Source organism: Manihot esculenta, chromosome 8 (assembly GCF_001659605.2).
Source record: "Manihot esculenta cultivar AM560-2 chromosome 8, M.esculenta_v8, whole genome shotgun sequence".
In the NCBI taxonomy this organism is placed as follows: domain Eukaryota; kingdom Viridiplantae; phylum Streptophyta; class Magnoliopsida; order Malpighiales; family Euphorbiaceae; genus Manihot; species Manihot esculenta.
The window spans coordinates 40395302-40532778 of record NC_035168.2 but is presented as its reverse complement, the minus strand read 5'-3'; the positions used below and the strand labels follow the sequence as shown (position 1 = coordinate 40532778).

The 137477-nt window shown below is 33.6% G+C and overlaps 20 protein-coding genes across 40 annotated transcripts; 9 read left to right on the top strand and 11 right to left on the bottom strand.

Moving 5' to 3' along the window:
- The first annotated feature begins 506 nt into the window (after window positions 1–506).
- LOC110620849 (non-specific lipid-transfer protein P5) lies at window positions 507–1290 on the top strand. Its single transcript, XM_021764776.1, has 2 exons — window positions 507–930; window positions 1013–1290. Exons 1-2 carry the CDS (start codon window positions 566–568, stop codon window positions 1020–1022), a joined length of 375 nt encoding a protein of 124 aa, XP_021620468.1. The 5' UTR covers window positions 507–565; the 3' UTR covers window positions 1023–1290.
- A 2431-nt stretch (window positions 1291–3721) lies between these two features.
- LOC110620197 (RING-H2 finger protein ATL74) lies at window positions 3722–5632 on the top strand. 2 transcript variants are annotated; one of them, XM_043958784.1, is made up of 2 exons: window positions 3722–4212; window positions 4314–5632. In XM_043958784.1, the coding sequence occupies exon 2, from the start codon at window positions 4830–4832 to the stop codon at window positions 5388–5390; it is 561 nt and encodes a 186-aa protein (XP_043814719.1). In that variant the 5' UTR covers window positions 3722–4212; window positions 4314–4829; the 3' UTR covers window positions 5391–5632. The 2 variants fall into 2 exon arrangements, with proteins under 2 accessions (XP_043814719.1, XP_021619519.1); XM_021763827.2 differs by having other exon boundaries at window positions 3722–4216.
- Window positions 5633–7863: 2231 nt separating this feature from the next.
- Window positions 7864–9023, top strand: LOC110620161. The gene is made up of 3 exons (XM_021763777.2): window positions 7864–8331; window positions 8403–8717; window positions 8796–9023. Exons 1-3 carry the CDS (start codon window positions 7999–8001, stop codon window positions 8847–8849), a joined length of 702 nt encoding a protein of 233 aa, XP_021619469.1. The 5' UTR covers window positions 7864–7998; the 3' UTR covers window positions 8850–9023.
- Window positions 9024–9633: 610 nt separating this feature from the next.
- On the top strand, window positions 9634–12556 carry LOC110620160 (elongation factor P). Its single transcript, XM_021763776.2, has 7 exons — window positions 9634–9987; window positions 10081–10158; window positions 10428–10534; window positions 10790–10867; window positions 11148–11249; window positions 11615–11696; window positions 12201–12556. Exons 1-7 carry the CDS (start codon window positions 9828–9830, stop codon window positions 12317–12319), a joined length of 726 nt encoding a protein of 241 aa, XP_021619468.1. The 5' UTR covers window positions 9634–9827; the 3' UTR covers window positions 12320–12556.
- A 511-nt stretch (window positions 12557–13067) lies between these two features.
- On the bottom strand, window positions 13068–14709 carry LOC110620382 (pentatricopeptide repeat-containing protein At1g09900). Its single transcript, XM_021764092.2, has one exon. It carries the CDS (start codon window positions 14632–14634, stop codon window positions 13099–13101), a length of 1536 nt encoding a protein of 511 aa, XP_021619784.1. The 5' UTR covers window positions 14635–14709; the 3' UTR covers window positions 13068–13098.
- A 7510-nt stretch (window positions 14710–22219) lies between these two features.
- LOC110621700 (leucine-rich repeat receptor-like protein kinase PXC2) lies at window positions 22220–27094 on the bottom strand. The gene is made up of 2 exons (XM_021765987.2): window positions 24527–27094; window positions 22220–23950 (listed from the first exon to the last, which is right to left on the bottom strand). Exons 1-2 carry the CDS (start codon window positions 25942–25944, stop codon window positions 22507–22509), a joined length of 2862 nt encoding a protein of 953 aa, XP_021621679.1. The 5' UTR covers window positions 25945–27094; the 3' UTR covers window positions 22220–22506.
- Window positions 27095–28379: 1285 nt separating this feature from the next.
- On the top strand, window positions 28380–32070 carry LOC110621710 (protein FATTY ACID EXPORT 3, chloroplastic). 3 transcript variants are annotated; one of them, XM_021765997.2, is made up of 7 exons: window positions 28380–28795; window positions 29055–29445; window positions 29691–29858; window positions 30568–30614; window positions 30725–30762; window positions 31607–31711; window positions 31870–32070. In XM_021765997.2, the coding sequence occupies exons 1-6, from the start codon at window positions 28520–28522 to the stop codon at window positions 31695–31697; spliced, it is 1011 nt and encodes a 336-aa protein (XP_021621689.1). In that variant the 5' UTR covers window positions 28380–28519; the 3' UTR covers window positions 31698–31711; window positions 31870–32070. The 3 variants fall into 3 exon arrangements, 2 of the variants coding, with proteins under 2 accessions (XP_021621689.1, XP_021621688.1); XM_021765996.2 differs by having other exon boundaries at window positions 28384–28795; window positions 29052–29445; XR_006351612.1 differs by lacking the exon at window positions 30725–30762 and having other exon boundaries at window positions 28383–28795; window positions 29052–29445.
- Window positions 32071–32603: 533 nt separating this feature from the next.
- Window positions 32604–40676, bottom strand: LOC110621709 (vacuolar-sorting receptor 1). Its single transcript, XM_021765995.2, has 12 exons — window positions 39982–40676; window positions 37120–37812; window positions 36442–36530; window positions 36263–36332; window positions 36101–36184; window positions 35723–35799; window positions 35541–35622; window positions 35000–35082; window positions 34814–34880; window positions 34202–34330; window positions 33469–33575; window positions 32604–32917 (listed from the first exon to the last, which is right to left on the bottom strand). The coding sequence occupies exons 1-12, from the start codon at window positions 40274–40276 to the stop codon at window positions 32816–32818; spliced, it is 1878 nt and encodes a 625-aa protein (XP_021621687.1). The 5' UTR covers window positions 40277–40676; the 3' UTR covers window positions 32604–32815.
- A 12939-nt stretch (window positions 40677–53615) lies between these two features.
- On the bottom strand, window positions 53616–57825 carry LOC110620935 (transmembrane protein 87B). 2 transcript variants are annotated; one of them, XM_021764885.2, is made up of 5 exons: window positions 57406–57825; window positions 56069–57002; window positions 55771–55866; window positions 55465–55601; window positions 53616–54093 (listed from the first exon to the last, which is right to left on the bottom strand). In XM_021764885.2, the coding sequence occupies exons 1-5, from the start codon at window positions 57642–57644 to the stop codon at window positions 53961–53963; spliced, it is 1539 nt and encodes a 512-aa protein (XP_021620577.1). In that variant the 5' UTR covers window positions 57645–57825; the 3' UTR covers window positions 53616–53960. The 2 variants fall into 2 exon arrangements, with proteins under 2 accessions (XP_021620577.1, XP_043815147.1); XM_043959212.1 differs by lacking the exons at window positions 53616–54093; window positions 55465–55601 and having other exon boundaries at window positions 55972–57002.
- A 2113-nt stretch (window positions 57826–59938) lies between these two features.
- On the bottom strand, window positions 59939–61914 carry LOC110620043 (WRKY DNA-binding transcription factor 70). Its single transcript, XM_021763603.2, has 3 exons — window positions 61475–61914; window positions 60731–60835; window positions 59939–60637 (listed from the first exon to the last, which is right to left on the bottom strand). Exons 1-3 carry the CDS (start codon window positions 61813–61815, stop codon window positions 60097–60099), a joined length of 987 nt encoding a protein of 328 aa, XP_021619295.1. The 5' UTR covers window positions 61816–61914; the 3' UTR covers window positions 59939–60096.
- Window positions 61915–64739: 2825 nt separating this feature from the next.
- LOC110619996 (phospholipid-transporting ATPase 1) lies at window positions 64740–82169 on the bottom strand. 3 transcript variants are annotated; one of them, XM_021763532.2, is made up of 9 exons: window positions 81644–82169; window positions 79138–81445; window positions 78405–78744; window positions 77480–78236; window positions 77218–77341; window positions 76758–76977; window positions 75744–76202; window positions 75349–75651; window positions 64740–65432 (listed from the first exon to the last, which is right to left on the bottom strand). In XM_021763532.2, the coding sequence occupies exons 2-8, from the start codon at window positions 80960–80962 to the stop codon at window positions 75456–75458; spliced, it is 3921 nt and encodes a 1306-aa protein (XP_021619224.1). In that variant the 5' UTR covers window positions 80963–81445; window positions 81644–82169; the 3' UTR covers window positions 64740–65432; window positions 75349–75455. The 3 variants fall into 3 exon arrangements, with proteins under 3 accessions (XP_021619224.1, XP_021619225.1, XP_021619226.1); XM_021763533.2 differs by having other exon boundaries at window positions 75393–75651; XM_021763534.2 differs by lacking the exon at window positions 64740–65432 and adding an exon at window positions 66292–68544.
- Window positions 82170–86105: 3936 nt separating this feature from the next.
- LOC110620372 (transcription elongation factor TFIIS) lies at window positions 86106–88938 on the top strand. 2 transcript variants are annotated; one of them, XM_021764076.2, is made up of 3 exons: window positions 86106–86449; window positions 86583–86781; window positions 87877–88938. In XM_021764076.2, the coding sequence occupies exons 2-3, from the start codon at window positions 86617–86619 to the stop codon at window positions 88738–88740; spliced, it is 1029 nt and encodes a 342-aa protein (XP_021619768.1). In that variant the 5' UTR covers window positions 86106–86449; window positions 86583–86616; the 3' UTR covers window positions 88741–88938. The 2 variants fall into 2 exon arrangements, with proteins under 2 accessions (XP_021619768.1, XP_043814727.1); XM_043958792.1 differs by having other exon boundaries at window positions 86548–86781.
- A 2225-nt stretch (window positions 88939–91163) lies between these two features.
- LOC110620002 (serine/threonine-protein kinase AtPK2/AtPK19) lies at window positions 91164–94332 on the top strand. The gene is made up of 7 exons (XM_021763539.2): window positions 91164–91347; window positions 91799–92755; window positions 92887–92969; window positions 93042–93162; window positions 93325–93498; window positions 93602–93709; window positions 93821–94332. Exons 2-7 carry the CDS (start codon window positions 92108–92110, stop codon window positions 94121–94123), a joined length of 1437 nt encoding a protein of 478 aa, XP_021619231.1. The 5' UTR covers window positions 91164–91347; window positions 91799–92107; the 3' UTR covers window positions 94124–94332.
- Window positions 94333–94968: 636 nt separating this feature from the next.
- LOC110620003 (mannan endo-1,4-beta-mannosidase 6) lies at window positions 94969–97171 on the bottom strand. Its single transcript, XM_021763540.2, has 6 exons — window positions 96954–97171; window positions 96576–96855; window positions 96290–96484; window positions 96028–96150; window positions 95738–95949; window positions 94969–95519 (listed from the first exon to the last, which is right to left on the bottom strand). The coding sequence occupies exons 1-6, from the start codon at window positions 97127–97129 to the stop codon at window positions 95087–95089; spliced, it is 1419 nt and encodes a 472-aa protein (XP_021619232.1). The 5' UTR covers window positions 97130–97171; the 3' UTR covers window positions 94969–95086.
- Window positions 97172–99899: 2728 nt separating this feature from the next.
- Window positions 99900–103529, top strand: LOC110620542 (receptor-like protein kinase FERONIA). Its single transcript, XM_021764332.2, has one exon. The coding sequence runs from the start codon at window positions 100637–100639 to the stop codon at window positions 103310–103312; it is 2676 nt and encodes an 891-aa protein (XP_021620024.1). The 5' UTR covers window positions 99900–100636; the 3' UTR covers window positions 103313–103529.
- Window positions 103530–105661: 2132 nt separating this feature from the next.
- LOC110620176 (thioredoxin H-type) lies at window positions 105662–110910 on the bottom strand. Of its 7 annotated transcripts, none has more exons than XM_021763796.2 (6): window positions 110639–110910; window positions 110469–110549; window positions 109095–109174; window positions 107255–107380; window positions 106765–106887; window positions 105662–105990 (listed from the first exon to the last, which is right to left on the bottom strand). In XM_021763796.2, exons 3-6 carry the CDS (start codon window positions 109119–109121, stop codon window positions 105838–105840), a joined length of 429 nt encoding a protein of 142 aa, XP_021619488.1. In that variant the 5' UTR covers window positions 109122–109174; window positions 110469–110549; window positions 110639–110910; the 3' UTR covers window positions 105662–105837. The 7 variants fall into 7 exon arrangements, with proteins under 7 accessions (XP_021619488.1, XP_021619490.1, XP_021619489.1 ...); XM_021763798.2 differs by having other exon boundaries at window positions 110469–110493; XM_021763797.2 differs by having other exon boundaries at window positions 109095–109158; window positions 110469–110493.
- Window positions 110911–112700: 1790 nt separating this feature from the next.
- LOC110621682 (ubiquitin-conjugating enzyme E2 28) lies at window positions 112701–115864 on the bottom strand. Of its 2 annotated transcripts, none has more exons than XM_021765960.2 (5): window positions 115627–115864; window positions 115373–115460; window positions 114342–114469; window positions 114096–114200; window positions 112701–113079 (listed from the first exon to the last, which is right to left on the bottom strand). In XM_021765960.2, exons 2-5 carry the CDS (start codon window positions 115440–115442, stop codon window positions 112936–112938), a joined length of 447 nt encoding a protein of 148 aa, XP_021621652.1. In that variant the 5' UTR covers window positions 115443–115460; window positions 115627–115864; the 3' UTR covers window positions 112701–112935. The 2 variants fall into 2 exon arrangements, 1 of the variants encoding a protein (XP_021621652.1); XR_006351611.1 differs by having other exon boundaries at window positions 113005–113478; window positions 113984–114200; window positions 115627–115844.
- A 3295-nt stretch (window positions 115865–119159) lies between these two features.
- On the bottom strand, window positions 119160–121781 carry LOC110621683 (ubiquitin-conjugating enzyme E2 28). The gene is made up of 5 exons (XM_021765962.2): window positions 121521–121781; window positions 121260–121347; window positions 120366–120493; window positions 120121–120225; window positions 119160–119530 (listed from the first exon to the last, which is right to left on the bottom strand). Exons 2-5 carry the CDS (start codon window positions 121327–121329, stop codon window positions 119387–119389), a joined length of 447 nt encoding a protein of 148 aa, XP_021621654.1. The 5' UTR covers window positions 121330–121347; window positions 121521–121781; the 3' UTR covers window positions 119160–119386.
- Window positions 121782–125192: 3411 nt separating this feature from the next.
- LOC110621681 (STE20-like serine/threonine-protein kinase) lies at window positions 125193–132152 on the top strand. Of its 6 annotated transcripts, none has more exons than XM_021765958.2 (15): window positions 125193–125334; window positions 125652–125952; window positions 126825–126866; window positions 126988–127050; window positions 127195–127257; window positions 127492–127554; window positions 127727–127789; window positions 128447–128509; window positions 128724–128786; window positions 129013–129075; window positions 130048–130110; window positions 130636–130695; window positions 130897–131037; window positions 131257–131349; window positions 131639–132152. In XM_021765958.2, the coding sequence occupies exons 2-15, from the start codon at window positions 125737–125739 to the stop codon at window positions 132044–132046; spliced, it is 1464 nt and encodes a 487-aa protein (XP_021621650.1). In that variant the 5' UTR covers window positions 125193–125334; window positions 125652–125736; the 3' UTR covers window positions 132047–132152. The 6 variants fall into 6 exon arrangements, with proteins under 6 accessions (XP_021621650.1, XP_043814730.1, XP_021621651.1 ...); XM_021765957.2 differs by having other exon boundaries at window positions 125282–125457; XM_021765959.2 differs by lacking the exon at window positions 130048–130110 and having other exon boundaries at window positions 125280–125457.
- A 125-nt stretch (window positions 132153–132277) lies between these two features.
- On the bottom strand, window positions 132278–136356 carry LOC110621678 (probable inactive receptor kinase At5g58300). Of its 2 annotated transcripts, XM_021765955.2 has the most exons (4): window positions 135914–136356; window positions 133401–134770; window positions 132924–133171; window positions 132657–132823 (listed from the first exon to the last, which is right to left on the bottom strand). In XM_021765955.2, the coding sequence occupies exons 2-4, from the start codon at window positions 134701–134703 to the stop codon at window positions 132809–132811; spliced, it is 1566 nt and encodes a 521-aa protein (XP_021621647.1). In that variant the 5' UTR covers window positions 134704–134770; window positions 135914–136356; the 3' UTR covers window positions 132657–132808. The 2 variants fall into 2 exon arrangements, with proteins under 2 accessions (XP_021621646.1, XP_021621647.1); XM_021765954.2 differs by having other exon boundaries at window positions 132278–133171; window positions 135914–136355.
- Window positions 136357–137477: the final 1121 nt, after the last annotated feature.

The following is a 137477-nucleotide window of genomic DNA, read 5'->3' as shown; positions in this document are numbered from 1 at the left end:
ACCAAATGGAGAATTAGAGCTGATTATTTAATTATGGGTAGAGGGTGGATTGGAACATTATAGGCATTAAACTTAGGAATACAAAGGACAACAAATTCATCAAGTCCATAACGTCACAGTTACAATCACATAAATGTCTACGTTTAATTCCACAGTTGGCTACTACTGCTTTCTTGATTAACGCAATCTCTTTTTTTTTAAATGGGATCAATAATTAAGAGAGTAAAACATAAAACCTATTAAATTTATTCAAATGCAATCACTATCAAACTAAATCTGAGAGATGCCATCTCCTCTTTTCATTCTGTTACATCTCCCCCATCACATAAATTTCTATGGGAAACCAGGGATTTGTTCTTGCACATGTACAAAAAAATGAATTACTTGTGCATTTATAGCTCTCAATGAAGTTCCATTACAACGCCTAACTAATCCCAACCACCAATACTACTGCTTCCTATTTCTCATTAATGCTGAGTTTTTGCTTATATAAACACCAAACTTCACCAGGCTCCCATACTGCATATGGTCTTCGCTTGAGTTGCAGGCCTAAATTTATAAAATCATGGCAAACTCTCGAGTCCTTAAGTATTTGGCATGGTTGGTGCTAGTGAGCCTTGTGGTGGGTGCACCAAAGGTCTCCAGAGCAGCAGTAACATGTGAACAGGTGGTGACCAACTTGTACCCATGCATAAACTATGTACTCCGAGGAGGGCAAGTTCCTGGACAGTGCTGCACTGGGATCAAGAACCTTTTCAGCGCTGCACAGAACACTCCTGACCGCCGGACCGTCTGCAAGTGCATGAAATCAGCAATCAGTTCTAGTGGAGTTGCTTACAACAGCTACAACATTGGCCTGGCTGCCGGACTTCCTGCCAAATGCCATGTCAACGTTCCTTACAAGATCGACCCCTCCACCAACTGTGACACGTAAGACCATATATATCCATATACTTAATCTGTTAATTTCTTGATTCTGACATCTCCTGTATTGATTATTTTGGCATTGCAGAATTCAGTGAGGATGTATACATGTACAATGGATCTTGAAGAATCTACTATCTATAATCGGAGAATAAGTGAAGCTTCTGCACATTACTATATATGTTGAGGAAGTCTCTGATTGATCCTGCATGCTGTTTGTACTTTGTAGTGCCGTTTAGGGTCTGGTAGCTTGCACTAATCTAGTATTTTGCTATCAAAGCTTTATGGCTTTGTCTAAAGTTCTTGTATTGTATCTTATATATGTTTCTTCATCGTTACTATCAAAGCTTTATGGGTTTGTCTAAAGGTCTTTCCTTGAACAGAAAATGCCGGAATAGGTCAGTGTTGTAGTGATAGTAATTAAAATTTGGTATGAAATCCTTTGGGCAGTCGACTATAAAATCATAACCACAAATGTCCCTACATGCTATAGCATCTCTTGAATGTGAGGGAATTAAAAGAACCATCAGGGGTCCAAACATGCATATATTCAACAATTATTCATTTTGTAGTATTAAAAGTGAAGCCCATCATCACATCAAGGCCTTTTAAACTTCATCCTGTAATTAAATTTGTAATTTAGAATTGAAATGAAATTTATCCAATATATATATTACCAAATAATATATAAAATTACTATATTAATTCTTACTATAAGAGGTAGAACTCAGTATGTTAAAATTTCAATTCCAATAATCTAATTTGATTTATTATTATATATATTAAAATATAATAATGCAGGGCAACATCAATCCAGTGTCAGTTAATAATAGCCGAGCCTAGATTAAGATGAGTTAATTAATTAAGGCTAATTTCAATCCTCTTCCTGTATTTCTTCTGTCACCTTCTACTGTCCTACTTTGAGTTTTAGTGCTTTAATTACTCACTCCCATATCTAACTAAACCAAATTGATATTCATCCATAACTAACAAGTCTCGATTGACCAAATTTAATTTCTACAAAAAAACAAAGATCAATTTAATCTCTGCCGACAGGTTCCGCAACTTAAATCAAAATCAATCATTCAATTCAATTTAATTTTTCGAAATTTTAAACAAGTACAATTTAACTTTTTTTTTATACTTTAGTTTAAAGAAGTCAGACATAGTAAAGTATTTTTAATAATAAAATATTGTTTTTTAAATTTTATAATGAACATTTTTACCAACCATAAATGGAAAGCTGACGACACATGGGCATGGGCCTACACTCTTCATCCAGCAATAAACAATGGGCCACTTCTCCTCCCCTCAATTATGCAAGGTTGGGCCTATTTATTCTTCAGTGTCTGTACTCTCTGTTGATCCTTGAAATTTGGGCCAACATCTCTTTATTATTATTATTATTATTTTCTTCTTTACATAATCTCTTTTATTATTTATTTTATATTTTTATTCTCTTTTTATCTATACAAAAAATTAAAAATTTATATATTAATTAAAAATTCTAAAGTTATCTAAAATTATTATAATTATCCATAATAAAAAAATAAAATTAAAAATAAAATATTTTTTTTCTTAAACCAATATTCTTTACATATTAATTAAAAAAATTAAAAATAATATCACCTTTTTAATAATCATTATTTATTATATTTTTTAATAAATTTAAAGGAATATACATAATATATATATTCTATTTTTTTTATGATTTATTATTTTAAAATATTTTAAAATATTAAAATCTTATTTCACAAAAAATAGAGTAATAATTATTTAAAATTAATTTTGTTATAAATATGTAAATAACTATTTATAAATTTATTCATTAACTTTAAAATAAAATAATAATTAATAAATAATATATTTTTAATGAAATTTTATATTGTTATTTTAAATATAAAATTATTATATATTTAAAATAGATTAATAAATAATATACACAATATAATACAGTTACTTAAATGCTAAAACTTCATCTATAAAATTATCTAATTAATATTTTTATTATTAATAAATTTTTTTAGTGTAATTCAAAATAAAATATAAAAATATAAATTAAATTACTAAAATAAAATGATCAACATAAAAAAGAAAAGCAAAATAAAAGAGAGAATAGGGAGAAAAAAAAATGAATGATAAAAAAAGAGAAAAATATATATTTTTTTATTTATGTTAATTTGAAAACTGTAATAGTGGATAAAAAGAGGTTTAATGAAAGTAAATTAAAAGTTTGAGAAGTTTAAAAAAAAATAAAATTGAGTGATCAAATTGAAAATATACTAAAAATTGAATAATCATTAATAAAAATTATCCATTTTCTCAAAGTATTAAGATAAATTAAATCACGATATGCATCGAATTAGTTTATTAAGACATAAAATATTTTTAATATGTATTTATTTCATTAATAAAAATTTAATCCTCAATTTTATTTTAGAAAAAAGTGATGAACCATATCTCAATTCCTTAGGATATTTATTTTGACTGGTTTTGACATAGTGAAGTTATTTGTTAACTTTTCATGTTAATTGTTACGAATCATACATAATGGATAAGATTCTTGAGCCAAAACAATGCCAGTGTATAATTTATAGCCAAGCAAGAAGAGTTAGCAATTGACATTCGCAATGTTGGATTTGGTAACCGGAAAAAAGGTGTTGGAATAGGTTACTGAACAAGCTTCACAAGAAATAATTAAAAAGAAAAAAAAATAATATATCAAGGGATAGTTCCAACTGCCAAGATTACCCAACTCCATAAATTAAGGCAAGTAGTTTGAGAGACGTACGCTTCCCTTCTCATGGAATTTGCATACACTAACTACCAAACAAATTACACCCATCAACGTGTCTTCGAGAATCACCTCTGTACACCTTTTCCAGCATTGAAAAGCTTGTTGTAATGGAGCAAAGCATCAACTTCTGATCTAAATAGTAAATACCCGGGTGGCGTCAACTCAGCTTTGGTGGGATAAAGGTGGTGAGATATTTAGCGGGACTGATGCTGAGGGACAACATCTTTTGTTTATATCTCTTAATAATCACCCTAATTATCTCATCTCCCCCCTTAAATAATTATGCTAAAACTCGCAAGTGATCAAATGGGATGGTGGCACCAAATTTCCCACTAACTCTTTCATATATTGATCTTACAAGTTACAGCCAACGAGCTTTTAATTGGTCCAGCCCCACTCTGGATTACAACTGGAGAATTGAAAGGGATCTTCCTGCTGAGTTTTCCTGTTTCCTTAAACATATGTTGTTTAATCATGATTAGGCAGGCAAAGTAGGTACTATTATTTAACCCTTTTTGAAACTTTGCGTTGTGTATCTTGTAATTTTGCATCTAACCAACCATCATGATTAATATCTTTCTCTGTCTTTCAGCGTCATGAGTCACGACCCCTCCAAAGATAGAAGATAAAAGCTTATCAGTCAGGTTAAGGATGATAAGATTTTACTAGAAAAATCAAACTCAATTGCTATGCTGATTGTTGGGTTCTGGATTGTATGGAGATATTATCTGAGATCAAAGAGGACCATATATATCTATGTGATTAAGAAGCTGGAATCCTGCCACAGAAAACGGTCCCCTGATTCCCACAACAGCAATTTTACCGTTTCTTTTATTGCTTTTCTCCTTATCTTTGAGACACGAAGAAGATGCTCCTTCAATATCTTTTTCTAGTTGGAATCTTTACAACATTTCTCTGAACTCAAAAATGAGCCACCAACGTTTCTGTTCTCTGCAATCCATTCGAACGTGAAAGAGAAACAGAAATCCCTTCACTACTTTTTCTAATTCCTTCCCCTTCCATCATCAAAACCCATAAAAAATCTCCGCCAGTTTCTGGTTAAAAAAGCAAAAAAAGGGAAACTTTTCAACTATAGTTGAGACTAGAGATGGTGAATATGCATCGTCGTCTGCTCGACACAGAGCTAACCTTGGCACCGGCAAACTGGAACAGAACACATGATTCTTACATTAGCGAAACGAATTTCGACACAAACATGGTGATTATATTGGCTGCTTTGCTGTGTGCGTTGATTGGTGCGCTTGGATTGAACTCTATTGTGCGTTGCGCTTTGCGTTGTAGCCGTAGGTTTACTCTTGAGACACCAGGGCAAACTGCAGCTCGTTTGGCCACCACAGGGCTCAAGAAACGCCATTTGCGCCAGATTCCAGTTGCGGTTTACGGTACCGGAATGAATGTTCCGGCAACGGAGTGCCCAATTTGCTTAGGGGAGTTTGCTGATGGAGAAAAAGTTCGAGTGCTTCCTAAATGCAATCATGGGTTCCATGTGAGGTGCATAGACACATGGCTTCTGTCGCACTCCTCCTGCCCCAACTGCCGGCTTTCATTGCTTGAACACACGTCAGGTGGCTCCGATGAAGCACGGTCACAGCCAGAGAACGATAACCGTCGGCAAGGTAATGCTGTTGTTATTGAAGGCGCAAGCTGATAAATATTGCAGGGCAGAGAAGTCCCAGATTAATTGAGGTTTCCGTTTTAGGAGTTAGCTGTGTAATGGGAAAAAGATTGATAGGCCAAATTGCAAATTCAGGAGAGTTTTATTTTGGATGATCAGTTGAAAGAAAGGGAAATGAGAGGATCAACCTTATAAATTGCCAAAATATCACTTGATTTTGCATGTGCAGATTTAATAATACAGGATAGGTTTGCTTCAAAAAATGTTTAGAACTATTTAAAGTTTCTTTTATATGTAGTATTTTGTAAAAAGATTAATTATTTGTTAAAAAAAATTATTAAAAGAAATCAATTTTATATTGATATGTTAATTAGATATTATAGTTTTCTTTTCTTATAAATATTGAACCATCATTTATCAGCAATGAAAATATCTTCTGTACTCTAAAGAAAAATATCTCAAGTACTTTTCAGGCCCTCTCTTAACTTGGTATTTCACTTTCAGTGCTTAATATTTAAAAATTACCGCAAAGTCCCTCGCGTCAAAATCCAGTCAATTTTGGAATAATATCAATTCGTGAGAATGGCATGTTAAATATATATTATAAAAACGACAAATAATTTAAAATATCTATAAACCATAATTAAATAATTTGGAAGGATAAAATTATATCCGAAATGAGATAAAGTAGATTTACATCTTTCTTAATATTTTGCTCAATAATTTTCCCAAACTAGTAAAATTTTAAGTTAAATGAATTTGAAACTTTCAAATACCGAATATAATTCAAATAGTGAGATATTTTTTTAACAATAAAGAAAAGATTTGATAGTAATATATAAAGGTGATGTGAAATTACTAATATGTGGACTGGACCACCCAACTGAAGACCTTATCCATTGATTAAATAGTCAAGTGTTGATAATGCAAAGCTGGACCAATTGGAATGAAATTTAGAGCATATTTGAGTGTGACTAGAAGGATGAGAAATTATAACTTTGTATTTTCCTTCAGGTTCCTTCCTTCAAGAGAGCCTGCCCTTTGCACCAATCCAACAATCAATGATTCACCCAATTTATTAATTTACACACCTAACATAACTCTTCTTTTATAACCTCGCAGTTAAGTTTCGTGTGCATTCATGCATATTATAATATGAATTTTGAATTGTGATTTTTTTTAAAGATATGTTTTATGTATTAATTTTTTAAAATTTTATATTTATTTTAGATTACTTATATATCATTAATAAAATTTATTAAAATTATCATAATTTTAATTTAAATATTAAATTATAATTTATGTTAACTTACTCTCTTATCTCTAAAAATAATAATGTGTTAATTTTTAAAAGAAATTCACGTCTCTTATGACTTAAAAAAATATAAAAATTTTACTATTCAATATCATTATGAACGAGTCAGTTAGTATATTTTTTTATTTTTTTTTATTTTTTGAAAAGTATTATTTTGTTGATTAAAAAAATAAAAATATTTTAATAAATTTAAAAAAAATAAAAATATTTTAAAATTTTTTAAAAAAAATAATATTTTAATAATTTTTTAAAAATATAGAAATTCTATTATTAATAATAACAATATTTAGAAATTAAATAAAAAATTTTATTTAAAAATAAAAAAAAAACAGAAAAAATTATTTCGTCGAGAAAAAAATAACCAAAAGTAACCGTCTAGACCACGATTCTAAATTGAATAAGGCTAAAAAAAAATTAAGAGTGACCTCTGATTAACAAGAAAAACCCAGGCCCATTAGAATCCTAGCTTCAAGCCCCCACAGCAGGCCACTAGTGTTGGGGTGTTCTAATTGAAATGGAAGCATATTCAAATTGCAAAATACATAGTTATGCTTATATTCTAATTGAAATTAAGAACACCTGAAAACACAAATAAAATCTATTTAATATTTAAATTCATAAAAATTACAACACATAAATTAATAATATCACTAATAACATGTTTAAAAATAAAATATATTTATAGTTTGCTGATTTGGCATTCTCATGGGCAGTTTCAACATGGAGGTATGCTTTTTACTGAGGCGCTATTCTTCATTGGTGGCTAAGGCTCTAGCAGTGCGAGAAACTTTAACTTGGCTTAAAAATCATGCTTTCCAATAAATTCTTGTAGAATTTGATTCTGTTATGCTGGTTAATTTGGTGCAAGGAACTATTCAAAATTGTTCTTCTCTAGGATTGATAATCGAAGACATTAAGGCTATTTTACCTAGTCTTGTTGATGTCAAGTTATAATTTATTAAGAAAACTAACAGATCAATGTGTTCGTAGTCCTGTAACTGTTTCTATGTTAGTTTCGGAGGAATGGAGTTTTTCTTTTCTTTCTATCCTCGTAAATGTTCTATTTCAAGATTTGGTAATAAGAGTTGTACTTTTTCATTAAAAAAAAAAATCAAATTGAGTTTGATGGCTTTGAAGTCAAAAAAGACACATAAAAACCAATTAAATAAAAAATTACCTGATAGCACTTCTAAAAAGAAAAGAATAAAAAAAAGATAGAATAGTTTATTGCCACTTCCTTCTCTCTCTCAACAGAACCCTATTGACTAAAAACTTCTATCACCCGCAGCTTCAACGGCTAGTGGGTACCCCCATTTTCTGCTTAAAATGCAAGCAGCAAGCCAACAATCATGGAAGATCAGCATTAATGCCAGAGCTAAGAAATTCCATTTCAAGTTCAAAGCCACAACAATTGATCCCACTTGGAAATTCTTCAAATTATCGCTCTTTCTCAGGCTCCACGAATTTCTTCTACAAGTGAAGACTGATTCAACTCCTAGGCAACCACCAACCCCTCTGAAATCTAAATTCCTCAAAATTTTCCGGAGATTCAATGCTCGATCAGCGAAGAAACGTGCAGTTGGCGCTGAGAAAACCTCGATTCTCCAAAACCCAGAAAGCAAAATTCCTGCAGATCCACTCAGAAGGTCCACAAATGAGGTATGGCTACTCTTTGTATAATGGTTTAGATCTAAAGAGTAATATTGAAGCCTTTGATTTAATGTTCGTAGGAGCCAATCTGTATTGGATCATTGTTCGTGGGGAGTCTTGCATTGTTATCAAAATCAATATCTGAGAAGGATGAAAAAGGAACAACCATCCATGGTTTATTTATAATGTCGTTTCTGGCTTTATTTTTCAAGAAATATGTAACTGGAAAGGCCAAGGCTTTGCTGCTGTTCTTAACAATTGTACTGGTTGTTTCTGCTGCGAAGTTCCCTCTAGACAAATATATTTATTACAAGAGTAAAGATTGTGCGTTTCAACTTGTTTGGAAGGCATGGAACTATGCTGCCTCTTCTGGGTGCTTGTACGTGCTCTCTCAGGTATTCTTCCATACATTCTTGTTTACTTAATTTTGAGTTCCCTGCTTCCAGTTAGCTTACAAGGCGACTTTTCTCCAGGTAATCTTCTCAAGGTTTTGCCAATTTGTTGGTGTCAATTCTGGAACCAAGTAGTTTGGGTATTTATCCAATGAATGGTAGGGAAGTTACTGTAAAAAGTTGTATTGCTGATGACCTCGAATAAAATTTGTTTGGTTTGCTCCCAATTAGAAATGGAATCATGATTCCTCAATTAAATGGGTGTATTATTTTTATTTTTTATTCAGAATATGAGAATTGCTTCTGTCATCTCATTTGTTTTTTTTCCGAAGATTAGATAATATCATTACAAGAGAAACTTTGGGCTTAGGCTCAAATACAACTAAAATACAGGTTTAAACAAGAAGGAAAAACTAAAAGACCAACACAATAAAAGCCCAGGCCCTCAACCCATGAAACCCAAAGAACCTTAGTTAAAAAAAAGGAGATTCTAGAAGCTTCCCCACCATTTGCTCAGCTCTAGTTGCCGAAAATCTCTCTCATAGTGAATCTTTAGAAGCCAAATTGAGAACTAGATCTATAATCTAAACCCATTAGGCCGAAAGAAAAAAAAAATTGAACCGAGAGACATTGTAACAATAGTCTCTTAAAGGCAAAAAGGTGTTAATAAATCTGTATCATCACTGTATTAAAGAGGAAAATCAAACAAAGCTTTGGAACGCTTTAATCCCACGTGGCTCCCTATTGACTTCTTAATCATTAGATTCAATTTTATTGTTTTTCTTTCTGGCTAAGCTTTTTGTTTAATTACTAGTTATTCAGCCTTTTAAAGCACGCACTCATTAGGGGAAATAGTTTAAAAGATAATAAAAAAAAATAAAGTTCCATTATTTTTAGGTTACTTTGTCCAAAATTCAAATTCTATTTTCTTTATCGTTTTCGAGGGCTTTGCACCAACAGATTCCTCCGACAAGCTGAACAAGCAGGCTGCAGGCCCAACCCAAAGCCTCCCTTATCTAAGAAGAGATGAATTCTCTGGTACTTCGCACTCGAGGAGGAGAGGATTAAAATTCCTCTGCTCATTTCTTCTATTTTCTTGCTTCCTAAACAACCATGGCGGGAACTTCAACCTTCAGTGCCTCTTCCGCTTATTCCATCTTCCGAACTTCACTTTCATCATCAGCAAAAACCTCACCGTTTTTTCTCTCGTCTAAACCGTCGTTTCTTCCAATGCCCATTTTCCCAAAAACACATTCGCGTCCCTCTTTTCCCAGTAACGCTTTCAATCTTCCATCATTCTCATCCAAGCTTTAAAAAAAATAATTAGTTTTGGCAATGCTAATGTCAATTGTTGTTATTGTTTTAGGGATTTACGCGTTGTCTAGCAACGATATCAAAGTGGGTACCAACATCGAAGTTGATGGTGCTCCTTGGCGAGTTTTAGGTACTTTTAGGTTCTTCTGGTTTTCCTCGTCGATTTACTTATTCTTTTTGAAAATTTTCTGTTAGGTTGCTTTTTCTGTTGTGATTTATTGCTAATCGTTTGTATTAATAAAAATTTCAGCTCTTCATTTATGTTCAATCGCGTTTACAGTATGACTTATGTTTTGCTAAAAGGACTGTCTGATTCGATCGCATTTACAATATCACTTTTGTTTTGCAAAAATTAGTGTCTGATCTTTTTGCTTTTGTGGCTGTTGTTGGCCTGTGTAGAATTTCTTCATGTGAAACCTGGAAAGGGGGCAGCATTTGTCAGGACCAAAATCCGGAATTATATAACAGGAAACACTGTTGAGAAAACTTTTCGAGCTGGAAGTGGGGTAATCTCTTACTTTGAACTGAAAATAAATGTACTAATATTTTCTCTGAGTAGAGTACATTTCTCACCTTTACATAGGATTCCCAAATTTTAAATCATATTTGCCTTTTTGTGTGTGTGTGTGTGTGCACATTATAGTTAAATTAGTACATTTTAATTGAATTTGCTGGATATAGGACCTTGCCAAGGATAATTTCATGTTAGAGGATGTTTGTTTATGATTTTCTCATACGTCTTCTTACTATTGTTTCTTCAGCTTGAGGAGGCAGACGTATTCAAGGAGACAAAGCAGTTCACGTACAAAGATGGTGCTCAATTTGTCTTCATGGACCTGGTATTGCTTGTTATCCATATGATATAATTTGGTTTTGTGGAATCAATTTTACAATCTTGACTTGTTGTCCTCCTAATCAAGGATTATGATACTGTTTGGATTTGGATTAATATACTGTACTGCATGTCATAAGTTATAACAGTCACTGAAAACTTATGAATAATCTTGACTATTGAGGTCAAAATCCAATGGTTAATTAGTCTCAAATCCCAATTACTGAGTATTGAATCAATTCTTATGTTTTGTTCCTTGTGTTTTTCTCTGTTTGACTTTTTTACAGAATACATTTGAAGAACATCGTCTCAATGAATCGGATGTTGGTGATAAGACAAAGTGGCTGAAAGAGGGAATGGACTGCAATTTGCTATTTTGGAAGGGGAAAGTAATTTCTCAGTTCTTTTTAACTTTGATGCATCTTAAATAATTTTATGTTCATATAGAAAGTCATTCTCACATGTAAGAACTTTCACAGAGCCTCCTACGAAGTCTCTTGAGTTTAAGCTTACAAAGATGATCAATACTTTGTTTCTTTTTAATTTAGAGAATTCTCTGCTGTAGCTCGCATGATGACATTACCATTTAATGAAAAGTAATTAGTGTTTGCAATTATCTTGGTCATATAGATGTAGTCTTGGAATTCACACATTTGATACTCTTCTCCTGATACTGATAGTTGACATTCATTGGTCAAACATGATACTATTGCGCTGTTAGTGCTTAGCAATCCGTTTGCTAATGTTCTTGCAGGTTATCGATTTTGAATTACCAATCACAGTGCAGCTAACTGTAGTTGATGCTGATCCTGGCCTCAAAGGTGACACTGCCCAAGGTAATGTCATTTGGTCTCCTGTATGGGAACTCAAGGGGACAATGTATTCTCTAGATGCAAATGTTTATTCAACCACTGTTTGTAGAGTCGTAAAGTAAGCAGGCCTGTGGATATGTGTTGAAGTTTCCCTGGATAGGATAAAATGTGTTTTCAGGATTAGAGCATCTATCAGATAAGCTTATCCCATTTGGAAGTCAGATTTGCACAGAAGCACAGGTTTAAACTGTAATAAACACCTGCTAATGCACCAATAGAACTGTGACAAGCTTATTTTACTTATTTTCTCTGATGAAATTTTTGGGCAAAGAGGGGAGGGAAAATGAAGAGAAGGGAAAGCTCTACACTGACATCTTCCGACCCATCATGTTCTTCTATGGTATATTGTGTATACCAATGGAATGAGGCTGATTTATACAGCGGGTTGTCATTTATATGGAATTACATAATAATCAATGTTTCTTTTGCTCTTTGGCCTTACAAGTGGAGAATAAATTTTTGTGGCAGGTGGGTCAAAGCCAGTTACTCTGGACACAGGTGCCGTAGTTAATGTTCCGCTATTCATTAATGCTGGTGACGAAATCTTGGTAGATACAAGAAATGGCCAATATATGAGCCGGGCTTAGATTTAGTGTTTCTTTTCTTTTTCTTTTTCTTTTTCTTTTTGAAGAATTGCAAGCTATAATTAGTAGGAAACTCAGTTGAGCATATGTGTATTCATCGGAAGATTTACATAGGGTAGCATATGGATCTTCTTTTGGTGGGAAGAGATGATATTTTGCTTTCCATTCTCAGCCAAAACGAATTCTATGTAAATGGACAAGTTAATATCGGTTCTACTGCAAGCACATTGTGTTCTTGAATAGTACAGAGCAACTAATACCTTTACCCTTCGTTTGGATCCTCAATCGTATGAGGAAAATGATGAGAAACTAAAGGGGAGAAATAAAGAGAAAAGAAAAGAATAGAAATTTATTTTCTTTCACATTATTTGAATAAAAATATAATTTTTCTCTTTTAAATAAAAGATAAAAAAGAACTATTATACCCTAACAATTTTTAAAAGAGAACCTTTAATTTAAAGGACATTAAAGAATTTTATACACAAATGATTTCAATTTTCCTCATTTATTTTCCATTTTCCACTAATTTAGTAGGAAATGTTTTTGGCTCATTTTGAGGGGAGGAGAAATATAGCTCTTTTTTTTTTTTTTTCCTATTTTCTGTCTTTTATTGATTGTTCAAACAAGAGAATTTAAAGAAATTAATTTTTTTTTCTTTCCTTTTCTATTCAATTTCCTCGATCCAGCTTTAGATAATTTCATTTATAGATAGAAGGTAACATCAATCAGTAATCTATTAAGGCAATTGAATGAAGGCAAATAATTGTTGCAAGCATTTCCTCTCATTGTTGGGGCTTTTTGATGGGAACCACACCTCGAACCAACGCTGCACCGTAGACGTTACAAGCCTCTAAAGACTTTCCTTGTCTATTCAATTCACGAATCATGAGATCGTAGGATATTCTACTTGGGATTTTATGAGTTTCATACATCAGAACTAACACCGAAAATGCCTTGTCTATCTTTCCCTCCGCGCAAAATGCTCGAATTATACTGTTCATGGTGTTTATTCTTGGAATATATCCACGTCTAATCAGCTGGTGCAAACTGGCCAGAGCATCATCCACTTTCTTTCCCATGGAAAGAGCTTGGATTACTAGACTGTACGTTCTGTGGTCAATAACATATGGCCTTTTATTCATTTTCTCGAACATCTGATAGGCATCTTCCAATAGGTCATTTTCCTTCAAGAATTTTCTACACAAACCTCTCAACAGACTGTTCATTAACCTCTCATCTGCCTCAAAACCATTCCCCACCATTTCCTTATAAATTCGCAGTGCTGCTCCTATTTTCCTCCATATCAACAAACCATGCAATAGCGTGCTATAGCTAATATAATCAGGCATGCAATTTCTCTGTTCCATTTTCTTTAACACGCCAATTCCTTTGAGTGGCCTCCCTTCTTTACTATAGCCCTCCAACAGAGTGTTAAAAGTGACAGCACTTGGTGTCAATCCCGTCTCCAGAGCTTCATTAAGCAGCTCCATTGCCTCATCTGATCTACCTACCTTACAAAAACCATCCATCACAGCTGTGTATGTATAAATATCTGGTGCTATGGAAGATTTCTTGATATCTTCTAGTAGTTCATATGCTTCCTCCACCCTCCCCACGTAACATAATCCCTTTAACAAGCAATTATATGTTTGCACCGTTGGTCTGCACCCAATTCTTTCCATGACCTCAAAGGCTTCGAAAGCTTTCTGCAATCTACCCCTCTTGCAAAATGAATTGATCAACATGGTCAAAGTAGCCACATTTGGTTTTAACCCATTTTCTAGCATGCGGTCTAAAACCCTTTTAGCTTCATCAGGATCATTCCTCTTGCAGTGACACTTGATTATGATGGAAAATGTGCAAGAATCTGGTGTCAAACCATGAGAAGATATATCAGAACAAAGTATTAAGGCGAGGTTAGGCTCATTAGCTACGAGTAAAGCCATGAGAAAATCATTGAAGTCCGATATGCTCCAATTTTGGTAATCTTTTGTAAAAGTGTTGAGAATATCAATTCTCTCTTTGCAGGGTAATGCTCTAATTACATCCACGAAATTCTCCACCTGCAATCTACTGGTTTCAGGCTTTTCTTTTTTGATGGGTAGGCCACTGAAGCTGATTTCTTTGTCAATCAAATGGGATAACACTTCTGGGGATGCAATATTTGCAGTGGATAATGATGATTTTGGAAGGAAAACAAGCTTTCTCACTGTGAATATGCTGTAGTTGAGTCTGCAGGTGTTGGTAAATAAAAAAGAGTTGCCAAGCGAAGGAGATTGAAGAAGAACTTGGGGTGCCGGAGTATATGGAGTAGGCATCGGCACGGAGAGAGAGGGATGAAGATATGATATGGTGGAGTGGTTTCTTCTGTCATTTAGACAATATTCCCAGGCACACCCAAGTGTTTGTTTGTGTCTCAGAGTTTATTTTTATAAAAAAATAATAATTACATTTAAAATAGGTAATTAGTTATTATTTGAAATATTAAAAAAATAATTTTATGAAGGATGCATTGTAAAAATAAAAATTTAAATGAACTATTTACATATATTTTTATTAATTATAAAATATAACCGTTCTGCTCATCTAATTTTCAATTTTCATTTAAAAAAATATATAAAAAGGAGGCTTGCATTCTGAGGATAAATCAATAGGCCGAGAATAAGAAAGGCCAGTCCATTACGAAGATTAGATCTTCGTCTACATTCTGAAAGGCTAAGAGCGGCCCATGCACTATAAGTACTGCCTGTGTTGCTCACGCGACTCTCTATTTGCTGTCACAGGCTTACAGCAGAGCGTACTGTACAGGCAGCTTCAAGTGTCTGGCTGCTTTATCTATCTGTACTGTTTCGCTGATGTATTCGTGATTATCCACAGCTCCTTTGTTTCCCTGCGTGAAATCTAAGCTTTAGCCAAATTTATTCTAATTGCTTTTCATTTTCCTTCCTTTTTCTTTTAATTGAGAAATAGGATCTGGATTGTCGAAATTTGTATCACAATGGATTAGCGCTGGAAGCTAGAATTGTATTTTGGAATGGATAAGAATGGAATTGTGGCGGTATTTTTATTGTTTTTTATTGTTGCTGATGTTTCCGACGCTTCATTGCTCTCGGCGTTTCGAAGATTCGTAGCCGTTGCTTCTATGGGCAGCTTCGGCACCAGTCATGTAAATTCTCTATGTAGTTGTGTTTTTGGGATTACTTTTAAAGAGATGATAATTTAATCCTATTTTATTTATTTAATTATTTATTTTGTTTGTTTGTTTTTAAAGATTTCTCCATCGCCAGGTCCAGATCCTCTACTAATTGGTACTAAAACGACGTCAAATGGGACAAGCTCAAAGGAGAGAAAGGTACCAAATGATTTGAACAAGGTTGATTCTGGTTCAAAGGGTTCGGTGGCTGGCGTGCCTCCTCAAAAACAAAGGTGAGGATGAGAAGGCTCATGGAACAACAACTATAAAAGAGAGCAAAACGGATTCACAGTCTGAGGTTGGTCAAAATTGTACTGGGATGACTAGACGGTGCAAGGATCAGGATAAATTGGTTGCCTGCATTCTTTATTCTGAAACTGGTAATTCACGTTACATTTCATAATGCGTTTTCGTCTTTTGATGAAACTGCTCTTCTTTCAAGCATAAATGCATGCACATTAACTGCTTTCGTCAGAACTGTGACTGGTTTCAAAACTAATCAAAAGGTCATGTGAAGTTGGCATTAGTTGTGATTTCTAATTCAAGCTATTGGCACTGTTGGTGGTAGAGAAACTTTTCTGCATTATTAGTAGGCTGGAGACCATTGTTTTAAATGGCTGTGGCGGTCGCATTATTTTAAACAGGCTTCTACCGGCTGTAACTTAATGTTAATAGCCTGGTGCTACACAATTTTTTTAAAAAATTTGCGAAATTCATGAAATGATCAGATGTAGGTAAATACAAGTAAGATTAAGTTACACAACTATATTATAAGCATGAATACATTAAATAAAGACTATAAATCTATAATTCTTAAGCATCATTATCATTACTTAATTATAGCTAAAATGAGTATGTAGATAATAAAATTTTGAAAAGCTAAATTATTGGTAATAGCCACTACAGTTAAGTAACAGTTGGTAACAGCCTTTACTGTTGCGAAAAGGGTGTAACGGCTGTTACACCTTCAAATTCTTTTATTTTTATTATTTGGGGGGGGGGGGGGGGGAGTCTGTAATAATGGTGAAACAGGTAATGGTCCCCAACATGCTGGAGAGAGTAAATTTTAGATTTCTCCTTATTCATATGCGGATTTCATTTCCATGCTCCTTAGGTTGAGACTGGTAGCTTTTGGAGATAATTTTCATGGTGTGAATATGACCCACACGTGAAATGAGGCCGAGACAATGCTTGATAAGCAAATAGGAGTTGTATATTTTTTCATTAAGTATGGTATAGTTTCACACTTTCATTAAGTATGATGGCTTGAGCATTTTGATGTCTCTTCTTGGAAAAGTTGGAAAGGCGAAGGATTCCTTGAGATATATTGCTCAAGGCTGAAGTTTCTTATGGTATATTATTTTCTTTTTTCCTTTGAGGTTTGCAGGGTGTATATGAGAAGTATGATTTTAGCTCTTCAATTTTCATCATTCTTGAGCCTTGTGAACAAAGACTGGACCATTAGGTGAGCTACTCTATTAACTAGCTGAGATGGAAATCATCTCCACTAAGAGGAGTTTAGTGTTGCAATAGAGCAAGGAGTTCTGTGGACATTGTTGGCCTATCCTCTCTTTATTTCAAAAATTGATAGTTGAACGATTGGCTCAAGTGTATCTTGGTCTGCATAATTTGGTGTGGAATTGCTAAGCACATTGAAACTATAATTTGATCTCATGATAATCATGTGCTATTATATCTTGAGTGGTTGATAATGGATTATGCTGTTATTGAGATGTATTCGTTGATAATGGATAATAATATCACTGTTGTTTCTTATTTCCTTTACTTTTTAATTAAGGAAAAAGGTAAAATTCATTTGTTTGGGTTGGCTGTGTTGCTTTTTTCTTTAAAAAAAAAAAAATCTTTTTTCTAATAATGTTTTATAATATTCAAGAAAATAGAACTCATGAACCTTTGCTTCTTTCTTTCTTGTTGACCTTTTTCCCCCTTTCAGCACATACGCATACTGATTTCAAGTGTGGCTCTCTCTTCTTGTAAATCTTGAAGGCTCTCTTCCTTTCTCTTTCCTTTCCCTTTATTATTTTGGTTCCTTCTATTTCTCCTTCATGCATTTTCAATTTCTCTCTCCGCAGTTTTGGCTCGGCAATAATGGTGACCTTTTTATGTGATTTGAATTCTTCTCTCCCTCTTACCAAAGCTTCTAACCTTTATAATTGGATATGTTCTGCACTTGTGTGACACCGTGTTTCTTTTGTGGTTCCTGATTTTTATGATGGTAAACCTGATGGTAATTTTGAATGGTAGTTAATGGTATTGCTGGATTGTGATGGATGTTGAAGATGATGACTACTGTATATGAAATTATGGCTTCATTGAAGGGAGAAGCAGTGACACTTTTATTGGTGAGTGGACAAGGAGAGAGAAAAGAAAACAGATAATGATAACAAGAAATCTGTTTTTCTGAAAACAGTTCCTCATTTTCCATGAACCAAAAAATAGAAAAACAGAAAATAGAAACAGGCAACCACACAGTCTAGGCCTGGGTTAGTAATAAACCAACCACTTGATTTGAAAGCTTATATATGTCAATCATTAGAAGTAGTTCTCCAGTCAATTAGATATATTCAATCATGTTATTTGTTGTCATATTTATTTTTATATGATGTAAGATAAAAATTCATTTTCAAAAGAGTATGTAAACATATAAAAAGAAAAAGTTATGAACTGAACTATTGTGAAATTTGATGTTCATGATACACATGATAAAATATTGAAATATGATCAATTGCTAATGGTTTTATGTAGGTTGTAGAAGTTCCTATAGCATATACATCTATATATGTATCATTTCACATAATGAATCATCTCAATTTCTTTTCTTCTTTGTAGGGGCACAAAAAATTTGTGGTTCTAATTTAGAATGAAGGTGAAAGCAATTTGAAAGTGGATCTTTCTGCTCCAAATCCCATTGATAATACTTCCCTTAGAATTCCCGAACACCAATAGAAAGGTATAGAATATGGACCATTTTTTTTTCTTGTTAGTCATATTTCTTTATTCCTTGTGGAACTGCCATGAAATACTCCCTCCATTCTGCAAAGATAAGCCTACTTCTCATTTTCATTCATCCAAATTATATATCACTTTCCTTTTTGAGCTAATATTTTATTTACTAGCTTCTTAATAAACCCTATTTATTATGCTTTGAAAAAGTAAAAATTATCAATTTCAAGAATAATTTAGTTTTTAGAGCAATATGAATGGAGAGTATATTAGGAAAGCAATATAAATTTTATTGCTTTAGCAATATTAACTACATATTTTTTTATCTATGTTAATCGAGTACAAGCCTGTGGTCAAAGGAACATTGCTTCTGGTCTATGAAAAGAACATGCTCAAATTTCAGCAAGGACTCGCAATGTCTTGTGGCTCCTTGATCTCCAGTAACTGAATCAGTGTGTAATTGAGTGAGAATACCCGGAAAGCTATGACCGATAATTTTTTGATCTGAGGGATTTAGCAGAATCGCAGGTGGCCAGATGGACAGGAAAATTTTGGACGTGAGGATATTTTTGCTTTTCCTACCGGAAATGTTGATTGACATTTTGATGATGGAGATCCTCGCCTTGGCTTGGAGTGTTGCCATTTTATGAAAAGGCAATTGATCAATAAATAACAATAATCTGTTTAGAGGTGGGCCCTTCTCTTAATCTATTATATAAATAAATTGTACATTCTTGTGGGGTAGGGAAGATTGCAGACAGCACCGATGGATGGAGAGTAAGTTTCAAATACTCTCTTCGGGTGAGATTATAGTACATGCAGTTCACCACTTGCAATTCAGGGGTACCTGGCATATTTAATAATCAGAGTGTCCTCTTTGTTTCAGATCAGTTTAACTGCTGGTAATGGCAATGAAGTGATATTAAAAGCTGGACGTGGCGAATGTATCCTACACACTGATCTTCCTGTATCTCAGGGAAACACTTTCCTGAGCCTGCCTTCTTACGACAAACTTACTACTCCCATTAATGGTGCCTACTTCATAATTCTAAGAGTCCTAATTTTTTGGAGGGGTTTCAGCATGCTGCTTCTTTAGAAAGAGGAAGCAACAGAATGGCATTCCTTATCAAGAACTGGAGATGGGTTTGCCAGAATCTAGTGTAGTGTATGATGTGGAAACAGCAGAAGGTTGGGATGAGGGTTGGGATGATGAGTGTGGTGGGGAAAATGCAGTGAAGTCACCATCAGGACACCATTCAGGAAGCATCTCAGCCAACGGCCTTATTTCTAGGTCTCTAAAGAAAGGTGAAGGGGAAAATTGGGATGATTAGGACCTGTGCAGTGAAAGGGTAGAGACTTTTACCCATAAGGGTACTGAGTAGGAAACAAGAAAAGGAACAGATGCTCAAAATTTTGGTGATGAAATATTGGCTGTAAATCTTTCTCACATGTTTCATGCTGAGAGTCCAGAGAGGTTATTTTCATTTCTGAAGAATGGAGTTAGATTGGGTTTCATTTCCTGCATATGAGATGGCTATTAGGTCGGACATATAATAACAGGGTAGAAGCTGAAGAGGATGAAGGAGCAAGGAGCAATCATAAGCCAGTTGAAATAGAAATTTATTTTCTTTCTGATTGTGGGCATATTGGGTTTAATGATGTACAAAATCGATTCGGATATTAGAGATTGTGACCCCGGACCCATAAGCGAAGGCAAGCAGTTGTGCCTGTCATTAATGTTTCTCCGTCGTTGATGATTGGTTGTGGTTTCAGCAATTCCCATGAATTGGGGTCGCATCGAAGAACAGTTTCACTGCAAATTCTATTTTTCAGAAACTCTCGTTTGCGCCTTCAAATTACTAGCATGTTATCTCATTGAATTTGAAGGTTAACCAATATATTGTTTAATGTATAAATCAGCCCCCAACCACCATCAATAATAAAAGTGTTTCTAAAAATAATATAAGAAAATTTATTAATTAGTTTTTTAATTTTTAAAAATATATTAAAATTTTATTAAAATTTTAATTAAACTATTAATTAATTATTTTATTAATTTAAATAGTTAAATATTTTATTATTTAATTTTTATGATATTGAAAATTTTATTAATTAACCTTAATTTTATAAAAATATCAATTATTAGTTTTCTCATATTGATATATTTTATAATTTTTTATAAATTAGTAAATTTTATAAAAATTTAGAGATATTTTATTTTTTTTAATTAATAAATTTTTTATAAATATTTTTTAATATCGTGTTGAGAATAACTTCCGAAGTGTAGGATGGCTAAAGGCGTTAAGCGTTGTAACGAATCATGGCCACAGTTTTGGAACAAATTATAAAGTGCATTTGGTAATACTAAAAACTAATTTAATGGATTCTCTCAAAGAAAGTGAACTTTAAATTTTAAAGTATAGGACTTAACATGAATCCGAGTGAATGGGCACATGCAATAAATGTTTCTCTAAATTAAAATTATATGTTTAAAAATAGAAAATTATTTTTTTTTATTTTTATAAAATTAATCTCTAGATGTGATTAACATGTAAATTAAACATAAATCAGAATAAGAGCGATTTTTAATCTGATTTCAAATAACCATAAATTTTGAATTGAAATTAGCGGTTCTATGTGCAAAATGGCTAGCTATGGTATGTATTCTTAAAAAAAAACAGCATTAAATAAAAATGAAAAAAAAAATTCATTGTCATGGTAATTCATTGTTTTGTTTCCACTATTTTGTAGCTATGTAGGCTAATTAAACAAGGTCTTTACATAAACATAAAGAAGAGAAAAGGCGTGCAGAAATCATTGGTTAAAGTAAGTGAAAAAAAAAATATACATAAAAGAGGAAATATTCATTCATTGGTTTCAAAAACTTTAGGAGAAGGTGTGAAACATTTTGCTTTACAAAGCAGAAGCAATAAGCGAAGAAAATCAAGAAAAGTTGCCACTCCAAAAACACAACATGATTGCCATGCACTAATATCTCCACTTAAAAAAAGGGCATATATGGTTGCTTTATGTATGATACCCATGTGACTTGCTTTCATTATGTCCCATTCTCCAAACTCAATTTTTTTTAATTCGGTGCCCTTTTTTGCCTTTTGGGTTCAATACCCTTTTGATTAGACCAAACTTAACATCAAAGATTTAATAATTAACCCTACTTTCACATTGCTTGCTTATATGATAATACCAAATTAAGACACCATCTCTCTCAAAAAAGCTTTAAAAGACTCCTCCATTTACTAGTATGATTACAACTTCTTGGCATGAGTTGGTGTACTTAGTAGATTAAGTGTGAATATTACTCTTTGTTTTAAATGATGAGAAGCCAGAAGGGTGTCAAATAAATTTCCCAGAAAAGCACAACCTTAGTTAAGTCTTGATAAAGCAAAAGGATTCTCTCTCTCTCTTTTTTACTCAATGGTTAAATAGCCTGTCAGACCTTGAGGTTATTTTCCTTTGGTTTCCTTGTTTCAAGTCATTGGTATCAAGGAGAAGGAAAATGCCAAGGCATTTTTATAACAATCTTCCCCTTGCAGCTTTTTTTTAAGTCTGTTAACTTATTGGTTGATTTATGTATTGTTTTTTTTATATATATGTTATTTGATAACTCATCCTTTAGTCAACTCAGTCCTACGTGGGGTTGGGCGAGACATTTGAGCTTTTCCATTTGTTTGAATTGAGATGTAGAGACCCACATAGAATATAAAACATTGTAATGAAACAAAAGATAGATTCAGTCCAGTATACATATATATCTATATATATCATTGGTACAATATTTGTTTTTGCTCCATATCCAACCGGCGAAAAAGAATCCGGAAACTGATAATAAAAGAATACCAAAAAAGAAATGCATACAATATTACAATGACAAGAAATTATTTGAGGAAAAAAATGAAAAAACAAAATGTAAATTCAACAATATATTCTTTTCTTCTTTGAACAAACAAAACCGGATTCTACTTCGCCGGAGTACACAAACTTTTGTATCTTTCTTCATCTCTGCAGGTTCAACTCATTCCAATTCCTCTTGGTCCTCTGCAGGACATTGGATCAGCTCTAAAATATTGATCACTTCTTCCATGTCTGGCCTGTTTGATGGCACTTGAGATGCACATACTAGTCCGAGTTTTATAACTGGAATCGCCTCATCTGCAGGAAATTTTCCTCCAAGCCTTCCATCAATGCAATCCTCCATCCTGCCATCCTCCAGAGCTCCCCTCACCATGTCACAGAGCACCACCACATCATCCTCCATATATTCCACTGGTCTCTTACCTGTCACCACCTCCAAAACTAAGATACCAAACCCATAAACATCACATTTCTCAGTTATCTTCACAGTTCGACAAGCAAACTCAGGAGCCATGTAGCCTAATGCACTCTGGATTTTGCTGCTTAGGATACAATGGTCTAGCATTGGTAACAGCCTTGCCAGGCCAAAGTCTCCAACCTTTGGCTCACCAGATTCATCTATCAGAATGTTGGTTGATTTTAGATTGTAGTGAATTATGTTCATACGATGCAAATGGGCCAAACCTTTTGCCATCCCCAGAATTATGTTGAACCTTTGTCGCCAAGACAGGCAATTTTTGCTGTTTCCATCATGGAGATGCTTATACAAACTCCCGCTGGATATGTATTCATAAATAAGAAGCTGCAAGGATGAAGTCCAGTAGTAACCTTCTAGTGCCACGACATTATGGTGCCTGATCTTCCCAAGTCTCTTCACTTCCCTCTCAAAATCATCTTGGGACTTGATCAAGCTCGAAACTGTAAGCTTCTTTATGGCGACTGAACGCCCATCCCTAAGTATTGTTCGATAAACAACACCAAAACCACCACGACCAAGTTCACAGTCCTTGTTGAGTAATGCATGGGCACCAGCAACAAAATCAGTGTCCCCTGAAAACATTACAAGCTTGCCATAGTTTGGGTCATTAGTTGGGGAACAACTGAAATCTTCCCCACCAGATAAAGTGAGTGCAACAGCAGTTCGCGCCATGGAAGATCGTACATGGATGTTGAGGAGAGACACAGCTACAACACCAAGGGCAATGAAAGCAGCTGCACCAATAGCAATGAGGGCAGAGATGCTGAGTGCAATTTTTTGATGATTGTGGATTAATGAGGAGCCATTGGAGGAGGCAGAAGAGTTGGGGTTCAGAACAATGGGCTTTGGATGGACAGAAGGACAGGAGCGATTGACAATAGAACCACATAGAGATGGATTACCAGAGACAGCTGAAGGGGAAATGGTGTTGAAGAAACCCCCAACTGGTAGCTCACCTTGTAGGTTGTTATGGGAAACATTAAAGGACAAAAGGTAGGAAAGATTTGTCAGCTCTTTTGGCAAGCTTCCAGAAAGGTTGTTGAAAGATAAGTCCACATATTGGAGGTTGCTTATGTTTGCAATGGCTGCAGGCACAGGACCGGTGAGGTTGTTCTGAGATAGAATTCTGAACAATTCAAGAAAAAAAAAAGCAGAAAAAGATAATTTGTTAGGGTGGTCCCTGAAGTGAGGATTGGGATTAAAATCAATATAATATTATTGATCCATAAAGAGCTCCTGATTTTCTAAAGACACATTCCTCCACTACTCTCTTCTAACTTTTTAACCATTTAGTTACATTTATGAAATACAATTCAAAATAAACATTTTAAATTGTCTCAAATTGTTGAACTACATTTTTTAAAATTCAATATTCATTCCAAATGCAATAAGAAGGAATACCAATTGTACAATAAAAAATGAATAAATAAGTCACAACAAGCCAGCAAGTGTTCAAATCAGCTTAGAGCATATATGAACTTGTGCAATTCAGCAGTTTCATATAACAATTTAAGAATATGTAAACAATCCCAGGCATATAACTATTTCCAGTCAACGGCTCACGTATACATGCTATTGCCACATGATTATTACTTGAAAAGAAATAAGGAAATTGTTCAGAACAATTTATTAAACACAAAACAGCACTAGAAAGAATGAGTGAAACAGAAATTTTAGGAAGCAAAACTCGCGGGAGACTTACAAAGATGTTAGAGACGAGCAGTTCTTTATTTGAGTTGGAATACTCCCAGTTAGACGGTTCTTTTCCAGCCTTAGTTCCACAAGTGAAACAGCTCCACCAATTTCAGATGGAATTCTTCCATTTAGCTTATTATCACTCAAATCAAGAACTTGAGTCCTCTTCAATTCTCCTATACTTGATGGGATAGAACCAAAGAGTCGGTTTCTGGATATATTCAAGACCAGCAAACTGCTAACAACCCCAATATCAGATGGAATTTCACCAGATAACACATTTGAAGATAGGTCCAAGACCTTAAGACCTTGAAGAGAGCTTACCAAAGACGTAACTGAAAGCGAGACAATTTTGAGGCCCGTCTTGAAAATCCATGGAGAAAGAAGTCCTGTCAATCGATTCTGGCTAACATCTATAACCAAAAGGTTAAGGCCATTTGTCATCGACTGTGGCAACCCTCCTGTAAGATGGTTCCTGGACAGGTTTAATTCCTTTAGCATACTAAGATTTCCTATAGAAGTTGGAATCCGACCCATGAATTCATTGGCAGAAAGATCTAAACTCTCCAGATTTGTTAATTCGCCAATCCAACCAGGAACTTCTCCTGTAAATGAATTTCCTCGCAATCTAAGAGAAGTGCACGACCTAAGTCTCCGCAGTGACTCTGGAAGGATGTCAGACAGAGAATTCTCACTAAAATCCAGAGCTTTCAAAAGCAAACAACCTCCAATATCCACTGGAAGCTGTCCAGTGAATCTGTTCTTCTGCAGATTAATGGTTGTCAAATCAGCCAAATTTGCGATTCCTTCGGGAATCTCTCCCTCCAGCAAATTATCAGATAAATCAAGGGATTCAAGCCCCCTCAAAAACCATAATCCAGATGGCAATTCGCCCGAAAGCTGGTTCGATGAGAAATTAACTGCTGCCAATGACGTGCACCAGCTCAGAGATTCAGGAATCTGCCCAGTAAGGTTATTATTAGCAAATGAAACTGATCGCAAGGATCCACATTGCTTAAAAAATCCATCAGGGATCAATCCTGAGAGGTTGTTCCGACTCAAGTCGACTACTTGTAAAACCCCAAGCTGAGTGAGATCAGGGTTTATAGTGCCAGTAAAATTGTTGTTTGATAGTGACAAAATCTGCAAAAACTGAAGGCGCAGAAGGCCACGGCCAATGTGCCCAGAAAGAGAGAAACCATCGAGAACCAGTTCGGTAACCCGCTGGGTTTTAGGGTCGCACTTGACACCGACCCAGTTGCAGGGATTCTCATCATCTTCATTCCATGACGCGAGTTTAGACTCTGGGTCTTGAAGACCGGCCTTGAAGACTATCAACCCAAGAACATCATCGTTGAATGTTGAGTCCAAAGAATGTACAACAACAGGAACTAAAAGAAGAAAAAAGCAGATGTCGAATAGCATCTTCGATGTCTATTTCAAAATTATCCAAATAAATGCTCTGTCAACAATGCAAGACCTCCATGAAGGAATTCAAATAAGCGTATATAACACTTGGAGTAGAAACACCGTAGCCATGGGATAAAAATGCAAAGCTATTTGGGCAACCCATGATGGCAAAAAACGCTTGCTCTGTGAAACGAATTGCAACAAAGGAAAAGGAAGCTTCACATGCAAATTGATATGGAGGTTACAACTAAAAGAGGTATTAATTTTTATTTTTGTACTTTTTAATTTGTGGGATAAACAAGAGAAAGCAGAAAGTTTGTATCCGTACAAACAAATGCCAAAAGCTGAAGATTGTGGAGCACTGAAGCTGCTGCAGTAGCAGCCAGGGAAGAAGATGACACAAAGTGATTTTTTTTTCCCTTTAAATAAAAGATAGAAAAAATAATAAATGATTGCAGATCAAACTTCTAGCAGGCCCAACAACCCCGAGAGAGAGATATTCGAAAAGACAATGCCTTAGCTGTTTTGGAACAAAGGAAGAAAACAAACAAAATCCACAGGAAACCCACTTCCCTCTTTGAACTGTTTGTTTGTTTCAGTTTCTTTTTCTTAGCTTTCGTAAAAAGAAGAACAAGATAGAAATACTCACTGATACTACAGAAATCCTTGATCTCCAATAAAAACAGACACTAATGTGAAAGAAGAGAACCCCCTACAACACCCACCAGGTAGTTCTTACTCTCCTCCTCCTTTTTCAAAATAAAACTGCAAACATAAAAGCTAACGTTCAACCCAGAGACTGCGGGAAGGAATCAAGGCGCAGGGATCGCCGGAAAAGCAGCGGGAGAAGCGGGAGGGAGAGAATTTAGATATTGGGAACCCTCGGGAAGCATTAATGATGGAGTCAGAGATGAGAAGAATAATAAAAGTGGATATGTGGGAATGGAGTAGCAGCAGAAGCTGCAGTAAGAGCAGTGGGCGAGAGAGAGGGAAGATATAAAGAGTAAAGTGGCAGAGCCAGCCATAATTTAAAACCTTTCTTAAACGGCGATGCAGAGGACAGCACTTGGACTCTTTTTTTTTTATTTATTTATTTTTATTACTACTGTCTTGGTCAAACAAGAATCCTATGTATGGTCCACGTGGCATTTCCTTTACGTATTTTTTTCCTTAGTTACTGTCTACGTATAAACTTTACAATAATTTACTCTACAATTTTAAATCACATGCATATTAATATTTTTATAAATGAGCCAACTTTATCAAATATACTGACTTGAAATTTCAAGTACTCTCTTTTTTTTTTTTTTCCTTTATTTTCTATAAAATAATAATAATACTTATTTAATTCATGTTACTATACAATTTACCACTTTAATAGATAAATAAAATTACTACAGTTTGTGAAAATAATAATGGTGATATATACATTCAGCTTTGTAGAAAATAATATTTTAGTCACATAATTATAAAAATTAATTTTTTAATGAAAAATTAAAATTAAATTCTATTTATATCATATCATGAAGATATAATTGCTTTTTAAATAATTTTAATGAGTATTTATATAATAACAATTAAACTGGTGTATTGAGCTAATGTTGAGTAGCTAATCTAAATACAATAAACATTATTATTTAATACTTGAATTATATTCTCAAAATTCTGATATAAAATAAATATCCGATCATTTCTTTGTTTTGGCAATCATGCCATTTTGCCTTCAAAGCTACGGTGTTTTAACATTATTATTATTATTATTATTACTAATTTAATTCACCTTTGGGTTATCTCATGGAGCAATCCTCCTCAATACGAATTGGCAGCCCCCTCTTCCAAATAAATATTTAAATTTTTTTAGCTTATCAGTAAATAAATAAAAGGCCAATATTTTACAAGTTTAATAGAAAAAGCATACGAATTTTACCCATCTTTTTTTAATTAGGTCGAGAATCATGATTACTAATTAATAATTATGAATTGAAGTAAGAAACAACAACTCATATTACCAAACTGGAAACTCTTCATTACATTTACCAACGGATGAAACGACATGTCGACCACGCATAAATAAACATATAAGAAAATAGCATTATTGTTGAGGTGGAAGTTGTTGGGCTTGCCCCAAATGAGACGAGACGAGCTGCAATCCCCTACAAGACCAGGCAATTTTCAATCAACGCTTGGGCTGCTGAACAATAAAAAACCAAACCCAATTGATCAGCAAAACAGCAGGCCCAGAGCTTAAGATTTTAGCTATAAAGCTTGGTCCTTTCCTTTCAGGCCGTCTAACAAGTTGGGGTTTGTTTGAATTTCATTAAATCGTAAACTTAAAATTAAATTATAATATTTTTTTTGCCAATAATTGAAGTCAATCTTTTCGTTCGAAATAGTTTTGAATGGAAACGAATCCGAAGAATTTCCCAAATGCTTTATTGGTTACGTGTCAGTGTCGCCAAAGCATTTCTAGTTTCCTCCCCCACTTCACTCTCTCTTCTCGTGCGCTTCGCCCTGCATCGCTTCTGTCTACATTCCAAAGCTCTCTCTTTCCATCTCCCTCGTCACCTTTCTTTCTGGAAGGACAAACACAATGAGCGTTGCGGTGGAATTGCTGGCTATTCGAAACTTCAACTGTTCACAGTTAAGGAGCGTTTCCTCGTCTTCTTCCAAGTCCTTGTGTCCTTCTTCTTCTCTAAAGCTCCAGCCTTTGCTTAAATCCAGGGGTTACACTGTTTCGAATGACGCTTCTGCTGTTTTTGCTCCTAAAGGCCTTGGGATTGGGATTGGGATTGGTTTTCCTTATCTCAATGGAGGGAATCCCTTGAACCGATCGATCGTGCCATTTGCTGCCTCTCACGAACATTCGGTATGCTCTTACTTATCTTAGTGGGTGTTTTTCTTTTTATGGGTTCCGGTGAAATTGCATTGGCCAATTTAAAAATTCATTTAGTTCATCAAAGTCTGTTGGGGGAAGGGGACTGTTTTGCTTTGCACGAGATTGTGTGTGGAAGTGACATTCTTGCATAATGAACTTGTTATTTAACTCTATGAATAAGCTTCGGGTTTTCAAATTTTATGTGGGCTATGTTAAAGGATTTTTATGTTTTGAATTAAATTTTTAGAAGCATTTAGAAATCGAAGTGGAGAAAGAGAACAGCGGTGATGAATTGGGAGCTGAAGAATCACAAGAAGCTTGGAAAGAGACTTTGGCTTCTTTCAAAGAACAAGCCTTGAAGATGCAAACTGTGTCTCAAGAAGCATACGATATATACTCAAAGAAAGCAATGGTTATTTTGAAAGAAACATCGGAGCAGTTAAAAGTTAAAGCAGACAAGGCTAAAGGTGATCTGGCCGTGCTAGCAAAGGAGATGTCTGAAGAGAGTAAAGAATTCCTTTCAGTAGCTGCTCAGAATTCCCCTGAAACAGTGAAGGAGGTTGTGGAAACGTTTGCTTCCTCCACTGATAATCTGAATGATTTTTCTCAAATTCGTGACTTCCATCTTGGAATACCTTATGGTATGAATAGCACACACTGATATCTAATTACACTGGTCTTGCTAGTTGCTAAATTAGTGATTACACAGTTTTGAGGAATTAGAAGTCACTAGCCCCAACTGGTTGAGTTTCAAAGACATATCCAAGCTCTTCAGTTTAGATGCTGCTCATCAGATAACATTAAGATGAAAGAAATATATGATTCTATGAATTTTTTACCCCTTAAATGGGTTCAATATTTTTCATGGGTTGCTTTTGCTCTGCAGGTTTGCTTCTTTCTGTTGGTGGCTTTCTTTCCTTCATGTTGACTGGCAGCGTTTCTGCTCTTAGGTTTGGGATTATTCTTGGTGGTGCTCTTTTGGCCTTAAGCATATCGAGTTTGAAATCATATGAAAAAGGACAACCGTGTACATCAGTTGTGAAAGGACAGGCAGGTCAGACGATGGTTTGTTTCCATTGTAAAACTTAAAACAAGAAAAATGTTTGTGCTATTATATATATTTTTGACGACTGGCTTTCAGCTTGGATTTGCTGGTTATTTTTCTTCAGCAGTTATATTGCTATCATGTTATAAGGTTCTGAATAACGTTGCATTTTCTATTTGATTATATGTGGCTTGAAGCACATCTGAAATTTCCCACGAATGCTTAGAATGATCCTCAAAATAGAATTAGGTGCGTAGGTCTCTTACATCTTCCTAAAACAGGGCATTTTGCTTCCACTCATGAATAAAACAATTTGTTTATGCATAGTTGCAGTAAACATCACATAGTTAGCTCTTTCCATATCGGGCTTTAGGTCTGTGTCATTGTGTGTTTGTTCACATTGTTTCTGCTGTTATGGAGGTGGGCAATTCTATTTTTCTCTTTTCTGTTCATCTTCTTCACTCCTATCTCCTTTGTGCATATGAACAATAGTTATGTTTAGGTTTATCACATGATCACTAGAATATGTGGATTACCATCTACAGTTAGGCACTTGTATGCTTGGCTCTGAGTGACTATTGTTGCTTTCTAGCTTCAACTAAATTGAAGCTGGGATGAATATTATATTTTTATTTGTTTGCAGTGTATCTCATGTATTTTATTTCTTCTATGATATATTTTGACTCAAAGTTTTCTTACTGTTTTCTTTTGCCCACAGGAATAGCAGCTATAATCTTTCTTAGGGAGATAAGGTTGCTGTCTCAGGTAACACTTCTTCATAATTGATTCTAATACTCTAGTCTCCTTTGGTACTTCAAGTATCCGAGGCACACTACAACACTTCTTTTAACTTTCGTTTCTTGCTTTCTTGGCAGAGAGCTTCCATTTTGACCTTTTTCTCAACCGTCATCAGGTCCATAACATACTCATGTTTCTTTTGCATTCCCGTTACTGTCTTCAAACAGCACATTTCTTTCTTGGTATTTGGATTGCTGATTGAAAGTTTGGCTTATGCCTTGTTGAAGTAGGATTTTCAAATGGCCCTAGGCACAAGCTGGAACTGCCAGTTCAGTGGGCTTTCGAACTAGTTGGTTCAAAACCATTTCAAAATGGTTTCGTTTGAGTCCCTGTTCAAAAATTTTTAAAACTACAATGCTATAGATATTCTATAGATTAATATAAATCTATAAGATATAGGTTTCATTTATCTAGTTTCTATAATAAATATATTTAAGGCAACATATATAATGTTTTTAAAAGGAAAACATATAATTTACGAATTGGGCCATTTCTGATTCTAACCGGCACTTTGAACTAGCTGGTTCTAGTCCTTGTTCAACAGTTCTGTTCCAGTTCATGAACAAGAAACCATTGACTGTTTCCAGTCCGTTTCATAGTTTGAACTGGATTGCAGCCAGGTCTATTTTTTCAAGTATGACAGTAGCTATTACCAAGTCTGGTTATAAAAGTAAGGACTAAAGATGCAGGAGTTTATAGATGAGAGGGATAAGAGCTATAAGTAATACAATTTGCGGTCCAAATCCAACTTAAAGTTGAGGAATTGTCTTTGTGATGGATGTTCTATTTGCTAAATTCATAATCAATAAATTTTAGCTTATTCAGAGTGTTGCATGAATGTGCATGCGACATGTGTATATTCACTAAATAGCTAATTGCAATAACGTGTCAACAGTGGCTGCTTGGTATAGAATACGTGAGTTTGTATGTTTGAAGATTTGCTTTGCTTTGCTTTGCAGTGGCGCAATGGTTGCATTCTTTCTATATAAAATCACAGTGAATGGTAAGCAGCAGGAAGGATCAGACATGGAACAAGAAGCTGAAAATTGATGTGTTTGTTCCAGGTTAGTTGGATTTACATGTAAGCTTTTTATCACAAAATGATAACAAATAACTGCAAGTAAAGGAAAAAAGAAAGCTTTCTCTTCTCTCTATTCCTGTATGAGGAAGGTAAGAATTGTGGAACTAGCATAAACTAACATAGTGTGTTAACTTGTTGCAGATGAAAGGCAAGTGGATTGTGTTGTTATGTGTAAAGAAGAGAGTGAAGTTTGAGGGGAGAATGAGTTTTGTGGAGCCTTAGGGTACAGGTGAGAAGGAATAATGTGATGGATATCTTATCCTCATGTGGGCCTAAAATTGATAGTGTTTTCGGCCTTATATACTTATTTTCTTCAAGGAGTTTTTGGTGTGGATTCATCTCCCTATAGTTTTTAATATTTTTTTTCAAGAAAAAGAATTACAGTTATGATACCGTATGAGTTTTCCATGAACTAAATAAGATTTTGCTACCTCAGAATTAAAAAACTGGAATAATAATAATGAGAATTTCGTTTCCCATCACCTATTCTAGTGTAATTTTCGTCGTTGATATAATCGATTAGTTAAAAGCTGTTTTCTTTAACCACTACCAGCAACAAAGTTGACAGCATTAGTTAACGTCCATTCAAGAAAATAAATTTTTTCGTACAATTTAAAAAAAAAAAAAAAGCATTATCTTGACGAAAAAGAGAAATGTTTTGCTTTGACACCTTATTTTTCAAAACTTATGAAAAATATATTTTAAAAGCCTTTCACGAACAAAATATATTTCAAAATTTTTTAATGGTGTATGATAAAATAAAATAAAAATTATATTTCACCTGCTTTTCCAAACTGAAAAACCTAAAGATATTAGGGCACAGAGAAAAAAAAAATTGAAGTTACGGAACGAAAAATAATAGATGGCATCATATATGAAGTGGAAAAATCAGCCAAAATCCTGAACCATTAATCTCGTAAAAATCCCATGGAAAATGTACAGTGGTCCTGGAATAAAACTACAAGTATGAGATGAGAGGCATAGCAATGGCATTTGGCATGATAGAACATTGACTCGACTTATACAAAGTTATGATCACCGATTAAATAAGCACCTCAGTGGCTATTTTCCTCCATCAGACTCAGATTCAGATGTCGCCGCGGGGAGCGTGGTGTACAGGAATATCTCCTTGATTATCCAAGGGCATGTACTGTGCCATGATAGCCCGTATCTCTGAATCCATGTATCTCTGCACCCAAAAGGTCCACCACCATTCCAAATGAAATTCAATATTAACACTATTCAGTTCAAAAATAAAAGATCAACTCAGCTGAATTTATATATATATATATATACATATATACATATAATAAAAAGGAACTGCATAACAGATATCACAGTAAATAGCCGTAGCACATTTAAGATCCTATAAATTCAATCTGAGTTGGTTGTCTGAAACTGGAGTAAAAGAATCCTTCAAAAAGGATCCAGTGCTGCCCTCAAATCTATTCACTCACAGTTACATACTTAATGACACTGCAGCAAGCAAAACTTCTCATTTGTCTCAACATAAATTGATCCATCAAAAACAAAAAGCATACTTGACCCAATTGGCCTAGACTCTCTCGACCAACTCCCATCTTAACATGTTCCTTAAGAGTTTTCCCACACCCAAAGGGAAAAAGGAGTGCGACTCTGTTTCATCATTTAATGCATTAATTTGATCAAATTGTTGGTACATCATGATCGTCCAGACAGCTGAATAATAAGAAAATTTTCAAAAAGTTGTCAGTGTCATACCCGGATTCTGTACTTGTAAATAGCATATCCAGCAACTCCTGTGGTAGCCAAGCCAAGAATAATAATCCATACAAAGCTCCAGCTGACCTCTGCTTTAGCATCCTTACCTGAATTATTACGATAAAGATTCAGTGTGGCAAACACGAGAACATGCCCTTTTTAGCAATAACCTAGTGATATCAAAGATTCCAGCTGACCAGTAAACAAGGAGTTCTAGCCCCAAGACAACCTAAATTTAGTGCACTTGAGATGAGTTCCACCCAAGATAACCATATTTTCCAATGGCGTACTCAATAAATGTTGTAGTCATGTTATAGATAGTGTTAGGTGTACGAGTCAAAAAATTCCAAAAAGACCAACTGCATTTGCTTAATTTATAGATGATGATCTAATTCCCTACTATTACACATTCATCAAACAAGATAAATAAATAGGTAGCAGAAAAATAAGGAAAGAAGTATTGATAAAATCAAGTTATACAATAATGCAATACATATCCTAATACCATGCACTTACATCAATAGCAACCAAATATAAATATGAAAAACTTCTGCTGACAGCTTCAAGTCAGCAACTCAACATCACACTCCATAAGGGAGGCACAAATACACGAGATTGGCAACTAGTGTCAAGCAAGATTTAGTTGCACAAGTAATACAAACAATCAAGTCTATCAGCTTCTGCAGAATCATTTATCAAACAAGAGTGTTGAAATTGCTCTGACAATACTCACTTATGCATGTGTCATGTTCTTGCATGTACAATAAACCACTACCACAGCTGCAGTCATAACTGCCCCACTTATTTTTACATTTGCACTCAGGGCATTGGCAGGCTGTCTTCTCTTTGCATTCATCCACATCTGAAACACAGACACAAGTCAAAAATCTCAAGGTGAATCAGTATAAAGTTGAAGTCCCATGAAAAAGTGTCTTATCATCTAATATCATTTCACCAACATTTACATGTCATGTGCAGGTACCCTACGTCCTGCTCCTAGATTGCTCCTATTTGTGCTATTCAGAAACTGCAAGGATATTAAAATATGCAGAAAAGGTGATACTGCCTCAGAATATTTAAAGCTTTTTTTTTTTGGTTGAGAAATCTATAGATGAAAAGAGCAGGTCCATCATCTTTCAGAACGAAACCATGTGCATGCGTATGTAACGAAGTTTACAAACCCAAATCTAGAATTTTGTGACTGTTCTGGTACTTGCATGAAAAAAAAAAACGTGTGTAATTTAGATGGGTACTGTGTATAATTTAGATTGGTGCAAAAATTCTCACACCAATGTGTATGATTGTTACAACAGAAGGCGTAGAAACCAAATGAAGGAAAGCTTACCCTCACAGGAGTTGACTCCATCACCCCTGAATCCTGGAGGACACTTGCAACCTTGTGAGTTATCCTCCTAAAAAAAATCAGATAATCTATGAAATGTGAATCACAAGAGTAACGATGTAATAATTAGTTACAAATGATAAGCAAGGGTTGAAAATGAGTACATCAAATTCAAGTTGGACCACTTACAACACAAGCAGAAAAAGTCCTGCCATCTCTGGTTTGCTTCCAGCATCCGCCATTGTTAATTTCACAACGTAAAGCACCTGAAGCTGTTAAATGAAACAAGCAAACCAGAGTGTATGGAGATCAAGCGTACATGGTTCTAAAAAGTATGTAATTGTAGAAGCTTGAAAACTTTCAGAAACACTGAGATCCACCTACTCAAGTTCTAATGAGTTTGAAGGAAGGTTCTAACAAGTTCTATCGTATTAAATTCATATCAGAAAGCAGCTAAAGCCAATAGTTTCATATGTCTTTTGAGAGAGAATATATGCATATATATTCACATGAAAGTGCCGAGCTTATTAGAGTATTTAACTGCCAAAACATATAGATAAAAACTGAAAATCCAATCCACGCCCATAACCATGTGTTTAGTGTAAAAATAATTTTTGCCAGTCTCACACCTTGCGGCTTACGTGATTTCAAGGTTTCATGGGTTTTAAAGTCAAATTTTATTCTTAAAGAAGGTTGCATTTTAAATTGGAACCGGATTAGAAGTATTTACCTTCACAATGGGTATAACCATCACCAACAAACTTCACTCCCCGTACCACAGGACATTCACATACTCTTCCCCGAAAAGTATCCTACATCAAAGGAGGCCCAAACCAAAACAAAAAGATGTTGGAATTAACACATCACACAAGCATAGTAAAGGCAAGAGTTTTGAGATATCATATCTTATACCTTGCATGCAGTAAGGTTAGAAGCCTTGTCCTGCCAGCACCCACCATTGTTCTCCAGACACTCATTGGTTTCTATGTCTACAAATAATCATTCACAATGAAACAATTAAACCCATCTGCACAACAGTCTCCATACAACAAATCAGCTGCACATTTTATACCCACTCTAATAGTTAGTCAATCTTAAACATTTCAAATTGGAAGGTCCCTGATAAGGGAATACACAGCAATATGATATACTGGAAAAAAAATATGGGAGAATCCTATCCCACAGCGAAATAGCTCAATGGGATGGGTATCAAGTGTCAACTCTTTGAGTTTCTAAACACACTACAGAAATAAAACTCAATTGAAAGATCAAAGCCCAAGAGATAATGACCTTCACTTAAACATATGGCTGGCTCTGTGGTCTCTTGGAAACCTGCACAAATAGCCTTAAGAACTGCCCCTTTATCCAACTTGCCTGAAACCAGCAACAAGGACAGATCACAACTCAAATCATGCAAGTAGATAGCTAACCACTTATATATCTGCCACAAACCTCTGTACTGTCTGCTGTTAATGACAAGAGTTGGCAGTATAGTCACATCTCCACGAGATCCTTTTCCAATCTGAAGTCAGAATATCAAATCAAAATATAGAAAAATTAACAGCATACCCAGAAGAAACTTTCACAAGGAAAGCCAATAAATTAAAACAATTATATTTTCTAAGTGTAACCTGGGCATCTTGTTCAGCTTTAAGGACTGGGTTTTCCACATCTGCCTCAGTGTCACCTATACATTTGTCAATCTTCTTGAGGTCAACACCTGAAGTAAAATGTGAAAAACAAACGTTAGATTCTAATCAGAAGCTTGTTCAGTTACAGACTTGCAGCATGCATCAGAAAAACATAAACCGCTTTTCTTATCGGGAAAAATGCAACAAGGCACTGGAAAAAAGGGGAAAATCATGCAATTTTCAGAAATTCCTATAGCACATAAATGCAAATAAGTGGAATTTTTGTTAGCTACCAGCAAGGGAAAATGGTTGAAATTAATGATTAATAATAAGAAATAACGAAGACAAACTAACATGAACAAGGTACCATAATGAGAACAGTATTATGCATGGCCCTATAGCATCGGTAAAATTTCAAAAATTTATCAAATATACAGCGCAGAGAAGCTCAAAGTGGGATCTAAAAAGGATATATATAGTAATGACACGGGCGTGAAAATCTAAATGAAAATGCCACAAAATAATAATGAAATGACAGCAATAACTGGTAGCAACAAAATCAGAGACAATCTTTGGGGAAATGACAAAGTAGTGCCCACTAGACTAAATGAAAATATTGTCACAAATTTACCCACATGATAAATTAACAGCCACAGAATGAAAGTACCAATGACCTACCAAGAGATTTAATGACTTCATCTGCACATTCTTTAGTATATTTCTTGTCTTTCATTGGACAACGAATTGCAAAGTCAGTCACATAATCCCACCAAAGATATGACTTCTCACTTTCATTGGCCACTTTAAAGAAGCAAGCCTGACGTAGATTTTGAACCACAACATCTTTTCCATCATATCCTCTACTAAAGTCTTGCTCAGGATCTGGAGCACAATACCTACCATGGTTTATGCACTGGGATTTGCATTGTTTGCTGAGAACGAATGCCTCTGGGCAATACCATGTTATATAGTGTGGGGTAAATTGAGTGTAACCCTTCAGCTCAAGTATCTGAGCTGCACCTTTGAAGTTCCTGACAAACTCCATCTGACTGTCACACTTTGGCCCACACTCATCATTACTATTTGTCCAGAACTCATATTCAACGCGCTCATCAGGATGTGGAAGAGCCTCTCTCCAATCAAGATTGATGTTAATCATCTCCCCACTAGACAGAGCCTTCTTGATACTGTCTCCCAAGGACTTGCTGATTAAGGCTGATGGAATATTGATCTTTTGCAGATAATCAGCATTAACATTTTCTTCTTCAGGGGTGTCCATTGTAATCAATGGCTCATTCTTGTCATCTGAAACCAGAATAGCTGCTGCTCCACCATTTTGAGCATTCCAGGCCTTCAGGGTGAAGTAACAATCTACAAAGATAATTCAGAATAAGCAGGCAATCAATTATAAAAGACAGTCATGAATCCATATAATGATGAAAGGGCAAAAATTTTGTAATGTTTGGAACTCCCTCCATCCACTTTTCTCCATCATTTAAGATTTTTGCATGGTGATTAAGAAAACAATTAAATCACATAAATTATACATAATGGTTTTGTGCTAAGAAGCTTAATCTTGTTGCTTCTGCTATGTGTGTTGCATCACTGGTGGTTACTTGGGCTAAACCTCCCGGTTTTCTTAAATGTAACAAATATGCAGCTGTGCCATCAAATGGAACTGGGGTTTTATAAGCTTTAAAATTTAAATGACCCGTTTATTTATAACAATGTATCAAGTTTATAAGCAGTTTATAAAAATAAATAAAAAAATAAAAAAAGGGGGAATATAAGCAGCTTATAAGCACAAAAAAATAAGCTGGTCCTATGGCTTTTTATCTTAGTGCTTATATGCACCCCGCTCATAAGCTTATTTGACCAATTAAATTACTATAGTATCCTTATTAAAAATTTAAAATTACAACATATACCCTTATTTAAAAAATAGCTTATGCTCAAATTAACTTATAAGCACTTGATGCTTATAAGCTAAATTTCATAAGTTAAGCCAAACACCCTCTAGGATGGCTGATCTGTAATGAACCAGGCTGTTTTCTGCATGGAGGTATGTGTGATGTTGATGGTAGCTTCTCTCCCTTGCTTGCGGAAGCCTTGGCTGTGCGTGAAGCAATAGTCTGCATCATGTAATTGTGGAAACAAATTCATTGCAGTTGGTATGTTCAGCAAAAGACAATGGCCTTATTTGGGATAAATCGTATAAAACATCCAAGCTCTTATATTCGACATTTCTGCAGTCTCATTAGTGTTTACCAAGAAACTGCGATCATATATGGTCACACTCTTGCTAGAGCCGCTGCTTGCATCTCAGTTTGAGAAGAGTGGAGCTATTGCAACCAACTTTTCTTTTTGATGTATTAGCTCATGATATTCATTAATATAAAGTATCTTTACTTTTCAAAAAAAAAAAAACCTTTATCTCACTTAATTACTTCTATTTCAATAATTCTCTCTCCATTAATCTATCAACAAAAGAGTGGGATAATTACGAGAGAGAAAAGTAAATGATAAGATAGGTTTTAGAAAATTGTAAAAGCAAATATTATATTTAGTAGAGATAAGGGTAAAACTGGAAAAAATTATTAATACTCGTTAATCTTCTCAAAAGGAGAGAGAATTTTAGATAAATCAACTTCCCAAGAGTGATAGATAGAAGTGGACAGAAAGAGTATTTTGCAATGTAGTCCAAGAGAAAAATGAGTATAATAAACTAAGCCATTCTATTCCAATGTTAATGTTGTGCTAATGCTTATATTTCATGCAATCAACGAAAAGGTAAACTGGAAGCTGAATATTACTAACACCTACCAGAACTACTTGATTATGTACACTATTTGCGTCTCTTAATGAAAAGATGCCGCTTATCCTTGCAGAATAAAATAAGAATACTATAAACAAGATGAATTTGTCAATTTAGATTACACGGCCCCTTATCTTTGTCTTTTTCTTTTTTCTCCTACTAATTATTGCTGTCAGAACATTTTCAGGACATTTTTTCTGTTAAAAATTTTCATAGTATCTGAAGAAAATTTTCCTTTTAATATAACCAATACAACTATTAATTTAATGGTATTACAATAGGTAATCATTTATCACGTTTATTACAACACTAAGGCCCCAAAATTTCATCAGCAGTATACCAATGTGAAGGGGAATTTTTTATTTTTCAAAGAAAAAAAAAAGTGCTCAAATTTAAAGTTGAAGAATATTTAGCCACATACATCCTCTTAAAATTGAAAACACACAAGAAAATTTACTAGAATATTTGTTAGAAGAGCAATTGGCTGTCAAGCAGTGTAGCAGTCAACTAAATGGCCACAAAATCATACAAAACCAGTAACACTAACACTAAAGCAAAAATCAAATAAATGATAACTTATAAGCAAAGATGACGTAAAAATAGAAACTACGAATTCCAATAAAGTTAAGACCATCCAAAAGAATCACACTTATCTATCGATATGTATATTTAGGAATCAAAGGTGAAGCACAAACCGTTGAAGACACAAAAGTAAAGAAGCTCACCTCCTCGATCGGCAAGGAGAAAAGTGGGTAACCCTCCAGGCTTCGATTTGAAGGAGATATTCACCTCATCGAATGCCTTGCACGCCTTCTGATTGGCTTTTGGATAAACCACAGTCCCAACTAAAGTCCCTCCGTACTGAGGAACCCCAAAATTCCCAATTGCACATTCATACACCCCCTTCACTGAATCTGGTGAGGTCACTTTCAAGCTGTTCTTCTCAACTACAAACCTACCCAAGCAAGACCCGCAAAGCAAAAGCCACAGACACAATAATAATCCCACCTTTTCCCTCATCGTTACACTATACTAGTTCTAGCTTAAGATCAAATGCAACAGATGGAAAGAAGAAGGGGCCAAGGCTTGATTCAACCCCTCTTCCTCGAAAAACCCTGGTAGTTAAATAATCTATTCTATATATGACTGGAAACTTGTAGATTAAGAAATGAAAAATATAAACAAAGGTGAAAGCGATAAATTCAGCAAACCAAACTCTCCTGTCCGATGAAAGCTCGATAAATTAAAAACCCAGATCAGAAACAGGAAAATTTCGATCAGGAAAATATTTGTGTGGGTTCTAAGTCTCTGGGTCGTGGCAGAATTTTGCTTTTTACTTGTAGGGAGGTGCGGGAATCTAATAAGCTATGGCTTCTTTTGTGGAATATAGGTAAACCAACGAGCCGTCTCCTGGAAAATTAAGTGGGAAAGATTTAAACAGCCTTAATTATTGATTAAGTCCTAATCGTACTTAATAATTAATTAAGGAATTAAGGAGTAATACTATTTTGTTTCCTTAAGCGGATCACGATAATACATAAACGCCAGATCTTGGAGATACTTTAGTTAAGATGTAATTTTCACGGCTCAGATTGCATCGTATAATATGTGGGACCCAGGATTAGAGATACCTTCTGCATGAAAACCACGTGTTCTTCATTTAAGTGGTAATAGATAAGGACCTGTGATGGGCTTTTTCATCACTGGCCCATAAAAAAATAGGTATATTCATTAAAATATAAATAACAAAAAGTAAAATGACCTTGATGATTATCTTCTTTTTTTATTTATTTATTATACATTATTATTATTATTTACAAAATATAAATTTCAATTAAAATAAAATAAATAATACTCTATTATTTACTAATTACCATTGGAGGTTATATATAATTAACAATAATTACATTCCCCTAACAAAATATAAAACTCATGTTTTTTACAAATATATTTGTTTTTATTTTTTAATCTAATTTAATATTTGAATAAACGAATAAACTGAAGTAAGTTAGAGGGGAGAAAATATATTTTTTTTTAATTTGTATATAGAAAAGAATAAAATATTTATGGTATGAGCGGCATGGATGGCACGTGCATGGCCATGAACCATAAATACAATCTTTTATAGTATATTTTATTAAATTAATAATTACTATATAATAAAACCTTTTGCCCTAATTTTGTCTTGTCCAGTAACACTCATTTAGTAGATCAGAATTCGAGTCCTATGACCCCTAATTTCCGCCTTTTTTACAGTTCTTAGAGAAAACCTTTTAATATTTTTTTTTGAATTGCAATTGGTAACTCATCCATTGGAAATGACAGATTTGACCCTCTTTGGGACGCATATTTTCTCATCTATGCTTGATTTGCTTTCATTTGTTTTTTTTTTTTTTTTTTGTCTCTCCAATGGTAGTAAATTCTATTAAAGGGGAAGGGGTAGATTTTCAAAGTTGAAAGAATTAAAAACAAAACAAATTAACTCAATCCTAGAAACCCATCAACATGACCTGGATGATGTTCCGGTGGTGAAAAGAGAGATGGAATTATAAGTTTTTTACTTCCATGAGTACATACATCACCACATAGCACTAAAAATAATTACACGGAGGATCTCCTTCTACTGAAGCATTGGGAAAATTTGCAAATAATCTCTAGGCTATAGAATAAAATTTGTTAAAGATAGGACAGTAATAACATATGAAAATTATAAATTTATTTAAATTAAATAATGTCTCTTACTAAAATATATTATCACATATTTACATAAATTGTGTTAGTTAAGGTGTTGAAATTTTTTTATTTTGATCCAGTACACCTTAACAAGTGAGTTTTCTCCTCATTTCTTTTCTTCATTTTCTTCTTTCTCTTCTCTTGGCTTTTTTCTTTTTTGTAATTTCTAGTAAAAAAATTTTAACTCTAAATTTTTAAATTTCACTTAAGCGTGAGAAGAATTCTACAAGAGATATCCCAAAAGACTCATAACCCTTTTTTCTCTATTTTGTAAATTCACTTGTTTTAAAATTCGATATAGAAAATAAAAGAAAATATTTTGGTCAAATAAAAAATTTTGCCAACGATCTAATAACTTATAAGGAATAAAACCATTAACAATGGCCTATATAATCACAACATCTAGGCCACATAAAACCATTTTGAAGCAAATAAATGACAACTATATAAGAAGGTTTAAAGGTCCTCCGAGATATTTTATTTTATGAGCAAAAAGAAGATTGGAGGTACATGGGAAATTGATAGAATGATAAGATTCTTGCTATTTGAGGAAGTTAAAAAGAGAACATCTTTCTAATAAGTTAAAGAGATGTTTGATGCACCTGATAAATAATAGATAACTTACTAATAAAACTAAACTTTTAAAATATCTTTTACGTATCAACAATATCGGTTATATAATTTATTAAACACTTAAATTAATTATCAATTATTAGTTATGTCCAACAATTAAATCAAATAAATTTAAAAAGTTAAAGTAGTACAAAAATTTAACTTATTTAATTTGATAATTAAATTAACTTCATAAAAATAAAATATTTTACTTCTCTCATATCAAAAAAAGTAACTCATTTAGCTAGTTTTTGAAAAATTATATTTTCTTAATTAAATTTAATAAGCTTATCAATTTATATTTTAATTTATTATATTTAAAATTATATTATAAATATTATTTTTATAATTTAAAGACAAACATATTTCTTGAAAAAAATTATAAACACATTTATGTTATATTTTTCAATAAATAAAATTTTAAAAAGTGTATTTTCTAATAAATATACTTTAAATTCCAGTAGATTATTTTAAAGATATTTCACCTGTCTCTTTCCACTTTATTTTTTTTAAATACATTTTTCCTATTATTTTCTTTATTTTTCTTTCTTTTTTAAAAATACTGTTTACACTTTTTAATACGAAAAGTATCAAAGGACCACCTATGATTTCAGTACACGTCACACTCCATTCCCAAATACCTTTAAAAAAATTGGCTTTTCTTCCTTTTTTTTTTTAAATATATTTTTATATTTTTATTTATTTTATATGTTTTAAAAAGTATTTTACACAAGATTATGTCGCATGTTAATATTTTTAATTTTTTAAGTTTGAAATTTATTTTAAATTTTAACCACGTATATGAGTTTTTTATTTTATTTTATTTGTTTATATTCACTTAATTGTTTATTTAACTTATTTTACTGTTATTATTTTAATTTTTTCCTTTTCATTTTCACTGTTGGCTAAATTTTTATAATTTATACTTTTTTATTTTTTTAATATGACAATTTTATCCCATTCTAATATATTTTAACTATGAATTGATATATTTGTTTCAATCATTATGTATATCTAGATGAAAAAAATAATAAAAACAATTTTTATGGATATTAATTTTTTTTTAAAAAAATTATTAAAAATACTATAAAATTAAATAGTATTATAATAGTGAATATTATTATAATCTAAAAAAATAAATAATAATTTTAAAATAATAAAATTATGAAATAATTGTTAATAAAATATTATAAAAAATAATTTGGTAAAAAATTTTAATAATAAAAAGCATCCTAGTATCGTGCGGTGCACCATAGCTTATAGTTACTTACTGAATTTTTCGGTATTTATTTAATTAATAAATGATTTTATTTTTAAACGTTTTAAATTCATCCATTGATGTGATTTTTTTTTCATTGATTCATAACACGAAAACTAATTTCATATTCATTTTAAGCGCTTAACAGACACTTTCTCAAACTACATTTACAATTTTCACATTTTTTTTATGGATCTACGTGGTACTTACATTTTTAAATGAAACAATATATTTAATTAAAATTATAATAAATAAAAAATAATTATATTAATTATAAAAGATGGAAAAAAGAAAGAAATAATATAACATTATTTTTCAAAAATATCTTTTTTTCATAATTTTTATTATTTAATGTATTTTTTTAAATTATAATAATATATAAATGAACTATTATAATTTTATTTTATTTAAAAAAAATTAAAATATTTATTTAAAATAATATAATTAAAAAATTTATATTTCTTAATATCTGAAAAAATAAAATAAATAAAAATTATGATATGAAAATAGAATTAGGTTAATAATTGTCTTAATATAATCAATTAAATATTACAAGAAATAATTTTTCATAATACACCTTCAACTTCTAAATATTAATGTATTAACTGATTTAAGATACTAGATATTATATTTAAAATTATTATTAAATAAAATATTTATCTTCTGCATTGCGTTTGAATGTAATAAAAAAAAAAATTAATGAAAAAATAAAAGATAAAGAGAGTAATAACTGAAAACATTCATGCTTGGGACCGGATGGTTAATGAAAAATAAAAAGTGATAATAGAAATAGAGGAATGAAAGGTAAAGCAAATATAATACAACAATTTATATCACCTCTCTTCGACGTGAGCAGAATTCAATTGAAATCAAAAAAATTAATCAAATTGAATTAATTATTCGGTTTATTTTTTATTCATTTTGAATCAGTTTAATTTTTAATTTTAAAAATTTTAATTATTTCGATTCGATTTGATTTTTATAAAAAAAATCAAACCGAACTGATTTAGTGATAATAATATATTATTTTCAATAATATAAAGAGATTAAATCATATAAGATAAAATATTTTAATTAAATTTTAAAATATTAAAAATAAAGTGTAAAAAGTAAAAAATTTATTAAAAATTCAAATTGATCAAATTGAATTGAATCGAACTGAATCAGACAGATTCGATTCGATTCGATTTCTGATCAAAATCAATTCAGTTTGATTTTTATAAATATTAAAATTTTAATTTTTAATTTATTCAGTTCGATTTAACCGAATCGACATAATATTCATCTCTAATCTCCTTTCGACTGAATCTCAATATAAGAAAATTTTGAAATTTGAAGCATAAAAAAAGATAAGGTTTACTCTTACTTTTTATCAAAGCATCTCCTTATAAATAGGAGTATATAAGTTTAAATAAATTTAATTTATTTTAGATTATGTGTTGGACCAATAAATTAATGAACAATTTCGTATAATAATGAAATGTAAATTTAAAATTATTAATAATCCATAATTATTTAATAATATCTTTTAAAAGATTTTGAAAATCTCAAATTTCCTTTTCTATTCCATAAAATTAAAAAATAATAATAAAGAAAATCTTATTTTAAAAACCTCATTTTCCTCCGCTCTCTCCATCCTGATTGAACCACCCAAACTACATCCATGAAGTTACTCAGATTAACTTGAGGCATTGAAAAAATTATACTTTACAGAGTCTTCTTTTGCATGCAATGAAAATTGACTGAAATTTCTGGAAATGGAAAACGAGATATCAACTCATGAATCCTTGCGCTTATCAAATCATTGAGTCCGCACAGGCATCAATGGATGTGGTGGTGGTAATAGTGTTGTGGTCCGTGTTAGAAATAATATTGGTTCAATTTTAAAATTATAATTAAAATCAACTATTTAAATTTATTTTTCAGTTATAACTCTATTAGTGATAATATTGATTCGATTTTAGAATCACAATTAAAATCAACCACTTAAATTTATCTTTTATTATAACTCCGTTAGCTTTGTATTGATTGAAATCTTTGTATATTAAATTCTCTTATATCTATTTATACCACACTCATATTAAAAATAAAGTAAATTTTCATTCTGATAAAATTTCTTTATAGTATCAAAGCCTGATTCGAAAAATCTCTCTTTTTTTTTTTTATTTCTTTCGTTTCAATTATGGCGTGTAATAGTATAACAAATGTTGCTCATGCATCCGTTCGTTCTCTTGTATTCATCAACGGTAGTCAGTTTTCATTAAACCTTACAGTTACAGACTATCCGACATGGAGAGTTCAAGTTTCTCCACTACTTAAAGGTCTTATGGGATATGTTCTGAGTACTATGTCCAAATTCCTCCTACATTTATTACTCAAGAAGGAAAATAGGTTCCCAATCTAGATTACGAATGTTGAGAGTGTCAAGATCAATTAATTCTTGCTGCTCTTTGATCTTAACTCTCGTTTTCTGTTATGAATGTGGTTGCTGATACTAAGACTTTTGTTGTGGTTGCTGCTGCCATTTATACGCGCGATACTATAATTTCCTTTAATGAGCTTTAAGACAAACTATTAGCTCATGAATTGTATCCGAAGCAGATTGATTCGTCATGAGGTTGCTTTGATTACTACTAATCATGTTCGAAAGTCGAACTATAACAAGTCTTCATACAAACAAGGCTCCTATGGTCGACAATATACTGGTATTGTATATGTTCTTGTTGTTAATCAATCGAAGGGATATTCGAATGGTAAATCCAAATCTGGTGGATTCGATAGTAATCAAGGCTCTTGGTCAAAAGTTTAATATCAGTTTTGTGAATGATATGGCTATACTCTTAGATAGTGTTTCAAAACTAAGAATTTTTTTAGCCTTTATTGACTCAACGGCTGCAAGCAAATTGTGTGAGTACACGGCAGCATGGTGATTCTCCATGGTTGCTCGATACTGCAGTTTCGTACCATTTGACGAATGACTTGTGCAATCTCTCACTTCATGCTCCATATGATGGGAATGATGAATTGCAGTTCACGGATGGTTCAAGTTTGTCTATTACTCATGTTAGTTTTGGTATTTTTCCTTTACCTTCCAAGTTTTGTTATCTTTCCAATATGCTGTTTGTACCAAAAATCCAAACAAATCTTATATGTATTCCTCAATTTTGTAATTCTAATCAAGTTTTATTTAATTTTTTTCTCGGTTTTATCTCATAAAGGATTAATCTACGAGGGAGACTCTAGCCTAAGGCTTGCTTGACCAATCTTTTTATAAGCCCAGGCTGTTTCAAAATTTGGTGTCTTTTTATAAGCCCAGGCTGTTTCAAAATTTGGTGTTTTCTGGCTGTCATTATGTTTGTCTTTTATCTGTGTCGTGGTATCAACGTTTTGGTTATCCCAATTCGAAAATCTTTAATTTTATTTTATCGAAATTTTCTCTTCCCTTATCTATTATTAAGGAAAGCGTGTGCGATCTTTGTCATTGTAATAAAAGCCAGAGGGTCCCATTTGGTATTTCTTCTTTAATTAATACTCATCCTCTTGAACTTCTTTATTCAAATTTAAGGGGACCTGCTCCAGTTCATTCTTCAATGGTTTTCTTTATTATATAATATTTGTGAACCATTACACAAAATATATTTGGTTATATTTTTTAAAGGCAAAATATGATATTTATGAAATTTGTTCAGTATTTCAAAAATTTATCAAAAATGCCTTTAATTATAAAATAAAAACTATTTATACAGATGGGGATGGTGAGTATGTTGCTCTTAAGAAATACTTTCAGAAATCTTGTATAAATCATTTACAAACCTCACACACACCCCCACATAATGGTGCAGCTGAATGCTGTCATTGACATTTGGTTGAAACTGGTCTTACATTGTTACAAACGGCTAGTTTACCATCCTCCTTTTGGACCTTTACTTTTAAAACAGTAACTTATCTAATCAACCGTATGCCTACATCAGTTCTCAATTATGTGTCTCTCTATAAAAAATTGTTTGGTCGATCACCAAATTATCAGTCTCTATGTATGTTTGGTGTCTGTGTTATCCATGTTTAAGGCCCTATGTGCACTCTAAGTTTGATACTAAGTCTATTACATATGTCTTTCTTAATTACTCTTCAAACAAAAGTGTATACATTTGGTATAATATTAGTCAAAATAGGTATATTGAGTCCCATCATGTTTTATTTTTAGAGAAAATTTTTCCTTTTCCAACTCAACAATCTCCAGAGTCCTTATCTTCATCATATTGGTATAATGTTCCATTTTCTTATTCTATTTCAACGAATATTCCGTTTACACCCACGATAGTTTCGTCTCTCTCTCCTACTGTTACTACTGACTTACAGACCACCGTGTCAACAAATGATCAACTAACCTCATCTCTTTCGCAGCCCTCATCGAATTCCACTTCTTCTTCAATCGAGACTGTTACTCCTCCTGTAATACCCGGCTAGACTTCGGTATCGGAATTCCTACCATCCGGTGGGATCTCGGATGTCGGAAACCTCTAGTAAGGTAAAATCATGTTTTTGTAAAATGTTTTCATGTATTATATGATTTTAAGTAAGAAAGAAACTGAGTTTTGAATGAAAAGGACCATGGAGGCATTTCCAGGTTCGGCCGCTGAACGTGGGATAGTTTAGGGGGGCACGTTAGGCTTCCGAATGTGGCTCATGTTCGGCCGTCGAACATGCATGCGTTTTGGAGTTGCCTTCGGCTTCCGAAGGTGGCCTGGCTTGCCACCTATAAGAGGACCCATGGCCGAAAATAGGTGAGCTTTCTCCCCTATTTTCGGCCAACGGTGAGTCCATGCCCTCCCTTGGTCGATTTTGGTGTTCTTCCTCAAATCTTTCGAGTTTTAACAAGTTTTCACTTGGTTTTGAAGATTTTTGAAGCTTAGAGCAAGTTTTGGAGCTTGGAGGTCCAAGGAGCTAGATTTCTCCCATCTCCAAGTTAGGATCCTCTTTCCTCTCGGTCTTCAAAAGGTAAGAGTAGATCCTTAGCTCATTTCATATTTTAAACAAGTTTTATGAAGTTTATAGGGTAGAAATGCATGTGTAAGTTAGTTGATTGCATGTTAGGGTTAATGTTGAGTTTATAAGTAATGTATGTTGTTTGAGTTGCCTTTTGTGTGTGTGTTGGGGTTTAGGATAGTTTGAGACACTAAATGCTTATTTGCTTGTGAATGCTTGTTGTAGAATAGGTAAATACATGTTTGAATGGTTTGGGAGGCAAAATGTGCATGTGGAGGCTGAGTTCTGCCATTTGGAAGAACTCAGGTTCGATAGCCAAAGAGACTTTCGGCCGCCGAACTTGCCTGTGGAGGCAAGCCTTTGGCTGCAGAACCCTGCCTCCGAAAGTGGACTTTCGGCTCTGGAAGGGAGTTTCGGCCGCCGAAGGTGCCGCCGAACATGCATGAGTTTCTGATCTGGAAGGAACCTTCGGCCGCCGAAAGTGCTGCCGAAGGTGCATGACTTTCGGCTCTGGAGGGACTTTCGGCTGCCGAACCTGCCGCCGAAAGTGCCCTGTTCAGCCTTCCTTTGCATGATTTCTATGATTGTTTTAAGGTGTTTTAGGGGGTTTTTGGGGAGTATTTTAGAGTCATGTTCTTGTATGTTTGGTCCCTCATTTGAGTCCACCTGTGTAGGTTCAGACCCGAGGAACCGAGGACCCCAGCAGTGAGATAGCTGCTTCCGAGTCTTTTCAGAGCTAGCCTAAGGTGAGTAGAATAACTCTTATGTTTCAAAGTAAATAAATCAGTTTCGAGCATGTTCATGCATCACAAATGCCATGAGATATATTAGGTTGTTTGCATTAGAATTCACGAATATGTTGCATTGCATATCTTGATGTTGATGTGGATGGGTATTGAATGATCCATTAGCCCTTGTATGTTATGATATGATATGGAAGTCCAGGTGTGGCCTGCACTACGCCCCTAGCACACTGTAAGAGAAAGTCCGGGTGTGGTCTGCACTACGCCCCCGACACGATTGGATATGTATGATATGTTATGTGTAAGAGAAAGACCAGGTGTGGCCTGCACTACGCCCCTGGCATGATTGGATTGTGTAGAGGGCTAAATGGTGACAAGTCCATCCTTGATGTGATTTGTTTGTGATGTGATGCATTCCATGAAAGCATGAATTTTAAATATAATGTTTTATTATTCTGCTCACTGGGCTCTAGTAGCTCACCCCGTTCCCATCACCCCCAGGTTTGCAGGTACGGGATAGATCAGGAAGCCACCAAGAGTAAAGTTATGTTTTATGTAATAGCTAGATGTGGACATGAGAATGATATAATGTAAAGTATAGTACTGAAATGTAATGTTAAGAGTTATATTGAGTTTAGAGTTGTGCTTGACCCTAGTATGTTGGTTAATCCCTTTTTGATACATGATCTTATTAATGAAATGTTTTATTTATGTTTATGTAAACCAAGCTTAATGTATGATATGTTACCCCATTGGAGCATTTGATGAGGGCTCCAGTGTGGGGTTTAATGTTTTTGGTTATGAGTTGTGTATGCACATATTAAGCTTTGTGAATGAATGAGAAAGTTCAAAATTTTTATGCATATGTTTGATCATGTATGGGATTTAACAGGTATACAGGATGTAAGTCAGGCTTGCTACGGGTCCCAGCGGCCTTATGCCGATCTGGATCCTAGCGCCGGTAGCGGTCCTGTTTCCGGGTCGTTACACCTCCATTGCCGAATATCGTTCTCCCAACCGTGAATAATCATCCCATGATTATACGTTCAAAGAACAATATTCGAAAACTCAAAATTTTAAATCATGTCTCCAAACACCCATTACTTGAAATACCAGAACCAACAACAGTCAAATAGACTTTAGCTGTTCCTGAGTGGCGTAATGCTATGTCGAATGAATTTAATACCTTGCTTGATAATAAAACTTGGATTCTTGTTTTATCTGAGTCTCATCATAATCTGGTTGGTTGTAAGTGGATTTACAGGGTTAAAAGAAATGCGGATGGCTCTATACAATAATATAAGGCCAGATTGATAGCTCATGGATATAATCAAAGGCCAGGACTTGATTACAATAAGACATTCAGCCCAGTAGTGAAACCAGTTATAATTTGAATAGTGCTAATCTTGGCAGTTTCAAATTCTTGGCCATTAATATAGCTTGACATTAACAATGCATTTCTACATGGTCCTTTGCAGGAGGAGGTCTTTATGCAACAACTGCCTAGATATAAAAATCCTTCAAAGTCTCATCATGTGTGTAAGTTTCTTAAGACTCTTTATGGCTTGAAGCAGGCACCTAGAGCATGGTATTAAGCTCTTTGGTCTTTCATTATACAATATGGATTTCAGTTATCTTAATGTGATCATTCCTTTTTTTTTTTTTTAATCGAAAATGAAATATTTGTTGTTATTTTGTTGTGTATGTAGATAATCTCATTATAATAGGGAATGATTCATCGTTTGTAATTTGGTTTGTTCAAGCTCTAAGAAATAAGTTTTCGTTGAAAGACCCTTAGACCCTGTCATTGTTTCTTGGTGTGGATGTTCATCAAATGACAAATGGTCTATTTCTTTCACAACATCATTATATCCGAAAGCTTCTAGAAATAGGTAATATGGATGGGGCTAAAGCAGTGTCTACTCTAATTGTCGTAGATAGCAACTTAAGGAAATCAGTTTCTAGATTTTCTGTTGTGGATCTTACTACTTATCAGAAATTAATTTGAGGATTACAGTATTTTAGTCTTACTAGACCGAATATTACTTTTACGGTTAATAAGTTATCACATTTTATGCAACATCCGAATCAGTTGCACCGGCTAACCTTGAAACAGCTGCTCCGATACCTCAAGTCCACTATTGATTCCGGTATTACTATCACCTCTCAATTAAAACTTGCTTTTCATGCCTTTTCAAATGCAGATGAGGTAGGAGATCCTTCGAATAGAACTTCAACTCAGCAAAATACCGATAAGTTGGAGTTCTAAAAAGCAACGAACAGTTGCTTGGTCCAATACAAAAGCTGAATATAAGGTAATAGCTTCAACAGTAGTTGAAGTTCAATGGGTTAAGTCCTTACTAACTAAACTCGGCTATAAGGTACCATCGTCGATCATCTACTGTGATAACATATCTACGATATATACGTATTAGAATCTTGTTTTTCATTCCAAGATTAAACATCTTGAAATAGTTATTCACTTTGTTCGTGATTTGGTTCAATAAGAAACTCTTCGTATTTCCCATATTTTGTCCAATAATCAATTAGCTGATTTATTGACAAAACCTTTAACAAATGTAAAGTTTCATATTAACAGGTTTAAGATTGATTTCTATGATGGATCCTCAATCTTGCAGAGGAGTATTAGAGATAATATTGGTTCGATTTTGGAATCATAATCAAAATCAATCACTTGAATTCATCTTCTGTTATAACTCTACTAGAGATAATGTTGATTCGATTTTGGAATCATAATCAAAATCAACCACTTGAATTTATCTTCTATTATAACTCTGTTAACTTTATATTGATTGAAATATTTGTATAAACTCTCTTGTATTTATTTATACTATACTCATATTAAAAATAAAATAAATTTTCATTCTGATAAAATTTCTTTAGTCGGAACTCTTTCTATCCAAAGCACCGCAAGAGAGGATATCAAGCTGCATATATGCATCTCCCAACCCCGCCGAAAATGGAGATACAAGCAAGCAAGGGCGGCAACAACACGACAAGAAGGGATCGTCGTATGGACTACCTCCATGATGATGGTGGTGGTGACTCGTATTCTTTTCTCAAGTAATTAACCAAGGAAAAATCAACAAATGCCCATTACTCAAAGCAACCAAATTATTAAAAATTTTAATGCCATTCCCTTTTGCACAAGTTGTACAAGCACAAACAAACAAGAAGCCAAATCTATTGCCTAAAATTAAATGCACATTTCAGAATTATACTTGGAATAAATAAATTATAGAAGCAATTTTTCAGGAAGATTTCATATTTAAAGGCGGATTTTAGAAAAGTGGAATGAATATAATCTATCAAAATTCAAAATTACAGGCGAAAACACCTCTCAGTCGCTATCTCTATCAACAAAGATCTTTTGCTAGAGAAGCAAAGGATAAGAACTGAAAGGGTTGGAAGATTTTTTCTTTTGGAGAATCAGATCAGTAAAGAAAAAAAAAATTCAATTATGTGTGAAGAGACTTGAGTTATCTTGGAAGAGCACTGAGCTTGATTCATAGAGATTATATCCGTCTGCAATAGAATATCTGAGTTGAGTTTCCTTGTATAAACTATTATTCGCACGCAAAAGGAGACTGCTGACGGAACGGGAGTCCCGTGGATTGGACTTCCTTTCATAACTCATGACATAAATAATAATAATAAAATAAATAATTTGTCAACTCATTTATTTATTTCATAATTTTAATTTATGTTTTTTCTTCATTCAAATAAAAGTATAAAACCAATTTTCTGAACTGTTTTTTTTTTGTCTAACCAAATCAAACCGGAAGTCTTCTCTACTCAGTTTAGCACTTCCTTCTTGTGGACTTGGACTTATGGACCTGGAGCTTACAATTCCTTATTGTAAGCTTAGACTTGTAGGTCTGGTTCTTTTATTTTGTATATGTTAGAGCCTTAATAGCTTCTTTCCTTTAAGCCTTCTATGTTTTTCTATAAGCCTTGAGAATTTTAATGGATTTTCTGTGACCTTCGAGAGAAAAAGAAAAAGAAAAAAAAAAAAATCTGCAGACACCTCCAAACAAGGCATCAACCATAAGAATAGAAGTACAACTTGTTTTTGGTTTGTTTCAGAGTTTAACAGAGCCGAAAATGTATCCACGTAGCTGAGCCAACTAGTTTGGGATTAATGCCTAAAACTAAATTGTTCTTATTGTTTCATTCCTCAGGAGTTAGCTGTAATCTTTAAGTCACATCAAACTCTTCTATCTTGCAACTTCCAATTTCACAAGGTTTTGTACATACAACACAAATTGCTCATCACATTTTAGAGTGAAATTCCTGGATATACAACTGTAGCTTTAGCAGGGAATTCACCTTTGTGCTGTGTGATATTCATCTACTCTCGCTTATCCTCCTCAAGATCTTCTCCCAGCCCTTTCCGTTCTAGCTTAGTCGTCATATCCACACTGCTCGTTAACGAGATACCCTCCTCGTCGAAGTCTTCGCCTGCCTCCTCTAAATATGCATACCTACAAGTCCACAAGCAGTTACTAGCTGTTATTTTGAAAATTACTTTGTTGCTTCTTTTTGCTTCCACCATTGGAAGGACATGGACAGGGTGTGATTGTTGCCATTTGAGCTCAGTAAGTGTTCTAACTAAAAAATATAAAAAAGTCGACAAACAGTTTGTCTCATAAAATGATTCTAAAGGAATTCCTCCATTGTTAATGAAAATAACAAGACTAGTATAGAGGAGAATAAGATGAAAAATATATTGACTACATGTGTGTTTATATACAGCTTGTGTGAATAATCTAGAATGAATGAAAAGTTACTGTTCTCTTCTCTAATACCGTTATAACAGCTAAGATATTTACAGAAACGCAGCTGGTGGTGAAGCAGATTCTAGAATCTGGCCCTTCTGAATTGGGCTTGAACACACCAAATAAATAGAACTTGACATCAACAGAAAACTTCCATAAAAAGAGCAGAGCCGATTTTCTTTAAACGATGCAGTTTCTCACAGTTAATTTCCATACAAAAGGGATGATTCACTACTTCACAAGTCATATTTTCTAAAACCCACCTCACAAACTTAGATGATAGATTTCATCCTAATAGGCACCTCAAGCAACAATACTATCAAGCCAAATATGCTTTCATGTTTTATCAAGATGAAAGCTATGAAACTTTATTTAAATGCAGAAATGTAGGTCCTGTATTGTTATAACAACCACATAAAATGAAAAAGAATACAAGAAAACACCAGCTTGTAAGAAGCAAGTAAAGATATATATCACTGAAATGAAAAACACAAATCATAATTCTGCATCGGCTTGCCAGTGTGGTTTCATTTTGAAGAAAATACTCTGATTAATGTGAATATTAGTTACAAGATCATTAAACTACATGATTTTAAATTTTGGCCTTCATATGCAAGTATGTTTCTCATTCTTTTCTTGAACCACAAGGAAGTCTACTGACTATTTGAAAACTGCATTTGTGGGGGAGGGGGGCAGGTCGCTCCCCATCCCAATAAATCCCTTCTCCCAACTTCATTGGTGTTGGGACTGAGATCTTTAAGTTGTAACCTGAGGTAAATTGTCATTGTTGCTTCCAATAGTCCTATGAAATTCTCTAATTACTCCATTAGAAGGAGATGACTCAAGCTTCAAACGTTATAAAGGAATTCATTCCATTACTGTTTTCAAAAAAAAAAAAAAAAACCCGTAATGAGATATTAGATTTGAAGCAGTTTGACTTTGATCTCAATTATGATCTAGAAAACGTATCATAATCCTGGCATTTCCATGATTAATGAGAAAGAGTTGAGGTCTTGCACGAACTTAAAAGAGACAAAAAGTAGAAGCAAAAGGAGAAGGTTTTGTCAAAGAAAGTACCTAGTTGGGTTGGGTGAAGGAGCCCATAGGACACATATCACCACCAAGAGAGAATATGCAAGCAGAGTCCAGAAAGCAGGAATGATCCAGGCTACTTGCCATAGCTCACTTAGCGGGTCAGTTGCATTGAAGTAGAGCTAAGAAAACAAAAACCAGAGGAGGTCCAGGAGGATGAGTATTCTTTTGAATAGAAGAATAATGAAATATATACCTATCAATTTCAGCTGTTAATGCACATCCTGAATTCAGAAAATGTTAATTATCGATAAACTCATTGGTGATCTGTAATAAGAACATAAGTATCACCTCAAAGCCAATCCAAGCTATGGAGAGCAGAACAAACACTGCAAGAGAATTGGTAAATTTTCGGTAGAGATCTAGTTTAGCCATGTTCCTCCTCATCTGTACCCACCAGGCAAAGGGGGCAAAAGTTATGTTAAAAATAAGACAATTTCAAAGTGCTAGATGAAGATCAATGAACAAGGACAAAAGGATAAACCCACTAACCTATATCTCACATTTCCAAACTTCATTTATCAGACATCAAATCAGTAGATGCATTAACTTTTGAAACATTTAGGTCAGGTTGAAAGAAGATAATTACCTGAAGCTTCTCCAAAGTTTTTGATAGAGAGGAGAAAATCCAAACAATAAAGCAGGAATCTAGGAAAGCAACAGGTAGCACTAAAAATAGCTCAGTTTTCTTAGACAAGTCATTGATGTTCCCTAGATGTTCAACAAGCTCAAGTGCCTCTGAGGCAATAAAATATATCAGACCAAGAAGAACCACTCTTGATGTTAAACCCCCAAGGGTTGGCTTTACTACACCATACCCCATAGAGACAACCAAAAGGAGTAGGCGAGATAGGGTCTTCTTCACAGTCCTAGAGGTCACAGCCCACAATGTAACACCCATTGGCCTTAATCCAGTCGAATTAAAATTGGCATACTCAAAATACCAAACAGCCGTTTCACACATTCCAAGTGCAATGACTGCTGTGATGTGGTAGTGCAGCTGTATAACATCCTTCCAGTATTGAACAAACTTCAAAAACCAGATTAGTCCTAGTGCAAGGTAAGCCAAAGACATAATTCCATAAAATGTCATCAAAGGAGTCATCTTCCCAGGTAAATAACCATTAGGGTTCTTCCACACAGTTCTCCCCTTGATCAAGGTGCCCTTAAGGTCTGGATTGCAAAACATGAAATAAAGGTAGTACATTCCAGTACTATTTATTTCCACCGTTTCAGGTTTCATTTTAGTTTCTTCATTTTTTCCAGCAAAGGATGTTTGAATGCGTTTAGGCCATTCTGGGTTGTCTTGGTCTTTCTGAATAATTACCTCTCCCAGCATACAAGATCCGGTCTGAGCAACAGCAGGGTGACAGCATATGGCATTAAGTTTTAGGAATGCCCCTCCAATCTTTTCCCTGTCTTTCACCTCAAATATGATGGCTTCTATCAATCCAGTGTTCTGCTGCATTTCATTCTGCTTACTGGCAGCCTCCTTTGTCCTCACAAAGGTGACATCTTCAAACCTGCAATCAATAAACGACCCAATGTCCTACTAAGGAAGGGGAGTATAAATGAGTGGTTCACGAGTATAAAAGCATCAATTTTTTGTAACCATATTTAGAATTCAAGTGTTCTTAAAAAGGAATCTCCAAAATTCGAGTGACATTTAACATGATGATCATGAGTTCACAACCCATAACTAAATAGCATTTAATTACTTGATTATCCACTTGATCACAACTTAAAATTAGCAATCAGCATGTATATACATAGAGAGAGAGAGAGAGAGAGAGAGAGAACCAATGAAGAAGAAGACGAATTCTAACTATCATAAGAAATCAAAAAAGAAATAGCAGAAAAGGCAGAAAATTAAAAAGCTCAAAGTCAATTCATAAAATTTGAAAATAAATAAATAAAGGACGGAACCTGATGAAGGACTTTCCTTGGAGGGGTTTGTCAGGAGAAGAAGAAGAAGAGGAATCATGAACCTTAGAAGCGTAGAGGCCTTCACTGCCGCCATGGAAGAAGAAGCCATCGGAGCGTGGAATAAAAGCTTCGTTTCGGTACTCATGAATCGAGGCACTTACCTCTTTAATTATTGTGCAGCACAACACTAAGCCTACAACAAATCTTAATCTAGAGCACCGGATTTCTCTGAATTCCATCTTCGATTATCCTAAAATGTTCTCCTTCTTTTCTTCGCTCCAGCTCCAGTCTCTTCTATGAAGCTAATGATTGCTAATTGGCAAAGATTCCAACATTTTTCTTTTATTTTCTAAGGTTTGTCACAAGCAAAGACAGTAACACTTGACCAAGCTACAGAGAACAGAGCGAAGATAATAACACCACAACTGTCTGCCAGGCCTTTTACTCTATAACTAAGGCCTCTCAAAGCCTGGTTATACATGAAGTGGGCTGAGTAAGCCTGGTAAAAATATCCAGTAGAGCCACTTATATTTTCTTTATTAATTATTTTTCACATTCTTTCATTTTCATATAACATAACATTTTGTTTATGAGCATGTTTGCCTATCTACCAAATACAGTTATACCCATGAGTTTTCACAGCGTTTTTATTAATTCATATAACTAATGCATAAGAATGAGAGCTAAATTCATTTCAAGTTGTCAACTGGATTAAAAGTTTTGGGTATTTTAAACTGTTAATGGTTCGATTTTCTGATTCTATGGAGCCCATGGGCCAAATGTAGTTAGGGCAGATATTCAACTAATTTATTATATATATATCAATTTTGTTGAACATTAATGTGAAATACACTTAGAAAGAGACCCACAACAACAGGGTCACAATACAGGGGTCTCGGTGAAAACACCACCATGACCAGGTGCACTCTGAAAAATCAAAGAAAAAGAAGACAAAGATGATTTACAATGAAGAAATCCTGGGTTTGTGTGGTAGGGCTGTTGCCTCTTGTCTTGTTTATATTGGAAACTTTTTATATTCTCCTTTTCAGAATTCACAGCTGTGAGCTGTTAACCTTCTCCTTTTCATTTTGCTTTTCAGAAATATTTTCAGCTTCCAAATCACCACCACTACCTAACTCTTCCCCCTTCCACAACAATCATAGTAATTTACTTTTTCTTTTTTCCATTTCATCCTCAAATTTGATTTAATATTAAAATTTTAAAATCAAAATTATATAAACACGAATTAATATTAATATTCTCATCTCTAAATAAACAATACTAAAATGAATTCAAACACAACTTGGAACGGTGGGACTTATCTAAATCTGTCTGTCATCGGCTGAAAGCAAAGGAGAGAGACGTGAGACCCACAAATCGGTCTCATCTCGGCGAGGATTTGAGAAATTGGGATATTAACATAGTCATTCTCCCTTTCCTCACGTTCACACTATATATCAAAATTAATTAAAATTTTCAAATTTGAAAAGATGATTGACGTTTTGATGGTGAAAGCTTGTCGTTTCTCTTTCCATCTGCTTTTTTAATATCCTTTTTCCACCATGTGCTCTCCCTCTCTCCATCTCGACTCTTCCACGCTTTGCCTTCCCATCTTCAATTCTTTTTGCTAATTAATTAATTTATTAGACTTTAATTCAAACTTAATTTCATTGCATCATATTTTATGAATGACCTTAATATTTGTTATAAATAAAAATAGAAAAATATAGTCCAAGTTGTTGGTTGTATTATCCTTCAAAATTATTTGGTAATCCCATAGTTAATTATTTTATTAAAAATAATAAACGATGATATGCCAGTTTTTTATTATTTATTGGTAAATTTTGAGATCAATTAATTAAAATTTAGAAGAAAAAAAAAAAAACAAAAAGAGTGAAACATATTGGGAGCAAGAGAAGAATAACGCAATGGAGGGTTGATACCGTGGGGCGTCACCTTCATATGTGGATCGATTAATTTTCATTAATTAAATTGGCTTGAATTTTCTGCAAATTAAAACGATGTCACTTCCACCAATTTTCTTGTGGCCTCATATTATTTATATTCTAAGAAACTAATTTCAACTACTCTCTCTCTTACTTTGAAGCTTCTAAATAATTAATTAATTAATTCCCAATTGGTGGATTCAATTTTTCATATTGTAGACAAATGAATGGAGAATTAAATGTTTGACAAAATAATTTTTCCCTTTGAATTATCATGGAGTATTATAGTATAGATAATGATTATCTTTTGTTTTTTTTTTATCATTTTTAATAAAAAGTCACCCTTTTAAATAATTATTTAATTTGATGTTATATATAATATTAAATATTCTACATTCTTAAAAATATCGAGAGTATTTATCTTAACAGAAGAAAAATTATTTACGAAAAACGATTTGACAAATACCTTATCATACATTTCATCTGTCTCTTGAAAAATTCAATATATAAATTTAATATTTTTTACAAGAAATTAAAGATGAAATTAAGAGTTATTTCACGTAAAAATTAAAGAATCCAAAAAGGTGATAAAGCAGCTACTTATTTAATTAAATATTGCACAAGAACAAGGTTCTGCGTCACACTTAATTAAAGGAGCTTATGTATAGTTTACAATAATTAAGCACGCAAAAGTAATTACCTGATAACTAAAACTAATTTTTACATGGAAATTACATTTAATTTTCTACTGATAATCAAAGTAACATTCCAAACCATCATCAAAGAGATTATGAACAGATGTCCCAATCATATCAATGTCCGAACTATGATGGGCAGTAGTAGTGCTAGTGGAGCAAGACGAGTTAACCCCAGAAATCACATCCGCAGGATCAAATGTATCTTCAAGCGTGACAAGATAATCAGAGGAAGATGATTGCTTGTGGGTCAGATGATGATCATCATTACGTGGCAATTCGTTGTTGTACTCCTGTTTTATTGATCGGAAGGATGAGAAAATTGGGGTATCTTGTTTGTTTGTGGGGTGGTCATGATGCAGGTGGCCATTGCCATTGGCACTGCTGTTAAAGCTTAATAGCATGGAAGATTCAGTAGCATCTGCATCATCAGAAGCGTCCAAGAAAAGGTGACAAGGCTTGACCAAGTTCTTGCAAGTGTGGTGGCCGTAGTATGTGGTTCGATACATCGGAGGTTCATCTTCAATTCTTTGAACTTGCTTCGTTGCTTGGCAACCCTGGTCGAATTTGTGAGTGCACCTGAAATAGTTCCTGCCAACCCAAACAGATAAAAGAAATTAAAATAATAATAATTAAGTGAATAAATAGAATATATATGTGAATAATTGAAATGATTGATGATACCTTGGATGTTTAGCATTTAGGATCACTTTCTGTCCATATTTTCTCCATGCATGGCCGTCATCCACTAGAACAGAACTCTCTCTTACCCATGATTGGGAAGTCCTTCTGCAAGTTGCAAAATTTTCATTTAAATTGTTAATTATATATAAATGCAATTTGGTTTCGTAACCCAATTGTCTAAAATAATTTAGAATAGATTCTTTGTTATTGTAATCATTAACTAAATTTATTTTCATCATAATTAATAATTAAATATAAGCTTATTATACTTGTACTAAATAAGATTATCTTTTCCTGAGTAAAAGTATTTTTCCAATAAGCAATACATCTTTATTCATTAAATTTAATGAAAATAGACTAAATTTATTTTTCTAAAAAAATGGAATACTAGTTAAAATTTATTAAATATGGTATTTATTATTAATTTTAGATGGTAAGAGATGAGATTATATAATATTATATAGAAAATAGCAAAATAATAATTAAAAATAGTATTAATAAATACTAATAGATGTAATATTGTACTAAAAAAATTATTTTAAAATTAATTTTTTGTTACAATTAATAATATAAAAAATACTATTAATTCAAATAATTAATTATTTTTCATATATAATAATCGTAATAGTATATAAGTTTTTTTAAAAAATTAATTATCTTTGTTTAGATGAAATTCAGTTTATTAGGATTGCTCAAATCTATTATTTGTATGAAAATTATAATGAATAATATTAATATTATTACCTCCTCTTGTAGCATCCCCTCCGATCCTTCCTTGTGGAAGTACTTTTACTACTCTCCTCGGAATCTTCAGACTTCCGGCCGTCCCAAAAAGGCGAACCTACTTGAGTACTCGCCGGAAATTGTGAGACCGCATCAGTCTCAACTCTATTCAATATAGAAAGACTACTGGTGAAAGTATTCAAGATCTTCACTACAAGATCCTCAGCAGTCATAGATCCATCATCTCCAGCGGAATCGCAAAGGAAAGCTTTAAGCTGGTTAGCAAATTCGCGACCTTTAACCAGCTCATCGATCGCTTTTCTCCTATCTGACGGCAAGTTTTCCGGCCAACAGGATTCCATTTTCGGCGAGTCTACGATACTCTCTACTAAATTAGTTAGCGATAGTGTAGGAGGATATTAGAGACCTTTTATCATAGGAAGATAATAGAGAGAGTGGAGAGTACACAGCGTTGTAAAAGGGGTGAAGATTAAATGAACCTACAAGGAAATTTCTCTCCTTGGAGGAGACTGCAATACCCACGCGCGCTTAGCGAGAAAGAGGTGGACCACGCGGTATCTATTCGAAATATTCATTCGTCTCTTCCTTTCATCAGTGCAAGTTGAGCGCGTGACGTGAATAGCGCGTGGTATAATTTAGGTTTTCCCTCGGCTTACGAATAGGAAGTGATGTCAGAATGGTGACATCAGCGAGGGTGGTTCATTGTTCTGCCACCTGTTTTTCTTTAATAAAATAAACCAAGTGGTTGGGTCCCGACATTTTTCCATGTTTGTTTGGACAAAAGAGGATTACAAAATTTAGTTGCAATATACCGATAATGCCCCTTAATTGAATTTTCTTTTAATGTGGGGTCTACTGTAAAATGAGGGTGTTTTTTGGAACGTTAGTAAGACAAGAATCCGGTTGTTAAATTCTAGAATATTAATTCTTTTGAAGTCACAGAGAGACCTGAATTTATCTACATACTTGAAAAATAATTAATTTTATTAATTTTTTAATCATATTACTTTAAAAAATTTTAAATTTTATTAAATATTAAAAGATATTTTTCATAATTCATAAAAAAAATTTATTTTATAAATTAATTATATATAAAAAAGAAAAATAAAAATTATAAAAAAGAGAAAAATTAAAATAGACTATGCTAAAATAGTAATTTATTTTAAAGGTACAGTAATATTATGTTTATTTTTTAAAAGTAAATATATTTTATATAAATTATTAACGAAAATTTATATATATGAAATGCGTTTAATATGTCCTCTTATTTATTTAGAAAATTTTATTTATATTTTAGTGTAAAAAACTAATCCATTTTGAAAAGCTTACAATACGTTTAATAAGAGAATTAGAAATATAAAATTTAAATTTGATGCAATACATTTTTTATTCAATTCATTAAAAATGTAAAAAAAAAAACTTAATAAATAAGATGATGAAATTTTAATTTTATTTTTAAATTTTCAAATTTTTTAGTTTAAATATATAAAATTAAGTGGGATTTTGTTCTTAAACTTGTTCAAAGATTTTTTTAAAATTTTCTTTAAAAAAAGGGAAATTTTTTATTTTAATATAAAATCAATTTAAGAATTAAACAATAAATATAAGAAAATATAGGTTCATAGCACATAGAAAAAGCTCTTTTTTGCCTAAATTCCTTATTTTATTTGCTAAATTGAGCAGAAAAATAGCATTTCAAAATAAATAACGACAAAATTATTATAATATTTTAAATAACATATAATAGAAATGGTATTTTCTTTTTTACTTTCCACATTCAAGGGAAATATATATATATATATATTTTAAATTAAAATTGCTTAAGAATATATATATATAATATGTGGATAAATAATGAAATATAATATAACCATTTTATAATTATCCAATGTGTAGTTAGAGGACGAATCTGTAACCAAATGGGTTGGTGATATGCCGTGTGAAGGAGTTCACACTTAACTTCCAAAAATTTTAAAATATTCATTCAAAGGCTAAAATCTGAGTTGGATGTCATGAGAGCTCAGATGTAATTATTTATTTTACACCTAGATAAAAGATAAAATTATTTTATTTTATATTTAAGTTTATTTGAATAAAAGGAAAAAATATTTTATAATTTATATCTATTTTCAAATTATAAATATATCTCTATATTGTTATTCTCTTTTTAAATATTTAGACTTATTTAAAAAACAATTTTTCTAGTGTTTTCCTCCCAGTGTCAAAACAACTCATTATTTTTTTTTTTTTTTTTAAAATTATACCTATTTCCTTCCATCCAAACATCCACTTAAATTTTGCTATTTATGGTAGCTATAACTTTATTTAAATACAAGAAATGCAGGTTTGTTTGGTGGCTCAACGTTAGCTATTGGTTATAAAATTTTGTAGTTTGGAATTTTTTATAAAAAAGAAAAAAAATAACCTCGGTAAATTAAGTTTCAGCAACTCACAGATTTTTATCGTCTGGGCAAACAGAGAAGACAAAATTGAATATTGTTCCCACTTCATTCACCATTTTAATTGATGAGAGCATTCCTATTTGAAGTGAAATTTATTAATTTTAAAAAATATATTAAGATATTTCTAAATTATTAAAAAATTTATTAATTAATTTTAATTATTAAAATTAATTAATTTAATTTTTATGAAATTAAAAGATTAATTAATAAATTTTATTTATATTATAATGAATAAATAATAAAATATTTAATATTTTAAATATATTTTATTAAATTTTACTAAAATTTAAAATAATAAATAATTATTTTTCCCTAATTTAAGAATGGACCCATTGCTTTTCTTTCTTCTGTCTTTTTTTAGGCAAGATATTTTTCTTGCTTTTGAGTCGCATTACATCAACCTCATTTTAACGAAACATATTCTTCGCAGATAAATTATTTTTAATGATTTGTTACCATCAATTTTAAATTTTTATATTTTAAAAAATAAATTAAAATATTTTTAAATTTTTATAATACACTTATTTTCAACATATGTATTGTTAAATTTGTACATAAAAACAAAAATAAAAATATCTTCATACTATTCAAAATAAATTATTATTTTATTCATAAATTTTACCATTATTAACGTTTTTATTTTTACTAAATTATTTTTAACTAATGTGAGTTAAAAATAAACCAATAGGTAAAAATATTAATAACATTTGAATCTATTTTTAAAAATACGAAATTTATTTTACCCGCAAAAAAAAGGGGAAAAACGATCATGTTTCGTAAATTCAAGGAACTTAACAGGTTAATTTTTGAGCAAGATGAAGCAGTCCACTGAGAAGTTTCAGATGTATACAATAATTTGATGGCTAAATCTGCAATTCCTCAAATTGAGACATAATGGATAGCAGAGGCAAAGCAACCGTAACCACCTCAGTAAGGTGAAGTAAATAGCCCGACGAAAATCCGATTTCGGATCTACATCAGCAGAAGCCATCCAGGTACTGCCACTGACTTGAAAAAGTAAAAGATTCTCATCTATGAAAGATATTGAACAGGGGCTGGCTTTCAATCTGCTCAAATTCTATTAGTGGAGGAGAAGAAAATAATTTTACAACTTGATCTTTGCCACCCAGAAAAAAGAAATGGAACCACTATTAATATTATATACTTCATTTTCTTTCTCTTTCTCTTCTTTGGACCACTTCAGGTCCTTCACGTCACCTCTAAGCTCTAACTAACCACTATCTCTTTTCTTCTGCATAATAAATAACCACATTGGTCAAGTTCTATCTTCTAGAGCAGTTTTCCAACTCTCATCCATCATACATTCACTTGCCTTAATCATGCAAATACCGTTCTGTAAGCACCACCAATCTGTTTTAGTGTAGAACATCCCCCGTCCTCCTTTCATCCTGTACATGGTGATGCTGCTCTGCTGTGCGGTCGAATGCGGCATCATTTCTCCTCTTGTTGGCACAAATCCCATTTGCATAACTTACCTAAGGACATGATCAGAGATCATCAAGAAAATAAAGCAAAAAAAATAAGAACATCACATCTAGAAGTATTCATCTAGAAGCATCCAATACATCTCTGCTACAATAATCTATCCTTTGAGTTGCAATAAACAAAAAACTTAAAAGAAGCATAACTACAATTTAAATCTTTTATAGTCTCTGATGGATAAAAGTTTACAGCAAATATTACAAAGTCTTTAAAATATAGTTCTAGAACAGTTTATTAAGCAGAAACTCGAAATTTTTAAGACACTGCATCTAGTAACATGTATAAAGCATTCTGGTTAACTGATTTTAATATTAGTAACTCCAAGAAAGAAAGAAAATAAACATTAAATTCTCCCGACACACCTCTAGTCTTCTTCTCTGTGAATGTACAAATCACAGCCATTTATGATGAAAAGTTAAAAGAGTTGGTGAATCACAGGTTAATTGTTCATTGCGTCTCATTCATCCAAAACATTCAAAAGCAAACTCCCTACTGTTGTCAAAACCTTGTGTGGGTTACTACAGTTCAGAACATTTAGCCAATCCTCACTTGTACTAGCTGGGTTCCCTTGGCTTTGATTTCGAATTTGCTGTTTCACCAATTTTCTTTCAAGTGGACCATTTGAATGCAATCCAACCTCAAATGGCAAAGCTAACAAATTAGATTTACAGCACTTGTTTACATGTGCTTTATTTGCAAGGCAGCATACATAAAGCTCCAAAATCAATTAAACCAAAATAAAGGCTTAAGATGTTTGCACAATATACTTTATTAGAAGAGTTAACAACTTAAACCTAAGCTCTTTAATTGGTAGAGTAAGGAACCTAAAATTTAATATTTGAACAAGTCACAGAGAAGAACAGAGTATTTGTATTGTTTTTTTATTGCAGAACACAAACCAGCAGTACAATCTCTCTCACCCGCCCCTCTAACTCAATAAGAAAACAAAACCAGGAATTATCTCCTGTCCAGCCTAGAGCTAACCCAGCAAAAATGCCGAAGAAACAAATTCAAAATTCTTAATGGCCTTCCCTAGTGCATCACATTATTTATATAACAAGGAGATTGTGATTTGCTCACATTCTCCTCACGATTGCTCATTGATTCCTTCTAACAGCATATTTGTCCTTTAGTCTAGCTGTTCAATTCTGGATTCTTCTGTAACCATTTCTATGTTGCTTTTATCCTTGAATTTTCTCCTATAATAGACCCTTAGGCCCTGCGGCTTTGGGCCTATCTCAGTAGAGGGATTGTTCAGCCTGCTTCTATCAATGCCATCTTCTAAAGGAAGAGCCTTGTCCTCAAAGCTGGAGTTGGAAATTGGTTGATAAAATCCGAATGATTCATCCAGGTAGCCTCCTCAACCGGATACCCCTTCCATTTAACTAATAGCTGAGTTTGTGTCGAGCCATTAATCAATTCACTTTTGGTTTGCAACACAGCGTTGGGTTCAATTGTCTGTCTGATTTCTTCCCATCCGTGAGGTAACTCAGTAGCCATTGTATGCTGTTGGACCACCCTTTTCAGTTGGGACACATGAAATACTGGGTGGATTTTTGCTTCCATAGGTAGCTGTAACCGATAAGCAACCTTTCCCACCCGTTGAATGATCCAGAACAGTCCATAATAACGTGTTGAAATTTTTGTATGAATAACTCCCTTCAGTGATGCTTGGCGATGAGGTCTTATTTTCAAGAACACAGATTCTCCCATATTAAACTCAACGTCTCTTATGTGCTTATTGGCGGCACACTCCATTCGTTGTTGAGCTCTTCTCAAGTTATAAGCTAATTGCCTCAAAAGCTCATCTCTGGTTTCAAGTTCTTGAGCTACCGCTTCAACTTAGGTTTTGCCAGGCAGGTATTATTGCAGAGAAGGTGTTCGGGGGGGGGGGGGGGGGGGTCGCCCATAAATAGCCTCAAATGGAGACATACCTGCAGCTATCTGGTAGCTCGAATTCCACCAGAATTCTACACAACTCAACCATTTAAGCCATTGCTTGGGCTGTTCTACAGTGAAACCATGCAAGTATGTTTCCAATCCCCGATTCATGACCTCTGTTCGTCCATCCATTTCCCGATGGTATGTTGCGCTTCTGGTGAGTTTTGTTCCTTGTAATCGAAACAGCTCAGATAAAAAATTACTCGTAAAAATTGAATCACGATCACTTACAATTGTTTTGAGCATTCCATGAAGTCGAACTATTTCTTTTGCGAATTTTTCAGCTACCAACTCTGCAAAATAGGGATGTTTCAAAGCAATAAAATGAGCACATTTCGATGATCGTCTACCACAACTAGAATTGCCTCAGCTCCTTGGGAATGAGGAAAACCTGTGATAAAATTGAAGGAAATATCTTCCTAGATTCTGGTAGGAATAGGGAGTGGTTGCAAAAGACCTTTCACTGAAGTGGTCTCATATTTATTTCATTGGCATATCAAACATTCTGAAACGAAATGTTGGACTACCTTCATCATGCAAGGCCAACACATATTTGCAGCTAAGCGCTTGTATGTCCAAAAAGCTCCCGAATGACCCCGGTTGGGGAGGAATGGAATTTAGCCAACAGTTTAGGAATACAAGAAGAGCTAGCTAGTAACACAATCCTGCCCAGATAAAATAAACGATCTTGAATCAAAGAATAGGGACTAAGGCCAACTGGTTGATCTTTCAGTCTTTGAATGACACATTGTAATTGAGGGTTTGAAGCTATTTCTTGAGCAATAATATCCTAATCGACCCACTAAGAACAACTCATTGCTGTCAATGCCATTCCCTTCTTTTTTCGAGACAAAGTGTCAGGCCGCTGAGGTTGGAGCACCAGGCTTATAGATACCTTTGAAGCCATACCCCAACAGTTTAACACTCTAATACTGCTATGCTGGAATATTGGTATGCTGCTCCATGAGTTGCCTTAAGCTCTTTTGATTAATGTGGACCAAAAACTTTTTGCCCAATAGATAAGGCCTCCATTGATGAATAGCCAAAACCAGAGCCATCATTTCCCTTTCATATGTGGGCTTTATCAAGTTTTTAGTTGCAAGAACTTTACTGAAATAAGTTATTGGTCAACGGTCTTGCATGAGAATTGCTCCCTGTTATAAGCTATAGAAAGTAAATATGTTAATATAGGAAGTAAATATTGATAGATGGATCAGTTACTTAATCTTAGAATTGTATAATCATAGACTTGATTTTCCTTCCTATTTAGATACGGTCTCTCATGTATAAATAGATTGTAATCTCTATTGAAAACAACAACAACAAATATTATTTTTCTACACGGTATCAGAGCTATTCTTGTAGAGATTTAATTTCTCTCTCTCGTCAAGTTTTAAAATTTTTGGAGACTTAAGACTCCTATTCTTTTGTGTTACCCATTTAAGGTAATATTTGTCTCTCATCGTCCATTTAGAAAGGACGCCGAAGTTGCTTTGCAACCCGCTTATCAGATCTGTGGTTCATTTGCCGTTTGGATCAGATCTGCGATTCGTTTGCCGTTTGGGTGTTGCGTTATCTTCCTTTAATTCGTTTCAAGGTAAATGAGTATAGAATTTTGGTTGAGATGGTTTTTGACAGTCAGACCCATATTATTAAAATTATCTCAACGTCTTCAGTAGCGGCTGTGCTACTGAAACAGGTAAAACATGATTTTGGGTTACCCATAAAGGGTAACATTTGGAGATTTAGGGCTCTGTTCATTTTTTGTTATCTAGAGTAACATTTGGAAGGGCTCTGATCATTTGGGTTACCCATAAAAAATAACATTTGGAGACTTAGGGCTCTGTTTATCGGGATTACCCATAAAGGTTAATATTTGGAGACTTAGAGCTCTGTTCATCGGGGTTACCCATAAAGGGTAACATTTGGAGACTTAGGGCTCTGTTCAGTATAACATTTGGAGACTTAGGGGTCTATTTATCGGGGTTACCCATAAAGGGTAACATTTGGAGACTTAGGGTCTATTCACCAGGGTTACCCATAAAGGGTAACATTTTGAGACTTAGAACTCTGTTCATTTGGGTTATCCATAAAGAGTAACATTTGGAGACTTAGAGTTCTGTTTATCGAGATTACTCATAAAATGTAACATTTAGAGATTTAGGATTCTGTGCATTTGGATTACCCATAAAGGGTAACATTTGGAGATATTGAACACTGTTCATCGGGTATTGTTCACCGGAACTGTTCATCGATTACTGTTCACGGATTCTGTTCTTCTAATTTTTTGTTTATTTTGATTGTTTTGGGTTGGTTGTTCTTATAGCTGAAATTGATTATATATGTAACAAGTTGGGTATGATTAATATTTATACTCCAACTTGAGGGGGAGTGTTATAAGCTATAGAAAGTAAATATGTTAATATAGGAAGTAAATATTGATAGATGGATCAGTTACTTAATCTTAGAATTGTATAATCATAGACTTGATTTTCCTTCCTATTTAGATACGGTCTCTCATGTATAAATAGATTATAATCTCTATTGAGAACAACAACAAAAAATTTTATTCTTCTAACTCCCAACTGCACCCTGATGCGTCGCATTCGACAATAAAGGTTTTAGAAAAATCCAGGGTAGCCAACAAGGGGAAGTCACCAAAACCTGTTTCAAGATAATAAATGCTTTCTAGGCAAGCTATGTCAAATTCAAGCGATCCTAATGTTCTTTTTTAAGTAATTGAGTCAATGGCCTAGCAATGCTACCGTATCTCCCGATGAACCGGCAATAGTATCCAGTTAATTTGAGAAATTCTCTTACTCCTTTAATTGTTCTTGGTACATGCCAGTTAAGCACATTAGATACCTTGGAAGGATCCATTGCAACTCCATGGAAGGATATAATGTGGCCCAAATACTTAATTACAGTTCTCCCCATCACACTCTTCTTTTTATTAACTATGAACTGTTGTTCCTGTAGTAGGAACTGGATAATTTGAAGGTGTATTAGATACTCTACCCGTAATTTACTGTATACTAAAATGTCGTAAAAAAAACCAATACAAATTTCTGCAGATATGGCCTGAAGTTGAACAGATCATTCATAGTGGCTTGAAACATGGCTGGTGTGTTTGTGAGCCCTAACGACATGACAGCAAATTCGTAATGGTTGGAATGTGTGCCGAATGCCATCTTGGGTATATCGGGATCTTGCACTCTAATTTGATGATATCACGGTTTAAAATCCAGCTTAGAGAAGTATCTGGGGCCATGAAGCTCGTCCAACAGCTCTGTTACGACTAGAATAAGATATTTGTTGGGTACGGTTGCCTTATTCAAGGCGCGATACTCCATGCAAAATCTCCAACTTAGCATCTTTTTTCCGCACCAGTAAAAAAGGGCTGGAAAAATGGCTTGAGCTAGGTCAGATTATTCCAACAGACAACATTTCGTTCACCAACATCTCAATCTCGTTCTTTTGGAAATGGCTATATCAATATGGCTTAACATTGAATGCAGTGACGCTAGTAATTAATGGAATGGCATGGTCCGTGTGGCGATTTGAAGGAAGAGAATTGATCTCCCCAAAGATTTCCTCAAAAGGATTCAGCAACTGTTATAACTAAAGCTTCTGGTCATTGGTAATCTCTTTCCCAAATGAAGCAGGCTGTGCATCATACTCAATTTCCCACAATAACAACCCATATTCCATATCTTTCATCTTTTGAAAATGATGTGCTTAGACTACTAATCTTGTGCAAGAAGGGTTGCTTATGAGAGTGATCGGTTGCCCTACCACGCGAAATGACATCCTCATAGTTGCCCAATTAATTTGAACATCGCCAAGAGTTTCCAGCCAGGCGATGCCCAAAATTATATCCATGCCTTTCAAAGGAAAAATAAAACAGTCAGCAAGCATACCAAATTCTCACATGGTAATTGCAAGATTTCGGCAAACTCCTGAAAATTGAACTCGATGGCCATCCCCCAACCGAACCCCAAAAATGGGAGTGTGATCTATAAGTTTTTGTAACTGCAACACAAGCCGATCTGATATGAAATTGTGGCTAGCACCACTATCAATCATCACTGTGATGCCTTTTTGTTGTACTAATCCCCGTAATTTCATGGTTTTGGATAAGAAGATTCCACCGACATAATAGAAGGGCAATTCCATGTTCAAAAAATGATACTTATGCAATTGAATCCCATTAAACTCTGATGATTCCATTTCAGCGACTTCTGAAATTTCATTGGAAACAGCCTCTTCATATTCCCCTACGATAATCGCTCGAATAGATTTGTTTGGATACTCATACATAGGATGAAAGGGTTGCTTGCATTTATAACACAAACCTTTCGCTCGCAAATCAAGGAATTCCTAATGAGTGTATTGGCAAGAGCCTCTAGAGCAGTTATGGAAGGGCTTGTGTTTAAGGTTAGGAGCTGCGCGAAGGTGGTTGCAGGTTTAGGGTTGCTGTTTGTAGGGCGGTCACGGGTTTTGGTGCTGGAAGTTCCAGAAATTTGGGTTTGGAAGACTGAGAAGCAGCTATAGCAAATGGGTTCCACTTTTATTGGCGGTCTAAGCCCAAAGGCCATCTGCTGTTACCTTCATTATGAGAGCAAGAATAGACTTTATCCGACTGAAGGAACTGATTTTCCAATTCGATTTCACGGGCAATGGCCATGGTACGAGATAAATCCATGGATTCATGAGAATGAATCCGGACTCTAAAATCATCCTTAATCCACTTAAGAAATATCTTAGAAAAAGAAATATCTTAGAAATTGTTGATCAGTAACCCCCTTCCATTTGAAAAGCAAGAGCAACAAAGGAATCTATATAATTATCTACCAAAGTATCCTGCCTGATGGTGGCCAAGCGCTCATAAAGATTAGTGTGCATGTCTCCCTCATAACGATGCAACAATTCCCACGATAGCTGGGTCCAAAAAATTGTAGGGGAACAGTCAAATCCAACAGATCCAATGAAGGGCAATACCTTCCATACAAACCAGTGCCAACAGCACTTTATGTCTTCTCGAGTACTATTGATAGTGAAATACTGATCAACTCGAGTCAGCCAGCCAACCAATAGGATCGACCTCATCAAAGTTTGGACTCTTATCTCTCCTTTGCCTTAAGTATGTCCATCTCTCACTCCTACACCACCTCTTCAGGTTTACACGTCAGCCTCACACATCTGCTAATAACAATGATACTTCTCTCCCTAATGCAAGTACTTCTAATGACTTACCGCCAGTTCCATCATCACCTACTTCGGTCATGCCTTCAGTAGCAATAACTACTACTCCTCTTGTTCTCCGAAAAGGTATTCGCTCTTCTTGAAATCCTTATTCCATTTATAATTTTATGAGTTATCATCATTTGTCTCCTTCCTATTATACTTTTGTTTCCACCATATCTGTTGTTTCTATATCCAAAACAGTTAGAGAAGCATTGAATCATCTTGGTTAGTGTAATGCAATGGTTGAGGAGATGACTGCTCTTCATAATGATGAAACTTGGAAACTGGTATCTTTAATAGTTGGCAAGTCTTCTGTTGGTTGTCGATGGGTTTACACAGTGAAGGTGGGACCTGATGGCAAAATTGATTACCTTAAAACTCGCTTTGTAGCTAATGGTTACACACAGATTTTTAGGCTTGATTACAGTGATACTTTCTCTCCAGTAGCCAAAATAGCTTTTGTTCGCCTCCTTATCTCACTATTGCAATTAATCACTGGACCCTCGTCAACTAGACATTAAAAATGCATTTCTTCATGGTGAGCTCGCCGAAGAAGTCTATATGGAGCAACCTCCAGGGTTTGTTGCTCAAGGGGAGTCGGGCTTAGTATGTCGTCTTCGACGTTTCTTGTATGGTCTAAAACAGTCTCCAAAAGCATGGTTTGGACGATTCAGCACTGTAGTTTAACAATTTGAAATGTCTCAAAGTAATTATGATCATTCCGTATTTTTTCGTCATAATGGCAGTAGATGCATCTACTTGGTGGTCTATGTATAATTATGATGGAATCTCTCAGCTTAAACAACATTTGTTCAGTCATTTCCAAACTAAAGACCTGAAAAAATTGAAGTACTAGTTGGGAATTGAAGTGGCACAGTCTAAAATAGGTATTGCAATTTCTCAACAAAAATATACTTTGGACATATTGGAAGAAATAGGCATGCTAGACTATAGACATGTGGACACTCCCATGGATCCAAATATTAAATTGGTTCTTGAACAGGGGGAGCCACTTAAAGATCTTGCTAGATACAGAAGATTAGTTGGCAAGTTCAATTATCTCACTATCACTAGACTAGATATTTTCTTTGTTGTAAGTGTGGTTAATCAATTTCTTCAAACCCCATACAGTAGTCCAGAGATGCAGTCATTCGCATTGTTAGATATATCAAAAGAGCTCCAGGACAGGGACAACTCTATGAAAACAAGGGTCACTCACAAATTGTTGGCTATTCTAATATAGATTAGACAGGTTCCCCTTCAGATAGACGGTCTACTTCAGGATATTGTATTATGATTGGAGGGAATCTTATATCCTGAAAAGGTAAAAAAAAAGGGTGTGGTTGCAAGATCAAGTATAGAAGCAGAATAGTTATAGCTTTAGCAACATGCAAACTCATTTGGTTGAAGCAACTCCTTCAGGAATTGAAATATAGCGGAATTGAAATATAGCGGTACTGGCCAAATAAAACTGATATGTGACAATCAAGCTGCCCTCCATATTGCGTCAAATCCAGTTTTTCATAAGAGGACGAAGCATATAGAGGTGGATTGACATTATTAGGAAAAAGATTGAGTCGAGATGCATTTCTACTAACTTTGTCAACTCCAATGATCAACTAGCTTATGTTTTCCCAAAATCTCTTCAAGGTTTACGAATCGAATATATTTGTAAAAAGTTTGGAGCATATGGCATGTACGCTCCAGTTTGAGGAGAAGTGTTGAAATTCTTTCTATAAATAGCCTAGATTTGTAGTGATAATTAGGGATATGATTATGATTGAGATATATTAGTCTATAATTAGGGAATTAATTTATTCTCTTATCTAGTATGTACCCTTGTAAATAGTATATATACCCCAATTGGCTTGATGGGAATAATAAGTATTTTCTCTCAAAACTTCTGCTTTCTTCTTCTTCTTTTCATCATCAGTTTCAGCAACCATAGCCAGGCCACCAAACCTATTTGATTCTGTGTATTTTAACTTATAAAAAGAAGAAACTACATGCACATAATGATAAATTTGATGGCTTCTTGATAAATCACTGAACAATGATCATATTTGTTAAATTTGGGTCAGGCCTAACTCACCTCAAAAGCTAGCTCAAGGGGGAGGTTTGCCTATGGCCCATATAAGAGGCATATTACCCCTTTCCACAACCGATGTGGGATTCAATACACCCCCTCACGCCTAGAATTTTACTGGTGCATGACATATTTATGAGAGACCCAATATCAGATAGGGAGGCTCTGATACCATGTTAAATTTGGGTCAGGCCTAACTCACCCCAAAAGCTAGCTCAAGGGGGAGGATTGCCTATGGCCCATATAAGGGGCACATTATCCCTTTCCACAACTGACCTGAGATTCAACAATATTGAAATCTGATCTTAATTGATGTGTCAGTCAATTTTTTCAGGACCTGAACCCAACTGCACCTCATCATAATAGAAAGTTCAGACTATAATTAATCATTTCTCAAAAAGATTAGGCTAAAATTGCAAATTGGATAAAACTTTCATTTTTTCTTAATGATTAACAATTTTCTTTCCCTATTTTTTTTTTTAAATATCCATTATTTTCATGGCCATTTATTTTTACAGTGATAATTAACTATGTGCAAAGTACTCTGATGAAATGCCCATTTCAATGGCTATGATAGATCTCATGATAAGAACAGTTACTAGGAAACATATAAGAAGAGCGGACATTTCACTTACATTTCAGCATCACAACAGCATGCCACAGGAAAACCCATGGTTACCTTGAGGGAAGCCATCTCAATGTATATGAGTGTGTCTGTAAAAAATTAATATACAAGTCAACTTCAACATCCACCAGCTCTTGACCTCAAGTGATCAGGTCCTCTCCTCAGAATTTCAGCTTCTCTGGCTATTTGGATATCAGAAGGCCAAAAGATATGATGTACAACTTTGAGAAGAAACCGAGGGAGCAATGCAATGACTATTATGAGCAAGATGGTGAGCCAATATGTCGGTGACTTAGCCAGATGGTAAATAGTCCTGCCCAATTAGTATTGGCATAACAACCAGTCATATAAAGACCAAATAATATCAAAACTTAAAAAGTTTTCCATTAAAAAGACGAGACTGACCCATAATTGGGGAATACCGGTAAAGAGTCCAATACCACCATACAGGCAAATGTAATGATCACTGACCCCCAAACAGCAACATGAGTAATATAAACCCAACGCTTGACGTCCATTGCCAAGTGTATATTAACAAGAATAACAACTGCTATTGTCCATAAACTGCCTATGCTCCATATATCAATTGTGCTCTCTTTGTAAATGAATATGGGAATACTGAAGAGGACTAGACTCTGCCATAGTGTATCAGCCATTGTGATCCAGAACAGGCGCATGTTGTAAGCCTCTTGTCTATACCCCGCACCATAAAGTTTAGGATACTCTAATAGTGTTCGATGGCTCAAATCCTTATCGAGAATACCAACGACAATGGTAGGCACAGAAGTATAGATAACAGAATAAAGAACACTACTCCAATCCGTCAATGCTGAAGTTGTTGAAAAAGCTGTGCACAATATATACCTATTTGACAAAAAAGAAAGCACATTGACTTAACATATAATCTTAATAATGTATTATTCAATAGAATAAAATGCAAGACCCAAAACCACAATACATCATTCTCCTTTGAAAGATAAACATTACCACAACTAAGCATCAATGGTGCGTGCTAAATTAGCCTTGGACCTCTAATCTAAGATAAAATTTTGGAAAGAAAAAGCAAAGAAAACTACATTCATAATGTTGACTTGCTAGTTGCTACCAATTTTGTTAAGCAATACGCAATTTTCATATTCAATTTTTACAACCGTGGTTATGTAGCCAAGCCATTTACCCCAAAATGGAATGGAAAACTTTTGGATGATTGATGTGCAAAGGAATATATAGTGCATATTATCCCACAATAATGTATTGTTCCATCACCCATAGTTACACATGTTACAAGATTAGATTTTAGAAGTGTGTGATTGTAAAAAGACATAAAATGACATGTAGCCATTGAAAAAAACTGATTTCCATCAAGAAACATTATAACAACTAGATATCAAAAGCACAGAGACAATGACTTTTGCGTACCAGAAAAGCATTAATACAAAAACAGCATTCCGATAAAAGTTGTACAAAACCAAATAACCGATGCGTTGATAATTCCAGTGTCCATGCACCAAAAGTAATCTTTTCAAAAATCGAAACTGTCCCATAGCAAAATCAGATGCCATCACTGCTTGACGCCCTTCTTGACCACAAATTCCAACACCAACATCAGCCATTTGGATCATTGAAACATCATTGGCCCCTAACAAAATGTCAAAAGTCAGAAGCAAGTAAAAGAGACCAGCTTTACATTAGCAACAATATGTTGGAGCATCCACATTTCCAATACATCAACCAGATAAAATCTAACTGACAAAACAATTTTCAATTGGCCAAAAGAAAGAAAGTAACAAGTTCACGTCAAAGCAAACCATAATTGCCTATGCAGTTGTGATCACTGAAAAGAAATAGAAGGGAAACAGTAAATAACAAGACAACTCACCATCGCCTATAGCCAATGTCATATCATCAGTGCGGCTCTTGATTAGATCAACAATTCCTGCCTTTTGCAATGGTGCAACACGACAGCAAAGAACAACCTTACAGGAAGTCGCAAGGTCAAAAAGCTGCGGAAAGAGAGAGATTCAGCAAGTTTATCATTGAGAATATAGGTGTACCTTTAAGCAAATAATATCTATAAAAAAAGTAAGACAAAATCCAGTACATGAGTCTAACATATAAGTTTAAGGAAAAGAGATTCTCACTTCTGATTCCAGTTCTTTCTCCAAAATGTACACCAAACTATTCCCATCGATTACAAGTGCTAGTGGCATTTTCACTATTCCTTCCTTCTTCCCTTCAGCTATCTCAAGGTAGTCAATTTCAGCATTCTTATTGCATTTTAATTTATGGTTTCCTCCATTTGATGATTTCACACCATACTTGGCCTTGGCATCAGCCAAAAGTTTTCTGCACTCATTCTCTGAATTTCCATTTATAATCATTTGCTCCATATCTGTTGTCAGGAGTTTGCAAGAAAGGCCAATTGAAATTGCTGTCTCTTGTTTATCTCCAGTCAGAACCCATACCTTGATCCCTGCTTGCCGGAGAGACTCAATGGCTTCTGGTACACCATCTTGTAGCTTGTCTTCAACGCCAGTAGCACCAAGTAGATTTAAATCACATTCTATAAGAGCTGCTGTTTGACGTAGTTTTGTGGCTCTATCAGTCAAGGAAGTGCTTGCATCATCAAATCTGTATTGCCACAGCTCCAGTTCTGCCTCTGTAAGATCTCTTGCAGCAACAACAAGTGTACGTAGACCTTCCACTGAATATTCAGTCAAATGGCGTTGTGTTGTATGCCTCACATGATTATCCCTCTCACTGTCTTCAGCTAAAATACTGGACATGGATATATCAGCTCCTTTCACCAAAACCTTCACACTGTTGTCGGGAAATCTGATGACAACGGACATTCTTTTCCGCACACTATCAAATTCATGCATACCCAATACATCTAACCTGAACAGCATAAAAGCACAAATTACAGTCTGCTTCAATGATTGTAGTGTTATCTGAGTGTCGAGAGAGATGATTTAAATTTTTCAACAACAGGAAAAAAATCACATGATGAGAAACAAGTTATGGTTAAAAAGAAAAGGAGTAGAATACAGAGGAAAGACCTTCTACCTTAATTTCTCACCATTAACATCAATTACTATGTGCCCAGATGTGCGTTCATATAGAGTATATCCATAAGCAGAGGCTGCAGAAACTAGCGCTTGCTCATCAGGAGATTCACCCTGATATGCAACAGTTTCTACATCCTCATGACATCCAGTATCAGCACAACTAGAAGATTTATCACAAGTACGAATAGGGATGACGGTATTGCATGCAGCCAGTGTCAGGAAAAAGTCATGTGCAGTAATCCTCTCATCTTCAACCAAGTCCTTGTGCAACAATTTCATAAGATCAGAATCGACTGCGAGTGTAGATTTACGTTCCTGTCTCCTGAGTGCAGCTGCATCTGTGCAAATGATGAAAAAGATAAGGGAAGCTATAAAAGTTAAACAAAGATAAGATTGGCATAAAATAAAGACAAAATAGCAATTTCTCAAAAAGATGCTAGTGTGCATTCCAAAAGTAGTCATGAGACAATGTGTCTATGAACAATTGAATAAAAATGGAATATCACATACGTTCAGGACAGCAGCATGGGCTATTAAAGGAGGAAAAGAATTAGCTTTATTTTTTTAGTTCTCTTAAAAATCATGCATATTGGCATAAAGGAAGAAATTGTGACGTATAATAAGATGCAGAAACATGATGGTGTTCCAGTAGCTGATTACGTAGACAAGAGTAGAACTACACACAAAATGGAGATGATAACCAAATGGCAAAGACAAAACCTGTTTGATACCTGAAAGGTACTCTTCCTGCAACTGATCAGCCACAACCAAGGAGCCACCATAATTCTTCCCATACACACTTGCTCTCTTAAATTCCATTTTATTCTGGGTAAGTGTCCCTGTTTTGTCTGAAAAGATATAGCGTACCTGACCCAAATCCTCATTTATATTCAATGATCTGCACTGAAACCTTGAGCCAGAACCACTGTCATACATATGCCTGTCTCCAATCATGAAATAGGACTGTCCTAAACGAACCAGCTCCATTGTAATATAAAGAGATATTGGAATCATTATTTGAAACACTATAATTGAACTCAAAAAGGAGAAGAAAATCTCCATGGGTATTCCATAATACTTGTATCTCTTCCCATAATCCTTCCCTTGAGTGAAATAAGTCTTTCTGTAATAAGGCAAGGTATCAAGCTGCTCCTTGTAGTGTGCAAGCCAAAGGCCCATTCCAAGTGCCACAACTAGACACATAATGAGAAGGAAAATAGACAACCATAGTGTTTCCCGGTTCATGTAACTTTCCAGTTTACTTCTCTTGGAAGGAGATGCTGCACTATTCAACATTGCTTTTGTTTCCTGCCCAGCATACACCACAACACCAATTATCCAATCAGTGTTCTTTAGCTGACAACCTCGCAAAACAATGTTTGATTGGCTGAGGGAAAACTTATGCCCATTGAATTCCATATTGGCTGTGAACTCATAAACATTCCTGTTAGGTTGTTCACATCTGATTAAACCTGAAATTGTACATCCTTCCGATACAGCTGAAGATGTTTCCTGCCTGGCATACCTCGTCTTCAAGTTTGACTCGCCATCCAAATTCATGGTTTGAATGTAAGCGACACCACTAGGATCACTGGTCCCTAGTAAAACCATGTCACAAGGAATTGTCTCATCAATACAAATCTTAACTATTTCACCAGCTCGTATCTTCTTCCATCTTTTCAGTAGGAACTGACCAGATTGCAGCACAAGGGCCTCTCGGTTGTTCTCATTGCGGTCTGATCTGTGCCTTCGCCAATCCTCATAACCATCTTTAATAGCTGTGACACAAAGCACAAAAAGTAGTGGAAAAAGGGACACAGTTCTCCCAAACACTGCAAGAGGAGGAAGTTGATTGAGAGCAGCAATAGCCAGGAAATACAAATAAGCCACTCGATGGAACTGAATGAAAATATTTTTTGGCAAGAAAGTAATCAATGTGTACTTGCTTGTTCGTATCTCATTCCCTGTGAACTCATACTTATCATTGGTTCGCCTAGGATCATTGATGTAGATGAACCTGGCATCTTCCTCGCACAATGCATTATTATCAAACTGCGAACTCCTGTAGCAGCTCTTCCTCTGAGAAAAACCCAATTTATCGTTAAGTGAAGATGAAGCCCCAGAGCCCACCTTAGCATGAACTGCAGATGCATTCCTGGAAATTTCAAAGCTAGCTACAGTTGTGCTATTGTTATTGCTATGCAGCAGTTCCATTGCACCCCACGATACCAGGCATCTATTCTCCTGCGTGGGGCATTTCAATGAAAACCCCTCAATTTGCAGAGCCTCAACAGGATGGAATTGCTGCGTTGTTACAGCAGAATTGGAACTTTCTCTAACTGGAATATGGAAGCTGGTGTCTCCAGCTGAAAGATCTTCCTCACCCTTCTCCAAATAATCTACGCCAATGGGATTGTATTGAGGGTCATCAGTAATGGAAGAATTGAAAGAATCATTGTGGCAGAGACAATCGAAGGAGCCAAATCTGCATGAGTGGCGAGGCCGTGAGGGCACAGGGGGATCTGATGACTGCAGCAACGGATGGTCAGAAGTCATAAATAATCCTCCAACGACCGCATTGGGGAATCAGACGAAAATCTTTCCCCACTTGAAGCGACCATTAGCATGTACTTGGCCCCTGGAGAAAATCTCCTCAGATCACCCCAGGCAAAACTAGACAGCCAAAATGAATCTGAGCCTCCTTTGAATGAAATTTTACGACCCACTTCAGCACAAAAGCACATTCACCTTATGCCTGGAGCATCTTACTACCTTCAAGTAAGGTGCTCAGTGTTCACCGATAAATAAAATGCGGGTCTTCTACAACAAGATAATGCTTCTCAATTGCAGGGAGAGCTTTACATAAGACGCAGAAACGGACGTAAGACAGGCCTTTAGCTACGGAGGCCCACAGGATTGAGAAGATGCAGAAGAAATAAGAAAACTTGAAAAACTCTATTCTATTCTAGTCATATGTTGACGCATCCCTGATCGATCCAGAATGGCCTAGTAACTAAGTATCAGCAAAACGCGCCAAAACTAAAAACACACAAGACAAGCAAGAATTAATATACCATCCGTACTAAAAACAAATTCAGAGTCCTCGTAGAACCCAATGATGAAATTTCAGATTCGGATTTCAAAGGCACCCATTATGACCTAAAATGAGCTTAAATTAAACAAAATAATGGATTTTCTTTAAGAAGGGACAAAAGAAGATGAAAAAGTGAAACGTACCAGAGAGCAAAGGAAGCAATCAGAAGGCTTATCATCTCGGGATTAGAGAAACGAAGGTGATTGATATCAGAAATCTATCAATGCACTGAAAACGAAATCATGGTGAAATGGCAGAAACGAACAGTGACTCAGGCGGATCAGATCTCATCCTCCCACAGCCTCAGTATCCTTTACTTTTAATTTATTAAATGAAATATAATGATGAGAGGGAGGGATTGGCTTTTTGTTTGCTGGTTCATGTGATCTGTAGAAACCTGAGTACGAGAGAGAGAGAGATTGTGAGAGCAATTTTCTGCAGTTCAGATTAATTGGGAGAAGCAAAGGTGGACGGAGAGGCCACGCATGGAAGGAAGGTCGTGGGCCGAGCAGACGCGAGGAGCGAACGAGGAAATCGCAGTGAGATACACACACACACAGAGGGAGAAGGAGAGGGAGAGAGACGAGCGGTAAACCACAATTCTTGTCGCTACTGGCTTCTCGTCTCGTCTTTGCCAGCCATCCCCACTCTTTCATTGCTGTGTTTGTAACTTTGTATTGTGTTTCGTTTTTTCTGTTTATTTTTTATTAATTTAAATTTAAATATAATCAACACTTATATATAAAACAATTATAAAATTCTCTCTCTCTCTCTAAATTTAAACACATAAACAAGTGTTTTTTATTGTTATTTAAATTATAAAATTGTAATTTTAAAAAAAAAATAATTGCATAGTAAACAATAATATCGTAAAAATTGACAATTTTATTTTATATATATTTAAAAAATTAAAAATAATATTCAATTCTCGAGTGAAAAAAAATATTTAATAAATAGTAAATAGTAAATATTTTAGCGCTATAAATTTTAAATTCATAATTATAAGCAATCACTTTGCTCAATCATTTAGAATATGAGTTTTTTTTTTTTTAACTCAATTACAAAATTTAAAAGATTTTATTTAATATTTTTTTATTAACTTTTAAGAAATTAAAGTTTTTTTCTTTAGTAGATAAGAATTAACTTACTTAATTTAGCTGCTAATCCGATTAACTCACTATTAAATTTATTTTGAATTTAAAGATAATTTTAAAGTTAATCTTCCAAATAAATAAAATTAAATTAATTTTTATTTTTGAAAAAATAATTAATTAATATTAACCATTATTTATTATTTTTATTTTCATATTTAATCATTTAAAATATCATTTATCTATTTGGCAGGAATGACGGTGACATGGAGATCGAAAATAATTTAAGAAAATTTATTATTTAATTTTTATTTTTTAATTTTAAAAATATATATTAAAATATTTTTAAAATTTTAAAAATATATTAATAAGTCATTTTATTAATTTTAATTAAATATTTTATTATTTATTTTTTATGACACGTAAGATTTATTAGTTAATTTTTTATTTTTATAAAATTATTTATTATTTAATATTTTATATTGATTATATTTTAAATTTTTTTATAATATTTAATAATTAAAATTAATAAAAATTAATTAATATATTTTTAAAATTTTAAAAATATTTTTAAAATTAATAAACTAATTAATAAGTTTCTCAAATAACTCTTTCAATTGGCGTATTTGGCATGAATGATTTAAAAAAAATTAAATTTTTATAAAATTATTTATAATTTATTTTTATAAATAATAAAAAATTTTCAAATTAAAAAATTTAAATTTTTTTAATAAAAATTTCAAAATAAACAAATTTAATTAAATTGAATTTTTATAAAAACTCATGTATCCAAACGGAAGAAATAATTTAATTGAGGGCAATTTAATATAATAGATTTACAGTGTAAATATAAAAAATTATGTAAATACATTATTTATTAAATAAAATTAAAAATTTGTTTTCTTACTATAAATATCAAAATATAAAAACAAAAAGAAAAAGGTTATAGATTCAAAGAATCTAGGATAATTCACTCTATTATTAAATAGAATTATCTTTTCTTAGCAGATTAAGTAGAATTACCTTGTTTGTTTAACATTATATAAATATATTTTTAAAATAAAATAAAATAAAATATGTGGAAAACGCCGATATTAACAAAGCATAGCCGTACATCTAATCCAATTAAATTAAATTAGTGATAAGAAAGATTATATGAAATTATTAAAGAATAATGAAATTAAAAGCCACGTAAGCAACAGCACCACATTAACAGCATTCCCGCCCGTACTAAGAAAACGGCTAGGTAGCTTTCGTGCTACGGCTGGCCATACAGATTTGGGATTGTCCCTTTCACCTTTTCTTTTGGTCTTTTTCTTTTTTTATGGTAGATTCTCGAAACTACCCCTGCTGCTTTGCAAAAGATATAGCAGTCCCCTGAGACAGATGATTCATGACCATGTTTTTCCTCAGTTCGCGTCTTACTCTTATCTTCTACATTCTAAAAGCTTAGCTCATGTAATTTGTAAAGCAGACGTTTTATTTTCAGAAGTTTGTACCGTTATAATTCGAATTTTAGTTAAAATAAAAAATAGATCAATTTTATGCTAAATTATGATTATTAAATCAATTATTTAATTTATTTAATTTAAGCTATATTCGGCCTATTAACATTTAAATAGCTACCGATAGTTAAATGTTATTCGTTAGTGATTAATTTTTTATATAATGATTCAAAATATAAATATTTAATAAAAAATATAAATAAATATTATTCAACATAAATTATAAATTAATCTAAATTAATATCTTTCAAATAAATCAATTATAAAATATTTAATTTATCTATAAATTAATAAATTAATTAATACTATATAGAGAATACAACAAAGTGATAATAGAGGATTTATATATTAAATGATGAATTTAAATTTGTTTTATTCATTTGAAAATAATTTATATTTGAAAAAAATTAATAAAAACTATTTTTAAAAGTAACTTATTTTTCATTTAGTTTATAATTTAAAAGATTAAAAAATATTAAAAAAATTATTATGAAATTTTTAGGTTTTAAGGAAATTGATTATCAAGTCCTTATAAATTTTAGAAGCAATTAAAATATTGCTCATAACTTAAAAATAAAATTATTAAATTTTTATGCCAAAAATTTCTATTAATCTGCTAATATGATTATATAGTCAAATGAGAGAATGTTAAAAAATTACAAAGTTACCTACTATATTCTTTCCCTTTTTCTCTTCCTCTCCATCTCCTCCTCATCTTCTATCACTCTCTTCTCCTTGGCTGGATTGTGGACGAGCTTCGTGTGGATCTTAGCTTAGTCCTTAGCACTATTGGTGAGGGAGTAGCTCGCGATTGGCAATGAAAGCTTTCTTTAGTCTAACTCGATTTAAGATGAAACTCTGCACGATAAAATTAAAGGGAGCACATTGGTCTTATGAGTACTTTTTGTTATCAAAAAGAGAAATGATAAAATACAAATGTCTGATCTATAGTGTTTGATGATAATTTTAATAAAATTTTAAGTAGATTTTTTTTTATTTTTATAAGACGAGAGTTTTTTCACGTTTTATAAAATGATGATACTTAATAAATCTTTATTAATCAATAATTTTACCAATTTATTCTAAATTTTATTATTCTTTTGTATTTATAGTCAAAAGCGTATATATGGATTATATTCTTTATAATTAAATTATTTTAATGGGTTATATTTTACAAATTAAAATTGCAAATAAGATTGTGTTGATGGAAATGTAATTGATTATTTAGAAAATCTCTTGAAAATAAATGAGAGACAGAATGAACGAGGCTATTTTTCAATTAAAAGTTACTCTTATCTCTTTTGATTGACATTTTTCATCTTGATTGATAAAATTTTTAATAAAAAAATCAAATTATTATATTTTAAGATAAGGAGTAACATTTTAATTGTCTTTAAAAATTATAAAAATTTAATAATTAATTTTTCTAAAACCTAAAAATCCTATATTAATTTATCCAAAGATATTTAATAAATTTATAAATATATAGTGATATTAATATTTTTTTATTTTTAAAAATAATAAATTATTTTTTCTGAAAAATAAATTTATTTATCAATAAAATAATTTTAATTATTATTTTTATTTTAAACGTCAAAAAATATTTATTAGTTAAACCATCCCTGTCCCAACAATAAGTATGCGAAATGGGCTTTTGTTGCGTTTGAATTTTTTTTCAAATAAAAATAAAAATAAAGAGTGGAAATAAAACGATAACTTTGTTTCTTTTTTTTTTTCTATTTAGATGGAAAAAATAAATGAGATACTGATACAAAATAAAATCACTTTTCTTATTTAAAAAAAGAATAAAATAAAAAGAGAGAAACAATTAATATAAATTTTATGATTTATTATATATATTGTATAAAAGTAATTGCAATGTTTTTCGTAAAAATCACATTTTTTCTTCCACATTTTAAATATTTTTCTTTTCAAATTAGAGAAAAAATAATAAAAACAAAATAAGGACCAGTTTTCATGCTTTCTTTGCTATTTCCGTCATTTCCATGGCACTCCCCAGAGCTACAAGCCCACAATCCAATTCTCAGGTAACTGTAGCCCAAACCCGAAAATCTTATCTAGTCGCTGCGGCGACGTCAGGGACTGGGAGACAGGAGACATCCGACGTCAGACCTCTTTTTTCTGATGCATCAACCAACTAAGCAAATATAAACCATTGGATCGCAGGTCGCAATCCAATTCTGGCCTTAGATTTTCAGTATCATCTCCACGTATCCGTTCCTATTTTTAAATAAGCCCAAGGCAGGGCTCCAGTTGACTGAAACAGAGCGTCTGCAATTCTCAACTTCCTCGGCTGAGTCCACATATCGAAATCTCTCACCAGATAGTCCTGGTATTACAATTTCTTCATCTGCCTCAAACTTCTATATTGGATCTCTTGCATTTCATTCTTTATCGTTTATGTTTCTAATGTTATCATTGGATTGTCAGCTTACGTATTTATTGTTTTCTCCACCATTGTAAAGGCGAATATTGAGAGCATTGGGGATCTGAGGGTCGATGGAAATAGAGCTGGTGGAATTGTTTGAGGTCACGACGAAAGCCGCTGATGCCGCTGCCAGTGAGGGAGTTTCCTCCAATGGACCGGAGGTGGTGAGGTGCGTCGATGCACTGAAACAGCTCAAGAAGTTTCCGGTTACTTATGATATTTTGGTATCTACTCAGGTAATTAAGTTTCCTTACTTGTATATGCCTCTAAATTTCAATTCTCTACCTTTTTTTCATGTATAATTTTAATTTCTATTCTGTTATGTATTGTCGATTTGTTATAGTCATCGATCATGTGTGAGTTGGTTTAAATTGGGTAGGTTTGCTTAAAGCTGCTAATTGGGGAGTTGGAATTTGCTTCTGACTGATAGATAAGTTACAGAATCAGGATCTGTTTAGTTACAAAAAAAATGAGGAATCTGTTTTGTACTTTTGGCTGTAAAATAGTAGCACATGCAATTCGTTTATTCTGAGCAAGGAATTTGTTCTTTCCTAGTTACCACTTCATGTTCAAAATATATTAATTTCATATAGAGCATTTTGGATGAGAATATGCAACTAGCTTTTTTGGATTTCATGCAATCATACGTCCTAAGCTGAAGAAAACTTGAAGTCCAGTTTTATCATACCGTCCATATACCTCTGTTAATCCTAACAAGTTAATACTATCCTCTGGTTGTGGCTAAATCCCTTTGGAGTCATTAGGCTCATGACCAGCGAAGTATCAATAAATTCTATAGTTCCTTAGACATTGACTATAGTTTCCCTCCCTTCTGGTGCATTATGCCTATTCTGGTTGCCAAAAACTGAATTTCACTTTTTGGTTTTATGGTTAAACTTTTGTTTTTATGGAAACAAAAGATACCAAGTGTTTTGTGATAGAATTGTCACATAATATATGTGATGCTTTACATGCACACTTGTTTTTCTGGTTACTCCTTTGCTTGTCTACTTTGCCTTGTCTAGAGTGTGCTTGCACGTAGATAATACTTGTAAATCTACCATGAAATAGAGACGATATTACCCTCCTTACCTGTTGAATTTACATTATGGTTGTCAAAGCTCATTTGGTTATTAGTAGTTGCCCAACTCACTTTAGCTTGTTATCTCTTTACGACATTTCATCATTTTTAATTGTTATCAACCTAACTAATTGCTGAGTAGTTTAGTTTTCTGCCTTCTCTTGAACCTCAAAATTATAATGTGATTGTAATTCTATATACTTTGATACATTCAGTGGATTCTCCATGAACTTTTCTCTTGATGTTTTAGGTTGGTAAACGACTTCGACCTCTCACAAAGCATCCTAGGGAAAAAATCCAAACTGTGGCCTCTGACTTGCTAGAGATTTGGAAAAAGGTAGTTATTGAAGAGACCACTAGAAAGAAAAATGGTGCTGTTGATAATAAAAGTTCAGGGAAAGCTGAGATTTCAATGGGAGAGACCGTTAACATTGAGAAGGCTCAAAAAGCAGGTGCAGTAAAGGTTGAAAAGATTGATCGAGAAGAAGCTATCAGGGTTGAAAGGGTGCCCAAAGAGGAGAAACGTGCTTCTAATGTAAAGAAACCATCACAAGCCCCCATTGCTCCACCAAAGCTGACTGCATTAGTGAAATGCAATGATGCTTTACGTGACAAAGTTCGTGAACTTCTTGTGGAGGCCTTATCCAAAGTTGCTAGTGAGGTTGATGAGGATGCCAGGGATGAAGTAAGTGCATGGGACCCAATCCGAATTGCTGTAGCCATAGAATCTGCAATGTTTGAAAAGATGGGTCGTTCAAATGGAGCCCAAAAGGTCAAGTATAGGTCCATAATGTTCAACATGAAGGACCCAAATAACCCTGATTTGCGGAAAAGGGTTCTGCTTGGAGAGGTCAAACCAGAGAGACTCATCACAATGACACCTGAAGAAATGGCAAGTGCACAGAGACAACGTGAAAATAACCAAATCAAAGAGAAAGCATTATTTGATTGTGAGCGTGGTGGTCCGCCAAAAGCTACAACTGATCAGTTTAAGTGTGGTCGTTGTGGTCAGCGCAAGACCACTTACTATCAGATGCAGACTAGGAGTGCAGATGAACCTATGACAACATATGTAACTTGCGTAAACTGCAACAATCATTGGAAATTTTGCTAGTGGACATAGGTAGGATTGCCATTCTCTGGAACAAATTTGGAGCTGTTTACCACCTTCATTGTAACAAATCATCATCATTTGAATTTGGGATCAGATGTCTGGCTGAAAATTCTTTCATTTGTATTTTTAAGGTCTTCAGGTGATTTCTTCTAATGTAGGATTTTACCATATCTTTAAAAGGGAACTTTCTGCTGAGCATCTCATTCTTGTTACGTTTTATCTTTGTTAGTGTCTTTAAGCACCTTTTCTTTTAGTTTATCATGATGATTTATACGAGTTATAAATACATCTTGTGAAGACATTGAGCACTAGCCTTCCATCTTCATACCATGCAATGTTTTCCCCAAGCAGCCTTGGATTTGAGATCACAGCTGAACAGGATTGGGTAGTCGGATGGGAGGCGATGGGGTAGTGCAGGAGAGCAGATGACAATTTACTTTGTATTTATATACTTTGTATTTATATTAGATTGCTTGCTTCTTTGTTTCTTGAAAATTTACCATTATTTTCAAATTGATGGATTTGGATGATTTTTCTGATTCATTAACATTAATAGCTAAGAATGTATGTGTCTGCATTCATGTTACAGTTGTTGGGTTGCATGTAGCAGTTGTTCTTAGTTGCCTCTGTTTTATGTAAAATCTATTGATGGAGCACTGATCTAATTAATTCTCCAGAGAGCAAAATAATTTTACGAATGTTTTATTCTGGGACGGTTGAAGCCGTCAGGTGAATCGAAGACTGGTATGCAGCTAAAGCCCCAGGCTAAAGAGGAAGGAAAAGTCTATTAGAGCTCTACCATTCTCTCCCTCCCAGACCCAGAGCCTCGGGTGATGATCAATGGTTGCAGCTGTTAGTCGGTTTTGTGACCCTTGTAGTGGGCTTCTATGCCCCTATTCTTCCATACGTCGCTGACTACTAGAGATAGAGAGAAACAGTGGATGGCTGCTGCTTTTTTACGATTATCGAGTTAACCCACACATTCGCTTGACATGGGATTTTTTTAAAAAAAATTTTCTGTCGAAGAGCTTGACATGGGATTTTCTGTTTCGGCCTTTGGACTTTATTAATTTGGATTGAGTTTGATCGTCCTATTGATTCGACTGTTCTTATTTTTTTGGTTAGGTCCATCGTCCGCAGGCATTATTTCTTTGATTATATGAATTTCTGTCTTGGATTTTTCTCTTTTTTTTTTTTTGAAAAAAGAAATTCTTGCAGAAGTTAGCTCTAATGCAGTATATTTATCTGGGAACCCAAGATTAATTGAAGAAATTTCAAACAGTCCTGCTTAAGACGAATTCCCAAACTTTACATTAGAAATTACAATTAAAAAATGATGGTTGTTAATTCACATTACACCGTTTACAAATAAAAATTCAAGGTTCAGAAATGATTGTTGTTAATTTTTTTATGCGAAAAGCATAATATTGAAGAAAAATTACATCAAAATAAATCGTCTGACAATTCAATATTCTCTCAATTAATACCAACGTGATAAGAAATGTGATTTAATTGGTATTCCACATGTAATTTCATTTTTTTATTATGCATTTTCTTTTTTTTTCTTATAACGTTTTTTGGAAAAAAAAATTATTACAACAAGCAATTTAGAAAAAGTTGCTTAGCTTTTTCATAGTTTTTGCAATTAATATATATTCAATTTAGTTTTTAAATATTTTCTAACTAATATAACTAAAATATAATTTTTTAACAACAAATCAATTTTAGTTATGCCGTAATTAATATAAAAATATAAATATCATATTAATTTTTAAAGCACGATTGTGTAAGAATTGGATTTTATAATTGTTAAATGTTTATATTGTGATTTGTATAAAATTAATTAAATTATATATAAGTGCATTCATAATGTTTATTATCTTTTTTTACCATAAAAATATTTTACTTTTATTTTTTATAAAAACAATTAAAAAATAATAATAATCTACATCACATTACTTCATTTAACTTGTATTACTAAAACATTATTGTAATTAATATATTTTATTTTTCAATTTACGTCAATACAAATAAATTAGATGTTTAAATTAAAATATTTACAATTTAAGATATGTGAAATAGAAGATGGATATATTTATATGAGATAAAGAGAATAATTAGTAAGTTAAAAAATTAATCTTTTTAACATGAAATCTTAAATTTGTAAATTGCATAGCATAAACTAAGATTTGTGTTGTTAAATAAAATATTATAGAATTTAGTAAAATATTAAGCAATAAACTTTTTTAAACAGAGCAATAAAGTTAAATAGCTTAAAACAAATATTAATATTTTTTGAAGGTAATGCACATATGGATAATTTCATAATATTTTTGTTTTTTATAAAGTAAATTTTATTTTGTGTTAGAATAATCATGAAATCTCACCCTAACACAAAACATAAAAATTGAGATGACAGAACTTTATTGCACCAACTGTGGAAACCACGCCACGTATCGGAGGTGAAAAATTTCGTAGCGTTGCCACTGGTCACGTTCAGGCCTTTAATTTAAGAGGCGACGCGACACCATCGCATCAGGATCTCCCTCGTACAGCACATCTCATAACTTGTCCCCATCTCCCTCTCTCGTCTGCGTCCTCGCTCAGGTACTCTACATTCTCCTCTTCAATCGTGCATGTTATCTATGATTGATTGGGTTCTGTTGTTTGATTTGGTTGTATGAATTTTTTTTCCCTCCTTATTTTATTCAAATTTGCTCTGCTTTGCAACCATTCTTTAGGTCAATTCAGCTTAGGTTTTTGGATTTATGATTTTAATTTTGGCATACTGTGTCAATAAGGATAAGGATGGAGTTTGAATCTCACTCTTATAGAACATATGAACGGTTTTTGCTTAATTATCGTGAGATTCATTTGAATTAGTTCACTTTATATTTTCCTCGTTCACTCTTCCGGACTTCATCTGGATTTGTCTGTTTCGCTTTGTCCATTCTCCTGCCAGGACGGACGTAATCTGATATTGATTTATTGATAAAATACGTATGCAGTTCTTTGATTTTGGTGATTTTCTCATCCAGTGTTTCAAATTGAATTTCAGGTTTGATCTTAATGAATTCAAGGACCACTGGACCATTCTCTGTTTCCTGCAAATCGGGAAACAATAACAGCTGCTTCTTCTGGATTCTATTTTGCCTGTTGCCAAAGTTTCTGGGGACTCCTATTGCACGCGTTAACTTTCTTTTGATTAAGGCCATTGATAGGAGCCCCTCTGCAGTTCGTGTCTCGGAGATTTGCACAGAGATCACAATTTAGCTGTGGATAGATTTGGCCAACTGCAGTTAGCATCTGTAGAGAGGGAGTAATTGTTTCAGCTGTCTGCAGTTGGCATCTTACCGTTCTTTGTAACATGGTTTCCTCTCAGTTATCAGGGTTAACAAAGACCTTCATGTGCAAACCATTGCAGAACCAGTTGCTTTTTCCTGAGAACCCTCCGGAGACTCTAGTCTCAGACCATGTTGAGCTAGACTTTGCTGATGTATTTGGTCCTTTGCAAGCTCAGGCATCTGAAGTGAATTGTGGTGATTTGGCAAATCCTTTGGCTGGGACAGATATCACTGAGCTTATTTACGATGATCCAGTTGTTATTTACAACCGATCGCATTCATTGGTTGGTCCCTCTTCTTGTGTTAGCCAGTCACCGAAGCTTAATAAACTCACTTTACATGAAACAGAGGATTCTATGGAGCTAGTGGAACTTGAGGAATCATCAGATGATGATGCCAATGAGAAAGTTGTTGAGGACAATAATGGAGATTCTTTGGAGGTCCACATTGTAGGGATCGAAGATTTTGAGGTTCTGAAAGTTGTTGGGCAAGGTGCATTTGGGAGAGTTTATCAGGTTAAGAAAAAGGGTACATCAGAAATATATGCAATGAAGGTAATGCGGAAGGACAGGATAGTTGAGAAGAATCATGTTGAGTACATGAAAGCAGAGAGAGACATTCTGACAAAAATGGATCATCCCTTCATTGTCCAGCTTAAGTACTCCTTCCAAGTAATATTTCATCCAAAGATTATTCTTTTTCTTGCATTTTTAGGCAGTAGATGCAATGTGATTGCCATATTTTTTCCATGTTGCTTTTTTGGATGTTGGAATACTGACATTTGTTTGTTCCTGGCTCGCAGACCAAATATAGATTATACCTTGTTTTGGATTTCATCAATGGGGGTCACCTCTTCTTTCAGCTCTATCATCATGGCCTTTTCAGGTATCTTAGTTTTCTGTTTGTATAGTTTTGTTAAAAGCTTGAAGTTTATTAGCACTTACAATTTTGTTTTAGAGAGGATCTGGCTCGTGTATATGCTGCTGAAATTGTTTCTGCAGTTAGCCACCTTCATGCAAATGGTATAATGCATAGAGATCTAAAACCTGAAAATATCCTGTTGGATGCTGATGGCCATGTAATTTCTTTCTCTCTCTCTCTCTCTCTCTCACATGTACACATGTCCACATACGCTGACTCACACTAGCAGACACCAAAATGCACTGCAGAGGTTTTTTTTTGTCTAAGCAGAATGAAATTAGAACTGAGAATTCTGACATTAACATAATGTTTTGTCTAGGTAATGTTGACTGATTTTGGCTTGGCAAAGCAATTTGATGAAAATACAAGATCAAACTCAATGTGTGGAACAGTTGAATATATGGCACCCGAAATTATTCTTGGAAGGGGCCATGATAAGGCTGCGGACTGGTGGAGTGTAGGAGTTCTATTATATGAGATGCTGACTGGAAAGGCTGGTTTTTCTTTCACCAAGTTCTATATGATTGTTTTCCCTTGATGACTAATACCCTGTGCTGGTAATTTAAAGGTTTATGTGTTGATTATTGCTCCTGCAGCCTCCTTTTATTGGTGGGAACAGGGAGAAAATTCAACAGAAGGTAGTTAAGGACAAGATGAAGTTACCAGCTTATTTGTCAAGTGAAGCGCATTCTTTATTGAAAGGGGTAAATGTTCTTGGCTCTGACTGAGTTGGGGCGGGGTGGTTCTGGGATTTTGTCTGGGAGGCTAATGATTACCAGTTGAAAAACTAAGAGAATTTGTTGTTTTGCATGTAGCTGCTACAAAAAGATGCCAGCAAGCGCCTAGGCAGTGGTCCTACAGGAAGTGAAGAAATTAAGCGTCACAAGTGGTTGAAGCCAATCAACTGGAAGAAATTAGAGTCTAGGGAGATCCAGCCCAGTTTCCGTCCAGAAGTAGCCGGGAAGCATTGCATTGCAAATTTTGAGAAGCGATGGACTGACATGCCACTGTCAGATTCTCCAGCTGCCAGCCCCAAGAGTAATGTGAACCCTTTTATTAATTTCACTTATGTAAGGCCCCAAGTCCCGTTCCTTCCAAAGAACGACCCTTTGTGGTAGCTTGCCCTATTTATCAATTTCTGTGGTTTGAGTTTGAAATGGTTTTGTTCAGAAAGTATTTAGGTATCGTTTTATGGGATGTAATTGCTGGGAAGGTTGTGCTTACCAGTAGACAAAAGGTCATTTGACTTGTCGAATTGTATTTGATATTTTTAATTAAGGTGTATTGTGTGTTCCTCCAACAAAAAGTCTACTGATTGGCATTTGAGAGATCTCCAACTGCAGCTACTATTCAACAGTACTCTAAACTTGTTTGATTTTTAGCTCTCAGGCCTGCTTGTACTTTCCTCCACCGCTTAAACCATAACTCAGGAATGTGGATGTGCAATGCAGATTTTTGCGTCATTTCCTTATTGGTCCTGTTCCAGAGAATTAATGACGATGTGTTAAGAGTTTCATAAATGGGAATTATTATTTCTTTTGCTGGGACGTCATGAACCTGCAAGGCGTGCCATTCTAGAGGAGCAATTGAGGCGTAGCTTTGGCTCTTCTGCATCTAGGTTAGGCAGCTTCAGTGGACGAGGAGCTTGAATAGCACTTGTTTTGTGCTAGGAAATAAATTGGAGAAGGCTATTTCGTTGTTGTTATTCTGGAATAATTGTTCCAGAGAGTGACTAGAAGAGGGAGCGCAAATGTTTATTCTGGAATAATTGTTAGCGAGCGCAAAAGAGAGGAGGAGGAAAATCACGGAAGTTTCATTTTCTAGGTGGATTCTATGCTAGCATTGTCATTTGTTTCTTATAAAACAGATGGTAGTTGATTGTTATCAGTGGAAATAGGTCAGAATCCAAGGGGCTGAGAGTTCGGTGAAATTGAGTAGTCCCTTAATCATAGGGGGAGCCGAGTTCATGAGACAACCGCTGAAATTATATATCTTTGTGAATATTCATGTTTTGGGAGGTACAAACAAGTTCATATTATTGTGATAACTCGGATCCTTTTTGTGTGATAGTTCAAGTACTTTTACAAATCATCGTGGTAAAGGAATGTCTCCAAGGCATTCTTCTTCCTGCAGCCCCATTTGCATTTCCAAGAACACATGGAATTGAAGATTGCAAGCCGCGTAGAATGAAGGGAAATGAGATTTGATGTTGAAGGAGATTTTGATAGAACAATTGCATACCCATCATCCATGTAATCTGTTCCGTCTGGGAACAGCTGCCACAGAAGGCTCCCACCCCCACTCCCACCTTTCTTTGTGGAGTTCAGAAGGGTTTTGTACACAGTACTGAACATGGTGTCTCGGAACGACGAATTGTAACCAGGGTCTTTTGTTGATACACCAAACTCAGCAAATATGACAGGCATATCTAGATACTTCTCAGCATCCTCAATGTGCGCTTCCATCCATGATTTGGTGAATTCAATATGGGCATCAGAAATCGTTTGCGAAATCCTTCATCCATGAAATTTTCATTAGTTGCTTAAACCCTTGCTACATAAGAGGGAAATGATGATGCAGCTGAAGGTAAATAACCAAAGATTTATCTGATGAGGTTCAATAGACACTGCTTTTATTAGTTTTGATTTGGATATGAGAAAAATAATCTCTGATGTGAGCATGTTATGTGAGGAATGCTAAAAACAAATTTTTTTTTTTTATTTGTCACTTACCAAGAGTCTGCATAAATGTGAACAGAAGCAAAATCAACACCAAGAGTCTGATGGTTCCTTATAAAGTCAGTTCCCACTTGAGTGGCATAAGTATTAGGATTGAATTTAGCCCTGTCAGGAGCTGAGGGACCATAAAATCCTTCCAATCCAATCTCCACTAAATGTTTTGCATCCATGCTTTTGATATGCACTGCCATTTCTTGTATCCATGACTATAAAACGAAAGATATCAGTTCACTTTCTTTCAAAATGTGATTATGTGTGGAAGATTGAAGATTGAAGAAACAAACCTGCAATTTATCACCAGAAGGATCTGATGTGCATCGAGGTTCGTTCATCAATTCCCAAGCAAATATTGTTGGATCATCCTTGTAAGTTATGTTTGTGAGCGTATTCACTCTGTTGAGCACCGTCTATATTGTAGAAAACATAATCAGGTATATGTATTCCAGGTTTGTCGGGTACTTGCAATAGCAGTTTCCATTTTAGACCACATGGAATGGAATGATATCGATCAATGTTAGTTGGTAGAAAAATTAATAAGAAACTTGCCTTAACATGAGCCTTGTAATAGCTTCTGAGAGTAGGATGAGAGAAGAAATCATCATCAGATGTCAAATTAAGGCCAGCAGCTTTTCCCCATTTAACATATTGTGCTTTGCCACCATATGCTTCCCAGTTGTTGCTCAACGATAAAATGAGCCTCATCTTGTACTTTCTCGCATCACTCACCACAAAATCCAAGGCCTGCAGCTCAGAAAGAGTGAAATCAGCAGAGAAATAGTAATGATTTCTATTGATTTCTAAAAACAGTGTCGAACTCGAGAAACCTAATTACCTTAAAAACATCTTCATCATAAACACCTGGAGATTTCTGAAGAGCACGCCATTGGCCATCATTAAATGCCCAAGTTCGGCAGACTGTAAGACCCACTGAAGATGCTTGTTGAAAAACCTCAGTGACTTTTCCTCTGGTAGATTGGTCCGCAGCAAATACCATCAGCCAGTATGTGTTGAAGCCATTAACATAGAAAGGCTGATCATCGACCACAAACTGGGTACCTTTCTTCTGCACCATTTCCCATGCATCTTCTTCCATATCATTCATCTGATAAATCCTGAAAATTATACACAAAAACAACCAAAATAATCATACAATTGGTAATCTATAAAAATGATTTATAATACTATATATTCTACACCCTTGTGTTATTACCCTTGATTAGCACTAGAATATGGTAAATGGCTGTCCACTTCCTCCACTGTCAGTTCAAATTGCCCACTCTCAGGAGCATTAAAGCCATTACTGGACTTTGCATTTCCAAGGAACATAAACAAAATAGCCAGTGAAAAAAGGTTATGAAACCAATTAACTCTCTTGTGGGTATCCATGATATTGTTCTATCAGCAGTAAGTTTGTGCTTTGCCTCCTCATTGGACCACATATTTATATCGTTTTTCTTATTTTTTCTTATGATGGATAACGGAATTGTGATTTTTAAGAAGAGTATTGATGAGGGAAGCAACCCTCTGGCTTCAAAGCAAAGAAAATATTTTCTTTCTTGTCTCCCATAATTCTCTTGTCTTCCAAACACAATCAGCAGCAATATAGATAATTTAGATGGCTGCATACGTAAGTAAAGTTGGAGGTATGACTCCCAAGGTAAGTTATAGAAGGGTCCAGCAAGAAAATGATCAGATCACCCTAAGGGGATTAAAGTAGCTTGCTGTTCAGATGTCATCATGTCAAGGTGACAATTTCATTGCAGATACAACAAAGACGCCAACAACAATCACTATAAATTGAAACAAGTCGATTCATTCTCTTTGTCCTTTGCTTGCTAATGTCTTGTATGAATAGGATTGAGATAAAGCAGAAGGAAGAAGAAGAAGAAGAAGTAGTGGCTTGTACGAATGAAGCATTGACTGGATATGGCAAGAGACTATATCACTCTGCATACAGACAGGTGAGCTAAACTAACTAAAGGGTTTGTTTTTCTTTGAATACTCGATCCTGTAGGTATGGTTTCTCTTTTTGGCTTTAGCCTTCTTTCTTCAAAATATTTGGCTTGATCTTCACTCTGAAAAAAGCAAAACTTTAAAACTCAAAGCCCGTAGTCCACATTAAACTCTATTTTGGTGATCATAATGTTTAAATCGTTTTATTAACTACTGTAATCTTCACCATTATGAAACCCATATTGAAATTTAGTCTAATGACGTTGTTTATAAATAATAGGTTTTTTTAGACGTGCAATGACATTGTTTTGACTCGTTATACATCTCCGTAATTTATTATTATTATTATTAAGTTATTTTCTTATAATATTAGCAAATTAAAAAAAAAAGCATTTAAATAATTATTTAATCAATTTCAAAGAGTAAAAGGATAAAATAAAAATCCATCTTTTACCAATTAAATAAAAGGATAAATTGATGTTACAAAATATTCTCTCTATTTTTCAGATTTATATATATATATATTATAAATAAAATATATTATTTTAATGTGCTATGTGAAGTTTATTATTTTGGTAAGTATGTAATATATATGTGTATATCCAGCATTTACCTAACCTTCCATGTTATAATGTGAGGTATTATTAACATGGGATATAATTTAAGGCAAATAAATTAGTTAGATTTTATTTAATATAAATGTGTTTTATAAATTTTAGATCAAATATTCATAATAAATTTGTGTGAACATAATTACAATATACGCAATTAAAATGAAAATATTCATTATTATTTAAGATCAAGTTTGTACTAGTTAATTATATTTTAAATTTGTTTTATATCAAGATTTTTATAAAATAAATCAAAACATATATGTAATTGAAATGATGGGTTCACAGATTTTTATATAAATATTTATTTGTTTATAAAATAGAGTAACTACATCATACATATTTATTTAACAAATTAATAATTTCAATCCTCTCAAAATATGATTAATTATATTTAACGAATTCGTATCATTTTACCAAAAATGACTGGTTGAGATTTTTATAGCAATTAAAATTTATTTTTAATTAATCTTTTTATATTAAAAAAAACTCGTTTTGGATTTAATTAATAAAATTGCACCAACATAAATAAGTCTTATATTGACCAAAATATAAGAAAATTACACGGTTGAATAAATATTTAGGTTCTCTTTATTTTATAAAAAATAACTTGAATATAATTCAATAAAAAAATAAAGAGTATTAATAAAATTTATGTATAAAAATATAATAGTGTTAATAAAATTTGTAAAATTTAATTTTTTTTCTAAAAAAGATAGCATTTCCTTTTATGCATTGCTTAAGTTTTTTTTTTTTTTAATAGAAAAATCAATCTTTTGAAAAATACAAAAATATATTACTTTAATATGTCGGCACTTAATAATATTATTAAACAATAATTTATGCAATATAGAAAAATGATTAAATTTTTATTAGAAATAGGCGTTGAACTAATTTTGGCAAAAGATTTACTATTGCATTGCATTCCAGGCGTTTTCTTTGTCAATGGACGAAGATGACTTGTACTTAAATTCATCACTTTGACCATATCATCTTCATTCTTCCATTTAAAACTAACATTGTTTATATATAAAGAGTTTAGACATTAGCACCTTACTAACTTTAATATTTGCTTAATTTTTCAAATGAAAAGAAATCTTTCTTTTTTACTTTTATCAATTTTTTTTTTTAAAATTCCCATATTTTTCTTTTTTCTAAATTTTCTGTAAAAAAAATTTCCAAATACAACTAATAGTTAAAAAAATTCAGACATAGTTAAATATGATGATATATTTTAAGGTAATATTCTGAGGATCCTGAAAATATAATTAAATAATAAATTTTATATTTCTTTTATTAATATATACTTTACTCATATTATTTCATTTTTAAAACTAATAAATTTCAATTTTAATGTATATTAAATATGAATATTTGTGAAATTAACTTAAAAACCCAGATATAATTTGAGAAAGATAAAAAAAATAACTTTTCGGGACGGTCAGATTATTATTTTTTTAGAGGTTTCAATTATTTTTTTTTACCAATGTTCCATGGATATCATTTAACAATGCCTATAACAAATCTATCATAGTATCCCATCTACAAACCCTATTGAAAATCCATATATGGGAATGCCAAACAACTCAATCAAAGCAGAGGCATCAAGGGCCTATGAAGGACAAACGCGTCGCGCCGCCTCCAATAAGGCAATAACGCGTTTGAAGTGCAAATCACTTCCCTACCCATCTGTCATCCAATCACATGGCAACTCAGCATTTCAGTTAGCGCCTCTAAGGTCATTCTCGTCATTCAATATCAATTTAAAAAAAATAATTGTATTTACAGCTAAATGACTACTTATCAGTATCTCTGTCTTAAAATAACTGGGCAACTCCACCATCTGATCTCAGCCTCTTTCTGCTCGCTCCCGGCTTGTCAAACTTCTAAGCTCTAACCCTCTCCGATCTCTCTGGTTTGACTCACTGAGTTTGATTATCTGCCCCGCCTGTAAGGTTAGAATTCTCTGTTCTTTTATCTTTTTCACTCCCTTCAGCTCAAATTGGCTTGAATTCTCTTTCTTTTTCTGCTAATGGTTGCTTTCCTTGGCTTTCCCTGCAATCTACTGCTTGCTTTAGCTCCTTGTAATCTGCTTCTATAGCCATTTTTTTTTGTGGATCTTGTTTCTTGTTCTTTTTTGGGCTCTTTAATTTTTGATATCTCAAAATTTGAGGTTGAGGTCACTGGGTTCAGCTCAGATCTTGCTTTTTCGACTTTGCCTTCTCTATATCTTTCACCTTTTTGGATTTGGATAACGGGTTCATCCACTTTCAGCTTCGTATAGATTGTTAATTGTGTTTCTATTGTCAAATTGGAGTCCATAGGAAGAATGGGTAGGTGGTTTCCTGCTTGCGCTCTCGTTTTACTTTGTTTGGCCTCCGTAATTTTTGTTGCCTTTGCCCAAAATTATATGCCAACCGATAAAATCCTCCTAGATTGTGGAGCAACTTCGGATGACACCGATACCGATGGTCAGAAATGGACCGCCGATAAAGGTTCTAAGTTTTTGGCATCGTCTGCGAATTCATCTATATCCCCTGCTGCCACTCAAGACCCTGCAGTCTCTCAAGTCCCTTTCATGACTGCTCGTGTTTTTCGCTCTACTTTTACCTATAGTTTCCCCTTGGGTGATGGTCGCAAATTTGTCCGTCTGTATTTCTATCCTTCTTCCTACGCTGGGCTTAATGCATCTGATGCTCTCTTTTCCGTCACAGCTGGGTCTTTTACCCTTCTTAAGAACTTCAGTGTAGCTCAAACAACGGAAGCTTTGAATTATGCCTTCATTGTGAAGGAGTATTCGATTAATGTGGATGGTGGAATATTGAATATAACTTTCGGTCCATCTTCAAATTCTCCGAAGGCTTATGCATTTGTCAATGGGATTGAGATAGTGTCCATGACTGATATTTATGGTAATACTGATGGAACTTTAATGATAGTGGGTAACGATGCTTCATTCACCATAGATAATAGTACTGCACTTGAGAATGTTTATCGGTTAAATGTGGGTGGGAATGAAATCTCGCCATCAGGGGACACCGGTATGCTTAGGTCTTGGTCTGATGACCAGCCATATCTTTATGGAGCTGCATTTGGTGTTCCAGAGACTGCTGATCCAAACACGACAATTAAAAGCCCCGTGCCTCCTTATGTTGCACCACTTAATGTCTATTCTACCTCTAGATCAATGGGGCCAAACGCTAACATCAATTTGAATTACAATTTGACTTGGATTTTCAGCGTCGACTCTGGTTTCAGTTATTTGGTTCGGCTCCATTTTTGTGAAGTTGCTTCAAATATAACCAAAATTAATCAAAGAGTGTTCAACATCTTCCTCAATAATCAAACTGCTGAGAATGGAGCTGATGTGATTGCCTGGGCAGGTCACAATGGAGTTCCAGTGCATAAGGATTATGTGGTGCTTGTTCCTGATGGGAGCCCTCAGCAGGATATGTGGCTTGCGCTTCATCCAAACACTGATTCAGCTTTGAAGTCCCAGTTTTATGATGCAATTTTAAATGGTGTGGAGATATTCAAAATTAGCAGCACTGATGGTAATCTTGCTGGGCCCAATCCAATCCCTGCTCCTAAACAGGAAGTAATTGACCCTTCATTGGTGAGACCATCATCAGGCTCTGGCCATTCAAAGAATCAGAAAGCAATTATAGCTGGTGGTGTAAGCGGTGGGGTTGTTCTAGCCCTTGTCATTGGTTACTGTGTTATTGCTGCCTCTCGTCGTCATAGACAAGGGAAGGAGGCAAGTTCAAGTGATGCGCCATCTGGGTGGCTGCCTCTTTCTCTGTATGGAAATTCTCACTCTGCTGGTTCAGCCAAAACAAACACCACGGGAAGTTATGCTTCCTCTTTACCTTCAAACCTTTGCCGCCACTTCTCATTTGCTGAGATCAAGGCTGCAACCAACAATTTTGACGAGGCTCTAGTCCTTGGAGTGGGAGGTTTTGGGAAAGTCTACAAGGGTGAAGTTGATGGTGGAACTACAAAAGTTGCAATCAAGCGTGGCAATCCGCTTTCTGAGCAGGGCGTGCATGAGTTCCAGACTGAAATTGAAATGCTCTCAAAACTTCGTCACCGCCACCTTGTTTCGTTGATCGGGTACTGTGAGGAGAACTGTGAAATGATCCTTGTTTATGATTACATGGCATATGGGACACTGCGTGAGCATCTATACAAAACCCAAAAGCCTCCATTGCCTTGGAAGCAAAGGCTTGAGATATGCATTGGTGCAGCTCGTGGTTTACACTATCTCCACACTGGTGCCAAACACACCATTATCCACAGAGATGTCAAGACAACCAACATCCTTTTGGATGAGAAATGGGTTGCAAAGGTCTCTGATTTTGGCTTGTCAAAAACAGGTCCTACGCTGGATAACACCCATGTTAGCACTGTGGTGAAGGGTAGTTTTGGCTATCTGGATCCTGAGTATTTTAGGCGGCAGCAACTAACTGATAAATCAGATGTCTACTCTTTTGGAGTTGTGCTGTTTGAGATCCTGTGTGCTCGACCAGCCTTGAACCCGACACTGCCAAAGGAGCAAGTCAGCTTGGCAGAGTGGGCTGCTCATTGCCACAAGAAAGGCATTCTTGATCAGATTGTTGACCCCTATCTGAAGGGGAGGATTGCACCTGAATGCTTCAAAAAGTTTGCTGAGACTGCAATGAAATGTGTGGCTGATCAGGGCATTGAGAGGCCATCAATGGGAGATGTGCTGTGGAACCTAGAGTTTGCTTTGCAGCTACAGGAGAGTGCAGAGGAGAGTGGCAAAGGTATCAGCGTAATAGATGATGAGGAGATGCCATTTAACACTGCTTCCAAAGGGAAGAAAGATCCTGATGCTGCCCCTGGCTTTGATGGTAACATCACAGATTCAAGGAGCAGCGGAATGAGCATGAGCATAGGCGGCCGGAGCCTTGCTAGTGAAGTCTCTGATGGGTTGACACCAAGTGCTGTGTTCTCGCAGATCATGAACCCAAAAGGTCGTTGAGATCAAAAGTATGGACTGCATTTGCTACTTTACCAAAATCTGCAATTTTACATCCATTGTCAATCATCCAAGAAATCGATTTGGCAATTCATTTACCCAATTATCATTTTTTTTCCCTTTTTCCAGTGGTATGGTATGTTCTTAAGTTATAATTTGTATCTACAATTACTTTCATTATTTGGTATTGATATCATATTTCATACTTAGTTCTTGGCAAGTCTTCTCTTCTTTTCCCAATTAGAATGAGGTGGATCAGCTGGCAAAACGTGGGCAAGTGGTGGTGGCTTTCAGCTTTGAATAAGCTGCCAGCCTCATCTTTTTGTTGAATAATAGGAGAGAGAGAGAGGGGTTTTGTTTTGTACATTTGAATTTTAATGTTAACCAACACATTATATTAATCATTAATATAAGTGCTGTTGATTTGGTAATGGGGACACCCTATTGTTTAGCAGATGATTGCGTTTTTCTTTCTCTTCTTTTTCAAACTAAAATGTATTAATTTTGTCGGTGTTTGCATACTCAAGATAGGATTAAAAATTAATTTTATTTTATTATAAAAATTTTAAAATAAAATTTTAACAATATCATGTCATGCACATACAAAAATAGGTGGTTAGAAAGAATATGGAATTAGAAAATTATATACATATACAATTAAAAAGAATTAGAAAATTATATATATATACATATATACACAGATAGTATCCATGAGTATTGAGTTTGGAATCACCAATTTTTAATTTTAAATTCAGCTTGCCAACCTGCTGGACTGGTCCACCGTCCACATGAACCATTATCATATTTTATTTTATCTTATTTTATATTTACAGTTCACAAATTGAAATTATCTTTTTTAAAAATGATAATTTTAAAGATCTCATTGCTCGCATCAATATAGTATTTTTAAAAGAAGGAGCTGTATGTTCACACGCTTTGGTCATATGGACCAAAAGAAAAAAAAATCTCAATTAATAAACACAGCAAGAATATTAGATATTGTGTGCTCATCCACATCACACCATAAGCTATTGCTTTCATCCATTCTATGTATGAATTGGAATTGCTTTTGTTTTGTGGGTATGCAAATCAATGAGTTGTGCAAATTCATATCTTAGAGTCAATGATTCTGTGCACATTCCTTCCACCTGCTCGTAAGAATGTAAAATGCATAAATCTATACCAAATACATCATTTTTATTATAATGACAAAAATTGATATTTTAGAAATATTATCAATATTTTAAGTAACAAATAATAATGTATTATCAATAGGATTAAACCATACTCAACAAGCATTTGATAAAAACTGAAAATTTTAGAAATTTAAGATGAATTACCACTATAGTTAGTAGGTTTAATAGCATTAAAATTTTACAAGTAAGACTAAAAATTTAAAACTTATGTCAAACATTTTAAAAATTATTGAACTAGTAATGAAAATTTAGTAATTATAATGGAGATAAGTTGGTCACAATTTTGATGATGGTGTTGGGAGTAATCAATAATAGTTTATAGAACGGTGTTATAATAAATTTTTAAATATGGATAAGAAAAGTTCAAATTCGTATAATAATAGACCCAATAAAAATTATATTAAATATTGATATATAGATTCATATACACACTTTAATTATTTTTATGTAAATTTTGATATAAATATTTAATGTAACGATTATTAAATTCGTTCTGATATTAGGTAGAACTTGTATTATATTCATTTAATATTTAGGGCTAGATTAAGATGATAGAGTAACTGCAATAATGAGAACACTAATAAATTGATGATGGTAGAGTAACAGCTGTGGTGAGAATATTTATATCTTTATAATGATGTTTAACCTTGACCATTTCTTAATAAGTATAGACAATCATTTAGGTTTAACATTAGTCAGTTTCCAATTTCAATTTCTCATTTTTGCCAGATCCAAATTCTCATTTTTACCTCTAATAAACTTGATGTGTAAATTATGTCTAATAAACTTGATGTATAAATTAAGACATATGCCGTGACAGTTCTACTGTGATTGTAATAACTTAAAAATAACATTTTTTTGATGTTATTAGTCAGGTTCAAGTCTTTCATTTTCGGTTTAATCTCAATACAGTTAGATTTTAATCAATTCTAACTAACCATTATTTTCTATAAAAAAAAATTACATAAAATATGAGATAATTTTAATCTCAAATCAATCCAAGACCAGAACTGAACAGCGTCACAGCATATGTTTGAAGTTTTGGCTCCTGATTTTGGGGGGGAAAAAAGGGCAGAGAAATAAAAGAGAGAATAGTGATCAAATATGGTAGACTGGAAAAATGAAAAGAAGATTCACATTTCCAGAACAACGTTACTAGAAGAAACAATTTGCTCATTCAGTCTCCAGATTCCAAAATTTTCAAGTAGTCATATTTACATGACAGGCAATATCTACACACAAAAGGCTCACAATTAACAACCAAAATATTAAACACACAATGGACAAACATGCTAATTGCTGCACTCTCAAACGCAGGAACCACCACAACAATCACTTGTCACAATCAATCACAGAGTCTACAATGGCAGTTATCTTCTTCTGTAACTCTGGCTTGTTCGCCCCCACAAGCTTGTCAACTTGCTGCCCATCTCTGAGAAAGAAAAAGGTAGGAGTAGCCTTGATATCCCATGAACTGCTGAAGTCCTGCGTTACACACAGTAACACTTTTAAATCTTTAAGCCAAACACTGACTAAAAGAGACACGGAAAACTTAAATTACTAACGCATTGCCATTACTAAGTTCAGCAAAAATCAGTGCTCAGTAAATAGGCTGCAAAATCATAGAGATCTTTTATATTTAATCTGTTTATCCAACATCTTTGTCAGAGTCTGCAGGTTGTTTGTACAGCACAATAAAGAAGATGATATCATGAAAGTATAGCTCCAGTTCAGAGAGTTCTACCAATGTAGAGTTTAGATGGATGATGAGAGTGTCATATTGTTTCAGCTCCAGGGGGTGGATCATGTCACGGTAATGAGAAAGCCTTAAATCTCAAATTGTTTATAATTTTTCTGCTTATTTCATTGCTCACAAATTAACCCCATATACATAATGAAACATTTACAATAGTATAAGAATTCCTAACAAATTAAAGTCTTACCATAATTAATAATAACTAGAAAGTTTATTCTCATCTAAATAATAACAAAGATAGATAATTATTAGAAAGTTTATCCTAATCTAAATAATAATAAAGATAATAATAAAAAAGTCTATCCTAAATTGAAATATAATTAAGACTGACTGATTTTGAAAAGATTTCCTCAATATGTATCTCATAGATTTGGTCTATCCATTATCCATAACATGCATCAAGCAAGAAGGCAGAAACCACTAAAGGCTAAATGAAGGGTCTAATTATCAGCAATGTAAATAAAATTTCTTTCCCAGATACATGAAATAATTTTACAACTTACTGGTAGTTCATCAACATCAACCAACAGGAACATTAGAGAAGGATATTTCTCAGACAGCTCTCGGTAGAATGGTGAAATCATCCTACAAGGACCACACCATGTTGCACTGAAATTCACCAAAACCTGAAACACCTATCTTCAGTAAATGATTGAATATACATTATAGAACAGCACTTATAAAATAACTTCTAAACCAGTCTCTATTTAAAAAATTAATCACTGCACATAATAGCTGTAAGCAAGTAGGCAACTTCATGGGGGACAAAAAGTTGAGGAAGTTTAGAATGGGCATTCTAGTTCTCTTATTTCAGTTGTATACTTCTTGAAAGGTTACTATCTCATATTTTCTAAGAGCAAAGACCTTCCGAGTCACTTCATAAAATGTAAAAAGCGTATGTATCATCAAAACATAATAATAGTGCAATGTGCCCCAAGAAAGTGCTAATATGGCCATCCTCTTCTACAAATGGAAGTCAAAGTTAAAACTTACAGTTTTGCCCTCCCTATTAGCTTCTGATAGCTTCTGATCCCAGGCCTCTTTGGCAGTAATGAGGTGCACATTACTGCCAACAAATTCAAAATGCTCATCAGAATCATGTCCTTCACCCTGTTGACGCTAAAAATGTCATCAACATAGTAATTTTGTCATTACCTTTATCCACAGTAGCACAACAAGCATGCTTTCGTGTGAAAGACATAATTAATAGTTTAAAACAAATAACACAAATGGAAGTGTAAAGATATTAGAGGGATGAGGGATAAAGGGTAATATTTGCCATGCCATGGAACCAAATATTTCCATGCTCAAGGTAAGGAGCCAACAACAATAATGATACTAAACTAGAAAAGATATTGCTGCTTTTTTCTAAGCACAAATCTGCCATTTGAATAAAAGCCGAGAAGATGATGCTCACAATTAATTTTTCACAAACAATTGGAGCTACGGTTCTCTTTCACCAAGTTTTGCATTTAAAGTTGAAAAAACTACTAGAAATTTCACATTCCATGTAATGTTCACCAACAACTGCTCTTTCAATATTAATTTTAAATTCCAAATGTTGAAAGTGAATTCTTCTCCTTTTTTTCTATATATTGAGTAACTTCAAGGTTCAATCTCATCCCCATTTATTTGATCTCATTAAAGATTTGTATTTAATACTTCTAGTCTTCACAAATTATTTAACTACATTTGATGGAATAATTCCAGATTTGGAATTTTGACATGATTTTAGTTCAGACCATTTGAAAGATGTTTACTGTATTGTTTAGTTACTTAAATTCATGAATGACAAGAACTTATTTTAGGAGGGATTTCGATTACAACTTTATAGGCATTGCATATTGGCAATCAAATGGAACCTTGTCCACATTGATGAAACCAGCATAGATGAATAAATCTAATCAATAAAAAAAATCGTGCATGTCAAATTCAAATTTCCCACAGGTCAAATCTTTCCAACAAAATGCAAGGTAACAAAAATCTCTATTCTGATTCAATTTTCAAATGGACTCTCTCTATTTTGTTTCTCTCATCAATGTGTAAGCCAGGATACCTTATAGAGGATAGTGCTGCCCTTTCAAAGAAAACTATTGTTAGCAGCATCAAACAAAAAAACAAAAGCACACCTTCAACATTTCCTAACATTTTCACCATTTCTTATAAACCAAAAAAAATCCTATTAGCTGATGAGTCTTGACTGTTAAACCTAAGTGAATCAATTGACAATAGGATTTTCCATTGAACACAGTAGGAATCAGACTTAGAATCAGATAAATCAAGGGAGAGTTAGAATTCTATCGTGCAAGTCAACATCAAAGCATTGTCTGTCTGGGTTGACAAGTAATCGGATTCAACACAGGTCCTTTATGTCACATTATCCGAAGGGCCAATTGTTTTGGAATTAGCAAGAAATTTTTAAGATTTCAACTTGCATGAGACCATAACTGAAATCTTTCACAGCATTATGCACAAAATTACAATGAACATTACTCACATCTTAACTTTTTTTAGCAGTATTGACTAGGAAATTTGAATACAAAAATAGAATAATCAGAGCCTTTTTCCTGATTCATATATTTTTTCTTCCTACAAAAAGAAAGAATTAACTAATCTGTTCAGGGATTTCTGGCAAACACAAACACACATACTACGTGCATGCTTGCACATAAGAACTAACAAGTAACAATGCTATAGGAGGACAGGCACAGGGAAAAAGAAGTAGCAGAAAGCAATGACCAGTACTTGCACATGGAGAATTTAAAATAATAATAATAATATCCATTTTCTTGTTTTATCATGATTATAATATGCATCAGCTCAAAACACTTACTTTAGCAAAGCATAAGCATTGTCCCATATCTTGTATAGATAACCAAAATTTTAATCCCTAGCGGCTGCAGTAGAAAGGTACTGAAAGTCAGAAAATGCAAAAGTGAATCCATCAAAATTTTATGATAAAAAGAAAAAAAATGGCATATTTGATTTCTTAACAGCAGTTTCTGGTTTCTCTCAGAGCCAGGTGAATGAATATGGGGTTATAGAAAAAAAAAAACTTTGATAATTAAGAGAATATTAAACTTCACATTTCCACAGACTTGCAAGTGACAAGCATTTTTATCTATAGCTTGACAATTTTTCATCCACATGGGCCTTCCCAGTTAAAGTCTCATGCAAGGATGGCATGCAATTCTGGAGTTTCCAACGTTCTAAAGTGGTGACTATTGTTTCTAGGGAGCATGCTGGCCTGCTGAAAATGATTTAGGTCATATTAAAATCGTGATTTGGACTATCTATGATAATCATCATGAGCAGGACAACCTCTATATGCTGCTGCAAAAGTTGGTGTGTTTTCCACCTGCTAGTACTTGTGCATTTAAATAGAGATTGAAAGATTACTTGGCACAAGATACTTTGCTTTTACTTGCCAATCCACGTTCTTTTACATCGTTTCTCAATAAAGTTCCCACAACATAACAGCAACAAACAGAAATGGGGAATTTGTCTTCTGTTCAATGCTTGCTCTGTGATAGATGGGTGGATACAAACATCACCTTTTTCAACTTTCAAGTTTTCTAATCTAGTCTTAAGAAACTGTGCCTCTAAGTAATATTTGCCACTAAAAAGTTCGCATGGGCTGTTAAAGCTTTGAAAAACAAAGCTTAAGCTTCCCAATCCTTCTTTTAAAGTTAGCATAATATGCTAATCTTTGACATTTCAGAAAAGTGAAAAACCAGAGTACTCAATGAAGTTTGCTCCTTAAAGCCTGCAGGATATAACTATTATTTTCCTGTAATGCCCACATAATATAATTTTAAGTTTTCGTAATTTAGATTTTTTTTTTTAAAAAAAAAAAAAGAAGAAATTTCAAGTTCTAGACAGCGTTGAGTTGGGTAACTGTTTTATTTTATTTTTTTTGGCAAATCAGAGCTTTTATTATTCTTTAGCATTTAATTAGTATTCCCTTTAACGCCAGAATTAATTTTCTTTTGTATCATTTTCCTGAATCCGGGGCTTGTGGGAGTCCCTGGTTTGGTTTGGAACTGATTAAGCAAAGCTTAGTTATCCACAAAAAGAAACAACACCAACATGACAAAAAAACGGAAATAATCTAAGTTCAAGTCCCTATACTTGAAGAGACTGAAGAAAAAATTAAATTTAAATAGGTGATAAAATGAAGCCGCGAAAATTATAATCAAAGGCATACCTGATTCCCTCCCTTTCTTGTTCTCCTGGCTCGATTTGACGAGTATACAAGAGCAGAAGATTCAGAATTATGACAAGGGACCTGAATTGAAGCACTTGCATTAACATCAAGTAACACTGATTCACAAAAGGAAATCAAGGTAAACAGAAAGACTAATAAATGAACATTACCTTCTTAGATGAAGAAGAGGAAGAGGAGGAGGAAGAAGAAGAAGAAGAAGCTATATCCAAATTCGAATTGAAATTTTAAAAGAAAATAAGAAACACCCTAGATTTAGTTTAATAGTTTGGGACCAGAAAAAGCAAAGGAACTGAGGAAGGAAAGAGCCACCAGCTTTTTCCCGGCGTTCACATGCAGCCTGTCCTTTTTTATCCGCCTGCTGTAATTCTGTAAGCAAAGCAGAGGAGAGTTCAATTCATTGTTCCCAACGATGTCGTTTTCCTCTCTAGAAGTTTTGAGGCGGAATTACCTGTTTTCGTTTTACTTTACTGACAACCTGTGTTTTGACGGCTCCTTTAGCCTTTTTTTCATATATTTAATTACTTAAATACCCACAATTTTGTCTGAATTTATCGGACCATGGATTGGGCGTTTAGTCATTTGGCAATCACCTACCCAATCATGTGCCAACCGTAGTGAGAGGAGAATAACGTTGGTGACTTCTTGGGCGCTATGTGCATCCGTTGTGCAAATTGACCATGACTTGGTCGGTGGCTCGTTTTATGCTTTTTTTTTTATTTTATTTTTTACTAATATAGATATATTTATTAATTTTCACCAATGAGGAGTTTACTGCTGCGTCTAAAATTGGCCACAATCGGTACTGGGATCCAATTTTGTTTCGATTCTTTTTTAATTAAATTTAAGCATTTATTATTTATTTAAAAAAATGATAGGAGTTTTAATAAACTCAACTATTTTAATAATTAATTTTAATTTTTGAATCAAATTGATGTGATTGATTAAAATTGCCGGCCCTACGTAGCTAAGGGCTAAAAACATGAAAATTACGTGGCAATATAGGCTTGTCGCCCTTTGCGTGAGTTTGCTTTATTTGATTATAATGAGATTTGATTGATAAAATTTGATTATTTTAGTCAGATGTGTTTAATTTAGTTCCATTTTGAATTAATAATTCTAAAATTTTTTATAATCAATTCATCTATTTTGTATTTAGTAATAGAATAGCTAAATAAATCAAATTTTCATTCATTAATATGTTAATTGTAATTTATATATTTCATTTATAATTATTCTTTATAAACAATATAGAATAGTAATTATTTTTATTAATAAAAAATAATTCAAGTGTATTTTAATTAATAATTAATAATATAAACATATTTTTGTAATTTCGATTATCATATAATCCATCAAATATTTTAGTTTTTGAGAGATTTAATATTCTCTCATTTTTAATTCAGAATGATTATAATTCTGAAATCCATTAAAAGTTGAATTCAAATTAATTCAATTAATCGAATAGCAATTTCATGAAGTTTGGAAGTCTGACAGTTGACATGCATCAAGAAGGCCTAGCTGTCGAATTATTCTCACTGCCATAAATTTAACCATATCAATTGTAAAAGATGGATCATTACTCATTAGTAGTGTTTCAATTTTTGAATACCTACTTATATTGCTGCCATAAGGTTAGTGAACATATCTTGCAGCCTCCAAACCAATGAATCTTTGTGCAAATTGGGAAGACAAGGAAGCAATCACGGCTGCATCGACTCCCTACTACTTTCAAACATGAATATCAAATTCATACGCTACTTCCATATATATATATATATATATATATTGGATTGTTAGTGACCCATTACCCAACAACTTACTGACCTTTGAACCGTCGCATGTGAAATGCAGGAGAATGAATTGACACTTCAAATGTTAAATTATCTGCGTACTAGCTCGTCAACTGAAAAAAAAAAATAAAGAATATGTCACTTGAACATAGTCCATCACATATATTTATATTGCAACTCCAATATAAAAACATGCTGCATATTGCTTAAAGAAACTTCTCCTATCAAGTACTTGCAGATATGTAACCAGCATTAGCTTGGGTGAATTGATATCCGTAGAGAGACCAGCGCCTATTGCTCTCATAAAAGTGAATGGTGCTTAGGAAGCTTAAACTGCGGTGCATACTTTATGCCATAGCACATATGCGTCAAACAGAGGCCCACGATTAGAGCCATATTACATTGTAACAAAATCACCAAGTTAAAAAAAAGCGCTTTAACACTAGAGAAAATAAGAGCTTAAGACATTGTCTACATCAAAACATCCTGACCATACAGTTATTTTCCAGCCAATCTCCAAGCCATAGTTTTAGTTCCACCAAACAAAAGTTCATTCCCTAACACAGCCCCCCTCTCAGACGAAGTCCAAAAGTTAAAACGGATTCAACACGTTCCACAAATAGACACAACCCATTTATACAGTATCTGAATATTTATCATCCCATGGCATACTTCTGTGTCCAGCTGCGTGCAGTTGCTTCATACTTGGCTCGATCAGTCTTATACATATGGGCAATCTCCGGTACAAGCGGGTCATCAGGATTTGGATCAGTCAGCAATGAGCAAATGGAGAGCAGTACCTGACAAGGCATGTATGGTTACATTGGTAGTAATAATTCCTAATTTCCTCAGCTGCATGGAAGTGAAAATTATCAAGAAGAAAATTTCAGAAGTTCAAAGCTAGAATCCCATTTCAGTATCAGCACAATGGCATTCAAATTTTTTGAGAAATTGACACATATCAAGAAGAGAAGAGAAAGATTATAACTCGTGCAATCATATTTTCATATCCTGAGGTCTGAGCTCTTAACCATATCATAATTGCAGGGAGGGAAAAAAACCAACTCCAAGGCAAAATAATTCACAAAAAAACTTTAAGGTAACACTAATGCTTTGCAGGCTAATACCCAAAACCAATCACACTAAATTTGGCATATAAGTTTCATCATATTATTAAACTATTGCCATGATATTAGCTTTGCTATGTATGCTATGTGTGTTGCAGGTTCATGTGTTTTCATATGAACCGTATGATGCTAATGTTTGAATGCTTGTGTGTTGTTCTTCAGAGGAGCTAGGATGCGAGGCACTCGTCGATCTGTGGAATCAACTGGAGTTCCATCTGAGAGGAAAGGTATGGGCACCTTTCCCCAGCTCCGCCAAGAGCGCAGTCGTGGGGAGTCAGCAAATGGGGAACATCAAGGGACCCTGGAAGGTCTTTTGATGTGAGCAGAGAAGGAATGGCTCCAAGAAGGATGTCAGCTAGTATGAGGGAAGTAGAGATGGAGGTTCAGAGAAGGGATACCAGTTTGGGAATCAGAGTGCTAGAGGAAGGCATGGGAGATTCTTAGGAGGATGCTCAGACTCAAGATTCCAGAATCTCAAGTTCAGGAGGGATTGATCCCTCCACTCTGAGTACAGCTGCCACAAGAGATAAGAGGTGGGAAACACCACTAAGAAGTGGGGCAGAGGCCTCAGAAGGTCGAAATTTATATGATGACAGTTCTCCTTTTCCTTTTCCATTGTTGATTTACCATTGATACTCGCTTACAAAGCTGTACAATTACCAGCCTAAAGTCATGGATCTAAATCAAACCTTAGAAATGGTAAGAGCAGGGCTCCACTGTTCTTTGAGGATATCAAGACAAATGCTTCCATTACTGTTTATGTTTGGGTGAAAGACCTTTGTCCTGAACGCAACCTGAAAACAGAAACATTATCCCTCAAAATAAATTCATAAAACACAAAACAAAAGCCTCGTACATTTGCGCACATTTCCATCAACCTACCAACCCTACTCTCAGGCACATGGATAGAAACATTTCTAAGTCATAAAAGTTACCTTTGGAGGCTTGAATGGATAATCAGGTGGAAAATGGATAGTAACTAGAAATACACCTCCAGCATATGGGCTATCAGATGGTCCCATAATTGTTGCCTGCCAGTGGAACATGTCTTCAGCTACAGGACCTGTTACAATTAATCATGAATCCATAGGTTGGTTTACTCAAAACTATGCTAAAATAAAGTTATAAGCCAGTGTAATATACATATTGAATCGGATGAAAAGAGGATGGATAGGTGGAAAATCCTCATCCCTACCCAAATTATACAAGGAAGGACAATTCAAGGTCCCAGTCCCACCCAGCAACCCCATGAAATTATATTAGCCACTTGTAAAGTTGGAATAATTTTCCAACTCCTAAACCAAATATGAGATAAGAATAAGATAGGATGAAGCGGGAGAACTGAAAAACCAATCGCAGGATAGAATCAAGTCAAAAGAACAAAAAGAATTGAGCTAAAAGCATATAATGTTTTACTGCACATGTTCCTATTTGATCAGATATGTACATTTTGAATGAATAGTACTTCCGAACTTTTCAAGACTCCATCATGATTGTAAACCCAAAAAAGCCATTTGGCAAACATAACGGATAAAGGAACAATAAAAACAACCATAAAGAACAAATAGTGACTAGAAAAAAAAAATGAAAAGTCGCAATACATCATCAAACAATTAGCCAGGAGAAAAGGAAAATAATAACAAAGGAAAATGAAAGCATGAAGAGAAAGCAATCAAAACTCAAGCTTCTTTTTTTTCCCCACATTCCTTTTCCAAAGAGGGAGCACTATGTCTCGAAGCTATAATCTCCCACGCAAATTCCCAATCCCCAATAACAACCACCCGAGTCACAGAGCCAGGCTAAGTGTAGAACAAGTTAGACGCAATACAAATTTAACTAGACTATGCATGGGCTAAATCGTCGCAACACCCTCAGTAATGAAATATCGTTGAGAATAAGCACCGGTAACTGAAATCTAAAACAATCAATAACGACAGCAATAAGAAATGAATCATCTGACACAAACCTGCACTGCAAGAAGTAGGTGGATCTTTCTGCAAATCCTTAAGTTCCTTCAAAATACGCTTGGAAGCCATGATGGTTCAACCAGGGACCTGAAAACACAGCACATAATTTGTATAAGGCAAAGCAGATCAACTAAAATCCCGCAAAAAAAAAAAAATCTGAGACTAGATAAGAGCAAACACTCAGAATCCTACAAACGGAGAATAACAGAAAGCAAATACAAAAGACAAAAGAGAGTAGAGAAAAAGTGAGCACCTGACTATGAAAAACTCTGGTTTTGAAGGGGAAATGCTATCGGACGGCGACGAGTGAGGTAAAAAGGGGAAACGGCTTTGAAGCAGATCCACAGCCACGCCCCTCACTTTCAGTTCGAGAACCGCTGATTTCCCACTCCCTGACTGATCTCGCACCTTTCTTCCCTCTTTTTTGCAGAAAATGAGCCGCGGAGGCCAGAGGGTTTGCTTTTTTTCATTGAAATTGGTTATGTAGCAGTTGTCCTGTCCAATTTCCAAATTTTTTATTTCTTATTTTAATTTGTTGGGCTTATCTGTTCCACTACTGTTTCCGATTATGTAGACGTTATTATATGAATACAAATAACAATATAGATATACACTAATAAAAACAAATCAGCAAAATTATTTAAATTGAAGGAAAAAAATTATTTTTTTTAATGGAAAATAATTAATTTTCATTAAAAATTTATATTTTATTTAAAATCATAATTGAGTAACCGAATAAATTCACATTTAACATAGATCAAAAGGATTCATTAATATAAAATGTTATTTTATCCATATAATTTTACAGTCAAAATTTCATTTTTAAAACATAAGAAATAATTAAAAAATAATTATTTTTCTGTATAATGTAAAAATAATTGTTTATATAATATATTTAGTGTATATAATATAATATAAATGAAATTATATATTTATTATATTATAAATTTAATTATAATTTTATTATAAAATAATTCAATTAAATTAAAATTAAAATCATCTTATATCCATATGAGTCAATCAAATTAATTAAAATCAATTTATAATATTTTCACTATATATGAGTTAATTTAAATTAAAATTAATTAATATTATATTAATTATAAAATAAATAAATTAAATTGAAATCACTTTATATAAATCATAAACTGGGTTAATTAAATTAAAATTAATTCATATTACATATATTATGATTAAATTAAATTAAAAACAATATCATCTTATTTACTTCATATATAATTTAATTGAATTAAAATTATAATTATTTTATATTCTCTACATACAATTAAATTTAATTAAAATTAAAATAAACTTGCATTACAATATTACTTTTTTCAATTTCTCTATAAATCCACATAACTGTCTTAAAGAATTGAGGAAGATGCATCAAACATTTCAAAATAATGTAAATTTCAAGCATTTTCATAAATAAATATGAACAAAAATTTTAATTGGTAAAAAAATATTGATTAAACATCATCTATATATTACAGTACATATCATATAATTTAATTTATATATGACATAGAAAATAAGTCATATATTAAGCTTCACATTCAGTACATGCGAGTAATTTCATTCTATAATATATAGAGTTAATTTAATTTAAAATATTTGGTACAAAAATAAATGATGAGTTAAGTCTCACATATAATATATAGTTTATAAAATTAATTTAGTTTAAATTTTTTATATTATGTAATTATATGTTAAGTCTCTTATGCAGCATATAATATATAATATTTCTAGCCATTTTATTATAAATTAGACTCGATCAAATAATCAATATAATCACTCTTGATAGGCTGATCTAATTTTAAATATCGTTTTGTTCTTATTGATTGATATAATTTAATATTTTAAATCAATATGATTTATCAGTCCGATTTTAAATATTATATCAATTTAATTTACTGATTTAGTAAATAATATTATGCGATCAATCGGTTTAATTCAAGATATTAATTCAATTTAATCAATTGGTCTAATTCAATTAGTTGATTTAATTTAATCGATTAGTCCAATTCAAATCAGATCGGGTAATCTAAATTTTATATTTATATTTTTAAAATTAACATAGATAAAAAAGTTAATTATATATAAAATGGGCTATTTATATAAAATTTTAATATTTTTTTATTTTATAATTTAATTTAAAATTTAAAAATTAATAAAATTGGACTCACAAATTTAATTTGATAGTAAATCCATTTAAGTAAATATGATAAGTCTCATATTCTACTCTCAATTTCTAATTTTTATTTAAAATAAAATTAATAAAATTATAAATTTTATTATAATTATATTTAAATTTAAAAATTTTAACCAGAGTTCACTGATGTAAATTATTTTATTATATTAATATATTATCCAGTTAAATACTATTAAAATAAAATTGATATAATTCAATTTAAAATTTTTAAATTTTTTTTTATTATTATTAAATTTCTAAAAATTTATTATCATAATTCTTTCCCATATGTTAAGCGTATAAACTCTTTTATGGTTCTTTTAATTTTTTTGATTTAATAATATTTGCTATTAATATAACGTATATACTTGTATCTTTAAATATTAATTTATATTATTGAACAGTAATAAAATATTAATAACACTATAAACAATAAGACTATAATTTACACTTTTTATTACAATGACATGATTTTTTATAATGAATAGATTTTTTTTTTTATGATCAACACTTGGCAAAATATTTAAAAAATTAAGAAATTAAGAAATATAAAATCTATTGTGATTTCTGTTAAAATTAATGGTAAACATAAAAAATTAAAGTTATAATTTATTGCATCAGGCCAAACAGAGACAAAAAACAATAGATTTAGAAATTCTCAATTAAATTACACTAAATTTTAAAATTTAAATTAAATTATAAAATAATAAAAAAATTTTAGATTTTTTATACTAATAGAATTTATCTATATAATATATGAGTATAATAATGAAATTTATCTATATAATATGAATATAATAAAATAATTTATATCATATTTTCATGTGAGTAAAACACACTTTTTTTTTAATTGAAATTTAAAATTTAGATATAATTATAATAAAATTTTTAAATTTAAATAATTTTTTCAATTTTTAAAATTTTAACTTAAATTATATAATAGCAAAAATTTTAAAACTTTTTTATGTAAATGGACATATAAAAAATTTAAAAATATATATATAAGAAATAAAATCTTTTTGAAACTTGTAATATTTAACTATGAAAGAGGATTTACAATTTAAATTTCAAATTTTACATATTATTTTAGTAAAAAGTTTAAAAAGATAACACAATAAAAACAATTACTTAAATGATCCATTGATCCGTATTTTTATGGAAAGATTTGATACATCAAGCTTTTTTTTTATTATATACTATCGCTTTATGAGTGTTATTATATTATATTGAAATAATTAGATAATTCCAAAATTTGTAGGCAAAAAATAGTATTAACCTATCATCTAAAATAATACATACATTTATATTTTAACTCCATTACATACATTTATATTTTAACTCCAACATATGATATGGTGCATATTGTTTAAAGAAATTTCTCAAATCAAGCATTAGCAGATACGTACCAGCATCGGCTGAGGAAAATTGATGTCCGCTATAGAGACCAGCGCCTGGATACTCTCATCAAAGCGAATGGTGTTTTGGAGGCTAAAACAATGGTCCAAACTTTATGGCATGGCACATATGTGAGAAACAGAGGCCCACGATAAGAGCCACATTACTATCGGATCAAAATCACCAAGTGAAAAAAGAGCTTTAACACCAGAGAAAATAATAGCTTAAAACAACAGACATTGTCTACATCAAAACATCCTGACCATACAGTTATTTTCCAGCCAATCTTCAAACTATAGTTTCAGTTCCACCGAGGAAAAGTTCATTCCCTAAACGGCCCCCTCAAATAAGTAAGTCCAAAAGTTAAAACGGATTTAACACATTCTACAAATAGACACAACCCATTTATACAGTATCTGAATATTTATCATCCCATGGCATACTTCTGTGTCCAGCTGCGTGCAGTTGCTTCATACTTAGCTCGATCAGTCTTATACATATGGGCAATCTCCGGTACAAGAGGGTCATCAGGATTTGGATCAGTCAGCAATGAGCAAATGGAGAGCAGTACCTGATAAGGCAAGTATGGTTACATAGCTAGAGTAATAATTCCTAATTTCTCTGCTGCATGGAAGTGAAAATTATCCAGAAGAAAATTTCAGAAGTCCAAAGCTAGAATCCCATTTCAGTATCAGCACAACCCTCTCATCTCTCTTCTTCTTGGAGTTTGACATGCAGATTCAGCTAAGGTTCATTGAGCATTTTACATACAATGGCATTCAAAAATTTTGAGAACTGGAAAAATTGACACGGATCAAGGAGAGATGATAAAGATTATAACTCGTGCAATCATATTTTCATATCCTGAGGTCTGAGCTCTTAACCAAATCATAGTTGTAGGGGGGAAAAAAAACAAATCCAAGGCAAAATAATTCAAAAAAAACTTTAAGGTAACACTAATGCTTTGCAGCCTAATAACCAAAAGCAGTTGCACTAAATTTGCCAAAATAATGCAAGTTTCACCATATTCTTAAACTATTGCAACAATATTAGCATGAATTTTATATGATGAAGTTCTCCTTTTCCATTGTTGATTTACTATTGACACTCGCCTATAAAGCTGTACAATTACCAGCCTAAAGTCATGGATCCAAATCAAACCTTAGAAATGGTAAGAGCAGGGCTCCACTGTTCTTTGAGGATATCAAGACAAATGCTTCCATTACTATTTATGTTCGGGTGAAAGACCTTTGTCCTGAATGCAACCTGAGAACAGAAATATTATCGCTCCAAATAAGTATATAAAACACAAAACAAAAGCCTCATATATTTAAACACACCTCCCTCCACCTACCAACCCTACTCACAGGCACACGGCTAGAAACATCTCAAGTCCCATAAGTTACCTTTGGAGGCTTGAATGGATAATCAGGAGGAAAATGGATAGTAACTAGAAATACGCCTCCAGCATATGGGCTATCAGATGGGCCCATGATTGTTGCCTGCCAGTGGAACATGTCTTCAGCTACAGGACCTGTTACAATTAATCATGAATCCAGAGGTTGGTTTACTCAAAACTATGCTAAATAATACATGAGATACAAATAAAATAGGATGAAGAAGAAGAACTGAAAAACCAATCATAGGACACAATCAAGTCAAAAGAACAAAAAAGCTGAGCTAAAAGCATACAATGTTTTACTGCACATGTTCCTATTTGATCAGATACATTTTGAATGAATAGTACTTCCAAAATTTTCAAGAAAAATCCATCATGATTGTAAAATCGAAAAAGCCATTTGCCAGATATAATGGATAAAGGAGCAATAGCAACTCAAATAAGGGAGCAGATGCAGCAATGGGGAAAACAACCATAAATAACAAATGGTGACTAGCAAAAAATAATGAAAAGTCGCAATACATCATCAAACAATTAGCCACAAGGAAAGGAAAATGAAAGCATGAAGAGAAAGCAATCAGAACTCAAGCTTCTTCTTTCCTTTTTTTTCCTTTTTGTTTCCCCTTAAATTTCTTTTCCAGAGAGAGAGCACTATGTCTCGAAGCTATTATCTCCCACGCAAACCCCCAATCCGCAATAACAACCACCCGAGTCATTGAGCGAGGCTAAGATGGTAGTACCAGTAGAACAAGGTAGATGCTATACAAAGTTAACTAGATTATGCATGGGCTAAATCGTCGCAACACCCTGAGTAGTGAAATATCGTTGAGAATAAGCACTGGTAACTGAAATCTAAAACAATCAAGAACGACTCCAAAGAAATTAATCATCTGAGACAAACCTGCACTGCAAGAAGTAGGTGGATCTTTCTGCAAATCCTTAAGTTCCTTCAAAATACGTTTGGAAGCCATGATGCTTCAACCAGGGACCTGAAAATACAGCAGATAATTTGTAGAAGGCAAAGCAGATCAACTAAAATCCGAAAAAAAAAAAAAAGAAATCCGAGACTAAATAAGAGCAAACACTCAGAATCCTACAAACGGAGAATAATAGAAAGCAAATACAAAAGACAAAAGAGTGTAGAGAAAAGCGAGCATCTGACGATGAAAAATTCTGGTTTGGAAGGGGAAATCGATATCGGACGGCGGCCAGTGAGGTGAAAAGCGGAAACGGCTTTGGAGCAGATCCACTGCCACGCCCCTCCCTTTCAGTTCCAGATCCGCTGATTCCCCACTCCCTGATCTCGCACCTTTTTTCCCTCTTTTCTGCAGAAAATGAGTCGCGGAGGCCAGATGATCTGCTTTTTCACATTGAAATTGGTTATTTCTTAATTTATTTTGTTGGGCTTATCCGTTCCACTACTGTTTCGATTATGAAGACGTTATTATATGAATAAAAAATATATAATGGAAAATAATTAATTTTCATTATAAATAAAAAATATTATTTTCTTTATAGCTAACCAGTGATGTGTCATCCTTAAAAATGATTGATTTTTTTTTTCAAACAAGTATGATTGATTTAATAACCAAATTTATTATATACTACTGTTGGCATAAAATAGTATTAATCTACATCTAAAAATAATTGCATCAATTAAAATTTAAAAATAAAAAACAATTTGATAATTTTGTTTGTGTCAATTTAAAGTCTTAAGCGTTCTTTTGTAATTCAAACTATTCCATTTTGAGATACTGCTATCTATCTTAGTTATGATACGGTCAAATAAATTATAAATGAATTATGAATATTAAATATTCTTTTAGTATTTTTTTTATAAATAAGTGTATTCTATTAATATTAATTATATCCTTATGAATGGATAAAGGGGATAACAACATTAATAAGTATATAAAATTATAAAGACATTTTTTATATGTTAGACAATAGCTTGAGAGAAAAATCTCCATTTTGAGAATAACCTCACACGTTTATAACTATCTGTTGTCTTATTATACCACATCCAATAATGAGCACTAACTTGCCTCATAGTAGGCTTCCGATGAGCAAATGCTTGTTTGTGTGCAGGAAGCTTCTAGAAAAGCCAAAGTGCTCGTGAAGTCATTAATCTTTCTCTGGTAGCTAACTCATGTTTAATAAGCACCTAAAAGAAATTCAAACTTATTAAATGAGTCCCCTAATTTAGTGGGTGAGAAGTTGTGAATTCTGCGTAAAAGAGAATTTTCTCTTAATTCCTTGATTTATGTTTCTTGTATCTTTTAGTCGAGACAAGCTTATTACCATGGCAGTCTCAGGGAGTGCTCTTTCTTTTCTTTTCTTCTTTTTTTTCTTTTGGTTTTCTCTATGGTTATATTTTGTTGTTGTCAAATTTTTAATTCTTTTCATGTGAGTCGATTATTGATATGCATTTAAATTTGATTTTTCAATCGTGTAAATCTTTTAATAAAATATAAAACAACATATTTAATTTACTTAAATTACTGTGTATATTAATGATAATATATGAACTATTTTAAAATCGTGATATAATTAAAAAAAAAAATAAAAGGATCCATGTCAACACGTCTGATCCTATTACTGTACATAAAGACTAATAATCATAATAAGCATATCAAATCTTTAGTGTCTCCAATTTCACCAATGCTCGAAACACGATGATTGATCTCTTTTAACACATGCAAACCCTTCTTAGAATCATAATTATGTGTGCAAATAGAATTGACTGATAAGACGCGAGTGATAAATAAAATATTGCAGAAGCGAATCAGTATTTATTAGTCGACTGCCACAACACTTTACTGTCGCATTCGATAGGACGATCTATCAAAATGCACCAAAATAATTAAAATATTAATACCCCTAAATCAATTTCGTAAGGGGACAAATTTTATAAAATTCAAATTTCGAAAACTCTCAACTTTCTCCAAAAATTCTCAACATATTTAAAACCATAAAATCAGTCCGATTCCTATATATTTTCAACTATCCAATCAGATCCATTAACTTCTTATTCTACTGGATCTCAAACATATCAATTAATTATATGGTTTAGATTATGTTGTTCGCAAATGAAACTACATATATTTTTTTATGATAATATATTAAAGAATAAATGTTTTTCTTTTTGTTTTTCTGTTTTTCTAATGACTATATGAAATTAAGAAGCTGAAGAGTTTTGTACTGTCATTATGCTGAAACTTGATTGATTAATGTATGAAGTTTAGAGATCTAGGAACCATTCAAGTCCATATGCAACCTAGTGAACGGGTGATCCTTTATAAGTTTAACCCAAGGATGGACGCTAGTTGATTTGTGTTTGTCTCATCTATATCAGAGTGGTGGATAAATAGTTAGTTGGATGCAACATTAATGGTAGGCTTGTTTAGGCCGTTTCATAATTCCTATGGCTAGTTTGTTATATCAGTTGTTTTGATCTATAATAGTTTTAATTCTATTATGTATCTAATTTGATTTTTCAAAACTTTATATTTTTATGAATCCATGGGTTATAAAAAATTTTCAGTTATGCCTTACAATGCAAATATAATTAAAAAAAAATCATAATAGCTATTAAACGATTATTTTATTAATTAAATAATCATAAATTAGTTGAAACATTAAAAGACTGATTGCAAAAAAAAAAAAAAAAACAGAAAAAGCGTCATAGCCAAATGATTATGTATTAAAACCAAAAAGTTAAATTGGGAGAATAACAAAATTAGTAAAACTTAGAAAAAAAATTATCTAACAAAATTAAGACATTTTAGGAGAAAAATGATGCAGATAAAACTTACTGGGCATAGTCCAACAAATTATAATCCTTGACTTAAGCTTTTAGATGGTGGTGTAACAAAACTCATTGATCACTCAATTTTAGCTTTTGAAGGTCACCATCCAATAAACACTATACGTTTCTAAAATTTTAGAGGTACCCATGTAATAAATCCTTCCATTAAGTTAAGATTCTAAAGTTATAAATTAATATTACAACGAGAATGAATTTCAAATAATATAGTTTGTACATACATTAGCGATTAAAAAAGTAAATAAAACTTATAAATTTATGATATAAAACAAATAAATTATATACCCTCAACACAAAAATAAAGTGAATAAATTTTTATTTTTTAAATCAAGCGACTCTCTCTACTAAAAAAGGACATAAAATTAAATCCTATATATCTTTATAATTACTTTTCATAATGAATTCAATACTTAATTTAGGATTAGCATGTATGCATGAGTAATACAGCATTGCAACATAATAAATTACTAAACATAGTTAGCTCAATGAGTATAAATGAGAATATTTAATTATATCAATAATGATTTTATTTTAATTTATTTAAACACTTAATATGGATGAGTTCATTTTAAAAATAACTGAAGAAGATATTTGATCTCAGTGAGTAAAAATCACTATGAAGATATATCTGATTATAAAGTATAAATACCAGAAGGACAATACAGGTATTTCCGTTTGAATCACGGTTAATAACAATGTCAGGCAATAAAATGACATTATTAAAAAAAAATCTTCGATTTATTTGTGCTGCCTGCCATGCCATCCGCGGTGCGGACAGACAAACGCCTGTTGATCTAGTTGGCATTGATGCTACTGCGACGGCGAAAGGTCCGTCACCAAGTGGATCCCACTCGGTTTCATTTTCAAAAAGTCAACATAATGGATGGCTGTGCCATCGTTCATCAGCCACAGTGAAACCAATAAAATTGTGCCACCTCATCATCAGCAGAGAAATAGATCTGCTACTCGCTCGCGCACCGAGAAAAATAACGGTGACTGATCGAAAACGATGCATTTTTAGGACAGTCTCGATCGACAATTTATTATTATTGTTTTTTTTCCCACAAAAGATGATATAAAAGCCCCGCAACCACAGATTCTATTTTTTATTTCCTCCTCAGAAACGTTTCGATTTGAAGAAAGCAATAGCGTACGTGCCCGAACCTATGCATTCACGCACTATTTGTTACTTCGATGTTGGTATTTGAATTCCATGGAGTTAATTTGTGTGATGTTTCGTCGATTGGGGCAATAGATAGCTCTGTATCTATAGGTTAGGGTTAATGCCGCTTCTGCTTCTTCTCTCTCTCCTTTTTTTTCTTTTATTTTTTTTTAACTTTTGTTGTAGAATCTCGTTATATGAATTTTAGAATTCGATAACGTTGATCTGATAAATGTATTCGGAAGATCAATTGAATGTGAATTGATTCAAAATAGTTTTTAAAAAGTTCATAAATTTATTTACAGGTGAAGGTGAGGCTCATTTGTTTGGATCTGGTTTTTATTCAATCGAGAGATTTCGAATGTTAGGGATTTTCAGCTGAACGGAAGGATGGAGGATGATAAGAAGAAAAAGAGAAATAAGAAAAAGAAAAACAAGCAGACCAAAACTACGGAAGATGATATCGCTGTTGGTGGTAATCAGAACGGTGCCAGTAATGGGAAAAATGATCATGACCCAGTAACTGACGTCGCTGAGGTTCAAAATGGTGCTATGCGAAATGGTGATGCGGCTGCCGATACACCTGTGCACAATGGAACAGAAATCGTAAGTTTGGATTTGACTATTTTTGCCTCTTGATATCGAGTGAATCATTAGGTTTGTTTTATGTATGTTTTGTATTTGGTACCGGGTTTCAAATGATTCCCCTCATAGGCTGCAGCATGAGGAGGAAAAACACTTATATGTCTGCTTGTAGGGGTTAGCATCAACTTCAGTTTCCATCACGTAGTAGGATTCGTCAAACTTGATCAGGATATCCATTTTGTGATGGACAATTCATATAGTTCCACTGTGGGAAAGATACATGAATATGCATTGGGGATATAGATATCAATAATTTGATTTCTTTTATTTTATTGATAAAATGTAGTATAAACCTTCTAATTTTTTTGATAAGAAAGTGTAGAGTTAGGGTTCCTCTCACTATGGCTTTTGTGGAGGGCAAGGAGTTGAAGCACTTTGAAGGGAAAGTTATCTGATCTCTGTCAGATCTAGTAGGTTTGGTTTTTGGTCTAGTGGCAGTAGTATTCTGACATGTAATTATCTGCCTTGGGATTCTTCAATTCTTTGTCTTGTAAATGCTTCCATCTTTGGGTTGTCATCCTCCTTGTAATGGGGCTATATATCTATTAAAGCTTTTTCCATTATGAAGTTAAAATATCTGGCAAGGCATTTGAACCTCCAATTCATCATTCTGAGGCACCTGATATATGTTTTAGATGAACATGGTGGGAGGAAAATGGAGAGTACCTATACTGTGTGAAATAATTCTCATATAAATGAAAGGAACTCTGAGCAAGTCAGGTCTTGTAACTTGCTAAATATGGAGCTGTTGCAACGTGTCAAATTCTTTGCTTTGTTGCTGTGGTTTTAGATCTCTTTATGAGGATTGATAAATTTCAAATTCTGTTTCACAGTCCATCTTAGCTGAAGCTGAGCAACGGTGGGCACAAAGAGAGGTGACTAGTTTGTGTGTTTTTTTTGTGTACTCTGTCCTTATCTCTTCTCCTGTTTTTTCTTTGAAATGTATTACAGGAATTTTTTAGTATGATTTGTGAAATAGTGCAATTGTTTTTACAGGCCATATTAAAAGAGACAGTAAAACAACTACAGAATGAGAATGATACACATACACAGAAAGAGGTATATGGATTTATTCTAATTGTGGGAATGGAAATGAGTATTTATCATGAATGCTTAGAAACATAATGCTACTTGCCATTGTTCTGTTAAACTACTTTTTTCTTTTGTCTAGTGCATAAATAAACTTGTTGCAATCCTTTACAGGCTTTCTTAGAAGAGAAAATCAAACAGTTAAAGAAGGAAAATGATTTACAAATAGAGAACCAGGTAATGCCAATGTAATCAAGTGGTTGGGAAAAAGAATAAAATATTTCATGTAGTTATTCGGGCTGGAAATTCTTCTTTCTAATTATTGTTGACAGGGTAATCTTTGTTTTCACTGCGCTTTTTCTTCTTCCTGATTATGTCATAGGATGATTTCTTTTCTCTCACTGTGCCTTTTCTTCTTCTTCCTGATTATGTCATAGGGTAACTTTTTTTCTTTTCACTGTGCTTTTACAGGTTACATTAGAAGAGACAATCAAGCAATTAAGAAATGTACATAACTTAGCTTTACAGAAAGAGGTAGTGGTGTAAATTTACAAAATAGTCTGGAAACTTATTAAATCTCTAGACTACCTTTTGGACTAGAAGATATTTTTCCCTCTTTTTTTTTTTCCTTCAATCATTTTCCTGAATTTCCAGCCTTCATGTGATATTACCACGAAAAGAAAAGTAACCTTGGAGTGCTTTTCAGGCTACCTTGGAAGGAACAATCCAACAGTTGAAAAATGAAAATGATTCACACATGCATAAAGAGGTGAGGTATTACCTAATGTAACACTTCAGCCCTAACTGATCCGAATAAGTTTTGTACATTATTTCATGTAGTCCAAAATGATTGACTTAGGTTATTTTAGCAATTGTAGCTAGGATTATATACATCCCATAATATATCTTCTGCCACCAATGTGGAACAATCAACTAGTTGCTTGGAAAGTGGTGGATGTTATAGCCTCCCCCTACTAAATTTTGTGTCCTTTTTGCAACTCTGGCTGTACCATGTTATATCGGGTATAATTGTTAAGTCGAGACCATGTTTTAGGTATTATGGTTGTCGGGCGACTCCATCTTGTCCTCACAAGCCCATAAGCTCCACACAATTTTATGACTTAAGGTGGCTCTAATACTAATTGTAACAGCCTAGTCGCAATTGAACCAAATAACCTGTGGATCCTTTTCTTCACTTGGTATAAAATGGTTAATCCAAGTTGTTTTAGTAATTATAGGTAGGATTATATATATATATATATATATATATATATATATATTGCTTCTCCCACCGGTATGGATAGATTCACCTCTTTCCAAGCTGTGGATGTTACGCCTAATCTAGAGACAATCAAAGTTTGTGTAAACTTATGTTCTGCTTGTACCTTTTTTACATTGCAATAATTTATCCTCTATTTTCCCCCAGGCTGGTCTAGAGAAGAAAATCATACAACTGCAGAGTGAAAAAGAGTCAAGTATTCAGAAAGAGGTAACTTTTATTGGAAAATAGGCTTATGTACAACTTTATTTCCCCTTTTTTAGCACCTTATTTGTGTTGTATTTGACATCATCTGCCTTGCAACCAACTACTTGAAAATAGCATCTTTGTGCAAGCCATGTCAAATTTTGTTTAAACTTTATGTGCTGCTGCACCTTTTCACATTGCAACTATCCTTTTTTTTTTTTTTTTCCATTTACCCCAGGCTGGACTAGAGAAGAGAATTGTAGAGCTGCAGAGTGAAAAAGAGTTGAGTCTTCAAAAAGAGGTAAATTTCGATTGAATATGAAATTGTGTTTTCCTCTTCACGACACTCTAGCTATGTTGTCTTTGACATCATTTTCCTTGAAACCACTTGAAAACAGCATGTTTATGTGTACCATTTTGTGACATTTTATGACAATTCAGCCGTTTAGCATTTAACCTGGGTACTATTGAAGGTTAGTTGCCTGCAGCTTCTCAGATTAATTGATAACTTGAAATATTAAGTGTAGGCTCACTTGGAGGAGCAACTTCAGCATTTATTGGATGAGAAGACTGCCTTGGGTTTAAAAGGGGTAATGTTTTGTGCTTCATGACTGTTCTGTTCTTCATAATATTTAGTTGATACCTAACTAGGAGGTGCTTCAGTTTATTGGTATTATGCAAGGTAAATTGCAGTGTTGATAATTGAACTTTGGATGTAACTTTAGGTTGATTGCCTAGGAATACTTTCTTCTAATCGATCATCGAACTTACAAGAAACATCCTAGTGAATTATTTCATTGGGAGTTCAACTGAATCCACTGGCATTTGTTCCTAAGATTTAAATACAGACTAGAAGCAACTGCATGTAATGTTTATATCATTATTAATCCCTGGATAGTCAAAAGATAAGAAAGAAGTGTAAGTAGCACTTCTCATTAGAAACTGCTTAGATAATTCACCATAATACTTGCAATTTATCAAGAAAGACCAAATTGTAGATGAAATTGGATCAAATTGATCTTTACTGACTTGAACTAAGGCCTTGTTTGGTTCAAAATGCCCTAAAAGTATATTTATCAGGAAGTACACTTCCAAGGAATTAACTTGCTGAGAAGTAGAAATAATTGTGTTTGGTATACAAATCAACTTTCTAGAAAGTAAAATCATTTTTAAGTGGTAAAAGACAATAATATTCATAATATAATTTTAAATGTAATAAATTAAGGGATAAATTGGTAAATTCAATACAAGTTAACTAGAGAAGTGCAACTTACCAAGGTTTAGTTAGGTAAATTACTTCCTTGCACGAGGGAAATAGTTCCTAGAAAGTTGATTTAAAATACGAACCAAACAAGAGAGATTTTTGCATTTTCTGAAAAGTGTCACTTCCTTTCTTTACTTATTCTCAACCAAACAAAGCCTAAGCCCAAAGTTTATCAACCAACTATGCAATTTAACTGCATTGTGAACTTTACTTCTGCTGTTTGCTTGTGGCTGCACAAGTAGTAAGGTACAATATCATTTAGATTTGCAATCTTAAATAACTACTGCAAGTTCCACAGGCAAGCTTGGAGGAAAAAATTAAACAAGTAGAGAGTGATAAACGTTCATGGACCCTGACAGAGGTAATTGCATTTTTCTAAGTTACTGATGTGGCTTGCCCATCCCTTGCTCCATTTCCAAAATTGTGTTTGGCTTATAGTTGAGTTTATTTCTAGATGTTGTGCGTCCAAACATGCGCTGTGTCATGTTGATCTAGTACTTGAATAAGTCTTCAAGTGTGTATCATTTTCTTTTAAATTCTCTGATCCATGATGGGATGGAGATTCATCCAAGATTTGTGTAGTTTGAGGTAAATGCTGGAGAGTTAGATTTTATGTCTATTTTTCCTTTTTCTTTTTGAAATGTAGAACAGTGGAAGGCTGTTCCACAATATATGCACTGTTAATGTGTGTTAGATAAAGGGGAATCTTTGAGGGACTATTCTTGGTGGTGAGACACTTGTTCCCTTCATTTGGAACTCTGTGGTTATTTTGTGGTATCGTTTTTGTTATTTATAGTAACAATTTGCATTCAGCCTCGTCATTTATATGAAGCTGATTCAAGCAAGAAAATTGAAATTCTAAAGTTGGGAACCTATTGTTTTACAGAACACAACCAAAGAAACAATTGCCAGAATGAATGTTGATATTACAAGACTACGGATGCAGGTACATCTTTTTTTTTTTTTTTGGACCTTTTTTTACATGACCAGTGCTATTCAAAATGCTTATTGAATTTGTGATATTCTCATGTTGCTAATAATTTTACTACCTTAGAGTGCTGCAAATTATCAATTGACAGGAAATGGCTATTCTGCAGTATAACTTAAGTTTTTGTTCTTATATGGAAATTAAAACAAAGCCTGGCAGGTGGTGGAGTTGGAAGAATCCAGGAATATACTTTTAAAAGAAAACCAACAACTGATGGACAACATATCTGGTCTGCGGTTACAGCTTCAGAATGTGGAGGGGAACATTAGCTCCAGTAACACATCAGCTGAACTGAAAAAGGTTTACTTCCTATACCCATGTAATTTTTTTGGCACAGGCTAATATGTTAATCAGTTATGATTAGGAAAGGATTTTTGGTTCCATATCGTTTGTATTTTAAATTTAATGCTATTGTTGTTGTAGTTGAAATTTTCGATTGATGAATATAGATACATACATACATATGTGTATATATATATATATATGAAAAAATTATTGATGATGTACCGTCTGATGTAGCGTGATGAATGTGAGGTCTTGAACTCCCAGATTGAGGCAGCATGCACACTGGTTGACAAATTGATTACAGAAAATGCAGAGCTTGTTGAGAAAGTAATGAACTGCCCCATCTTGCCTGTCTTATGGTTATGTTCTGGAGATCAATTTCTTGATGTCAATGCTTTATATATATCCTTTTAAATTTGTTGCAAAAGAGTAGTTTATAGATGCAATTTAGTTGCTTTGGAGTTTTTACGAGTAAATCATATTAGTTTTATCCCCTCCCCTCCCCACCACCCCCCTTCCAAAAAAAGAAAATAATAATAATAATAATGGTTTCTAATCAACATGTTGACGATAATACTTTAGTATGATATGTGCTGTCCAACTGCATGTTCCTCAGGTAAATGAGTTGTATATTAAAATTGACCAACAAAGTAGAGCAGCTGGGCTTTCTTCAGCCACTGGCAGCGATCTCGTGGTTGAATCTAAGGTAGCTGATTCCATACTTGAATCTAGTGACAACATGTCTGCTTTGGGGCATAAGGTGGAGTCGCTGGAAATTGAACCTGCTGCTGGAGATGGAAATGATGCAGAAGTTGACTCTGGAGAAATCGTGCAAATTCCTTTGGATGATAATGAGCTTCGAGACTTGGAGCTGCAGGCTGTTGAGGGTGATAAGATGGAGGAAGCTGTGCCACTTACAGATGCTCCATTGGTTGGGGCTCCATTCCGGTTAATATCATTTGTCGCTAAATATGTTAGCGGTGCTGATTTGGTTGACGAAAGCACTCTCAATTCTTCGTCTTAGCTTGGCTAATTTAAAGATTTTTTGCTTAAAAGAAATTAGTATATTCATATATTCTCATGTAGAGATTAAAGATGCATCTAAAATTGTTTGATCGCTTTGTTTCTCATTCACAGTATTGCTCATTTTATGTTATGGACCATTAAAGGGTTATTTATGACATGAAGAAAAAAAGGGGAATTTTTGCTAATCAACCATTCAACAGATGCGTAAGAAAATAGAATGAATGAGATCTGAAAACAAGTAAATGGATGATAACATATCGCCAGACTTCAGGTACAATAATTGCTGAGAAGAAAGAAATTTAAAGAGAAGATATTTGCAATCTAAAATGCTAAAAGGATAACATCACCGGACAAACGTTTAGCCCCGAGGAAATACTTACATGTGGATTTTCTCTATGGACACTTGCTAGTTCGTAGCCTCACCACCAGAAACAGTTTAGGTTGTTTTTGAACTGGCATCATACCTGAATTTACATGTAATAAAATCATGGATAAATTGATTATGGAGTATGAATATTTGATCCCTTGGTCTCTTCTGATGGTTGGCTCACAGAATCAGAAGGCCTTATTTCTTCAATCATCCTAACCACTTCATCCATGGTTGGTCTCATATCTGGCACTCTTGCTACACAGGCCATGGCTATTTGTAACATCTCCACCATCTCTTCCTCAATATTATGGTATCTCATCAGCTCCACATCAAACACCTCAGCCGTCCATTCCTCTCGAACAACAGACTGGACCCACCTTGGAAGATCAATTATATCATCTTGCCCTGTAGATTGAATTGGGGATTTACCTGTCAGCATCTCAAGGAGGAGAACCCCAAAACTATAGACATCGGATTTTTGAGTTGATTTTCGAGTTTCAATCACCTCAGGGGCTCGATAGCCTGCACATCTAGTTGGGACCGAAGGGTAACTCATTATAGGAGTTAAGCCAAAATCTGAAATGCAGCTGTGGAATTGGTCTTGAGTGAGGAGTACATTGGAGGACTTGATGTTTCCATGAATGAATTTCCCCCCACCAGCAGAATGGATATGAGCAATCCCTCTTGCTGTTCCAAGGCATATCTTTACTCTCGATTCCCAATCTAGCGGAGTTCGTCCAAAATTATTGCTTCCTGCAGCCATTTTATGATATAGATAAAATACAGAGGAACTAATCATACTTCTTACAGAAAATAAAATATTACTTAAAGACAGTTTTTTTTTTTTGGGGGGGGGGGGTTGATTTGTTGCATTTGTGCATTCTGAATGATACCAAGCACTCTCCAAATCCTGTTTATTAACCAAAAAAAAAAAAAATCACGTAATAGAAAGACAAAGAATAAGATGAATGGATGAACATACCATGCAATAATGAGAAAAAGCTTCCCGATGTTGCATAGTCATAAACCAGGAGTTTCTCATCCTTGGAGTAGTAATAAGCACGAAGAGGAATCACGTTGGGGTGGTGACCAACTCTTCCAACTGCTTCCATTTGCTGCTCAAACTCTTTTTTCCCTGCCACCACTTCTTTTAGCCTCTTCACAACTACTGTGGTTCCCTCTTCCAAGATGGCCTTATAGGTTGTCCCATAACTTCCTTTCCCCAGTACTTCAGCTGAAGCTCTTAATAAATCCTCAAGATCAAAATTGTAAGAACTACCTTCAAAAAATACTAACTTGTTCTTCTCAGCATCTTGCACTCCACTCCCAAAATCTTCCTTTGGTTTCTCATTCCTCACACTCTTTCCTTTTTGAGCACCGTTGTTTTCATCTTTTTTCTTCAAACAACACATCACTATCATCACAAATAAAAACAGTGGAACCATAGATCCTCCAATGGCAATGGCAACAATAGACCCTGTATTTAATTTCTTCTTGGAACCATTTGCTGGTTTTTTAGAGTTGGTTGGAGGGAACGGTAAGAAGGTGGGGGGAGGAGAAGAAGGAGAAGAAGGAGAAGGAGAAGGAGAGGGCATGAATGCCAAACACTGATTTAGTGGTGGTCCACATAGCATATTATTCCCCTCGAAGGACGAGGCAGGAAACTTTTGGAGGACAGATGGAACCGAACCATTCAAGTGATTATAGCTCAAATTTAACTGTTTGAGGCTTGAGATATTGAGTTCAGGTACTGGTCCAGAAAGGGAGTTGTTTTGCAGGTTCAAACTAGTCAGATTTTTCAAATTTTGTATGGTGGGAGGAATACTGCCAGTGAGTGAATTGAAGGAGAGGTCAAGTGAGTTAAGCAAGGGGGAGAGAGATGAAGGAATGGTGCCTGAGAAGTTGTTATGTTGGAGGTATGCATATTGAAGGGAAGGAAGAGATAGCAAATCTGAGGGAATTTCTTCACTAAAGAAGTTGGAGCGAAGACTCAGAGTCGTTAGATTATCCAACCTTCCCAGTGTGTTGGGTGGAATAGGACCATAGAGTCCAACGCCAGGGAGACGGACGGCAACTACATGAGAGCCATTTGTATTGCAAGTGATACCAATCCAAGAACTGCAAACTGGGGTATTAGATTGCCAATTCAGTTTCCTGCTATGAGGGACTGCAGCAGCAAAGTTAAGAAGGGCTTGTTTGTCAGAATATAGGTCAGCACTAGTTTGGGAAAGGAAAATGAGGAGCAATTGAAATGCTAAAGCCAGAAGAAATGAGAGTATCTTCATAGAGTTAAAGTTAATGAAATGTTTTGGAGGTGATCGCAGTGGACTCTCAGCAGTTCCTCTTCTTTCCCTGGCACATGAAAATGGATTTTGAATCATTAGCCCTCCCACATGTGGACCATAGTAACTAATCACAGGGCCAACATGAAACCCTTCACCAAACACACACACACACACACACAATGCATAGATTATATGGGGAAATAAAGAAAAAGAAAACCCATTATGTTCATTTAGAAACTAATGACATCAACGAAATGCTAAATTCATATAATCTGGCTTACGTTTTAGACACATGAACATGAAAAGAAGCCTGAAATGGCACATTAGACGACACCAATCAATCATCAAAGGGCTAGAGAAAGAAATAACCCTGGAAAAAACCTTGACACTTGTCTAATTCCTGTAAAGGCTTTTATTGCTCATACATTTATATAATCCAATCCTTAAATGGTATTGAAATTAATCAACACCAAGAAAGAGAAACAGCATTATATACAAGCAATGATGAATCTTTATAGCTTTTCTAAATTTTCCCTTTGATTGTGTAAAGGTGGTCTTGCACATGTCATGGAATTTAAATTTCTTTGTTAAACAAAAAATAAAAAAAAATCATATATGAAATATATGAATATAAAAATCATAATAGCATATTATTTATTATTAATATTATTAAACTCAATAAAAAGGCACATCTTGTTGAATAGAGCAATTTAAAAATTTGTCTGAATTTTGAAATGCTCTTTATATATATATATTTCTATAACAATTAGCCATTAACACCCAAAATGCCTTCTGCAATAAACTATTTCATTGCCAGTGATAACACCTTTTCATTTAAATAATAATCATATTAGAAAATAAAAATCATGGGTCAACTTCAGCAAAGCAGATTAAAAAAAAAGTTTTAATTTTTTATTCACATAAAAAATGGAATTCAAAAATAAAAATGCAGGCCATTTTCCTGTATATTCCTGAATGAGCAGGGTTTTAACAAAAAATGCACAATGTTATAGCCTCTGATTTTCTTTCACTTTCTTGGTAACCAAACAAAACAGGAAGAGCTGAAGCAAAAACCTTGACAAAAAAAAAAAAAAAAAAAAAAAAAATCAAACTAAGTCTTGAAATGACTCGCATTCGTCTCTCAGTCGAGAATCGTCGCGTAATAATATTAAAAATACGCAGAAAGAGAGAGAGTAAGAGAGAGATTAACCTTGAAATTGCTCAGGAATGCGAGAGCAATAACACCCATCAAAGGAGAAATGATCTGAAGTTGAAGCTGTGAGAAACAGAGAGAAGAACAGAGAAAAGGGCGTAAATTTAAGGACAGAGAGTGGAGGGCATTTCTTCAAGAACACGCAGACTAAAGAACCCAAAAGGACTTAAAGACTAAAGTAGCTGTTGTAGTTGCAGCTGTTGAAGATTCGAAGAAGACACAATTTTTCTAATTCTAACGTTCGATTGAGCTGAGAATTTTGCCTTCAAGCTTCTCCGTCAAGCAAACGCAGTGTTACACGCAGATCTCGATGGCCTCCTCCTCTATATACTAGTATTTGCATTTGCATTTGCATTTTCATTATTATTTTCTTCTTGTTAGCTGCTGAGCTGAGCTGAGAGCCCTTTCTATTGTCTTGAGTTGGATTAGCTGATTAAGATTGAGAAGATAAAAAAAGATAATTAAATAAATAATTAGAAAGAGATTAGTTGAGAAAAAAATGGGATTATGCAGTTGTGTTTCTAGGATTATTTAGCTGTCTGTTGTGAGTCTGGCAGAACCCCACTTGACATGTCAACACATATGTTTCCGCAAATCCTTTATTTCCCACAAGGGCTTTTAAATAATTTTATTTTTTATTCTTAACTTTATTTTGAGAGACCTCATTTAAATAAAAAAAAAAATAATTTCTTCATTTTCACGTTAAACAAATAAAAAAAAAAGAACTTAATAAACATTCTAACATCAATTGATTTCACCCTTTACCTTTGGATGGTTTGCATGTATATGTTGTTTTTTAATTATGTAAAAAGGAAAAATGATAAACATTAGGTCCCACGAACAAGAAACTAAATGATCCACAATGATAAAATTCCAGGAAACAACATGGTCTCCTTGTTTTATTTTTTATTTTTAAATATTATTATTTTTTTATTTTCTGGGATGTATTTGTTAAATTATTAAAAAAATCCAGATGTGGGTCAAGTCAGGTTTTGGTTTGTAGCTTATTCTTCATGCTTCATTGTTCATACCTTTCTGACCAACCAATATCTGTTTTCTGAGTAACTGCATATGATATAAAATTATTTACAGAAATTTCGCAAAAAAATTAATATAATTGATTTATTTTGAATTTATTTACATGAGATTTTATAAAATGAATTTACATTTATCTAATTAAACATGGAAAATATAGTTTTAATAATTTGGAAGTTAAAGGAAATGGATTGATTTGGTTTGAAGAGTGGATGAGAGTTGCCTTGGATGCCTAAAAGAAAGAGTAAAATTTGCAAAAGGACAAAGAGGGATTGTTAAGTGTGGTGCCCACCTCAAAACTGATGCCTTTTTCCTCATTAGCGTCAATCGAAAATTATGCATTCATTTGGGAGAAGAGATTCGTAGAAATTCACACAAGTTCAAATTTGTTTTCATTTTTCAAACCATTATCACAATATGCCTATTTATCAAACTACCTAATCCTCGTGTCATCTATGCTTACAAAGCTTTATGTGAGAGAGAATCTCCATGGTTTAAGTTTTTTTTTTCTTCTTCTGAATATATA

What these genes read in the sequence shown, in the direction of transcription:
- LOC110620849 (XM_021764776.1), top strand. Translation starts at nt 566, where the DNA reads ATGGCAAACTCTCGAGTCCTTAAGTATTTGGCATGGTTGGTGCTAGTG.
- LOC110620197 (XM_043958784.1), top strand. Translation starts at nt 4,830, where the DNA reads ATGGTGAATATGCATCGTCGTCTGCTCGACACAGAGCTAACCTTGGCA.
- LOC110620161 (XM_021763777.2), top strand. Translation starts at nt 7,999, where the DNA reads ATGCAAGCAGCAAGCCAACAATCATGGAAGATCAGCATTAATGCCAGA. An exon ending in TCAGAAGGTCCACAAATGAG is followed by an intron (nt 8,332 to 8,402) that starts GTATGGCTACTC and finishes TAATGTTCGTAG; the next exon opens with GAGCCAATCTGTATTGGATC. An exon ending in GCTTGTACGTGCTCTCTCAG is followed by an intron (nt 8,718 to 8,795) that starts GTATTCTTCCAT and finishes ACTTTTCTCCAG; the next exon opens with GTAATCTTCTCAAGGTTTTG.
- LOC110620160 (XM_021763776.2), top strand. Translation starts at nt 9,828, where the DNA reads ATGGCGGGAACTTCAACCTTCAGTGCCTCTTCCGCTTATTCCATCTTC. An exon ending in TGCTCCTTGGCGAGTTTTAG is followed by an intron (nt 10,159 to 10,427) that starts GTACTTTTAGGT and finishes TGGCCTGTGTAG; the next exon opens with AATTTCTTCATGTGAAACCT. An exon ending in TGCTATTTTGGAAGGGGAAA is followed by an intron (nt 11,250 to 11,614) that starts GTAATTTCTCAG and finishes ATGTTCTTGCAG; the next exon opens with GTTATCGATTTTGAATTACC.
- LOC110620382 (XM_021764092.2), bottom strand. Translation starts at nt 14,634, where the DNA reads ATGCCTACTCCATATACTCCGGCACCCCAAGTTCTTCTTCAATCTCCT.
- LOC110621700 (XM_021765987.2), bottom strand. Translation starts at nt 25,944, where the DNA reads ATGCTATTCGACATCTGCTTTTTTCTTCTTTTAGTTCCTGTTGTTGTA. An exon ending in TGCTCGTCTCTAACATCTTT is followed by an intron (nt 23,951 to 24,526) that starts GTAAGTCTCCCG and finishes TGAATTGTTCAG; the next exon opens with AATTCTATCTCAGAACAACC.
- LOC110621710 (XM_021765996.2), top strand. Translation starts at nt 28,520, where the DNA reads ATGAGCGTTGCGGTGGAATTGCTGGCTATTCGAAACTTCAACTGTTCA. An exon ending in CCATCTTGGAATACCTTATG is followed by an intron (nt 29,446 to 29,690) that starts GTATGAATAGCA and finishes TTTGCTCTGCAG; the next exon opens with GTTTGCTTCTTTCTGTTGGT. An exon ending in TTTTTCTCAACCGTCATCAG is followed by an intron (nt 30,763 to 31,606) that starts GTCCATAACATA and finishes TTTGCTTTGCAG; the next exon opens with TGGCGCAATGGTTGCATTCT.
- LOC110621709 (XM_021765995.2), bottom strand. Translation starts at nt 40,276, where the DNA reads ATGAGGGAAAAGGTGGGATTATTATTGTGTCTGTGGCTTTTGCTTTGC. An exon ending in AAGCTGAACAAGATGCCCAG is followed by an intron (nt 36,333 to 36,441) that starts GTTACACTTAGA and finishes TTCTGACTTCAG; the next exon opens with ATTGGAAAAGGATCTCGTGG. An exon ending in CTAACCTTACTGCATGCAAG is followed by an intron (nt 35,623 to 35,722) that starts GTATAAGATATG and finishes CCTTTGATGTAG; the next exon opens with GATACTTTTCGGGGAAGAGT.
- LOC110620935 (XM_021764885.2), bottom strand. Translation starts at nt 57,644, where the DNA reads ATGGAATTCAGAGAAATCCGGTGCTCTAGATTAAGATTTGTTGTAGGC. An exon ending in CAAGGAAAGTCCTTCATCAG is followed by an intron (nt 57,003 to 57,405) that starts GTTCCGTCCTTT and finishes TATTGATTGCAG; the next exon opens with GTTTGAAGATGTCACCTTTG. An exon ending in TAGCTTGGATTGGCTTTGAG is followed by an intron (nt 55,602 to 55,770) that starts GTGATACTTATG and finishes TTGTTTTCTTAG; the next exon opens with CTCTACTTCAATGCAACTGA.
- LOC110620043 (XM_021763603.2), bottom strand. Translation starts at nt 61,815, where the DNA reads ATGGAATCCTGTTGGCCGGAAAACTTGCCGTCAGATAGGAGAAAAGCG. An exon ending in AGGGGATGCTACAAGAGGAG is followed by an intron (nt 60,836 to 61,474) that starts GTAATAATATTA and finishes TGCAACTTGCAG; the next exon opens with AAGGACTTCCCAATCATGGG. An exon ending in CTAAATGCTAAACATCCAAG is followed by an intron (nt 60,638 to 60,730) that starts GTATCATCAATC and finishes TTGGGTTGGCAG; the next exon opens with GAACTATTTCAGGTGCACTC.
- LOC110619996 (XM_021763532.2), bottom strand. Translation starts at nt 80,962, where the DNA reads ATGACTTCTGACCATCCGTTGCTGCAGTCATCAGATCCCCCTGTGCCC. An exon ending in GCAGGAAGAGTACCTTTCAG is followed by an intron (nt 78,745 to 79,137) that starts GTATCAAACAGG and finishes TCATTTGCACAG; the next exon opens with ATGCAGCTGCACTCAGGAGA. An exon ending in CCGGTATTCCCCAATTATGG is followed by an intron (nt 75,652 to 75,743) that starts GTCAGTCTCGTC and finishes CTAATTGGGCAG; the next exon opens with GACTATTTACCATCTGGCTA.
- LOC110620372 (XM_021764076.2), top strand. Translation starts at nt 86,617, where the DNA reads ATGGAAATAGAGCTGGTGGAATTGTTTGAGGTCACGACGAAAGCCGCT. An exon ending in ATATTTTGGTATCTACTCAG is followed by an intron (nt 86,782 to 87,876) that starts GTAATTAAGTTT and finishes TTGATGTTTTAG; the next exon opens with GTTGGTAAACGACTTCGACC.
- LOC110620002 (XM_021763539.2), top strand. Translation starts at nt 92,108, where the DNA reads ATGGTTTCCTCTCAGTTATCAGGGTTAACAAAGACCTTCATGTGCAAA. An exon ending in TGTTGGATGCTGATGGCCAT is followed by an intron (nt 93,163 to 93,324) that starts GTAATTTCTTTC and finishes TGTTTTGTCTAG; the next exon opens with GTAATGTTGACTGATTTTGG. An exon ending in CGCATTCTTTATTGAAAGGG is followed by an intron (nt 93,710 to 93,820) that starts GTAAATGTTCTT and finishes TTTTGCATGTAG; the next exon opens with CTGCTACAAAAAGATGCCAG.
- LOC110620003 (XM_021763540.2), bottom strand. Translation starts at nt 97,129, where the DNA reads ATGGATACCCACAAGAGAGTTAATTGGTTTCATAACCTTTTTTCACTG. An exon ending in TATTCTAGTGCTAATCAAGG is followed by an intron (nt 96,856 to 96,953) that starts GTAATAACACAA and finishes TATAATTTTCAG; the next exon opens with GATTTATCAGATGAATGATA. An exon ending in CTTCTGGTGATAAATTGCAG is followed by an intron (nt 95,950 to 96,027) that starts GTTTGTTTCTTC and finishes TTCGTTTTATAG; the next exon opens with TCATGGATACAAGAAATGGC.
- LOC110620542 (XM_021764332.2), top strand. Translation starts at nt 100,637, where the DNA reads ATGGGTAGGTGGTTTCCTGCTTGCGCTCTCGTTTTACTTTGTTTGGCC.
- LOC110620176 (XM_021763796.2), bottom strand. Translation starts at nt 109,121, where the DNA reads ATGGGACAATGCTTATGCTTTGCTAAA. An exon ending in CTAATAGGGAGGGCAAAACT is followed by an intron (nt 106,888 to 107,254) that starts GTAAGTTTTAAC and finishes TAGGTGTTTCAG; the next exon opens with GTTTTGGTGAATTTCAGTGC. An exon ending in TTGATGTTGATGAACTACCA is followed by an intron (nt 105,991 to 106,764) that starts GTAAGTTGTAAA and finishes TGTGTAACGCAG; the next exon opens with GACTTCAGCAGTTCATGGGA.
- LOC110621682 (XM_021765960.2), bottom strand. Translation starts at nt 115,442, where the DNA reads ATGGCTTCCAAGCGTATTTTGAAGGAACTTAAGGATTTGCAGAAAGAT. An exon ending in ACCTACTTCTTGCAGTGCAG is followed by an intron (nt 114,470 to 115,372) that starts GTTTGTGTCAGA and finishes TAATTGTAACAG; the next exon opens with GTCCTGTAGCTGAAGACATG. An exon ending in ATCCATTCAAGCCTCCAAAG is followed by an intron (nt 114,201 to 114,341) that starts GTAACTTTTATG and finishes TTCTGTTTTCAG; the next exon opens with GTTGCGTTCAGGACAAAGGT.
- LOC110621683 (XM_021765962.2), bottom strand. Translation starts at nt 121,329, where the DNA reads ATGGCTTCCAAACGTATTTTGAAGGAACTTAAGGATTTGCAGAAAGAT. An exon ending in ATCCATTCAAGCCTCCAAAG is followed by an intron (nt 120,226 to 120,365) that starts GTAACTTATGGG and finishes TTCTGTTCTCAG; the next exon opens with GTTGCATTCAGGACAAAGGT. An exon ending in CTGCTCTTACCATTTCTAAG is followed by an intron (nt 119,531 to 120,120) that starts GTTTGATTTGGA and finishes TTGCCTTATCAG; the next exon opens with GTACTGCTCTCCATTTGCTC.
- LOC110621681 (XM_021765958.2), top strand. Translation starts at nt 125,737, where the DNA reads ATGGAGGATGATAAGAAGAAAAAGAGAAATAAGAAAAAGAAAAACAAG. An exon ending in AGTTGAGTCTTCAAAAAGAG is followed by an intron (nt 128,787 to 129,012) that starts GTAAATTTCGAT and finishes TATTAAGTGTAG; the next exon opens with GCTCACTTGGAGGAGCAACT. An exon ending in CATCAGCTGAACTGAAAAAG is followed by an intron (nt 131,038 to 131,256) that starts GTTTACTTCCTA and finishes CGTCTGATGTAG; the next exon opens with CGTGATGAATGTGAGGTCTT.
- LOC110621678 (XM_021765954.2), bottom strand. Translation starts at nt 134,703, where the DNA reads ATGAAGATACTCTCATTTCTTCTGGCTTTAGCATTTCAATTGCTCCTC. An exon ending in CTTTTTCTCATTATTGCATG is followed by an intron (nt 133,172 to 133,400) that starts GTATGTTCATCC and finishes AAATGGCTGCAG; the next exon opens with GAAGCAATAATTTTGGACGA.